Below are 120,813 nucleotides of genomic sequence, written 5' to 3' on the forward strand. Positions count from 1 at the left end.
CAGAGAAGGAAGCTGTAGCCCCTCTGTGGCCCAGGGCAGGACTCTGTCCCTTCCAGTCACCCTAGCAGGCCTGGCTTGGCCCGTTGCTAGTCACACGGGGCCTCCCTTCCCCATGTGCACTGTAGAGTTTTCTAATTTAAAATGCTTTTATTTATTAAAAGATAAGACAGTTAAAACTCACTTGAAAAGAAACAGTGACTTATAGGTATAAACCATGAGTTACATGTATGAGTATTCTTCAAAAATTTATTAATAGAAACATGTATTTAAATGAAACACTGGACAAAAACAGACAAAAAAGGCTGGAATGGCAATGACATTGGAGAATCTCACTTTACATTTCTTTGCACAGAACTAGCACCATTTTAGGCAGAAATCACAGATTTAATTATAATTGCTTCTAATATATAAAATACCTTATAAATATTATTTAACTATCTAGTAACAAAGTTCTTCCAAAAACTTATTTAAAAATCAATTTGAATTTACCATTTGAAACTGACGAAAATGGTCTAAAAATCGATCCAATTCTACTGCTTGTCAAAGGGAAGGAGCCATCATTAGTTTTATTGGGAGAAAGTGCCTGAATTCAGCTTCTAGTTCCCTTCTAACCACCAAGCAGATACAGTAAATGGAATATTTCATAGGAATAAGAACACATCTAAAACTGGTCTTAGAAAATATTTTCCTAGACTATAAAAATACTAAATGGAATACAAAAATTTCAGCATGTACAGCAAATAGACTACAGCAGACAAATATTGAAGACATACTCAAAACTATCTTATACCACAATCATCATGAACATCAAGTATTATTCTAATAATTTTTTTATGATTCACTCTGGTTCAATGTTTGTTTCCCCTCAAGTTTTGTTATCATGTCAGATACAGACCAGATTCTGTGTTTCTAGCAGAAGTTACTGGAGGCACCACTGAATAATTCTGGGTATTCAACTGGTTCTCTCAAAAAGTGCTGAAAGTGCAATTGTAGTACAGCCTGGTTCTTAGAATGGGGGTCAGCAAACTACAGCCCTCAGGCCACAGCTGGCCCACTGCCTCTTTTGTGTGGCCTTTGACAGCCACACTTAACTCATCCAAGGGTCATCTGTGGTTGCCTTCATGTTACAAGAGCAGCGTCGAGCAGCTGTGACAGGTGCTATAGGTGGCCTTTTGGTCCAGAGTCTATAATATTTACTATCTGGCCCTTTATGGAAAAAGGTTGCCCACCCCTGTTTTCAATGAATCACTTCAGGAAACCATCCACTGAACAAGGACAAGGTGAGGTTGTCCCAGATGAAGAGGCGGTTTGGCTGAGATTTGCTGATTCCATCACACAGTACCAAGGCAGATCAAAAGAATACACATTTGAATTGGCAACTTTGGGCACTGAAATATTATTCTGGCATCCAAGTAAAGTCTAGCTGGAATAAAGTACCTTCCTTTCTCTGTGAACTGACCACTATGTCTCAAGTTACTCACGTACCCAATTACAGTAACATACTCCCCGTTCAACCCCAAATCCACGTGGGCCCCAAGCATGATTTCTGGCCTTTGCAAACCACCTTGTAACTTTAGCAGCCGACAGAACGAGAAGTGGACGTTCCCCATCCTTTTGAATTGGCGTCGATTCTCAGCGCTGCATCGTGCGCCTTTTAGAATCCTTCCTTGTGACATGCTTCATAATAATTGGTACTACCACCACCCAGGGCCACAAACATGTCCTTTTTGATGAAGCGGACTAAATTTTCGAGGGGACACATGGGCTTGGGAGACCGCCTGTGGTGGTCCTGGCAGAATGAAGTGTAGAACGTGATGTCAACACCATCATAGAGGATCCGGACGGAGTGCTCACGGGGTTTCTCCCTGTCCTGCCAGAGCTCAAAGACCAACCTGGCCGCAAACCGTGGGAATCTGGCTCCTGTAAGGCCCAAGGCACTGAGAATCGGGGCCAGAGTAACGTCATGAGCAGAGTAGAGAGTGAAGAGCCCTTCCTTCTTGCCCTCTGCTGTCTGCTGCATGCGGCTGACAGTTTGGTTCAGGATGGGGTGGGCGCCCAGGAGCGCGTACCCCAGGTACAGCTTCTTCTCCTGCCTCTCCCTCTCGTCCTCTATCTGATGCGTCTTGATCACCTTGAAGTGGTCCATGGTGATACAGCCGTTCTTGGTGCAGGGGAAGCTGACATTGTGGCAGAAGAGGCAGAGCAGGGAGTCGATGGGGTTGGCAGCCCGGAGCTGCTTGGTGGGGATGTCCACGATCCGGGCCATCTCCTCATAGGTCCTTTCCAGCTGCCTGTTATTCAGACGTAATAGGTACTGCCGACGCTGCTCCTTCTCCAGGTACTGGTTCCTCAGTGGGCAGTAGCAGTTCCCAGAGCAGAACAGAGCACTGGGCTGGTGCCTGAAATAAACCTTCTTCCAGTCAAAATCTGGCAGAAAGCCATAGAGCAGAGCCAGCCCACTCTGCAGCGTCCGGCTCTTGCCGGTGGTCTCTAAGTGAAGCTGCTCTGCAGCCCAGTCACTCGGCAGGAGCTTGTGTTTCTTCAGGTAGATGTCCCTCAGCAGCTGGCCGTTCTGCAGGTGCTGCACGACCCCTGAAACACAAGAGCGCCACACGCTTGCCTCACTACCAGCTCAGTGAAAGGGACAGCCAGGGGAGTTGAGGCTCGCCCAATGCTGGAAGGCTTCAGACACTGTATGGTTACATCCTTGAGCCCGGCCCCCACTGCAAGGGACCCTCCAGAAGGGGCTCCCACCAGCATGTGAAGGGATTACACACAAAGGGGTGAGCAGAGTGGGGCCCTGTCCTCTGGACCCACGCCTTTCCAGGGAGTACAGGGACCATATGTCTGCCTCGATCCCTTCTCTGGAAGAGGGTTGTGACTGGTGGGGCTCAGAGGTAAGACCAGCCTGCTGGTGGAGGTGCAGGAGGTAACGGAGCCTAAGGAGAGCTTTCTCCCTCCTGACCAGGGACACATCATTCCTCAGAGTGCCTGGGAGCTCACAGAAATCAGTCAGGCAAGGAGAACAAGTCAAATCCTGGCTGCCCAGTTCCCTTCTTCACTCCATATTCCCTATTCTCCCAGCCCAAGGCTCTCTGCTTACCTTCTGGGTCCATTCTGCCTAGTCCTACCCTTTACCTGAGCAAGGATACTCTCCCTGCACAGATATGGAATGATCTCCCACGTACCTAGATGGAATATTTGGGGGAAAAAAAGAGAGCAAATTGCAGAACAGCGAGTTTACTATGCTCCTTTTAAATTAAAATGAGGGGAAAAATAAGAACGTTATATAGCACATAACATAGTAAGAATGTTATATAGCTGCCTGTGTTTTGTATAAAGAAACTTTGGAAAGGCGCATGATGGTTATCTGGGGGTGAGAGGGGCACAGAGATGGGGGGTGGTGACAGAACATGGGTAGCAGCATAAATTTTAAGTTTCCCTTTAGTAGTTCCTGGAGAAGGAAATGGCACCCCACTCCAGTATTCTTGCCTGGAGAATCCTATGGATGGAGGAGCTTGGTGGGCTAGAGTCCATGGGTCGCAAAGAGCTGGACATGACTGAGCGACTTCACTTTTACTTTAGTAGTTACAGTTTTGAAATACACACAGGAACTATGCCACAGTACAATTAAAAAAAACAACCAAAAACAAACACTGAAGAAACCTTATCTTCAAGTAGGAGAAGGCAATCCAAGATAAGAGCAAGCTCACTCTCCAGCCAACAGGATGTTGGAATGGCCTTTCAGTGTGAGATCTGAGTTCTCTGAGAGTGTAAACCACAGGCAGGCCCTGTGACCAGTGATGCCACTTATTCAGATGCCCGACTGGTCTGAAAAGCCCAACCACAAAGACAAGACAACTTCAGGCTGAAATGTGTGGGACAGAGGGAACAGCGTTGGCCCAGGAAGGGGAACAGCTCGGGTGTGGGGGGGGGGGAACATGAAGGCTATCTAGATCCTATTCTAATGAAGAGTATGGAGAGCAGGGTCCCCTTAGAGATCTGGGCTGGGACAGGTCTTAGCGTTTCCAAGTGACTTGCACAGAGGGGCCAACACCCAGAATCTGTGTCTGGCCCCCAGTTCCTTCTGGGCCTACCCTGCATTCTGAGGCTGCCTACGTTTACCACGCACCAGGCCTTTCTCCTTTAATCCTCACAAAAACCCAACAAAGAAAGCAGAAGGAAACTGAGGCCCAAGCCACTCACAGTTAAGATGTGGCCGAGGCAGAACTCCAGCTCCCCTGTGGGCCCCACCTGTGCTCTTACTCGCGGCTCACATCACCTCCTCCCTACATGTTCATGCCGAAATATTACCCATTCAGGGTGTCTCCTCTCCAAACACAACTTGCATCTTCACAACCCGGCTCCTGTCCTTCCCTTTCTCTTCCCAGTGAAATCCTCATCCCGACTCCAATACTATAATTCCTTTTCTGGCCTCCTCTTTCTCCCCCAGGTGGAATTAATCATTCCCTCCTGTTCACACAGGCTGCTGGACTTCTGAGGCATTTGCTGAGCGTAACATGTGCTAGAACTGTGCTCAGTGCTTTACACACACTGTCAAATGCAACTTGCCACCAGCTCTGTCGGGAATGTGTTACATGCCGTACTTCATAGGTCTGTTTACTCCAAAGCCTGTGTTTATTCTGTAGGAACCTGCAGCTTGCAGCAGCACCCTCAGGGGCTTCCATGCGCTGTGCCACCCAGTTGCCCTCCTCCCCTACACACGGCAGCTGCTAAAGCATCTGGGACAGAGTAGACACTGATGGTCAACTGCATCTTACATGGTTCCTGTGAGGTCCCCTAAGTGTGCCACTTATAAATGATTATTCTAACAGCGATGCAAAATTTCAAACAGCTAAAAATGACCATTAAAAGAGACCAAGGGAATAGGAGCAAACTACCACAAATAAGATTTCTAGGGCAAGGCTAATTTGAAAACCACTGATGATAATAGGTCAGTTGGAAAGAAAGATGGGAGTGAATAAACTACTTGATGCAATTACCCTGACCTCCCAGCCAGCTGATGCACACTGACCCTCAAGGACACCATAAGATTCTCTCAAGAACATGAACGTGTAAGTTCATCTCTATATGTGGCCAGGACTGTCTCCATCGACAGACACACAGCAAAACCATAACAGCAGGGACAGACAGCTTTTTTATCGCTGGGACCAGTCACTGGAGGCCTAGTCATATTTTTGTCCTTAGAGTCTGTGAGTCATCCTCAGTCTTTATAATAAATGTCCTTTTTTTTTTTGGCTTGAGTTGGTTTCTGTTACTCACCACCAGTGGTTCTCAGCAAGCACAGTTCTGCACTCAGGGAGGGTTTGGGTTGACACAGTAACACGGGGAGGAACATTGCTGACCCCTGTGGGTGGGGGCCAAGGGCTGGACATTCTTCACAAGGAACTGTTCTCTGTTCCGAAAAACTTTTGAATGTACAAGACATTCCCATATGTGAAAATCCTTCAAGTTTTAATACTTTAATCCTTGAAGTTTTAATACTTCAATTTCAAAACTTTTTTTGCACAACATTAACATCTACTGAATTTTCCAGAAATAAATTAAGGGACATCTGTCTTTTGATCACATTTGTCAAATAAATCATGTCCTGATACGTAAGAGCCATCAGTGCACATCCTTTGATCAGTCTGCATTTGTAGCTGTCACCACACCCATCTACACTTAGGTGCAAGCAATGGATTACTTCATTTTCTTTTCTAACCAAGGTGTGCTCAAACATTTATACTGAGATATATACAATTACATAATAATATAATTTCCTTTTGTTTCTACTTCATATTACAGGTAGGATATCTAATATAACTGTTTTGTAAAATTATGTATATAGAACGGTTATATTTGAATTTCACTTTGGGATAGTTCAGGGAGCACCACAAAATACTTGTTAATAAAAGGGGGCTCTGGTTCTGGTAGGAGGACTCCTCTATTTTTATTTATTTGTTTTTAAAATATTTATTCATTTGGCTGCTCCAGGTCTTGGGTGCAGCATACAAGATCTTCAGCTGTGGCATGTGGGATAGAGTTCCCTGTTCAGGGACTGAACCCGGGCCCCCTGCACTGGGGGCACAGAATCTTAGCCATGGACCACAAGGGAAATCCCAGGACTCCCGTTTTAAACCAATGCAGAGCTTGCGCATGTGGAACTAATTAGCAAAAGCTTATGCCAAAACTCCTTATTCAAGGCTAAACCTCCACAGCCTTCATCTTGCCCCACTTGGTCACTTACTATCATTCTCCCCAATAATAATAGTTTTCAAAACATGGGGAACCCAATGGGGTTTGATGGATCTTCTTTCTATCAAAGCTGAGGTCCTAAGATGCTGGTGGATCAAGAAACAGAATATGGCCTATAGGTCATCCTGATTCCTCCAGAAAGACCAGTGACCACACAAAGGTCCTCTGAGGTCTCAGACTGAAGAAGTAGAAAGCTGGTACCTCTTGGGGGCACCAGTTCTTTCTCGTCCCAACCCACAGTTAACTCACCAACCTATGCTGACAGTGTACTGGCTGCACAGTAATATGAACAGGGGTGCAGAGGGAGAGATGGCTTTTGTGAAGAACACACTTGCAGGCTCCATGTGTGGTGGGGCTCTACCATATGCATGTCCCTCAGATCTGGGGCATTAAAACCTTTTAGCTGTTTTGTCTTAAGTATCTAAGAACATGGGACTGGTTACATACATCATGGCCTATCGATAGCGGAAGAATATGCAGCTATCAGAAATTATGTTGTTGATGAACACTTATTGGTAGGGAAAGACTGTCACAATATATTATTAAGTGAAAAAGTGGGCTACAAAATAGTGCTCAGGAAGATGCAACTTGTGAGAATGAGTGTGTGTCTGCATACCCATGACCACATACAGATATTAACACTAAAGGTTATTAATTTCTTTGGTGAGATTACGAGTGCTTTAGATTCGTCTTCCTTTTGCTGAATTGTCATTCCTACTTTCTCTTCCATGAATATATATATATATATGTTTAATAATAAGAGAAAAGGCTATTTTTAATATTTAGAAATCAGACGGGACTTCCCTGGTTGGAGCAGCGTATAGGAATCCACCTGCCAAAGCAGGGGACATGGGTTTGATCCTTGTTTGATCCGGGAAGATCCCACATGCCTTAGATCAACTAAGCCTGTGCTCCACGACTACTGAGCCCACACATGAGAAAAGTCACTGAAATGAGAAGCCAGTGCACTGCAACGAAGAGTGGCCCCCAGTTGTTCCAACTAGAGAAAGCCTGCACACAGCAATGAAGACCCAGTGCAACCAAAAATCATAAATATATTTTTAAAAAGAAATGTTTAATGAGATACCTTGGTGGGCTCACAGCTGCTTCAGGTACTAGTGCTGACTCACCCCGCGCCCACAGCGTTTCACCTGAGGCCCCGCTGCATGCGTCCACCACACACGGGAGTGGGTGGAAGAAAGTGGAAGAATGGTCGATGTACTTACCTGTCTGTGTGAGCTCTCCCATCTCACACAGCTGGTGACTGGAGTAAAGAGGCAGTGAGTGCAAGGGGCTTTCGAAAGAGGCTCCAGGTCCTTTTGACATGTGATTCACAAAAGCCTCCAGTTTAGAGTGATATGGCTTCCTAAGGAAACAACACAGAGAGTTAGCGGTCAATGTGCTCTGAAAGAGTCCACAACGATTTCAGCTGCAACAAGCAGTATCCCAGGTGAGCCATGCCCTTTCTCACCTGCAATAATAGTACATTCCAATCTCATGATTACTCACCTGCTGACACCTACATATAAAACCCCCGCTCCGTAAGGCCAGCCTGAGCCCTTGCCATCTCCCAGAGTGCCCATCCTTCTCAAGCCCTGTGGGGGTTAGCGCTGACCTCACGCATTCTGTTCCCCAGCCCGTACCACTCCTGTCTCCCCCTCCAGGAGGCCACCGACCTTACCAGGCAGCCAAGCCTCGGTTGGCCGTCGTCCTCGATTTCTCCCTCCCCTGCCCTTGCCCATGTGCCCTCCTGGGCTGCTCTGCTCCCCTCTCCTATCCCTGCATCCCTGAATAGGTTTTGGCTCAGGGAGCTTTTGTCTAGATGGTGTGGGCTCCTCCTTGACCTTCCTGCAGCCTAATCTTGCCTTCTTCACAGACAGTGAGGTCAACACAGGAGGCAGCCCTGTCGCCGCTCCCCACAGCACCTCCTTTCCAAGGAGCCTCATGTGGCCATTAGCCTACTCCGGCCCTGCCTGACTCAGGCCCAGGGCTCCCCAGTGCTGTTCTCTGGCCATACATAGCATCTGCCTTCTGTACCCCACACTTGTTCTTGCACGCTTCCAAGACTTTCCACATGCTCCCTCTTCCTCCTAGAAAAGGCAACCCAACTTTCACTGGGGTAACCTTTAATCCTTAACTTACGTGACCTCTGGAAAATCTCTTGTGAAGAAAATTAACTGATCAGGATAACCCATATCTCTACAGCTCACTATGCACTTTGCACATATGGTATCTCACTGCATGTGGGGTGATAATGAGTGGGAAAAAAAACAGGTTATTTATGAGATCTTATGAAGTTTATGATATTATTTATATTTCTGCCATGAAGTCACGTGTGGTAAATCAAGATTTAGCAGTCTCATCACAAATACACAATTTCCCTGAATAATGAAATGATCTATGAATATATACATACATTTTCTCTGAATAATGAGATGACCTATGAGTATACACACCTTTCCCTTGAATAATGAAACGGCCTTTGACTGTTTATACATTGTCCAGCTGAACAGAGGTGGACAGATAGAGTAGTTCCCAACTAAACTAAAGCAGCATGAAAAGAAGCAAAGATAAATTGTTTAATGGCAGACCCCTGCTGTCTGAAAACCTAATTAACTTTGGCAATGCTTTTACAATGGCTGCCAAAATGGGTTTATTATCTTTCGAAAACATAAAGCTAAAAAAAAAAACCCATTACAAAAATATGTTTTAGAGAATGCTAATCCTGACATACAGTATATAGTCTAATAAATCACCCTGTATTGCTACAAGACATTATGGCTTTCCATAAAAACAGAGGATGTTATTTTCCCTGAGGCTGAAACACATATATATTTGCAAACTGGGAAATAAAATGTCCAGACTGATAATGAGGCTGCCGAAACGAATCCACATAAACAAAGGCTATCTATCAACAGGAGTCAAATATTTTGCTCCAGGCCATTATTTCAGGTTGGTGATGTTTGAGGAACCAAGAAAGCTTTGCTACCAATTTTAGAAATGAAATTTCCCCACTGAAAGTGTTTGCTGGGAGGTCCCAAGTTTTCAGGGAATCTGATTGCTTAATGATGCATTAATATCTAAATGTATTCATGAAAACCTGTTTTTGATATGGAAAAATGACAATTCATGAAAGAAAAATTTCACTTATGGATAATATAACAAAAGACTGAGTCTTTTAATCAGGAAGAGGACCAGGTAACCTGAGTCCTTGGGCCTGTCCTGGATCTGACTGATCGGGTCCTGAGGCAGGAGGTATATGGGCCCCAGACTGAACAGCTGGAATCTGTCTCCTGAGGACAGATATTTCAAGACAAAGATAATGGCAAGAGCAAGAGGAAGTGGAGTCCTGCTTGGATAAAAGATAAAGAGACCACATATTTCTCTTTCTTGAGGTCAGAGACCCCCAAACTATGCATGCAAAGAAAGGATCCTTAGGAGAGGAGGTGCTAGACCATAATATGTTCTGTCAACTTCCCTGAGACCTGTGCACTGCAATCTATCCTGGCTAAAAGATGGATGTGCACACACGGGGGGGGCCTTTAGCCAGACCAATTATGACTTAAAGCCAGACAAAGCAAGATGACTAGCCAGAGGAAACCCAGAAGAACTGCCTCCAAAAGCACAGGACTCTGTCTCTCTCTCTGAGCCAGCCCGTGCTTCCTCTGCACATATATTCTCTCTTAATAAACATTTTAGCTGTCTCACTACTTTTCATCTCTTCGCTGAATTTTTCCTTCAAAGCAGACAACAGCAGCAGCCTAGGTTCAAACCCTGGTAGGGGAACTGAGATTCCTGCTTCAAGCCATCACAGCTGAGGCCACCCCACAGCCTCTCAAGATCAGCTCATATACTGCTCCATCCCTGGAGTGAGAGGGTCCCTAGCACACATTAGATACCTCAAAAACACATGTAAATGAATTCAACTGGGAAGTGCCCCACACTGACACTTCAGGAAAAGTCCAAGCCTTCTATAATCTGTAGCAACGAATATAGAAAGTTCCCATAGTTTATTAAAATATCCAGATTTTGATGGAAATATTAAAAATAAAGGCAGTTGTAAGTGAGCCTTATTTATAAGACAGATTCTCTTTGGTCAAATTTTAGTCTCCTCTGAACCCTCTTCCCAACCAGGCCTTGATCTTTGGATTTATACCTGTCTTTGCATTGCCCATGTGTAGCAAAAATCCTGCTAAAGCCAGTTTAGCCAGAATCTCACACTCTTTTTTTTTTCGCTGTGCTGGGTCTTTGTTGCTATGCAGGCTTTTCTCTAGTTCCAGCGTGAGGGCTTCTCTTTAACGTGACTTCTCTCGTTGCAGAGCGCAGGCTCCAGCTACACAGGCTCAATAGTTGTGGTTCATGGGCTTAGTTGCCCCGAGGCATGTGGGATCTTAGTTCCCTGATCAGGGATCAAACCCATGTCTCCTGTATCGGCAGGTGGATTCTTTACCACTGGACCACTAGGGAAGCCCAGAATCTCCCACTCTTGGTATCTGATCACCTGACACCTGATCAAATTCCTCAACCCCAGTGGTATCTGGTCACCCTGCTCTGCTTTCATCAGGAATCCTGTGGAGCCAGTTAACTGGAACCCCCGACCCCCACCCTGCTCCTTGGCTAAAAAGCCCCCCTTGTCTATGCTCTATCTGGAACTGAGCTCAGTTCTATCCCTATTGTATTAACTCCTCAATAAGACCTGTTTTTACTGCTTTATCTGTTCTTCAGCTCTGGTTTTTCTTTAACAGTTAGATACTAAAAACTATTCTCTGCTTCTTGGGAACTTGGTTAGATCCCATTTTTGAGATCCTAGTGGTAAGTAGAGTCACATGACTAAGTATTTGCAAGTGGAATGGAAGGATGTATGCCAATCTGTGTTTAGGCTTTCAGATCATGGGTGTGCCCCCTTCACACTCTCTCCCTTCCCTCTGGCCACGATCCCTAGGGCAGCAATCCAGGTTCAGTCAAGTACACATCCCTAGGGCATGGTTGGGAGCAACAACTTGGAAGGAACCTGGGGCCCTGAATGATCAGGTAAAGTAAAATTATACAACCTGGAATACTCATCTCAGACCTTCATGCAAGAGATAAACTGCTGTTATTTAAGGCAAGGCATTCCTGGCTCCCCTTTTTATTTTTTACAGTAAGTCCCCTACATACGAATGAGTTCTATTCTGACAGCACATTCATAAGCCCAACAAAGTTAGCCTAAGAAGTCAACTAACACAATCAGCTATATAGTATGTACTTTAATAGGTTTATAATACTTTTCACACAAATAATACATAAAAACAAATGCAAAAAATAAAGAGTTTTAATCTTACTATACAGTACCTTGAAAAGTAAGATAGTACCAGCTACATCACCACTGCTTTTACTCTTGATTCCAGACATCCTGGGCTTGAAATAAAGCTACTGTACTACTGTACTCTATATAATACTATAAAGTACACAAAAGCACAACCACTTGTACAGGTTGCACACACATGACAATGTATAGCAGACATGTGAACTAACTTACACGACTGGACATGCGAACACATGTTCACGTCTTCAAAAATTCGAAACTTAAAGGTTCATATGTAGAGGGCTTCCTGTATTTTTATTTTTTGGCCATGCTACACAGCTTGCAGGATCTTAGTTATCTGACCAGGGACCAAATCTGGGCCCATGGCAGTGAAAGCACTGAGTCCTAACCGCTGGCCCATTGGAGAATTCTCCTTGGTTCTCTTTATTATAACAGCATGCACAGAAATGACTGTATCTGTGATGATGAATTTTTCTTCAGGAAATGCCCATGTTATTGTATTTTCATTGGAAATCTACTTTCACACTGAAAATAGAAACAGCCAGCAGTGCTACCATCTTAAGCCTTCAAATTATTTGCTTCAGAGTTCTTAATTACATTTTATATACATTTTCACGCCTATTACACAAAGCTCTAGACAGAAGCCCTGAGGCTAAACCACACATATATAAGAAAATGTATTGTGCTTTAGCCATCATTTGAGCAATTACTGAGTTCTGCAAACACTAGTATGACAAGCAGAGAGAAGTATAAGACCAGCGACACTGTTATTCAAAAAAGCAATTCAAAAAAGCTTGCATGGCTGGAAACCAGAACAAGTTCATGCCACAGATTTTTACAGTTTATGCCAATTAAAGAATTTATTATATTATTAATAAATATTAATATTATTAATAAAGTAAAATGCTAAAAAGATAAACAATATACTTTTCCCAGTCTTTGCTTTTCTGGCCCTTTTTGCTCTATTTGATGGGATTACCCTCCCCACTCCTTCCTGAAACTCCTTCCTCAGCTCCTATAACATCACTCTCCTGCCTTCTTCCTGTTTGCAACTCCTCTATCTCCTTCAGGGACCCTTCTTTCTCTCTGTGCTATAATTGGCTGGTGCTCTCAGGGCTCTGGTTTTGGCCCGTTCCTCACCCCACAGCCTCTGTGTGTGATACCATTCAAGCCCAAAGCTTCAGCTACCGTCCACATGCTGAACTCTGGAATCGATCTCCACCTCACTGCAGGACAATGTTCCTGAGCCCCACAACTACTCATGAAGAGGCAGCTTCCACTATAAAGACTCTGAGAGTCAGGGGAGGTGTCCTTGTAAAGGGAAACATCAGGGTGTCTGGCCCCTGCTGTTTCAGCTCGGTGCACCCCCACCTGCCAGCCCAGAAGTCTCCTTCACCAGATGGGAGTAATGGGAGCACTTCAGAATGCTCTGCCTCAGAGGAGGCTATAAAATTAATAATTCGTGAAGATGAACTGGCACCTGGGAACGCAGCAGGCCCAGCTGGTGACCCAGATCCACAGTCCCAGGGGACGAAGAGTCCCAGGTGGGTCCCCTTTGCTGGAACAACTCCTCACTCTTACGCTAAACGTGTGTTTATAATGACAGTTCAGTTCAGTCGCTCAGTCATGTCCGACTCTTTGCGACCCCATGAATCGCAGCACGCCAGGCCTCCCTGTCCATCACCATCTCCCGGAGTTCACTCAGACTCACGTCCATCGAGTCAGTGATGCCATCCAGCCATCTCATCCTCGGTCATCCCCTTCTCCTCCTGCCCCCAATCTCTCCCAGCATCAGAGTCTTTTCCAATGAGTCAACTCTTCACATGAGGTGGCCAAAGTACTGGAGTTTCAGCTTTAGCATCATTCCTTCCAAAGAAATCCCAGGGCTGATCTCCTTCAGAATGGACTGGTTGGATCTCCTTGCAGTCCAAGGGACTCTCAAGAGTCTTCTCCAACACCACAGTTCAAAAGCATCAATTCTTCGGCGCTCAGCTTTCTTCACAGTCCAACTCTCACATCCATACATGACCACAGGAAAAACCATAGCCTTGACTAGATGGACCTTAGTCGGCAAAGTAATATCTCTGCTTTTCAATATGCTATCTAGGTTGGTCATAACTTTACTTCCAAGGAGTAAGCGTCTTTTAATTTCATGGCTGCAATCACCATCAACATTTATTGTTATAAAAGATGGAATTCATTAAATGCCATTAATTAATTAAACATGTATATTATATCCACTTTCTAGAAAAGATTGAAAGTAGCTCCTAAAAATACAGAATGTGGGCTAAAATAGACCTTCCTTGATGGCTCAGTGGGTAAAGGGCCTGCCTGCAATGTTCGGGACACAAGAGAGAGATGCAGGTTCAATCCCTGGGTCAGGAAGATCCCTTGGAGAAGGAAACGGCAACCCACTCCAGTATTCTTGCCTGGAAAACCCCACAGACAGAGAAGCCCGGTGGGCTACAGTCCATAGGGTCGCCCAGAATCGGACACGACTGAGCGACTAAGCATACACACAGCACACGTTCTATCCACTCCCTAGAAAAGACTGAGAGTAGCTCCTAAAAATACAGAATGTGGACTGAAATAGTAGAACTAGGCCAAAAAGTCAAGACCAAAGGAAATGACGCAGAAGTGGCTGGGGCAGCTGGCTCCTGGGAACTGCGCCGCTTAGGTGGCAGCCACAGAAGTGGCCTCGTCACGGGTCCTGCCATCGCCTTGGCAGAACGAGGGGCCCTGGGGCCTGACCTGGCCTTGTGACCATAACCACTCGGAGAGGAGAAAAGGCCAGGCCTGGGAGACTCCAGGCTGCTGCAGTGAATGAAACACCATTGCTCAAATTCTCATTGGTGATCAGGTTCTGTGCTTTTCTGCATCATCACAGTTAGACCTCACCAGGATTTCACAGCTGAGGCTCAAATCTACTATGATAGACGCATGAGAGGCAATGATGACCTGTGATTCTTACTGGGCTCCTGAATTCATTCTGCAACCAACCCAGTCCAACAACCACGCTCGGGCTGGGCACCAGTGATATAAAAGGAGTAAGGCCCAATGCCCTGCAGAGCCAGTGGTGTGGGAGGGCAGAAACAAGGACGCTGGGAGGAGAGCCTGCTGGTAGGGAGGAGGCTAGCCTGCTGCCCAGTGGCCCTGCCAAATGGACTCCTTCCCTGGGAACAGCCAGGTGGTCCCCAGAGCCCTCAGGGTGCCCAGGGGCCTTCCAGCATCAGCTGACTGGCCTGGGGGCAGACCCATTGTCCCACCTGTGATTCTGAAGCCCAGTCAGAGAAAGGCGAGCAGAAGCTAAGAGCTGCCCACTGGAGCAGGGTACCTCCCACAAACCCTGTGAGGCTGATCTGGGTCCAGCCAGCTCAGAGGCCCAGTGGTCCATCTGTCCCTGGGTTGTTCAAAGTCCTGTACAATGACAAGACTGAGTCAGCTGTTAACACACTGAACCTCTGCTGTGCCGAAGGAGAGAAGCCACTTCCCCAGCCACCCTCCCATCACCCTGGATGCTCCAGCCCAGTAACTAAAGGGTTAACACCCAGCACAGCAAGTGGCCTCTATCCCTCCCCTAAACGTAAGGATAGTTAAGGTCTGGTCATTAAATATTTTGTTCTGAGGCCCTTCCTGTACATCCCTCTTTTCAGGTTGAGTGAGACAGTGCTGGTGCCTGATACAAGCAGAGAAGCTCTCCTAACGCAGTGGGAGAGGTTTCCTAGAAGGTGTGCCATCTCAGAGGGTCTTGGAGGAGCTATAGGAGGGGACCAGCAAGCCGAACCACAGGTGCAAAGGCCTGAAGGGTGAAGAGCCAGCAGGCAGTGGTGGGCAGGGGCAGAGGGTCCCAGCGGAAAGGCTGCACAGAGGCCTAGAGATGAGGAAGAAAGCCATTGACTGCACACGGGCTGGACTCCACCCAGGAGGTTTTCCAGGCTGTGGGACATGAGGACATGCATCCAGGCTTGTTGAACACAGAGGAGAAGACACAAATTCCTAGGCTTCGAGCTTTGTGACCTCCAGCAGGAAATGAAAGCCTAGAGCCATGTGGTATTTCATTATGTTTTTACATAAAATGGTTCACTTCCTCTTCCCTGTGATATTAGACAATAAGAAGGCTGAGATGCAAAGGGTTAGCCTGGAACTCCTGGGTTCATACTGCAATCCACTGTGAATGGACAGCCCTGGCTGCTGGGGGGCAATGGTTCCACCAGGCTGGTACCCACAGCATTCCATCACCATAACACCTTCCCCACGGAGTACTTCCCCGTCTCCTCCCTTCATTCATTAAACTCTGCCTGGGAGATAAGGAGACCCCAACACACCTGCTGAGGCCTGGCCCACCGCTTTACTGCTCACTGTGGCTCTCACTTTAGAGCCATGCCATTTCCACATGCACAATTCTACTGTCTTTTCAAGTATTTTTCATCCTAAAGGCTGTCACCCAAGAGCAGGTCGTCTCTCTTCCTGGGAAGAATGGAAAGCCTGACGTAATGCTCTTCCTGTAAATGACTTTGCAGCTGGTGATATTCAGCCTTCTCATCCCATTACTCCTCACCCCAGCTCTGCATGGTCAGCATCATCATCCCCATTTCAGAAACAGAAGGCTGAGACCCAGAGAGAGTAAGGGACATACCTGCAGCCCTGAGTGGAACAGCCACACCAGGGTCTGAGGACTCCTGGCCCAGTGCAGGGAGTGTCTCAACTGTTTCTTAAACTAAACAACAGCAGGGAGGGAGACTGTAGATAGCAGACTGGCCAGGGCTCAAATCTCAGTTTATCTGCTGCGTGGCCTCAGACAGGTGTCCTCACCTCTCTGGGCCTCTGTCCTCTCAACCGTGAAATGGGATTAACCTGCAGGATCGTTCTGAAGATCCAAATCCTGGCAAACAGTACTCACTGGATGTGCGCAGGCCACTCCCCCATCCTGTCATCCTGTTTTGAATAGTTTTCCAGTCACTCTTTTGATCTGAAAAGAGATTCTTTTCAATGACTTTTAAGAAAAGTGCAATTTACCTGTTAGCCACCAGAGTGCAGTCAATTTCCGGGCGCTTCGTTTTGGGAATGGCGTACAGTGGGTACCTGTCCCCGTGTCGAATGAACACGTGCACAGAGACCAGCTTAAAATGATGCGGAGCATGGCCTGCGTGAGAAAAGCACGTTGCCTGGTTGTCACTCAGGAACGGTCTATCCTTTCAGCTTGCAGAGGCCGGGAGGGGTGACCCTTGTGGCAGGGTGCCTTGCTGGGTTGGAGCGAGGGTGACCTGCTGACTCCCTCACAAGGAAGGGCAGAGGAATGTAAGACGGCTGCCTATGCCCCAGAGTCCCAGCACTCACAGGGAGACTTTAGGGTGTGGCTGCGGGCTGGAGGTCAGTGAAGTGGGGGCAAGACTGCTCAGATAGCCTCACTCACATCCACAGACCAGGGGGAGGCCCATGGAAGTACTGGAAACCATGACTTCTGCTTTAAATCTTTCTCTTGTGAAGCAAGACTGGGCAGAAAGAGAGAAATACTCAACATCTTCTTTGACTTACTTTCAGAAAAGCAGAAGTCAACAGAGAAACCATATTTTCCTACACCTTTAATGCCGGACACCAGCGGGGTATGATGTGGGAATCCTAAGCCCTGAGAGAGCCCACCTGGGAAAGAGTTGAGCTGAGGGTGACCGCCTAGAACCCCTCAAGGCCACCTTTCTGCTCATTCTCACTGAAAATCAGGATGACGGCAAACGACGGTGGAGGCCTTCTTATGCACCTCATGCTGCTCAAAGCAGTTACTTACTCATCCTAGCAGCCCTGTCTGTGAGTAGGGATGGCTTGTTATGCCCATTTTACAGATGAGGAAACTAAGACCTGGGAACTCATTCAAGGGCACAGCCCAGTGGCGACTGTAGGATTGGAGGCCCGGCTGTCTAGCTCCTTAGATGCTGTGTGAAGATGCTACCATGTTGGGCTGCACAGCCGGCCTACCTTCCATGCTGCGCTCAGCCACACCTGGAATGTTGCAGTACAAAAGGGCTTCATATACCGGGTCCATCACGGGGGGCTCCGTTGCTGGGTCAGGCATGATTCTTTTTCGATTCTTGCTGGTCACTCCATTCTTGGTTGCCAGCACTGGGATCAGGTGGACTGCAGGGAAAGCAAAGTAGGTCAGGAAACATGCGGTCATGGAGGGCATAAGCCAGCTAGAGGACCCCAGAGGGCAGCTAGATTTTCACCGGAATTCACCTCTCTCTCAGAATTAGGCTGGACTTCAATGCATCAATAGCAAAATGTCAGCTTCCCATTCAAGAACTCTTAAAAAATTTTTTTTTAATTTATTTTTTAATTGAAGGAAAACTGCTTGACAATGTTGTGCCATTTTCTGCCGTACAACACAAATCAGGCATAGTTATATATGTGTGCTGTGCTCATTTAGTCATGTCCAACTCTTTGCAACCTAGGGACTGTAGCCCGCCAGGCTTCTCTGTCCATGGGATTCTCCAGGCAAGAATACTGGAGGGGGTTGCTGTGCCCTCCTCCAGGGGATCTTCCCGACTTTTAGGAATTGAACCCCTATCTCCGGTGTCTCCTGCACTGCAGGCAGGTTCTTTACCCACTGAGCCACCTGGGAAGCCCATAATTATATATAAATATCTTTTAAAAAATACTTAGTTATTTGGCTGTACTGTGGCTTAGTTGTAGCACATGGGCTCTTCATAGCAGTGTGCAGACTCTCTAGTTTTGGGATCTTAGTTCCCTGATCAGGGATCGAACCCATGTCTCCTGCACTGGAAGATGGATTCTTAACCACTGGACTACCAGGGAAGTCTTGAGTCCCCTCCAAGCCCTGCCTCTTTCTCAACACCCTCCTCCTCCCCTTGTCAATAATTATCTATGCAACACCAGATGGGCCACCCAGAGAGAGGGGGCCTCACCCACAGTGGTGAAGGAAGAACTTACTAACTTCATGCAATCTGATTACTTCGTTCTGAACACCCTTTGAATTCTGGTAAATACTAAGGTGGAAAGCCATTATCTACTGAGTGCCTATGAAGTGCTAGACATATGTCTGTCATATCTCATTTAATACCATCTGCCTTGCACTCTGGGGCCCCCTGAGCCCAAGCATGGGTATCTGCTCATTAATTCTCAAGAGACTATTTTACAGTGAAGAGAGCCACAGACCCAAGGCAAGGCTGAGGCAACTGCCCAAGGTGTATGTGCTGGAGGGAAGACATCTCAATCTCACCCATCTGTCCCAAGGCCAGGTTCTCCTCCACCCCCATCTTCTGGATGTTATGGATGGACACTCCATCTATTATGCTTGTCCAGACAGCACCCCTCTTTCTGTTGGGGAACCACTCCTTCCCTGCCATGTGGTTCAGCCGAACTGCCAGTCACAATGTCAAGTACAATACAGACAAGAAGAGGGGACTCCTTTTCTCCTGGACACTGATATCTAAGAACAGAAACCCAGGGCTGCCCCAGTCATTTGTCCCTCCATGGACAGCCTCTGCCTGCAGCGGCCAGAGCAATAAATGAGGAGAATTATCAGAGAGAAAGAGGAAAGAAGATCTGAGGATATCCACCCTCTGGTCCCTGGGTCCAGATGCGGCCTAAGTGCCCATTCGATGTCCCAGTTCTGTAAGCCAAGAAAGTCTGCTTATTACTTAAGCTAGTCTCACTTGAGCTTCTGTTCCTTTCAACCAAATGAGTCCTGGTTTTTACATTTTATCAATTAGTTACAAACAGCTGTAAGTCCATCTCCTAGGTTAGTAGTACTCAATCTTTCAAACAGTTCCCAATTTGGAACTACCTACAATAATAATCGTTGTATTTTTACCATCACCAACTGAGGGAATATGTGAAAATAGGTGTGCCCATGAATCATTAAGAGGAGATGAAGAGGTAGCAAGAATACACAGAAGAACTATACAAAAAATGTTCTTAGTGACCCAGATAACCACTCTGGCACTCACTTACAGCCAGACGTCCGAGTGTGAAGTCAAATGAGCCTTAGGAACCATTACTACAAACAAAGCTAGTAGAGGTGATGGAATTCCAGTTGAACTATTTCAAATCCTAAAAGATGATGCTGTTAAAGTACTTGACTCAATATGTCAGCAAATTAGTAGTGGCTACAGGACTGGAAAATGTCAGTTTTCATTCCAATCCCAAAGAAAGGCAATGCCCCAAAATGTTCAAATTACCGCACAATTGCATGCATTTCACATGCTAGCAAGATTATGCTCAAAATCCTTCAAGCTACGCTTCAAACAGTATGTGAACTAAGAACTTTCAGATGTAAAAGTTGGAATTAGAAAAGTCAGGAGAACCAGAGATCAAATTGCCAACATCCACTGGATCACAGAAAAAGCAAGGGAATTCCAAAAAAATCTACTTCTGCTTCACTGACTATGCTAAACCCTTTGACTGTGTGTATCACCACAAACTGTGGAAAATTCTTAAAAAGATGTAAATATCTGACCACCTTACCTGCCTCCTGAGAAATGTGCATGCAGGTCAAGAAGCAACAGTTAGTACTGGACATGGCACAACAGACTGGTTCCAAATTGGGAAAGGAGTACATCAAGGATGCATATTGTCACCCTGATTATTTAACTTATATGCAGAGTACATCACGTGAAATGCCAGGCTGGATGAATCACAAGCTGGAATCAAGATTGTGAGGAGAAATATCACCAACCTTAGACATGCAAATGATACCATTTTAATGGCAGAAAGTGAACAGGAACTAATGAGCCTCTTGGTGAAGGTGAAAGAGGAGAGTGAAAAACTTAAAACTCAACATTAAAAAAACTAAGATCATGGCATCTGGTCCCATCACTTCATGGCAAATAGATGGGGAAACAATGGAAACAACAAGAGACTTTATCTTCTTGGGCTCCAAAATCACTGTGGACAGTGACTGCAGCCATGAAATTAGAAGATGCTTGTTCCTTAGAAGAAAAGCTGACCAACCTAGACAGCGTATTAAAAAGCAGAGACACCACTTTACCGACAAAGGTCTGTCTAGTCAAAGCTATGGTTTTTCCAGTAGTCATATACGGATGTGAGAGCTGGACCATAAAGAACGCTGAGCGCTGAAGAATTGATGTTTTTGAACTGTGGTGTTGGAGAAGACTCTTGAGAGTCCCTTGTACAGCAATGAGATCAAATCAGTCAATCCTAAAGGAAATCAACCCTGAATATTCAGTGGAAGGACTGACACTGAAGCTGAAGCTCCAATACTCTGGCCACTTGGTGTGAAGAGCCGATACACTGGAAAAGATCCTGATGCCGGGTATTGAGGGCAAGAGGAGAAGAGGATGACAGACAATAAGATGGTTGGATGGCCACTGACTCAAATTTGAGCAAGCTTAGGGAGATAGTGAAGGACAGGGAAGCCTGGCGTGCTGCAGTTCATAGGGTTGCAGAGAGTTGAACATGACTTGGCAACTGAACAACAACAACAACAATGAATCATTTAACTTCTTCTTAATCATCATATAATATAAATGCATACATTTGAACAATAGCTAAAACAGGGTTCAATCACCAGTCTAAAACAACTTAAATTCCCTAACTACTTCTACAAATTTTCCTAATATTTAAAGTTTTCCTAGATGGCAATGACGACCCTGTATGCAAGACAGGGAAAGAGACACAGATGTGTATAATGGACTTTTGGACTCAGAGGGAGGGAGAGGGTGGGATGATTTGGGAGAATGACATTCTAACATGTATACTATCATGTAAGAATTGAATTGCCAGTCTATGTCTGATGCAGGATACAGCATGCTTGGAGCTGGTGCATGGGGATGACCCAGAGAGATGTTATGGGGAGGGAGGTGGGAGGGGGGTTCATGTTTGGGAACGCATGTAAGAATTAAAGATTTTAAAATTTAAAAAATAAAAAAATACATAAAATTATAAAAAAAAATAAAGTTTTCCTTTGGCAAACATGTTATAAACAAAGGTATAAGATAAGCAATCCACTAAGAAGAAAATATTTACAACATATATAACAAACTATTTAATATTTAAAGTGCACAAATCTCCTAAAATTGAAAAATTAAAAAGGATAAGAGCAGGCTAATTATCGAAAAATAAATCTCAGGGCAATAAACATACAAAAAAATGTTCAATATTATACATACTTTAAAAATACAAATGAAACAATAGGATAGGATTCCTTCCATCCCATCAGATTAGAAATCCACATTATAACAATAATATCAGTATTGGGTTTGAAACCTACATTTCCCTATATTTCAGGTGAGAGAGGAAGTTGAAAGGACTTTTAGGAAGGAGTATTTGCCAATCACCACCAAAATGTTACATGTACTTTATCCATGACCCTATTATTCTATCTCCTGGAATCTATTCAACAAAAATATCAATTCCCATCACCAAGACATATGGCCAAAGAGATTCACTGCAGCACTGTATATAATAACACAAAAAAGGGAAATGACCTAAATATCTTTTATCAGCAGAACAGAATGTAACACCCACAGTGGAATATTCTGTCAAGGTTAAAAAGAATGAAAAATAATAAAAGATTCTTTGATTTTTGTGAATAAACCAAGTCACTGGATATTCACATAATCCTTTTTATGGAAAGAAAAAATTAACCATAAGTATATGAATATACAGGCATTTTTATTATGTAAATGAACAGGAAAATGTCTACAAGGACATTCCCCAAAAGTGCCTTTGGGGAATGGGTAGAATGGGGTGTAAAGAAGTATTTTCACTTGTTTTTCTGTGACTGTCTACATTGTTTTATAAATCCATACATATATATATGTAGATACTGACATGTATTTACAATAAGCATATGTTACATACTATCTACATTCTATATGTATACAAATATATGTATATTTCTATCATGTCTAGATATATTGATACTTTTTTTTCAATAAGCATATTTTCATTCCTTACTTATGATGAAACAACAACCACAGAGCTAGAGCTGGCCCTTCACCAACTAAAGAAGCCCTTCAGTTTGTCCTAAACCCACTCTCTTCCTAACAGTTAGGAAGGTCTGGAACTGCTAACACACAGCTCAAGTGTTCAAAGGTAATTTACCATGGTGGGGAGAATTTGTGCCAGAACAAGAGGACAATAAAAAGTATACGTCATAATTAGCCTCCAATTAAAATAAATAAATTAATTTAAAAATAAAATAAAGAAGGGGGGGAAGTACATGTCCTAAGGCAGCATGTTAATGACCCAGCCCTTCCAGCCATGTGGCACCCCTCAGTCCTTGATTCTGATCTTTCATTAAGCAGTACCAGGTGCTGGCCCCTTGGCCATGCCTGTGGGCACACTCCCTTTGAATCTGGGCCACTTAGCTGAAGCTAAGGAGACATAATACGAGTGACCCTGGGACAGAGGGGTATGGGTCCCTAAGCATCCCAGAGTCCTCACAGTTTGCTGGTTTATTTGAGAGCACATGGGATAAGGCCTGTTGGAACTGCTATAAGCCGAGTGTTTGCTGTGCTGTGCTCAGACGTGCTCAGTCATGTCCAACTCTTTGCGACCCTATGGACTGTACCCCACAAGGCTTCTCTGCCCATCGCATTTTCCCAGCAAGAATATTGGAGTGGGTTGCCATTACCCACTCCAGGGATCTTCTGGGCCCAGGGACCGACCTGCATCTCCTGGGTCTCCTGTGCTGGCAGGTAGATTCTTTACCATTCATTGCACCATTTGGGAAGCCTAAGCTGAGTGTTCATGCTCCCCCAAATTCACATGTTAAAATCCTAACTGCCAGTGTGATGGTATTTGGAGGAGGGGCCTTGGGGAGTAATTCAGTTAAGAGGGTGGAGTCCTCATGAATGTGATTAGCCATTATAAGAGAGATCCCAGAGAGCTGCCACCCCCATTTCTATAATGTGAGGTTACAGCAAAAAGAGGCAAAAAGACACCTAAGGGCAGACTTAGGTGTAAGGGAGCATCCTGGGGCTGGAGGATGCGGCTTCTTCTGGCAGGCCTCCCCAGCTCCTCCACTGCCCTGAGGACACGTAGGAACTCTGCTGATCCCACGCAGCTCATATGTCACTGGGCAAGAAAAAGGAACTGTAGGCGCATCAGAAGGAACAGCGGGCAGTCAAACAGATGGAAGAATAACGAGGTGTCATGTAGGTGTAAAAAGCTCCACGAACAGACACAAGTGCCCTGGGGCCACTGTATCGTTGTGGCCAACACAATGACACAATAGGAGACACCTTTTATTAATAATTAACTCGATATCAATGGGCACGCTTTCTTTGTGGTGTGATTTCCCAATAGAAGACCTCATACGCCACCTGGGGATGAGTCTCTCCCATTTATGGCTGTTGTACCTGTTCATCACATCTATAATCACTTTCATCCCGTCTTCACATCCATAAACCTTCTTGTATAAAAAGATGCCAGTTATGTCTCAAGGTCAAAGAATGGCAGAGAACATGACCTCTAAAGCAGTCCCTTGGGCCCCCTCACACGCAAAAGCAACTAGCAAACTTCTCAGAATGAGAGTAAGACAATCAGATGCTGTTTCATGTAGGCCCCTCCCTTGTCTCACCACCCACCTCATCCCTCAATGCACAGAGGAAGGATCCATGTGCCTCATTACCAAACATCCCTGTAGCTGTGACTAGAATTCAAACCAAACTGGCTGGTGCTGCTTTCTCCAGCCTTATACCTCACCTCATCCTAGGAAGAGCAACCATCAGTCAGGCATGAACCTCAGGCAGAGGCAGGTCAAGGGACTTGCCTGGGGTCACTTGCCCTGTAAGCCTGTTGACCTGCCAGGCCTGGTATTTAGGCATCTCCCATCCAGCTATCCAACATTTATTGAGCATCTACTAGGAATTCTTCACAGAGAATAAAAGACTCCAGTTGCTGTCCTTCTGCCAGAGCTTACAATCCAGTTGAGGAGGGTGGTAAGATATTAAATAAGAAAACGGGAGCAGAAAGCATATGGGGAAATGTCCTTCTCAGCCACTGTGCCTCTGTATACCCTGGGGGCTGGTTTGGGGGTATGGGTGTAGGAATAATGCAGAAACAAACCGGATATAGAGGAGACACTGGGAAGTCACCACAAGAGTGATCAAGAAGAGGCTCGGAAGAAATACCATCTATCAACAAGTCTCAGCTCAGCAGCCAACTTGATGAACATGTCTGAAGAGAGATGTTTCATCCAACAGTGAACTGCTTCTTTTAATTTTTATCTATTCTATTGAAGACCCCCATGGGAGAGAGGAAAGGAGAGAAATAACGAGTCCAGAGTCAGGGTCAGACCATGACCCTAGCCCCTAGGGTGCGAGCTCCTTCTTGTCTGGCCTTGGTTTCAGGCCCCTTAGTTATTCTACATGCTCAGCAGGTTGTGTGTGTGCAGCCAGGCATGACCTGGGAATCACTGCGACTTCACAAAGACAGGTCAGTGCCTCTCTTCCAGGGCACCAAGCCCATGCCCACCATCTCCAGCTCCTCACTCCATATGGGGGCTCTGGCCCAGGGCAGGGGACAAGAATTTACCTGCTTCCAGGCCTCTTCCCACCTGCTCTAGCATTCAGAACCTGCTGTATGCTGCCCTTTACAGGAGATTCTGATGGAGGGTCAGAGAACCACCTCTCCTTCCCTTCTGTAGATGGCTCCTCTCCCAGGTCAACCCCATGCTGTGGTGGGGGTGGTCATGACCCTTCTCCAGGACCCTGTCCTTGCCATGCTGGTCCCAGGGATGGGACCTGGCACTAGCCAACTGGGTCAATAAAGGCCCTTTCCAGGAAAGACAGCTTCCCCACATGGAAGAATCAGGTGACCCCAGAACCCCTGCCTCCTGCCATCCCTGCCCTAGTCATTTAGTTATCCTGCTGCTGTTTAGTTATCAACTCTTCCTCTGATTATACAGACACCCTGGCAGGTTGAAGTAAGGTATCTAGGATCCACAGGTGTCCCAGGGCAGGTGGGCAAGTGTTGGCCGACCCGTCTCCACCACTCTGGGTTCAGCTGCCCCACAGGTCTCACCACTGACTGGACCAACAAAGAACCTGGTGGGGCCAAGTTATGGCCCCACCACCTGCTTTTCACCTTCCTAGCTCCAGAGTCTGCTTCACCCTTGTTGGGACCTCAGCCCTGGGCTGATCACCTTCCTAAACGACTGTAGTCACTTCACCCTTGCATCACTCAAGTCTGTCCTGAGTCAGCCCTGCAGCCATAATTCCCTTAAATAGTTCAGCTCACCTAACTATTTAATGTACCTTTTTATAAGTTAAACACCCCTAGTCCTGTCACCTGATTTCTGCAATTTCTTCCTCCCCAAAGCTCAAAAGGTTCTTGAATTCTCTTTATCTTTGTCTTTAATTTGTGCCAATTTGATTACTATGTGTCTCAATGTGTTCCTCCTTGGGTTTATCATGGCTGGGACACTGTGTGCTTCCTGGACTTGGTTGACTATTTCCTTTCACATTTTAGTTAAGTTTTCAGCTATTAACTATTTTCTCAGGTCCTTTCTCTTTTTTCCTTCTGGGCCCCCTAAAATACAGATGTTGGCATGTTTTTATGTTGTCCCAGAGACCGTCTTTGTTTCTTTTCATTATTTTTTCTATATTTTGGGGCACTGATTTCCACCATGCTGTCTTCCAGAACTTCTGTCTCAGCTCCTCTGCTATTAATTCTTCTAGTGTATTATTTATCTCTGTTTGTTCCTTAGTTTTTCATTGGTAAACATTTCTTGCATCTTCTCCATTCTTTTTCTGAGATTCTGGATCAACGTCACTATCATTATTCTGAATTCTTTTTCTGGAAGACTGCCTATCTCCACTTCATTTAGCTGTTTTTCTGGGGTTTTATCTTGTTCCTTCATCTGGGAGATAACCCTCTGCCTTTTCATTTTGATTAACTTTCCGGATTGTGTGGGTTTTGTTCTGCAGGTTGTGGGACTGTAGTTGTTCTTGCTTATTCTGTCTTCCCTCTGGTGAATGAGGCTATAAGAGGCTTGTGCAAGCTTCCTGATGAGAAAGACTGGTGGTGGAAAACACTGAGTCTTGCTCTGATGGGCAGGACCATGCTCAGTAAAACTTTAATCCAGTTGTCTGCTGATGGGGTGGGGGTGGCGCACTCTCCCTGTTAGTGGTTTGGCCTGAGGCGACCCTGCTGTGGAGTCTATGGCTCTATGGTAGGGCTGATGGTGAACTCCAAGAGGGCTCACACCAAGGGGCACCTTCCAGGACTGCTGCTGCCAGTGCCCCTGTCCCCACAGTGAGCCACTGCCAACCCACGCCTCCACAGGAGACCCTCCAACACCAGCAGGTAGGTCTGGTTCAGTCTCCCATGGGGTCACTGTTTCTTTCCCTTGGGTCCTGGTGTGCACAAGATTTGTTTGTGCCCCCCAAAAGTGGAATCTGTTTCCCCCAGGCCTGTGGAAGTCCTGCAATCAAATCCTGCTGGCCTTCAAAGTCTGATTCCCTGGGCATTCCCAGTCCCTTTGCCAGACCCCTGGGCTGGGAAGCCTGATGTGGGGGCTCAGAACTTTCACAACAGTGGGAGAACTTCTTTGGTGTTATCATTCTCCAGTTTGTGAGCTGCCAACCCAGTGGGTTTGGGATTTGATTTTATCATGATTGTGCCCCTCCTTCTGTCTTGCTGAGGCTTCTCCTTTGTCTTTGGATGTGGGGTATCTTTCTTTGGTGGATTCAGCATCCTCCTGTTGTAGGTTATTCAACAGCTAGTTGCCCTGAATTCTCTTTACTGGAGTTGCTCTAACAGACAACTCCCATAATTCCCTTAGGCTTCCTTAATCCACTAACGTGTCTTTAATGTTCTTTCTTTCTCTAGCCTGCACTGAGTATAAAAATGTGTGTGATTCTCAAATAAAAACCAGAGCCAGACCACCAGAGCCCCACAATGGGAGTGGGGGTGCTCACAGGGTTGAGGACTCAGCTCCTGCCCTAGGCTGTTTGTTCCAAGTTCTTATCTCCTCCCTGCCCGACCCCCTTCTGACATCTGAGACCTAACCCCAAGGGTGGCCAGAGTGCAAGGGGCAGGGGTCCCACTGTGACCTGAGCCCAAGCCCAGCTGCAGCCTCCTGGAGGGGCCAGGAAACATTCCTTGCATTCCTCTGGGGCCACTGCAAACTGGCCATGACCAAACAGCGTCCCTCGGGTTAGCTGCTGCAAGTGCCAAAGACTCTGAATCATGACAGAAACTAGAAATCAGATAGACATCCAAGACAGATCCCCAAAAAGAACTATGAAAAGAGCCCCAGCCATCCTCAACCACCTCAGGGCCTGGATCCTCTCTACCTTACCTTTGAGAATCTGGTAAGAGCTATTGATCCTCAGCCCTGAAAAAGGACTGTGTACACTCTTTTAGAGTTGGTTTCTGGGGGTTCATAGCACCTCTGAAACCATGTGAGACAATGCAGACGTCCATGGACTCAGGTTAAGAATGCAACGCACCTGGAAACAGGTTTCCAGTTTCAACACCCTCGAGTAGAGATTTTTTCATTTTACAAAATGAAAAAGGATTGTTACAATTCATATAGACATGTGCTCATCCTAAAATAGGCACCAATACTAAGGTATAAAAAGAAGTGAGTCATGCATATTCCTACCACCCAGAGAACCCACAGTGAACGCTGTAGTGTGTGTGGCTGGAAGTCCTGCCAGAGATGAATGGTGCTCCAGTCCCTGCTCCAGTGCGAATGGTGACAGGGTCACTGTGGCTCAAGAACATTGTTGCCCCTTCCCCAGCAGCAAAAAGTTTTTTGTGTCTCAAAGGTCTGTATCCCATTGAGGTCACCAAACCAACAGCCCAGGAAAGTGGGTCAAGGTTGGTCATTTGTTTCTACAAAAACAGTCAAAAAAGAAGAGCAGTCAGATGGATGGGAGAGTCTTAGGGAGGCCACCTGAGTGAGAGAGCATGTGCTGCAGGGGGGTTCGTGCCTGCAGGTATCTGGATACTGAGAAGACTGATCTCACCCTCTGGTAGATATCTGGGGCTGGGGAGAGGCAGAGCTGGGTTCCGAGTTCCCCATAAAGCAAACCCCAGGGCAGTGTGGTTCAGTCCCTTAGCTGACACAGGAAAAAGAAGGAAGGAGATTGGGAGGGCAAGAGATCATGCTGGAGCCAGAACCAGATAAATCAGAGAGGGCCCTGCATTGTGGCCGAGTCCCTGCTTCTCCTATCCCGGGCAGCGGCTCTGCTGGGCGCCAGTGAGGCATCCAGTGCTGGGGCCACGCTGGCAGGAAGCACAGTGAGATGGCTCCAGTGTCTCTGCAGGCATTCCTGACTGCACCTTCTTATTCAGGATTCAGATTCTGTCCCCCTCAAGACCTTGTTTCTGATCAGTCTCAAAAAACTCCCCCTCCAACCCCCTCCCCCAAGGCAGAGTGCTACCAATATCACAGGGCTGTGCATCTGATTACCACTTATCTCACTTCAAGTTGTTTTTTATTTTTATTAATGTCGTCAGCTTGGAGCCCTGTTGCCAAGACAACGAGAAATGAGGCCCAAGCTGATCAGTGCAAACGCCGCCCAGGCAGGCTCCCACTGGGTCCCTGGCTCACCTCTATTCAGTTGTTCCTCCAGGGTCAACGTCCCGCAGCTTCCTCTCCTATTTGTCTCTCTTCCTACAGTCTTGGCAATCGGCACATACTCTGCTGAATTCACTGACTCATTTTACTAACACATTCTAGTTTTACTAACGAGTCCTGATAACTTGCTCTCTTCTAAAATGGGTGATTCATCCTTTCCATCAGGCGGCAGCCATCAGGGTGAGCCGACACGGGCGCCTACAAATACATCCAGGAGCTGTGGAGGAAGCAGTCGGACGTGCTGCTGGCAGTACCGCCAGCTCTCAGCGCTGCACCGCGCCTCGCGCCCGCGCCCCACCCGGCCCGACAAGGCGCGCAGGCGGGCTGCAAGGCCAAGCAAGGCTCTCATATACCGGATCCGTGTGCGCCGCGGCGGCCGCAAACGCCCAGTTCCTACGGGCGCCATCTATGGCAAGTCTGTCCACCATGGTGTCAACCAGCTCCAGTTTGCTCGAAGCCTGCAGTTGGTTGCGGAGGGGTGCGCTGGCCGCCACTGTGGGGCCCTGAGGGTCCTGAATTCCTACTGGGTTGGTGGAGTCTACATACAAATTTTTTGAGGTTATCCTCACTGATCCACTCCATAAAGCTATCAGAAGAAACCCTGACACTCAGTGATCACCAAACCAGTCCCCAAGCACAGGGAGATGTGGAGGCTGATGTCTGCAGGCAGAAAGAAGCCGCGGCCTGGGCAAGGGCCACAAGCTCCACCACACTACTGGAGGCTCTCGCCCTGCAGCTTGGAGAAGGCGCAATACTCTCCAGCTCCACCGCTACCACTAACATAAGTAATGTTGGTAAAGTTCTTACCTAATAAACAATTTAGGGCGTTCTTGTCTGCTTAAAAGTGTTTTTTAATTTGTCTGTTAAAATTAGTGCCTACAGATTGCTTCATTGAATGCATTGTCAAATTATGAAAGTTAAAGTGCAATAATGTTTGAACTTATTGAAGTTACTTATGCTTACACATGAAGTGATGGTGTATCTTGTTTATAATAAGGGAAATGCCTTCGTTTTTGCTTTATTAGGGAGTTGATATGTCTGTGTTTAAAATGCTGTTTGGCACAATAGGTGTAAAATTCTGTAAAAGAGGAGTGCAGAAACTTATCCCTGTAGATTTGTTGATGCATGTGGTGAGACCTGCAGCTTTACTGGGGTGATGCAATGCTCTGCAGTTTTATGGAGTTTGGCAGGGACAATGTTTTCAGTTGGATTTTCCTTGGAAATGTGAAGGGTGTCCTGATCCTTTCTCATGATCATATGCAGAAAAATAATGAAGTTTTTGACTAGGGCCCATGTTTAGGCTTAATCTAATACTACATTTGTGTAACTGCTGCTTCTGAAAGGCAAAAAGTAAAGTAATGCCACCATTTTTAAGAGAAGTGAATAGACCTGTTGCAAGAGGGTTCTGACAAATGAATCAAATCCTGGTTTATCTAAATTAAATTGCCTTGGCCTCCATGGTACCATGAAGTTCATATAAAGCTCCTGGTTCAGGCTTTGGGATCTGTAGAATACTGAACTTCGTGCAAAATGGCTGTATTTACACTGGTGTCAATTAAAACTGATGGAATTCAAACGTTAGATAAGTGAGTGGGGAGTTATTAGCCCTAGGTTTGTAAGGCAGTGATGTTAGAGTTGGGAGCTTGGTGTTCATCAGATCCCTTTCAAGTGTAGGATGATAGGAAAAACTTGGATCAAAAAGTTAAATATTTTATCTGTAGTATTAGTTTGTGACCATCATGAACTCTCTAAGCCACATTACGGGATGGGGAAATAGAGGTGGTTATATTTAAAAGTATCATTGCTAAGTATAATCTGTTCTCTTGGGTCAAGTCACTCCATTCTTAAAAGGCTACTGAGAAAACTCATGCCGTTGGTGTCAATGCAAGTTCAGTTAGCCTCCAACTTTGTGTTGTCTACAATTCCCATCCCTACTCCAATCAGCCTCACTGTTCCAGACTTGATAGGCCACCAGCTGTGGTTGCCCTTACCACCTCATTCTGCTTGCTCCATCATGTCTTCCCGTAGACGAGGCTTCTGTTTCCCAGGGTGGATTTGAGTGCAGGAAATACAGAAGAGGAATTACCCCAATTCTTGGATTGCTATCTTTATAAATAGTTTGATTTTGAAATTTAATTGCTGGTTTTTTTGAACCAATTTTTCTTTTTCTTCAAGGGTCTTTAAAAAGGCCCACTTAAATGATTTCCAGAAAATAGGCTTGCAAAACCTTTTAAGACCCAAATTCCTTCCAACTCAAAAAACTCTTAAACCATAGTATTTTGTGTGTAGAGGTTGTTCAACTATATAATAACAGAATAAATGTTTATTAAACCAAAAAAATAAAATAAAATGGGAGATTCACCTTCTTAATCAATACTGCTGACTACACACACACACACACACACACACACACACACACACACTCACATAAAGGTACCACATGTCTTTTTAGCTAATACATTATGGACAATGTTCAAGTCAATACTGACATGTCTATGTAAATATGGTGTAATGGATGCAGGAGTATTTCCTGCTGGACATTTTGGCTCTTGACCCCCTTTTCCTACTACAAGCAGAGCTGCAACTAACATCTTTGAGCATATATCTCTATCCTCCAGTTTATTCTTAGGAGAAACTCTCTAAGATCAGAAACAAAGAAGGAGGGAAAGAAAGAAGGAAGAAAGAGGGAGAGAGACAGAAACAATGTCTCTACCCTGGAAGAAAACTAGAAATGATCCACAGACATAAATGTTTCCCATTTTTAGTTCATGGAAGGGCCCACCTGGTACATACCTCCTCCAAAGTAAGTATGACATGAACTTAAGACACTGATTTGTCTAGCTTAACTTTGTCACTTATCTACAGAACTTTTTTCTACCCAAAGATATTTAACTCTATGTGGCAGTTACACACAAAACATTCAAAGAAAAACTAAATTGAAAATTCTCAGAAATCAAACACGCGGCTTCCCTGGTGGCTCAGTGGTAAAGAATCTGCCTGGCAATATAGGAGACACGGGTTTGATCCCTGATCCTGGAAGATCCCACATGCTGTGGAGCAACTAAGCCAGTGTACCACAGCTACTGAGCCTGTGCTCTAGAGCCCAGGAGGTGCAACTACAGAGCCCACGCACCCTAGGGCCTGTGCTCCACAGTGAGAGAAGCCACCTCAATGAGAAGCCCGCACGCTGCGACAAGGAATAGCTCCTACTTGGTGCAATGAGAGAAAAGTCTGCACAATAGCAAAGACACAACACAGCCAAAAATAAATAAATAAATAAATAAATAAAGATTTAAAAATCAAACAAAATAAATCTCCAAGAAAACGATCATGATTAATTTAAGAAATACTAAATAAAAATTCTACTTAGAAACTAAGAACCCAAAGATTAAAAATGCAAGCCCTAATTTTAAATTTCTCATTTTTTTCGACTTCAACTCACCAAAATAAAAACCCTGGAGGAAACTTATTGTGATTTTAAAATATAAAATACATTAGAGCCGTGGCATTCTAAGGGTTGCATCCCCAACCTTTTGCCTCCAAAACATATTAAGAACTTCATGAATCCCCAAATTGACGCACATCATTCAGACACTTGTTTTGCTCCATAACATGTACATCAGACAGAGAAAAGAGAATGACAAAGTCCCCTAGCTTGAGGTCAGGACATAAGACTAGGACCAGGAGCCTGCTTGCTGTTATGATTATGTGTATTTCAGTTCAATTCAGTCGCTCAGTCATGTCTGACTCTTTGCGACCCCAAGAATCACAGAACGTTAGGCCCCGCTGTCCATCACCAACTCCCGGAGTTCACTCAGACTCACATCCATCGAGTCCGTGATGCCATCCAGCTATCTCATCCTCTGTCGTCCCCTTTTCCTCCTGTCCCCAATCTCTCCCAGCATCAAAGTCTTTTCCAATGAGTCAACTCTTTGCATGAGGTGGCCAAAGTACTGGAGCTTCAGCTTTAGCATCATTCCTTCCAAAGAAATCCCAGGGCTGATCTCCTTCAGAATGGACTGGTTGGATCTCCTTGCAGTCCAAGGGACTCTCAAGAGTCTGCTCCAACACCACAGTCCAAAAGCATCAATTCTTCAGTGCTCAGCTTTCTTCACAGTCCAATTCTCACATCCATACATGACCACAGGAAAAACCATAGCCTTGACTAGACAGACCTTTGTTGGCAAACTAATGTCTCTGCTTTTCAATATGCTATCTAGGTTGTTCATAAATTTTCTTCCAAGGAGTAAGCGTCTTTTAATTTCATGGCTGCAGTCACCATCTGCAGTGATCTTGGAGCCCCCCAAAATAAAGTCTGACACTGTTTCCACTGTTTCCCCATCTACTTCCCATGAAGTGATGGGACCGGATGCCATGATCTTCGTTTTCTGAATGTTGAGTTTAAGCCAATTTTCACTCTCCTCTTTCACTTTCATCAAGAGGCTTTTGAGTTCCTCTTCGCTTTCTGCCATAAGGGTGGTGTCATCTGCATATCTGAGGTTATTGATATTTCTTCCACCAATCTTGATTCCAGCTTGTGTTTCTTCCAGTCCAGCATTTGTCATGATGTACTCTGCATATAAGTTAAATAAGCAGGGTGACAATATACAGCCTTGATGTACTCCTTTTCCTTTTTGGAACCAATCTGTTGTTCCATGTCCAGATCTAACTGTTGATTCCTGACCTGCATATAGGCTTCTCAAGAGGCAGGTCAGGTGGTCTGGTATTCTCATCTCTTTCAGAATTTTCCATAGTTTATTGTGATCCACATAGTCAAAGGCTTTGGCATAGTTAATAAAGCAGAAATAGATGTTTTTCTGGAACTCTCTTGCTTTTTCGATGATCCAGCAGATGTTGGCAATTTGATCTCTGGTTCCTCTGCCTTTTGTAAAACCAGCTTGAACATCTGGAAGTTCACGGTTCATGTATTGCTGAAGCCTGGCTTGGAGAATTTTGAGCATTACTTTATTAGCATGTGAGATGAGTGCAACTGTGTGGTAGTTTGAGCATTCTTTGCATTGCCTTTCTTTGGGATTGGAATGAAAACTGACCTTTTCTAGTCGACTCTGTGGCCACTGCTGAGTTTTCCAAATTTGCTGGCATATTGAGTGCAGCACTTTCACAGCATCATCTTCCAGGATTTGACATGGCTCAACTGGAATTCCATTACCTCCACTAGCTTTGTTCATAGTGATGCTTTCTAAGGCCCACTTGACTTCACATTCCAGGATGTTTGGCTCTAGGTGGGTGATCATACCATCATGATTATCTTGGTCGTGAAGATCTTTTTTGTACAGTTTTTCTGTGTATTCTTGCCACCTCTTCTTAATATCTTCTGCTTCTGTTAGGTCCATACCATTTCTGTCCTTTATCGAACCCATCTTTGCATGAAATGTTCCCAGTGCGTATTTGGGCCTCAGCAAAATCCCACCACCACATGCCAAGGCCCTGCAGAAGGGCCCACAAAGAGCAGGAGCTGCAAATACCAACTGCCACCCTCGAAGAGTGGGCTGAGGCTAAAACCAGGGTGGGCGGACCAAGGTGAGTGTCACAACACCTGGCACTTTGCAGGGGTTCCTCGCTCTCTTGCTCAAGAGGCAATTTTCTTTTAATTTACACACTGTTCTACCAAGCTTGGCTCTGCCCTTTGCTAGAAGACAACAGACCCAAAGCAGCATGAGGGAGGGGACATGCGGGCTAGAGGACACAGGAAAATGATGGCTATGCAGGGAAGGAAGGTGCCAGAGAAGCTACTGGACATGTGCCTGCACACAGCCCACTTATACACACACCACACATAAACATACCACACATACATACATGCCACTTACACACACCCCACACGTACACAGCACTTATACACACAGCACACATACACACACCAGTTATACACACCCCAGACATAAAAACACACTATACATACACACAGCACACATACACCCTCCACACCACTTATATACACTGCACACATACACACCCCACACATACACACACCACTTATACACACCCCACACATACACACCCACATCACTTATACATACTGTGTTCATTTGCTTCAGTCGTGGCTGACTCTTTGTGACCCCATGGACTGTAGCCTGCCAGGCTCCTCTGTCCATGGGATTCTCCAGGCAAGAATACTAAAGTGGGTTGCCATTTTCCTTCTCCAAGGGATCTTCCTGACCCAGGAATTGAACCTGCGTCTCCTGTGTCTCCTGCATTGCAGGCAAATTCTCTACCCACTCAGCCACCCAGGAAGCCCACTTATACATACACACACCACTTAAACACACCACACACATCACATACACACACCACTTGCATGCATATCAAACACACATCACTTACACATTCACAAACAGCATACACATCATCATATACATACCAGTGACACACACACTGCTTACACACATCATATAAACACACCACTGACACACACACACCACTTGCACACACATTGCACATGCATGAAAGCTGGCTAGGCTGGGGTTCCTGGGCTGCCCACCTGAGAACCTGGGGCAGGTTGCCAGCCCCTTGGCTTCAGAGCCCCCCTCCCTGCTGCTGCCCTGTCTCCTTCATGGCCTCTCCTCCTCCATCTGCCCACATTTCACCTTCGCCCTGTCCTTCCCCTCTGCAGGCACACGGAGCACAAACTCCGGAGCTGACAGGGCTCAGCATGGTGCTCTCGCCACCCCTACTCAGATTGCAGCCGGCTGCAGCTGAGGTCCCTGCAAAGGACTGTGGGCCATGGCTTGTGGACAGTCTGCTTCTTAAAAGAGGGGCTAGAAGTTTACATGAAATTGGCTAGTTTAAAAACATTGGTAAATAAATTTTCCAAAGTGAAAACATTGCTTGGGCCAAAAAATACAAGCCCACAGGCTGTGGGACTGGAGTAGCCTCCATGGGCTCCAGGGAGAGCAGGGAATGCTGGACACAAGGTCTGCAAACAGGGGCTCCGACAGGCTTCCTCTTGGGCTCAGGCCCTGGAATCACCTCCAGTAGGACCTACACCCACTGTGCCCGTTGGTACCCACAACGGCCCTGATGCACCTCACCAACTCCCCAGCTCTTCCCCTGTTCCCCACCAGCCCGTCCAGCTGCCTGTTTCTCCTTGCTCAGAGCACTCTCCCCCAGCCTCTTCATCCAGACTTGGGGGACATCAGCCCCACATGGCTGACCTCCCAGACCGTGTTCTGGGTACTTCCTTCAGCCTTTGGCACACTCACCCCAGGTGGAGAAGGGACTGTGTGAGTGACAGCATGGACGCATGAATGGGGGCAGCCTACGAGACCTCCAAGTCACACTCCCCTCTCCCTCCACCCTGGTTGCACTGCACCCCAGATCAGCTCTAAGTTCGCAGCATCATCTGACGCTCTCAGCTCTGTTCCTTCCTTTTGGGCCCGACACCTTCATCAGAGCCATCCTCAGCCTTCAACTGGAGCCGGGATGTAGCCCCCGAGTTTTCTGAGCATTACCCTCCCACCAGCCTCTGAATGGGCAGCACCCAACTTCTGTGTACATTAGCATCCCCAGGGGGAACCACAGTTCTGACTCCCTGGGAAGGGGCACAGATCTGCTCTTCTTTGTTTTTGGAACATACACTTTAATAAACTCGCAGGGCTACTCTAATCAAGGGGCTCAGGAGACCACTCTTTGGCAAACATTGTACCAGATTGCAGCCTTTCCCAGACACGAATCTGATGGCATGCTATCCTCCTGCTTCAGGGGCTCTAGTATCTTCAAGGTATAAGGTGGTGATATACGTGGCCCTGGCATAGTCCACCTTCACAGTACACACAGGTGACTAACCTGGCCCTGCTGTCTCTTGCTCTACATAGCTGCCTCCATCTGCCAGGAACGCCCTTCCCAGCTTCCTCATGGACAACTCTAACTCATCCCTCAAGGCTGGAGCTCAGATGTCACCTCCCCTGGGAGGGAGTCTTCCCTGACCTCCTACGTGGGCTGGCTTCTTGTCCTCCATCCTCCCATGTCACCGTACCATAATTCATCTCAACCATTTTATTTAACAAGCATGCATATAGTGATCACTATGTGCCAGGAACTGTTCTAGGTATATTATAAAATATCCTTCACCAACCCGATGAAACAGAAATTCTCATTGTCCCCCTCCCCAGTTTACAGATGAGGCATGGAGAGGGTAGCAAACATGCCTGAGCTCACACAGTTGGTAAGTGGCAGGGCAGGGACTCGATCAGGCAGTCTGGTTCCAGAGTCCACATTCTTTCCCAGCTCCTGGGGGGGCTACTTCTTTCCTGTCTGAGCACGCTGTACCTTGAGTGCCAAGTATCTGCTCAGGGTTCTCCTTCACTAGACAGACAGCTCCTTTGGCCCTTGAGAGATGAAACCCCAAGGGCCCAGCACATAGTGGAGTGTTTGCTGAAGGACAGCGCTATGCCAACTCAAGGTCCTGGGTCAACAAGGAACGATAAAATTCCCCAAACCTCAGAGTCTGAGAAGGCTTTAAATGGGATCAGGCCCAGTGACCTGCCTGCTGTTCTATTCTTCACAGAGCGATGCTCCAGGGTGTGCATCCTGCCAGTCCACCTCCACCTGACGTGACAGTCAGGAAGCTTCACCTGCCGCTGAACTGAAATATGTCTCGGGTCACCAGGCCACACAGAGCTGGGCTGACTCCTCTTACAGATACTGGATAGAGATAAGAGCTCTTCAGATACTGAAGACAACTTCACTTTGGCAGGTTAACCGCCCCCTTCTACCTGGGAAGCTGAGTTTCCAGTCCACCATGGACATTTCCCTTAGAAACCTGCTCTGGTCCACCAGGGCCCTGCCCAAGATACCAATGACCAGTGTAGACTGACCCCCTATCATGGCCGATGAACTGTGATTTAAAAGAAAGAAATGCAAGATATATTATTTCAAAGGGGCTTCCCTGGTGGCTCAGATGGTAAAGAATCTGCTGCAATGCAGGAGACCCCAGTTTGATCCCTGGGTTGGGAAGATCCCCTGGAGAAGGGAATGCCTACCCACTCCAGTATTCTTGCCTGGAGAATTCCATGGAGAGAGAAGCCTGGCGGGCTATAGTCCATGGGGTCACAAAGAATTGGACACAACTGAGTGACTAACACACACACACACACACACACACACACACACACACACACACTGCTTCAAAAGCTCTCTCCACAATGGCTGAAGCAGCGTTTGGGATACCAAGAGCCCTGACTTCTAAGGAAGCATCGTGACAGGACTCTGTACTGTTTACACTGACTGAGCTTCCCGAGCCAAAGGTTCTCCCACAAAATCTCCCTTCTCACACCAATGTCTCAAAGCAGCAACAGTGAACTTCATTTTATGCAATAAGAAACAGAGGCTCCAGGAGGCCACGCCTGCTGAAGGCACACCACAGCTAAGTGGCCGAGCAGCATTCAACCCCAAGGCTGTGGTTTCAGGGTCTGGGAGCCGGGCTCCGGCCACGCTGCCACTTTGGGACTGCTTGGAAGGCGGTAAAATGAGCACAAAATGAGCGTGAACGAAAGGGTTGAAGCAGGAAAATAGACGATTACCAGCGAGCAGAAAAAGCAGCAAAATAAGGAACCATCCACAAGTCTTCATAACCCTTTTCCTGTCACATTGAAGGAGTCCCGCAATCTGAGAAGTTATTTTCCCACTTATACTCATTTTAACTAGAATAACTAATGATAGTTATGCCTGACTTGTTCCCTTCTTCGATTATCAGGAATTTCAGAATCACTGTATTTCCAAACTCAAAAACATCAAGGACTTGAAAATACAAAATGAATGATTCTTATTAATGCTTATTAGCATAAAGTGAGTCATTATTACCATTTAAAATAAACATATTTTAAGAAACTACAAACTGTACTTTAATCTTTTTTGTATCCTCTCCCAACCACCTCCACCCCAATAGTGTAGAAAAATCTCCAGCATACATAAGCACTTAATAAATATATGTTAGTACACATACACACTTTCTGTACCGAGAGGATGAAACACGTATTTAAGCAACTTGATTTTTTCATTGTAACCTGGGTCATAACTTTCTCATATTCAAAGCATCAGAAAAATGAAACTGCCAAAGTGTCTAAATAAAATACACAATCATAGAAAACAAAATTATACTATTTACTTAAAAGATAAGAAAGACAAGTTCCATTTGACTGTCTCAAATATATTACCTGAAACAATTATATGTGCTAATCTGATATTCAAAAATTAGTCAAAAGAAATAGAAAAGAGAAAAAGTCCATATATTTTAGGGTAAGAATGAAAATATAAGTGTTACGTAAGCAGACATCTTTGTATTATTAGTCCAGTTTCTTACAACATAATAATTAGCAACCAATAAAGTGGTTAAATAAATAAAGCAATTTAACTCAATTTTCACAAAAATTGTTAAATTCCAAAGTTACAGTTTACCTAGAAGCAGAAGAGTAGTAAGAAGGTCCATATCTTAATATCTCTCCAAACTCCCAACGCATTGAAGAATAAAGACCTCAGACCCAGGCGGGCCAATTTATCCTGAAAATTTTTCCCTAAAATAAGTATGGCTGAAAATTGCCTCTCCTAAAACAGAAGGTACTTTCAGAGGAGTTATATAAGCAAAACACACAGGCCAATTCAGTGACGTGGAAACCACCTCATGCAAGAGAGACGCAGCAAACACAAGCAACCCACACTCATGTCTCAGAACCTGTCAGTGTCTCAAACTAAGAACCAAGGTTGATTGAAACATCCTACAAGTGAAGGATGGAAAATTTTTAATGAAAAGCCACAAACAAACGACTAATTCCAAACACTCTCTGGAAAAGATTTTTTTTATATATAGTTCATTAACCATCTAGAGTATCTTTAAACTTCTTATGCCCACCTTCTCTTAATCAATTTTCCTATTCTGGAAGGATAAAGTGAGCACTTTTTCTTCCCTTTACTATTACCAGTGCCTGTCGTATGCACTAGATGTGTGCGTGGAATATGTCACAAATCAGAGGGGAGGCAGGAAATTTGCTCAAAGCCGCCTCCCTTCAAACCACTCGTTCTGAACGCCAAGTCTTTCCCATGTCCCTCAGCACACTCAGAACATCGCCCCTCTCTGGCCACCTGCCCTTCCTCCCATCATGCAGAGTGTGACACAATGCCACCCCCTCCCAGAGATATCCTAAGCTGTGATGAGGGCCAAGCACTTGCTTCCCACCCGCCGGGGTGAGGAGGAGACTGGAGGGCAGGTAGGCAGCAGCAAAAATACAATTACCAGCATCACACAGATATTTTCTTGGCTTACAAGTACACAGCACCAGAAGGATAGAGAAATAGGGTTCACCTGCTTTCCAGAGCAGGTGTAGATTCATTCATTCACTGAAACACTCCTGAGGCACCTCCTATGTGGTTGGCAGGGCTGGTTCCTGCGATAAAGAGGGAAGCGGAAATGTCCCTGTTCTCAAAGAGCAGCCAGTCTTGTAGAAGGAAAAGACACAGAACCGAAAAATTATGATATTGCAAGGCTTCCCTGGTAGCTCAGATGGTAAAGAATCCACGTGCAATGCACGAGACTTGGGTTCGATCCCTGGGTTGGGAAGATTCCCTGGAGAAGGGAAAGGCACCCCACTCCAGTGTTCTTGCCTGGAGAATCCCGTGGAAGAGGAGACTGGCTGGCTACAGGGGGAGGTCTCAAAGACTTGGACACAACTGAGAGACTTTCACTTCACTTCATGGCTAGTGCAAGGAGTGGGGCAGGTTGAAGCCCATACCCAGGTGGGGAGTGATGGAAGCTTCCTGAAGGATAAAGGGGTGAATGAACCATGTGGAGGAGAGGATAGGATGGGAGGCAGATAGAAGGGAGGTGAGGAGAACAGTCCAGGCAGACAGACCCGCTCCAGGCACAGAGAGCAGCCTAGATGTGCAGAGAATGCCAAGCCACTCAGCAGCAAGGCTGTGGTGTAGGGTTCAAGGTGAGACAGGGGTCCCAGAAAGGCTAAGGTGCCTCTCAGAGACCCACTGATGAAGGGTTACAACCAAGGAAGTGCCTGGTTGGATCTGTGTTTGAGGACCACCACCCTTAGGGAGTAGTAGGGGGCATAGGTTTGGGGCTCAGCCTGAGCACAGGTCCCCAGGCATGGGCCGAGGGCAGGTGGTGAGGCCTGTGGACCGGCCTCCTCAGCCACGCTGCTGCCTTGCCACTCCAGACTTCCCAATGCACAGTCCCTGCTGCCCAGTTTGGTACTGGGACCTAACCCCTCCACCCTCTCTGATAATGGGACACTCATCCCCCAAGCCAAGCACCTCTGCTGTGTGGCCCAGCATGAGGAGACAAGCTGACCACTCACTGTCTACACCTTGGGAACCTGAACTAAGGATCCAGGAATAACCAGGCAGTTGAGGAATCCAGGGAGAAGCCAAAAGTATGTCATGAGGCCAAGTGATTGCTCTTGTTCCTCACAAGCAAAGATGTACACCCACCCACCTCTAGCACCAACACTAAAAAGACTGAGTTGTTTGAAACCTCACTGTTTATTTAAAGAACACAGGTAATGACCTAAAGTGTGGGATGGGGGGTAGGTGGGAGGAAGGCTCAAGAGAGCGGGGATATATGTATACTTATAGCTGGTTCATGATGCTGTACAGCACAAACTAACTGTAAAGAAATTACCCACCAATTAAAAAATATCCTATGATAAACAATAATGGAAAAGAGTATTTTTTTAAAAAGATGTATACACACACACACATTCTTTTTCTGGTGGCTCAGACAGTAAAGAGTCTGCCTGCAATGCAGGAGACCTTGGTTGGATCTCTGGGTTGGGAAGATCCCCTGGAGAAGGGCATGGCAACCCACTCCAGTATTCTTGCCTGGAGAATCCCCATGGATAGAGGAGCCTGGCAGGCTACAGTTCATGGGGTCGCAAAGAGCTGGACACGACTGAGCAACTAAGCACAGCACAGACACACATATATATATACGTATAACTGAATCACTTTGCTGTATAACAGGAATTAACAGCATTGTAAATCAACTATATTTCAATTAAAAAAAAGGTGAAAGAAAAAAAAGAACAAAGGCTTTGGGACCTATGTGTTTCCTTCCCGTGGGGGCTTCTGCTCCAGAGAGAAGCCCCCTTACCCTCCCAGCACCCATACCCACACTCACAGAACTGCAGGCTGAGGCTCACGAAGGCCAGCAGTGCAGCCAGGGCCAGCAGCAGCACGAAGCGATTGCGGAAAAGCATTATGTTTTATTTTATCTTCTCTTCATGGTTTCATCTCAGATCAGGAACACGTCCTGCGAAGAGAGGAGAGGCAAGAAACATGTTTCTGAGGCAGAAAACCAAGTTTGTCAACTGAAAAGAATCTGATCAGCCCCCTTCTCCAGCAGGGCAGTGTGAATCCCGGTCAAAGAACAATTGAGCGCTGTTGCTGATGTCTTTGCCCCCAAATCAGCCTGGCTGAGAAGGTACCCTTCAAATTAATGAGCGGAAACAGTTCAGGAAGGCTTCGTTTATCTGATCTCAACAGGCAAGGAGATTTTATGGCATGGCCTTTGCAAAGAAAAACGGACAGGATGTTTATTGAGCCCTTATAGTATATGCCAGATCCAAGCAGTCTTTACAAGGACCAGGAAATGAACACCCCATTCTGATCCCCAACTTCTTCAACCATTTCTGATGAACACTTTGCTATGATGACCCTGCGTCTTTGATCTCAGTAATTAATTAACCTGAACATCAATCACTGCCTCATGCTCCACTTTAACACCTTTAGGGATGGCTGGGCTATGTCTAAGATATGTTCCTATATCAAGCAGCCCCATAAGCTAATTAGAGACCTCCCCCGCAACCTGGACCACTGGGCCCATTTCAGCTGCATCCATGGGTCATCTCGCAGCCCCACCCACCATTCTAATTTCCTCTGACCATGTTGCTGCTAAGTGGCTTCAGTTGTGTCCGACTGTGTCCGACTCTTCAGTTGTGTGCGACCGCATAGACGGCAGCTCACCAGGCTCCCCCGTCCCTGGGATTCTCCAGGCAAGAACACTGGAGTGGGTTGCCATTTCCTTCTCCCTGACCATGTTTGGACTGTGCAAAAGGACTTCACAAAAATGCCAAATGTGGCTCTAAATGTCCATTCTGTGAGAAAAAGGGAATGGTTGCTATGGGTATTTACCCCACCTCTCAGATACCAAATTTATTTTCTGGTTCTCATTGAGGTTTAAAATAGAACTTGAAAAATCACAGCCTCTTCAGAAAAGGTTCTTAACCACAGCAAGATTATAACCATTATTTCAAACTTGATTTTAGCAGCAGAATCTTTTTCTCCTTCAAATACAACAGAAAATCAATCAGATAAAAGCTCACCTGCTAATATGGTGAGGGTCGCACAACTCCATGAATATATTAAAAGCTACTGAATTATACACTTTGGGTGAGTTTTATGTGAATTATATCTCAACAAGGTTGTATTTTTAAGAACCTATGCAGGGAATGAGGCAGAAGATAGAGCCCTGGGGTCTCTTACTGGCCCCCCCCCCTCCCGCACCCCACCGCCGCCACTCACCTTACCACCACACCCAAGGCCCTACAGGGGAGTTTGAGAACCATTCCTTTAAGGGACCTGTCAGATCTTCTACCACAGGACAACACCGGCTAAAAGACTGATGAAAATACACTGTACCTCACAAATGAGCCTGTATGTCCAGCAACCAGCAACCCTGTTAACAAACAAATCCCAATTTACACCTTCAACTGAGCGCTGCTTCTGTCCCTTTAGTCCCCACTCCTTTCCAGGGACCAGTGCTTCATGTCTCAAGATAATCTGTCCTCCTGGGGACACCCACTTCCTTGTCCTGGTAGGGACTCAACAGCCTCAGGAGCTCTCTTAAACACATTACCCTGGCTGATCCCATCAGGATTTAACATACTTAGGACTCCAAATAAATGTTTCCTCTTTCCCAAACAGAAACTCCCAAGGACACCCATAGACCCTGAATACAGCTCACCAGAATCTGCATTTGGTGAGGGGCCCAAGGCCAGGGCTTCTGCACTGAACCCCCGAGGTGGCTGAGATCACAATGAGACAGGATGTGGGCCCACTGACGTGCAGCCTACAGTTTTGCCCTCCTGAGGCAACAAAGAGGCTGAAGCCCTCCTGTAAACAAACCCCATTCTCAGAGGTAAAGCATCAAGCCTGAGTGGCTCCCTGATCCAGGCTGCAGAGTTCCTTGCCTGGGGTGTCTGGGAGGCATCACAATCCATTCTCTTATATCCTTGACCTTGAGGGAGACCTTGGTAATACTCATCTGCTGGTTCAACAGTAACTGTCCCCCACTCACCCTGCCGCAAAAGAAAACAACCTAAGTCAAATCCAAGTCACAGCCTCTCCACCCCTCGCCCAGGACAGGCTCAGCGGCCCGACCAAGCCCCCAGGGGATGAGCGTAGAAGGCGCCGCCATTCAGCTGCAAACACTGGGCAGTATTTCCAAATCATACCTGACCTGGGCAGAATGTCAGCATTCCCTCACAGCAGCCTCCCCGGGGCAGCCTCCAACCTTTGCTCCAGGAACCAGGAGCTTCTACCTGCTCAAAACCATCCATTCCCTTGGGTTTCCCATGACATGCCCTGGGGACAGGCTTGGCGATTTCGAACGAATAGCGGAAAACCTAACCTTAAGGGCATGAGGTTCTTAAGTGGTGATGACAGATATGAAACAAGAGGTGTGCCTCTAAAGCTCTTTCTGCTGCCTTTCAGTGTCACCCCCACACGTCTGCATGCTGACTCTAGCTGCCACCCATGTATGTATACAGAAGAGGTTGGCTCTCGGCACGTGCCAGCTTCTTAGCTACCCAAGGACGGCTCACTGCTTCTGGCTCACTAGCCTGTGGATTTCAGAACGTCTCGCTCTCTCAGCTCAGCTCAGTTCAGTTCAGTCGCTCAGTCGTGTCCGATTCTTTGCGACCCCATGAATCGCAGCACGCCAGGCCTCCCTGTCCGTCACCATCTCCCGTTGTTCACTCAGACTCATGTCCATCGAGTCGGTGATGCCATCCAGCCATCTCATCCTCGGTCATCCCCTTCTCCTCCTGCCCCCAATCCCTCCCAGCATCAGAGTCTTTTTCCAATGAGTCAACTCTTCCCATGAGGTGGCCAAAGTACTGGAATTCCAGCTTTAGCATCATTCCTTCCAAAGAAATCCCAGGGCTGATCTCCTTCAGAATGGACTGGTTGGATCTCCTTGCAGTCCCAGGGACTCTCAAGAGTCTGCTCCAACACCACAGTTCAAAAGCATCAATTCTTCGGCGCTCAGCCTTCTTCACAGTCCAACTCTCACATCCATCTCGCTCTCTCAGTCATTCCCAATTAGATGTGTTTACTTTATAATGATTCTCTTAGAAGGGGATCCTTTTAATTCGGGGAAGGTGAGTAGGGTGTGTGCGTAGAGATTAGATCACAGAACAAGGAGAAGGTTCAGAGCAAATACCTTCTTTGGGTGGGAGTCCCTGTACCCCCAACAATAAATATGTTAGAGCTCTCCTTCATTTCTTCCTCTCCCTTCTGTTATGTAATTGCCTTCTTTTGAGCCTAATACTACATTCGGAATGGCTCCTTTTCCTTTACATAAACATCTTCAAGTGTTCCTCCTTGGCATATGGCCTCTAGGGTCTGTCAGAATTCTGTTAGGAGGGTCCTGCAGCTCTGCTTTTTGTGTGAGGACCACCTCTGCAGCACGTGCAGATGAAGTCCTCAGCACTCTGGAGCTGGACAGACCTGGGTCAGAACCCCAAGCTTGGTGACCATGGGCCAAGTTACTTAACCTCTCTGAGACTCAGTATCCTCATCTGTAAGTTGGGACTAATTATGTTGTGAGGACTGAATCAAAGGCTAAATAAGTGTAATCTCAGTGTACGGTAGGTATTCAAAAGAAAATGATGCCACTAGCTTTGTTACCTACTCATTTTCTTCTTCGGTTTTAATTTGGCTGCATCAGGTCTTAGTTGTGGCACACGAGATCTTTCGTTGCGGTACACAGGCTCTCTGGTAGTGGCACGTGGTCCGAGGAGCATGGGCTTGGTTGCTTCTCGATACGTGGGAATCTTAGTTCCCCCACCAGGGATTGAACCCGCGTCCCCATGTCTCCTGCATTGCAAGGCAGATTCTTAACCACAGGACCAGCAGGGAAGTCCCCCCTACTCATCTCCATCAGTTCATTCTATTGCTTCCTCCCTCCTCTTGAGAAACAGGATAGTTTCTTAACCAGTTTGTTGGTTCCTCCAGCTACATGAGTGTTGAAATGGTCGCATGTTCTTGTCCCCATCCATCGCTCTGTCACTCCAGCTCAAATGCTATTTTCAGCATCTCACTGTGCAATGCAAACCTTGCTGCCTGGGGAATCCACCCACCCCCAATTTCTGAGCCTGATGGTGTCTCTTGCCTCTGCAGCTGGAAGACCAAACTCGCCGCTTGGTTGCTCTGCACTTGGGTGTGCGAGGCAGGAACTTTCTTCCGGTGCTAGGCCAGGTCTGGCCCTTCAACCACTTCCTGCCTCCAGCCTCTTGGGAGACTTATCACCCCCTTCACTGGCAGATGAGGCTGCTAGAGCGGCTGAGGAGGCTGTCTATGGTTTTCCCAACACTGCCATCACACGAGGACAGATCACAATGTGGTTCAGGGTCATCTTCAGCTGGGCATCAGGTAGAAACAACTGCTTTTGCTAAGCTGAATCTCAGACTTATAGGCAGCTTTGATTTGTTGCAGTGACGGCCCCCAGTTTGTTTGTTCATGCTTTCCTGTATTCATGGCTTTGGGAAATCTCCTCCCAGACCGACTCTAAGCTTGGACAAGGTCTATGCTTTGGCCACAAGCCAAAAGCTAAGCTTCGCAGACAAGCTGCAAACAGAGACATGAATAGCACTTACGCATTAGGGCTTGTCTTCCCTGGCTGCTTTTAGAACATTGCCCTCCCTGGCTGCTTTTAGAACACCAAGACCACGGTGTGAAGACACCCAGGCGAGCTGCTGGAGGATGAGACCACATGGGGCCAAGGCAAGCACTCCCGGCTGAGGCTCTCTTAAACAACCAGGCTGCCTGCCAGTCACCATACATGTGAGCAAAGCCATCTCAGACCTTTTAGTCCAGCCACACCACCCGTAGATCAAGAGTCAACCCAGACTACAAGAACTGTGTGGCCAACCCCTAGGTCACAGCAAATACGGAGGCTGCTGTTTTCAACCACTAAGTTTCGGAAGCTTGATACATGTAAAGCAAAAACTAGCTATTCCCATAGAGAGAAAACACTTTGGGTCTTTACCAGGAAATTCTAAGTCAGGGTGTAGATTTCCCTCATCATTTTTTTTGCAGGCCCCACATGTCAAAGCTCCATCTCATCCACATTCTTCAATATGCTGAGGGCTTTTGGGGAAAGGGGCTATATTTAGTTCTAGATTGAAAATACTGAGGCTATGCTGGGTTAACCAGATGGCTGGGATCATGTGACTGCCTTACTGCTTTTAGTTCTCCAGCTCCTGACATCTCCACGTACCTGACACGAGCCTCCACGTGGGAACACCAAACATTTCCCCTTGATAGGCTCTGGGTTTCTGTGTCCCTACTTCCTGACTCTGCCTCGGCAGTCTGAATGGCAAATAATGGTCAGAATCTCATTCCTTCCGCTTGTGCTAGACCAGTCTGGTGTGTCCACAGCCCAGGGGCAGGGGGAGGGAGCAGCTCACTGACACTGAGCCCTGAGATACGTACCTCCATGCTGTTCTCCTGGAACTCATTTTCCTAGAAAACTTGGAGAGGAAGGTCATGCTCTGTTCTTTTCTTTTTAAACAGATAAATAATAATGACATAATGCAAAATGCACATAGCTTTGAAGTTTGTGTTTGCACTTGGAGCTAGGATCCCAATGTGTGTGTAAGCGCTGTGAGTAAGCAGTGTGTGTACACAGGTGTGTGCCCATGTGAGAAGCCTGTGCCTGGTTCCAGTGCGTGCTTCTTCACTTCTCCAGTGGAAAAGACCCAGGGGAGCCCCAACACAGCGGAAAGCATGAGGCTTCAGAGGCTGGCAGAACTGTGTCAGTTCTCCGCTCGGCTACTGCCTTCTGTGTGACCTCCTGACAACTGTATTTAGACAAGTTTCAGGACACTGATCTTTAAATAAGACTGGGGATAAGAGTATAAATGAGCAGAAGGGCAGTGAGGAGTGAATATCACAATACGCAGAGCACTTGGCACAAAGCAGGGATGTGCTGTGTCTGGCTCCCCAGCTCTGGAGGAATCATACAGACCCCCCTGCTAGTAATTCAGTTGTCTAACTCTTTGAGACACCATGGACTGTAGCTTGCCAGGCTCCTCTGTCCATGGAATTCTCCAGGCAAGAACACTGGAGTGGGTTGCCATTCCCTTCTCCAGGGGATCTTCCCAACCCAGGGACCAAACCCAGGTCTCTTGCATTGCAGGTGGATTCTTTACCATCTGAGCCACCAGGGAAACTCCACCATCTAAACACAAAGATTTGCCCTTTCCCTGAGCTGCTGCTTCTGCCGGACACTGTTGTTCCCCTTCCAAATCCTGGCCACCGCCACTTCCCTATTCACTGGCCCAGCCCCATCCATCAGTGGGGAGCCACGTTTGCAGCTTGCTCCTGCCCCCGCCTCCACCATGCCAGCCTTCCTCAGGGCTGACTCAGCTGCGGTGTCCTGCCTCGCCACAGGTTTTCCAGTCTGGAACATGTGTCTCGGCTTCTGTCAGAAGACAGGATTACCATCCAATGGACTCTGTCTCTGTGGCTCAAGCTCCAGCCCCATTCTCCAGAGTCCCTTTCTCCTTTCCATCCCTGGCGAGGAAGCTCTCTGGCACTCAAGAAATCAGGCATTCCTTGGGTTCCCTTCTGGTCATAATCCTGCATATTCACTCCACAGGAGCTTGGAGCACACACACACATGGGGTCTCCTGCAACTCCTCTAGTTACCCCGCTGGACTTGTCCACGTCATCACAAGTGACAGCCGGGACTCAGCCCTCAGCAGTCTCCACAGTCTGCTCACTCACAGCCCAGAAAGCAAAGTCCACAGGAAGAGACACTGCCACATCAGCAGGGGGAGTAGGACCGCGACCTGCTTCAGAATAGCTCCCATATCTCCTAATCCTCAGACATCACTGTCCATGCAAGATGCTCTTGACTCAATATGGCATCATGACCAAATCCAACCCCTATAAATACTTCAGTGGAAACAACTGCTTCATGTTGTGGGCTGAACATCTAACAGTCACCAGTCATCAAATGTCTACTGGGCACAGTTTTAGTCCCCACTGCTAAACCCACAAAGTAAAAAATACCTTAAATCCAGAAATAGTATTACTCTGCATCCCTGATGAAGCAGCAAAAAAGAAAACAGATACACAGAAAACTCAGTCACCTTAATTTAACTTCACAATAGATCTGAAGAGTGAAAGAGAATACTTTAGAATGTAATTTTGAAAAAAAGCACTAGGAAATAGGCAGCTCTCATTACAGTATTATGGTAAATACCATTTCTGAATTAAGAGAAAAAAAGGAATATACCAAAGGCATTTTTACAAGCTACCATTCTACCATCAGAGATTTCCAAAGTCCAAGCCCTGGCCTGACTTTCACCTTGTAAAAGCTGGAAATGCCACGTTTAGTGACTCCAGTCTCAGAGTCCCCTTCAAAGTGTACAGAATTTAGGGTTTTAAACATTACCAAGACTGTTTGAAAGAAAAATGTGCATTCAATTATCTCATTTGTGTAGTTAAAATACCATTACCAGGAATAGAAAGATGGGATTAAAGAAAATGCTTTAGATGTATTCTATTCTTTGATTTTTTTCGGTCCTAATCATTTTGGCCCAAGTAAATATAGCATTATAATTAAGAAAACCCTAAAGTCTATAATTGTGACCTAAATATGAACCAAACAAAGGTAAAAGCTACATCTTCATCGGCCTCCATCTCCAAGGTGACCTCAAAGTGGGGTTTAATTGCAAAATCAAAGATGCCTGGCTAAGAATAAACCAACCTTAAAGTCCGCTGAGTGAGAGCCTGATAGATTCCAGAACCTCCTGGAAAGCACCACGGGGACTATGGGCTCCCAGCTGTCACTCACATTCCAGCTACTCAAGTGACAGCTAACGTGCAGGCTGGGCTCTAAAGGTTGAAACCAATTCATTCATCCAGTCAATCAGCTGATTCAAAACAACGTTTATTGCCCCGAAGCCAATATGTGTCAGGCATCATCCAAAGTGTGCTTCCCTAGTGGCTCAGTGGTGAAGAATCTGCCTGCAGATGCAGGAGGCATGGGTTTGATCCTTGAACCAGGAATAATCCCTGGAGAAGGAAATGGCAACCCACTCCAGTATTCTTGCCTGGGAAATCCCATAGACGGAGGAGCCTGGTGGCTACAGCCCATGGGGTTGCAAACAGTCAGACACAGTTTAGCAACTAAACAATAGCAACTTCTGAGGTGCCAAGAATGCAGGATACAGGACACAGTTTCTTCCATTTTGAAGCTCGTCTCTGAAATGTACTTATGGGAGCGAGGATATGAGATCTAGGAATTGCTTTAAAATATTCTGGACGTGGGGGTGAGGTCAGTGGGGAGAGGTCAAAGATGAATTAATGAAATAAGACTTGCAAACTGTGACAACTTCTGAAGCTGGGTGATGAATGTTAGAGGGCACCTCATATAATCCTCTGTGCTTCTGTGGATGTTTGACGTTTTAAGCATTTTTTTCTTTTTTTAAAGGAAGCTCAGAGTCTGCTCAGTGGAACAATGAGTAAATGGACCATTAGGCTTGTGACACTAGAACCATCAATGAGAGGCAGAGTCGGGGAGGGAGGGGTTGACCCACCCAGGCCCAGAGAGGGTGACAGGTTTCCTGTGCAGGAGGCTCTGCCCAAGTTCAGTCTTCAAGAGCAGCCTGGAGCTGAGGCATTTGTAATTGCATTTTAGGAAAATAACTGTATTTTAGGAATGAACCAAAGAAACAACCCTAAATGAGACCGTCCTGACTCGAGGGGAGCAGGAGGGCTTGCATCTTTGTGGGTGAGGAGACCCTGAACAGGGAGGTGGGTTAGCCCGAGCACCACCCCACAGCTTCACGTTCAGTGAGTCTGCTGTGCCTGGAGACTGCTGGCTGCCCAGAAACCCCACTGGGGCTGGGTCAGGGAGCCCTGATCTCATTTGGGTCTGCTCCTCCATGTGGCGTTTGCCTGTGGTCTGGCAACAACAGGTGCGCGGTCACCCAACAGGTGGGTGACCCACCACTAAGGGGACTATATTGCACACCCACTGGTGCCCCCTCCCTTCCTGGAGTCCCCTCTGAGCACACAGCCACTGACCTCCAGGATGGAGCAAGAGGCAGCGTCTGACGTCAGGAGCCAGGCCACCAAGCAGTGTCAGCTTGAGGGACGGGCCTGCTTCATACACTGACCCTCATTTTCTAGGGCTGGGGTTCTACCTCTTCCCAGCATAGCCTTCTCTGGGAACACAGGACAGGGGCAGGCCGAGGTCTCCCTGCCTCTCTCAGCAGGAGCAGCACTTGAAAGGATGCTTGCGAGCCACGTGACGAGCCCCCATGGAACATTCTGCACTGTGCCCCACACTGACCCCCCAGACGCCTCTCTCACCTGCAATACTCTCCTCCCGAAGAACAGCCTGTGCTGGTGAGGGGTGCTGTAACCCACAGTGTCATGCCCAGATGTGGTACAGAGTGGCAACAGCCCCTCCTGGCTATGGGGTCACCATGGAGGGGGAGAATCGATGCTGCAGATCACCCCCGACATTGGCCCTGACTTCTGGGCTCACCATGACCTTGCTATGCCTCACAAATCCCACTGCAGTCCCAGTCCTCCCCACGACGTGGAGTTAAGCCTGTGGGCTCTGGAGTCAGATGGCCAGGTCTCCTTCTCTAAGCCTTCTTGAGCCACAGCTGCCCCATCCGTGAAATGGAACAATCCGTCTCACAGGGCATGTAAGGGCTCACGGGGTCAATCCACATAAGGGATGCAGCCCAGTTCCGGGCTCCTAGTAAGCTCCCAGTAAGGTCAGCAGTGACTTCCATTATGGCTTTAACACTCACCACCCACATCCGGCTGCTCAGCCTGCTGCCGCCTTGTCTCTGCACCCACTCCAGAGGCAGAATGCCTGTGCATGCGGGCCATGCCAGAACAAGTCAGAGTCTGAAGAGGTTTTAAACACTACCTGGTACAAGGCCCCTGTCTGACTGGGAAGACAGGCCAAGGGCAGGTCAGAACTGGCACAAGGGTGCTCAGGGACCCTGGCCCTCCTGGCTCACACACCTGCTCCACAACCTGAGAGTGGCAGCCAGCACTCTGCTGTGGTCACGCTCACACGTCTGCCTCTTCACTGTGGCAGACACTCCTCCAGTGTCTATTCTCACTTTCTTACCAACAGAATCCTCTAAGTTTCAGCTGGACACATGGCCACCCAGCTAGAGACAGCTACTTCCCAGACTCTCTTGCAACTAGTCATCATCATGTGATCACGTCATCATGTGACCAGGTTCCACCCAATGAATTGTGATTGTAAGTAATCTGTGCAATTCTGGGAAAAAGGAGGCTGCCTACACTGCCCCACTCTGCCCTTCCTTCCTCCCCGCCCCACACTCTGAAACACTGTAGTAGTGGTGAGCCAGCTTTCTTGATGCCCATGGAGACAACATCCATGTGAATGACAGAGAAGAACCGTAGATGACCCTGTGGGATAGTCCACCCAACTCCTTGACCATCTATCAGGTCATACTTTTTGTTGTTCAGTTGCTAAGTCATGTCCTATTCTTTGCAACCCCATAGGCTGCAGCATGCCTGGCTTCCCCGTCCTTCACTATCTCCTGGAGTTTGCTCAGACTCATGTTTATCAAGCTGGTGATGCCATCCAACTGTCTCATCCTCTGTCACCCTCTTCTCCTGACTTCAATCTTTCCCAGCATCAGGGTCTTTTCTAATGAGTCAGCTCTTCACGTCAGGTGGCCAAAGTATTGGAGCTTCAGCTTCAGCATCAGTCCTTCCAATGAATATTCAGGGTTGATTTCCTTTAGGATTGACTGGTTTGATTTCCTTGCAGTTCAAGGGACTCTCAGGAGTCTTCTCCAGCACCACAATTCAAATCATCAATTCTTAAGTGCTCAGCCTTTTCTATGGTCCAACTCTCATATCTGTACATGACTACTGGAAAAATCATAGCTTTGACTATACAGACCTTTGTCAACAAAGCGATGTTTCTGCTTTTTAATACACTGGCTAGCTTTTCTTCCAAGGAGAAAGCATCTTTTAATTTTTTGGCTGTAGTTACCATCCTCAGTGATTTTGGTCCCCAAGAAAATAAAATATGTCACTAAAATGTATCTCACAACCTTTGTAAGTCATTGTTATCTCAATTCTTTTAAAGCAGCCAGAGAAGTACCCTAACTAGAATTCACCATTAGCTCTAAAGAACACTGGTCCTCTCTATGAGGCCTCCCTCTGAGGGATGTTATGAATAAGCACACACATATTCATGGTGAACTGCATGAGGCTCATCGCTGACCAGGCTGAACATCACTCTTCGATGTGATATAAATGAGACATGGCTGGGGTAACCTTTGTTCTTTTTGAGTTGTATGTTTTGTTTTATCTCAAACTATCCATGTAGCTATCCAGATGGCTTGGCTGCAAGTAACAGAAAACCCTACTAAAGCAAAGGGACTCATCAACATTCTCACATAATGATGCACAATGTTAGGAACTGCTGCTCCAGAGTGGCTGAAGTCAGCAACTTGAAGGCATCATCAGGAAGCCAGGATCTCTTCATCTCCGGGCTTTCTGCCATCCCCTGTGCTTAGGATGGCTCCCCTCAAGAGTCACAGATGGTGACCACTTTCCAGGCATCACACTTGGCCCTACGCAGAGGCAGAAGGGGACGATCCCGCACACGTCTACTGGAAGCCAGGATGCCCTCCCGGAAACTCTCCAGTGGACTTCCCCAAATGTCTAACGGCCAGAACTGTCACATGCCCGTGCTCCAGACCAATTGCTGGCACCAGGAATGGAGCTCAGAGACTGGGTAAAATCAATCAGGATTCATCTCCTGGCAGGATGAGCCCCACACAGGGAGGGAGACGGTGGAGACCTGAACAGAACTGGAGCTCTGTCAGGGCGGAGGGAGGGAGGGGATGCCTGTACCAACCCACAGCTGGAGAAGATCTGACAACACACACAGTTATTCTAGAAAATTATTCTCAAACCCAGTCATCTGATGACAGCAGCAGCCCTTTTCAGATCTAGCAATCAAAGCACATGTCGTCATAATTATATGTTTAAGGGGCATCAGTGCTGGTTTGCTCGGGTATAACCAGCAGAGCAGCATCCCTCAGCCTACTGACTACAGGCTCTACTAAACAGACCTTTTATTCCATATTCACATGTGCTTAAATATGCAGCATGAATTATTTGTCATTTCTTCCCAAATAGGATTTTGAGGCACATAATCTGCATAATTAGTATTTTTAAATCCCTGAATGAGTAAAGTGTTTTTTTTCCCCCCTGTATTTTCGAGCTACAGGTACCCGCCAGTTTCCCTTTTGAGATTTTTTCCAGCTTGACAAAGGATAAACTTGTGAGGGCTACTGATCATTTCTCAGAACCAGAACAGACTGAAATAAATAATCCAGCAAGCCAGGATTTTCACTTTTATTTTATCTTCAGTGATTTTTTTCCCCCTGACATTTGAGGAGATGTCTGGGTTCTAGCCAACTTGGCTGCCTTGCTCTTTCTTAAGTTTTAGAGGCATTGCATCTGAAACTGGCATTCTTATTTTAGAATGTCAAGAGCAATGATAAGTACCTCAACACAAAAAGGAGAACACGCAGTTGGCAAGCCTTACTCACCACAAAACCACTTAAAAATATAGCTGATTCTTTTTATTTTGCAAGCAAACTGTGTCAATTAAAAGTTTCTTAAAATGTCAAGGAAAGCACAAAAGGACTGAATAGGCAGGGCTGTAAAACTGGAAATGTAAGTGGTGTACAATTGAAGATTTCAGTAATAAAGTCATAATTTTAAAGGCCAAAAAAAAAAAAAAAAGGCTTACAATGTCCTGAGAATCTCAACTGTGCAAGGTGAATCAAGCATGCCTGAAAGTACAAGCTGCCAAGGTCACTGATGCTTTTTGAACAGCTGTATTTTCTATGTTAACAATACTACAGGGAAATAGAATTTTGCTATGGACAGATCCATGAACAGAGCACTCGTCCACACAACAGACTGAGGCATTTCTCCCAAGGAGGCCTTATTCAGGCTGGGAGCACACTCACCGAGAGAGCCTTGACAAACCCGTGCTCGCCGCTGGCCCACCTCATGACTCAGCTGTGACGGGGCATGGGGCCCCAGGTCCTCACAGTGGGTCACCGTGGGTCACTATCACTGCTAGTGCTGGTGGGCAGGAGCTCTATGCCTCTAAAATACCTTTCAGAAAACTGCTGGGTGGGGAGTAACTACGCCTGTGTGCCGTAACTACTAAGCCCGCAATCCAGGGCCCACAAGCTACAACCACTGAAGCCCTAATGCGCCAGAGCCTGAGCTTTGCAACAAGAGAAGCCCATGCACTACACGGAAGAGCAGCCCCACTCAGCACTAGAGAAAGCCCAAGCGCAACAACAAAGACCCAGCATAGGCACAAAGAAATAAATTAAAAATTTAAAGAAAGAAAGAGAACTGCTGGGTGACTCAGTGAGAGGCTGGCAGCATCAATATCGATACAGAATTAGCCCTCCTACTAAGGAGGTGGTCAAATAGGCAACTACCTGCTGGAGGTGCTGTGGAGGGGTGATGGGGGATGACTTGTAACTGCATCCATATGCTGAGATCCAAAAATTCTCTAATTCAGACGTTCTGAGAAACTCTCAAAACTGGTGTGGTGTTTTTGTCTCCTTTGCATGTATGAACAGACAGGTAGAGCAAAAACAGGGCTAAGAACATGGTCACATAGAAACACAGACATTTATCTTGGAAGGACTCTGGATTGCTATTTAGTCTCAGTTCCCTTCCATCTGATCCCATCACTTCATGGCAAATAGATGGGGAAACAATGGAAATGGTAAGAGACTTTATTTTGGGAGACTCCAAAATCACTGCAGATGGTGACTGCAGCCATGAAATTAAAAGATGCTTTTTCCTTGGAAGAAAAGCTATGACCAACCTAGAGAGCATATTAAAAAGCAGAGACATTACTTTACCAACAAAGGTCCATGTAGTAAAAAATATGGTTTTTCCAGTGGTCATGTATGGATGTGAGAGTTGGACTATAAAGAAAGCTGAGCACCGAAGAACTGATGCTTTTGAGCTGCGGTGTTGGAGAAGATTCTTGAGAGTCCCTTGGACTGCAAGGGACTGATCCAATCAGTCAAGCCTAAAGGAAATCAATCCTGAATATTCATTGGAAGGACTGATGCTGAAGCTGAAACTCCAATACTTTGGCCACCTGATGCCAAGAACTGACTCATTGGAAAAAACCCTGAAGCTGTGGAAGATTGAAGGTGGGAGGAGAACGGCGTGACAGAGAATGAGATGGTTGGGTGGCAGCACTGACATGAGTTTGAGCAGGCTCTGGGAGTTGGCGATGGACAGGGAAGCCTGGCGTGCTGCAGTCCATGGGGTTGCAAAGAGTCAGACATAACTGAGCAACTGAACTGACTGACCCTTCCAATAAAGTAGGGAATAACACTATAATAAGTTCCATCTAGATTGAATCCTCTTAAAGTTGTAATGAAATACAAGCCTCAAAGTCAATGGTACTCATATATATAATGGTGAAAAGCTAAAAGTTTTTTTCTCTATTAGAAACAAGACAAGAATGCCCACTCTTGCCACTTTTATTCAGTACAGTACTAGAAGTCCTAGCCAGAGCAATTAGGCAAGATAAAGAATTAAAAGGCATTCAAATCAGAATGGAAGAAGTAAAACTCTATCTGCAGATGACATAATATTATATGCAGAAAACCCTAAAGATTCCACCAAAAAACTGTTAGAACTAATAAACAATCTCAGTAAAGTCATAGGATACAAAATCAATATACAAAAATCAGTTCCTTTCTACATTAAAAACAAGCTATCAGAAAAAGAAATTAAGAAAACAATTCCATCTACAACTGAATCAAAAAGAATAATACCAGGAATAAATTTAACTAAGGAGGTAAAAGACCTGTACACTGAAAACAATAAGGTATTGATGAAAGAAAGTGAAGACAAAATAAATGGAAATATTCCATACTCATAGTTTAGAAGAATTAATATTGTTAAAATGTTCATACTACCTAAGGAAATCTACATATTTTATCAAAATTCCAATGTCATTTTTCACAGAAATAGAAAAACAATTAAAATGTGTAAGGGACACCAAAGAACACAATTAGCCAAAGCAATCTTAAGAAAGAACAAAGCTAGAGGCATCACACTTCCTGATTTCAAGCTACATTATAAAACTATAGTAATTAAAACAGTATGCTATTGGCATAAAAACAGACACATAGATCAATGGAACAGAATAGAGAACCCGAAATAAACCCACACATATATGGTTAACTGATTTACAACAAAGAAGCAAAGAATAGGGAAAGGATAGCCTCTTCAATAAATGGTACTGGAAAACTGGATAGCCACATGGAAAAGAATGAAATTGGATCCTTATCTCACACCATACATAAAACCTGACTCAAAATGGATTAAAGATTTGAACATAAGGCCTGTAATTATAAAATTCCTAGAAGAAAACAAAGAGGGGTAAGCTCCAAGATCACTTAGCAGTGATTTTTTTTTTTTTTTTTTGGATTTGGACACCACAAGCAAAGGCAACAAAAGCAAAAATAAATAAGCAGGAATATATTGAACTCAGAAGCTTCTGCACAGCAAAGGAAATCAACAACAAAATGAAAACGAATGAGATAAAACATCTGCAAACCATCTATGAAATGAGGAGTTAATATCCAAATTATGTATAAAGAACTTACACAACTCAACAGTAAAAAACAAGCAATCTGATTTGAATAGAGAAGAGAAACTGAACAGACATTTTTCCAAAGAAAACATACAACCGGCCAACAAGTACATGAAAATATGTTCAATATCACTAATCATCAGGAAAACACAAATCAAAACTACAAGGAGATACCACCTCACACCTATTAGACTGGCTATTTTCAAAAAAGACATAAGATAATACGTGTTAAGATATGGAGAAAAAAGAACCCTCATGCACACTGGTTGGAATGTAACTTGGTGCAGCCCCTAGAGAAAACAGTATAGAGGATCCTTAAAAAAGTAAACATAGAACTACCATATGATCCAGTAATTCCACTTCTGGGTGTATGTCTCAAGGAAACAAAATCACACTCTTGAGGACACATCTGCACCCCACATTCACAGCAGCATTATTTACAATAACCAAGATATACCTCTGTATCTATCACATCTTCATGCACATTACATTTTCTTTATCCATTCACCTGTTGATGGATACTTAGGTTGTTTATACACACAAATGCATGCACATACACACACACACAAACACACATGCATGCACACACAATGGGATATTATTCAGCCATGAAAAATAAGGAAATCCTACCATTTGTGACAACATGATGGAGGCTAAAATCATTATGGTTAGTGAAATAAGTCAGACAAAATAAGACAAATATTGTATGATCTCACTTATATGTGAAATAATCTTAAAAACAAAACTGAACTCATAGAAATAGAGAGCAGATTGGTGGTTACGAAAGGTAAGGTATGGGCAGGAGGAGAAATGAGCGAAGGCAGTCAAAAGGCACAAACTTCCAACTATAAGATAAATAAATTCTTGGGATGTTATATATAGCATAATGACTATGGCTAACAATACTCTATCACATATTTGAAAGTTGTTAAGAGAATAGACCTTCAAAGTTTTCATTGCAAGAAAAAAATGTTTTGTAACATTGTGAGGTAAATGATATTAACTAGACTCACTGTGGTGATTATTTTGCAACACACATATACCAAATCCTTATGTTATACACTTTAAGCTAATACAATGTTGTATATCAGCTGTATCAATCAACCTGAAAGAAAAAGAAGATAGGATATGAATTGGTGTTGAGTATATATGAATGTATAGTGTTAAAAAATAATAAAATGACCAAAAAAAAAGAGAGAAAGGCAAACTTGAAAGTCACATGCTACAGAAAGAGAGCTTCCACAAGCTTGGCACACCAGATCTGTGTGGAACACAGGTCCCCCCTCTTTAACACACCCCCATCCTTGATATCATTGTCCTGGAACCAAATCAGACTGTTTTCGGAAATGAAAAATAATCTATTGTGTTAAGCCACTGAAGTTTGAAAGTTTATTTGTTATAGTAGCTTAACACAATTCCTAACAATTACATGTCCATATACATAGGCTTTGTTTCTGTGTGTGTGTGTGTGTGTGTGTGTGTGTGTGTGTGTAAAGGGATGTATGCTTCAGGTGGAGGATAGGCAAGACGTATTGGCCCAGGTTGCTCATATATTGCCCATAAGAGCCTCCACAAGGGCATCATTTGAATATTTGACAGCTGGAAAAAAATTATGTGCTCTAAAATAAGAACACTGCAAAATTGAAATCAATAAATCCTTAATCAAATGTCCAACTGTAACATTATATCAACCTCATTAATTGTTAAATTTAGTATTCATGAAACTTTCATTACATTTGAAGGAATGTGTGGGTTGGGTTTTTCTCATTTTAAAAGAATATTCACCAATTGTAATTTTTTTCTGATACTTTTATTTTTATTTATTTTTTATTTTTTAAATATAAATTTATTTTAATTGGAGGCTAATTACTTTACAATATTGTATTGGTTTTACCATACATCAACATGAACCCACCATGGTGTACACGTGTTCCCCATCCTGAACCCCCCTCCCACCTCCCTCCCTGTACCATCCCTCTAGGTCATCCCAGTGCACCAGCCCCAAGCATCCTGTATCATGCATCGAACCTGGACTGGTGATTCGTTTCATATATGATAGTATACATGTTTCAATGCCATTCTCCCAAATCATCCCACCCTCTCCCTCTCCCACAGAGTCCAAAAGACTGTTCTGTACATCTGTGTCTCTTTTGCTCTCTCGCATACAGGGTTATCATTACCACCTTTCTAAATTCCATATATATGTGTTAGTACACTGTATTGGTGTTTTTCTTTCTGGCTTACTTCACTCTGTATAATAGGCTCCAGTTTCATCCACCTCATTAGAACTGATTCAAATGTATTCTTTTTAATGGCTGAGTAACACTCCATTGTGTATATGTACCACAGCTTTCTTATCCACCCATCTGCTGATGGACATCTAGGTTGCTCCCATGTCCTGGTTATTATAAACAGTGCTCCAATGAACACTGGGGTACACATGTCTCTTTCAATTCTGGTATCCTCAGTGTGTATGCCCAGCAGTGGGATTGCTGGGTCATAAGGCAGTTCTATTTCCAGTTTTTTAAGGAATCTCCACACTGTTCTCCATAGTGGCTGTATAGTTTGCATTCCCACCACCAGTGTAGGAGGGTTCCCTTTTCTCCACACCCTCTCCAGCATTTATTGCTTGTAGACTTTTGGATCACAGCCATTCTGACTGGCGTGAAATGGTACCTCATTGTGGTTTTGATTTGCACTTCTCTGATAATGAGTGATGTTGAGCATCTTTTCATGTCTTATCCATCTGTATGTCTTCTTTGGAGAAACATCTATTTAGTTCTTTGGCCCTTTTGATTGGGTCATTTATTTTTCTGGAATTGAGCTGCAGGAGTTGCTTGTATGTTTTTCAGATTAGTTGTTTGTCAGTTGCTTCATTTGCTATTATTTTCTCCCATTCAGAAGGCAGTCTTTTCACTGTGCTTATAGTTTCCTTTGCTGTGCAGAAGCTTTTAATTTTAATTAGGTCCCATTTGTTTATTTTTGCTTTTATTTCCATATTCTGGGAGGTGGGTCATAGAGGATCCTGCTGTGATTTATGTCAGAGAGTGTTTTGCCTATGTTCTCCTCTAGGAGTTTTATAGTTTCTGGTCTTACGTTTAGATCTTTAATCCATTTTGAGTTTATTTTTGTGTATGGTGTTAGAAAGTGATCTAGTTTCATTCTTTTACAAGTGGTTGACCAGTTTTCCCAGCACCATTTGTTAAAGAGATTGTCTTTCCTCCATTGTATAGTCTTGCCTCCTTTGTCAAAGATAAGGTGTCCATAGGTGTGTGGATTTATCTCTGGACTTTCTATTTTGTTCCATTGATCTATATTTCTGTCTTTGTGCCAGTACCATACTGTTTTGATGACTGTGGCTCTGTAGTGCAGCCTGAAGTCAGGCAGGTTGATTCCTCCAGTTCCATTCTTCTTTCTCAAGATTGCTTTGGCTATTCGAAGTTGTTTGTATTTCCATACAAACTGTGAAATTATCTGTTCTAGCTCTGTGAAAAATACCGTTGGTAGCTTGATAGGGATTGCATTGAGTCTATAGATTGCTTTGGGTAGTATACTCATTTTCACTATATTGATTCTTCCAATCCATGAACATGGTATATTTCTCCATCTACTAGTGTCCTCTTTGATTTCTTTCACCAGTGTTTTATAATTTTCTATATATAGGTCTTCAGTTTCTTGAGGTAGATATATTCCTAAGTATTTTATTCTTTTCATTGCAATGGTGAATGGAATTGTTGCCTTGATTTCTCTATTTTCTCATTATTAGTGTATAGGAATGCAAGGGATTTCTGTGTGTTGATTTTATATCCTGCAACTTTACTATATTCATTGATTAGCTCTAGTAATTTTCTGGTGGAGTCTTTAGGGTTTTCTATGCAGAGGATCATGTCATCTGCAAACAGTGAAAGTTTTACTTCTTTTCCAATTTGGGTTTCTTTTATTTCTTTTCCTGCTCTGATTGCTGTGGCCAAAACCTCCAAAACTATGTTGAATAGTAGCGGTGAAAGTGGGCACCCTTGTCTTGTTCCTGACTTTAGGGGAAATGCTTTCAATTTTTTCACCATTGAGGATAATATTTGCTGTGGGTTTGTCATATATAGCTTTTATTATGTTGAGGTATGTTCCTTCTATTCCTGCTTTCTGGAGAGTTTTTATCACAAATGGATGTTGAATTTTGTCAAAGGCTTTCTCTGCATCTATTGAGATAATCATATGGCTTTTATTTTTCAATTTGTTAATGTGGTGTATTACACTGATTGATTTGCGGATATTGAAGAATCCTTGCATCCCTGGGATAAAGCCCACTGGGTCATGGTGTATGATCTTTTTAATGTGTTGCTGGATTCTGATTGCTAGAATTTTGTTAAGGATTTTTGCATCCATGTTCATCAGTGATATTGGCCTGTAGTTTTCTTTTTTTGTGGCATCTTTGTCAGGTTTTTGTATTAGGGCAGTGGTGGCCTCATAGAATGAGTTTGGAAGTTTACCTTCCTCTGCAATTCTTTGGAAGACTTTGAGTAGGATAGGTGTTAGCTCTTCTCTAAATTTTTGGTAGAATTCAGCTGTGAAGCTGTCTGGACCTGGGCTTTTGTTTGCTGGAAGATTTCTGATTACAGTTTCAATTTCCATGCTTGTGATGGGTCTGTTAAGATTTTCTATTTCTTCTTGGTTCAGTTTTGGAAAGCTGTACTTTTCTAAGAATTTGTCCATTTCTTCCAAGTTGTCCATTTTATTGGCATATAATTGCTGATAGTAGTCTTTTATGATCCTTTGTATTTCTGTGTTGTCTGTTGTGATCTCTCCAATTTCATTTCTTATTTTATTGATTTGATTTTTCTCCCACTGTTTCTGGATGAGTCTGGCTAATGGTTTGTCAATTTTATTTATCCTTTCAAAAAACCAGCTTTTGGCTTTGTTGATTTTTGCTTTTGTTTCTTTTCCATTTATTTCTGCCCTAATTTTTAAGATTTCTTTCCTTCTACTAACCCTGGGGTTTTCATTTCTTTCTTTTCTAGTTGCTTTAGGTGTAGAATTAGGTTATTTATTTGACTTTTTTCTTGTTTCTTGAGGTACGCCTTTATTGCTATAAACCTTCCCCTTAGCACTGCTTTTACAGTGTCCCACAGGTTTTGGGTTGTTGTGTTTTCATTTTCATTTGTTTCTATGCATATTTTGATTTTTGATTTCTTCTGTGATTTGTTGGTTATTCAGCAGCGTGTTGTTCAGCCTCCATGTTGGAATTTTTAATAGTTTTTCTCCTGTAATTGAGAGTTAATCTTACTGCATTGTGGTCAGAAAAGATGCTTGGAATGATTTCAATTTTTTTTGAATTTACCAAGGCTAGATTTATGGCCCAGGATGTGATCTATCCTGGAGAAGGTTCCGTGTGTGCTTGAGAAAAAGGTGAAATTCATTGTTTTGGGGTGAAATGTCCTATAGATATCAATTAGGTCTAACTGGTCCATTGTATCATTTAAAGTTTGTGTTTCCTTGTTAATTTTCTGTTTAGTTGATCTATCTATAGGTGTGAGTGGGGTATTAAAGTCTCCCACTATTATTGTGTTATTGTTAATTTCCCCTTTCATACTTGGTAGCATTTGTGTTACATATTGTGGTGCTCCTATGTTGGGTGCATGTATATTTATAATTGTTATATCTTCTTCTTGGATTGATCCTTTGATCATCATGTAGTGTCCTTCTTTGTCTTTTCACTGCCTTTGTTTTAAAGTCTATTTTATCTGATATGAGTATTGCTACTCCTGCTTTCTTTTGGTCTCTATTTGCATGGAATATCTTTTTCCAGCCCCTCACTTTCAGTCTGTTTGTGCCCCCTGTTTTGAAGTGGGTGTCTTGTAGACAACATATATAGGGGTCTTGTTTTTGCATCCATTCAGCCAGTCTTTGTCTTTTGGTTGGGGCATTCAACCCATTTACGTTTAAGGTAATTATTGATAAGTCAATGGCAACCCACTCCAGTACTCTTGCCTGGAAAATCCCATGGACGGAGAAGCCTGGTAGGCTGCAGTCCATGGGGTCGCAAAGAGTCAGACACGACTGAGCGACTTCACTTTCACGCATTGGAGAAGGAAATGGCAACCCACTCCAGTGTTCTTGCCTGGAGAATCCCAGGGATGGCAGAGCCTGGTGGGCTGCCATCTAGGGGGTCTCACAGAGTCGGACACAACTGAAATGACTCAGCAGCTTAGCATGATCTCATTGCCATTTACTTTATTGTTTTGGGTTCGGGTTTATACACCCTTTCTGTGTTTCCTGTCTAGAGAATATCCTTCAGCATTTGTTGGAGAGCTGGTTTGGTGCTGCTGAATTCTCTTAGCTTTTGCTTGTGTGTAAAGCTTTTGATTTCTCCTTCATATTTGAATGAGATCCTTGCTGGGTACAGTAATCTGGGCTGTAGGTTATTTTCTTTCATCACTTTAAGTATGTCCTGCCATTCCCTCCTGACCTGAAGAGTTTCTCTTGAAAGATCAGCTGTTATCCTTATGGGAATCCCCTTTCGTGTTATTTGTTGTTTTTCCCTTGCTGCTTTTAATATTTGTTCTTTGTGTTTGATCTTTGTTAATTTGATTAATATGTGTCCTGGGATGTTTTGCCTTGGGGTTATCCTGTTTGGGACTCTCTGGGTTTCTTGGACTTGGGTGATTATTCCCTTCCCCACTTTAGGGAAGTTTTCAACTATTATCTCCTCAAGTATTTTCTCATGGTCTTTCTTTTTGTCTTCTTCTTCTGGGACTCCTATGATTTGAATGTTGGGGCACTTAACATTGTCCTGGAGGTCTCTGAGATTGTCATTTCTTTTAATTCGTTTTTCTTTTTTCCTCTCTGATTCATTTATTTCTACCATTCTATCATCTACTTCACTAGTCCTACCTTCTGCCTCTGTTATTCTACTATTTGTTGCCTCCAGAGTGTTTTTGATCTCATTTATTGCATTATTCATTATATACTGACTCTTTTTTATTTCTTCTAGGTCCTTGTTAAACCTTTTTGCATCTTCTCAATCCTTGTCTCCAGACTATTTATCTGTGATTCCATTTTGCTTTTGAGATTTTGGATCATTTTCACTATCATTATTTGGAATTCTTTATCAGGTAGATTCCCCATCTCTTCTTTTGTTTGGTTTGGTGGGCATTTATCCTGTTCCTTTACCTACTGGGTATTCCTCTGTCTCTTCATCTTGTTTACATTGCTGTGTTGGGGTGGCCTTTTTGTATTCTGGCAGTTTGTGGAGTTCTCTTTATTGTGGAGTTTCCTTGCTGTGGGTGGGGTTGTATGGGTGGCTTGTCAAGGTTTCCTGGTTAGGGAAGCTTGTGTTGGTGTTCTGGTGGGTGGAGCTGGATTTCTTCTCTCTGGAGTGCAATGAAGTGTCCAGTAATGAGTTATGAGATGTCAATGGGTTTGAAGTGACTTTGGGCAGACTGTATATTGAAGCTCAGGCTGTGTTCCTATGTTGCCAGAGAATTTGTGTGGTATGTCTTGCTCTGGAACTTATTGGCCCTTGGGTGATGCTTGGTTTCACTGCAGGTATGGAGGCGTTTGATGAGGCCCTGTCAATTAATATTCCCTGGAGTCAGGAGTTCTCTGGTGTTCTCAGGATTTGGACTTAAGCCTCCTGCTTCTGGTTTTCAGTCGTATTTTTACAGTAGCCTCAAGACTTCTCCATCTATACAGCACCATTGATAAAACATCTAGGTTAAAGATGAAAAGTTTCTCCACAGTGAGGGACACCCAGAGAGGTTCACAGAGTTACATGGAGAAGAGAAGAGGGAGGAGAGAGTTAGAGGTGACCCGAATGAGATGAGGTGGAATCAAAAGAGGAGACAGCAAGCTAGCCAGTAATCACTTCCTTATGTGCACTCCACAGTCTGGACCACTCGGAGATGTTCACAAATTTATACAGAGAAGAGAAGAGGGAGGAAGGAGACAGAGGTGGCCAGGAGGATAAAGGGGGGAATCAAAAGGAGAGAGACAGCTCCAGCCAGTAATCAGCTCCCTAAGTGTTCTCCACCATCTGGAACACACAAAGAGATTCACAGAGTTGGGTAGAGAAGAGAAGGGGGAGGGAGGAGATAGAGGCGACCTGGTGAAGAAAAAGGAGAGTCCAAAGTGGGAGAGAGCAGTCAAGCCAGTAATCTTGCTCCCAAGTAAAAATGGGTACTGAAGATTGGGTTCTTAAAGGTACAAAATTGATAACAAATACCAAAAAGCAAAGATTAAAAATCTAGAGTAGAGGTTGGATTTTCAAAAATACAATATTAAAGAAAGGGAAAAAAAAGCAAAGTCACAAAAATTATAAAAAAAATATGAAGTTTGCTTTAAAAAATAGGGTCTCTTTTTTTTTTGCAAAGTTATAGTAGGTTATAAAAATGAAAATTAAAGGAGTAATAGAGGACTTAAAAATTTAAAAAAAAGAATGATAGTAACAATATATCTAGGACTTTCTCTGGTGTTGCTGTGGGCAGTGTGGAATCAGTTCATTTTCGGATAGTTTCTTGGTCCAGCTTATATTTCTCAAGATCCATAGGCCCCTTCCTATGTAGTCAGTACTAACTACAGGGTTTTAATCTATTGCACCTGTCACTTCCAAGGCGGTTCCCTCTGTTCTGTTTGCTGGTCTCTTCCGTGTCTGATTTCCGCCCTGACACAAGGGGGCGGTAGTGGACACTTTTTAAGGCTCACTTGTTCAGTCATGCTGTGGGGAGGGAGGGACGCTGCAAACAAATAACACTGGCGGGTGCTCGCAGTGTCTCAGCCACACTGGGCCTGCCCCCGCTCACGGCGTGTGTACCTTCCCTGCCCACACTGCTCAGGCTCTGGGTTGCTCTGCCGGGAACCGTCCGAGGCTGGCCCTGGGCTGCGTGCACCTCCCAGGTCTAAGCCACTCAGGTTCAGGCACTCAGGTAGTTCTCAGAGGTGCAGACTCAGCTGGGCCTGCGTTCTGTGCCCTTCCCAGGTCCGAGCAGCTCAGGCGATAGGTGTTTGGCGAGCGCGGTCGCTGCGACTTATCGCCTCCCCGTCCCTGCTGCTCAGTTTTCTGGGTGTACAACCAGCGCACCTTCTCAGGCGGATGGTGACCGTCCAGAGCCCCAAGAAGCCTTAGTTAGCAACGAAGCCTGCTTGCACTTTGGTAGATAACGCCTCTCTGGGGCTGCAATTGCCCCTTTCCAGCTCTGGCTGCCTGTCACCTGGGGCGGGGCGGGGGGCAGCGGGGCGAGTGCTGGTGGTGGTAGGGAATGGTCTGCAGCCGGCTAGCTCTGTTCAGTCCTTTGTTCTGTGAGCAGGCCTGGTGGTGTCTTAGGTTAGGGCTTTTCGCGTGGTAGCCATCCCACAGTCTGGTTTGCTAGCCCAAGTTAGTTCCCTCAGATTGCCCTTGGGGTATTCAGGCCTGGTCCTTACTCTAAGCAATGCAGCCTGCGCCTCCCTGCCCAGCCCCGCTTGCTGGTGGCGGATGCTGGCGTCTGCACTGCTTCTCCACTGGGGGAGTTACCGTTGGGCACGTAATCTGTGGGTTTAAATTATTTATTTATTTTTCCTCCCAGTTATGTTGCCCTCTGTGGTTCCAAGGCTCACCACAGACTCAGCAGTGAGAGTGTTTCCTGGTGTTTGGAAACTTCTCTTTTTTTAAGACTCCCTTCCTGGGACGGAGCTCCGTCGCTACCTCTTTTATCTCTCTTTTTGTCTTTTATATTTTTTCCTATCTCCTTTCGAAGACAATGGGCTGCTTTTCTGGGTGCCTGATGTCCTCTGCTGGCATTCAGAAGTTGTTTTGTGGAATTTACTCAGCGTTTAAATGTTCTTTTGATGAATTTGTGGGGGAGAAAGTGGTCTCCCTGTCCTACCCCTCCACCATCTTAGTCCCCAGTTCTACACAGATTTTTTTTTTAATTTTTATTTTTACTTTATTTTACTTTACAATACTGTATTGGTTTTGCCCTACATTGACATAAATCCTCCACGGGTGTTCATGAGTTCCCAACCCTGAACCCCACTCCCACCAGAGGGAGAGGGTGGGATGATTTGGGAGAACGGCATTGAAACATGCACACTATCATGTAAGAAACGAATTGCCAGTCTAGGTTTGATACAGGATACACAGACTTTTGATAAAGATTAAGCAAAATATCATGAAACACCTGAGTCATAGTAGCTCAGTGATGGTTAATTCCTTTATATTCATGGGTCTGCCACCTACGTGAAAAACACACCAATAAAATCATGCCTTTTTTTTAAAATTTTTTTTGCTTTGGAGTAAGCATTTTATAGGAATATTTAAAAGTATAGATTGGGGTTAACCCCGAAACTTATTATCAGGCAACATTTTCTGGAGAGTTATATTTACATCTTTAAATTACTCTGTGATCTGGTATATGCTGCTTGCATTGAACGCTAACTTGAAACTGAGAGAAGGTGAGATCTCACTAGATGCCAAGCCCTTTCCAGTTTTCCAGAGTGAGTCATACTTGTACTTTACTAGTGGTTCTTAAAAAAAGGGTGCTTAATGAGAAACATGAAGGAAGAAGCTATTGATGCAAGCGCTTTTGAGAATGTCAAGCAATAGGATAGCCACAGACTAAATAAGCAAATACTTCTTCTGTATTCTCACCTTACAATTGCGTTTCCATGTAGGTCTACTAAACAGGGCAAAGAGCTATCCTGTAATATTCAGAGCTTTCACAGTCATCTTCCAAAGTCTGCTGCATTATTAGGCACTACTGTGTGTATTTACAGGACATCACGGTGGTGGGAATGTTTGCTGTGGATCGGGTTCTGTAACACTGCTGTGAACTGTTGGTTATGGAAGACTGGCTTTGCCCACCAACCCAGGGATAACTAGCTGCAGACTGCCGTATCACTAGTCTTGTTATGACTGATCGAATCAGGATGGAGAAATTTCCTCCTCTCGAATTTCGGACATCTCTGGTATCTTCTTTTGTAAGAAAAATAAACCATTCTAACAGACTCATTTAAAACTATAATGCAAAATCTTGTCATCCCCAGAAGGACAGTCTTCTAGCATCTTCTCAGAAGGTGGTCATCTGAACGTTCACCCTTTAGTGGTTTCCCATAATGCTCTTCGGATGATGACCAAACCCTGCCCATGGCCTACAGACCCAGCCTCACCTCAAGTCCATGCACGAGAGCCCTCCCAGCCATCCTGGTCATCTCTTAGCCCCACAAAAGAGCTGTGCTCCTTGGGGACTTGGGACTTGTGTCCAAGCCTGTCCTCTGACAACCCAATTAGGAGATGGGGCAGCCAGGCAGATGGGGTACCAGTTCACAAGGGGCACAGCCCCTGACAGGAAAGGGCCTGAGGTGGAGAAAACTACATTTCTGGAGCTGCTTGGGCAGAGAAGGGAGGTGGGACTGCAAGGGGCCATTAGGTTTATCTTGCCGGGAAGACTCGGGTGAGGGGGGTAGGGCAAGCAGGTAAGTTTGAAGCCAAGGCTGAAATGCTCAGGAGGGCAAAGCATGAAAGCAATGGAAGTTTTAATGCACATCCACAAATTCTCTGTCACATTTCCCACCAGAAGGTGGTCCTAGGTTCTGGGAACAGGCATTGGGACTTCCTTAAGGAGCAGAAAGGCATAGACATGATGCTGTGTGAGCTCCAACACTAGCTAAGAAAGTCTATGCAGATTCCACCTGGCTTGTCTCATTTGCCACATGCTTCAGAGCTCCAAGGCCATAACACAGGAGAAAGCCCAAGAGAGGCTATCTGGGGACGGGGATGCCCAACAGTAGACCTGTGAGTGAGGGACCCTTTGAACAATTCCAGATCAGCCATCCCCTGAATGACTATGTGAGAGATCTGAGCCAGAAGCATAAGCTGAGTCTGGTCCACCTCCAGACCAGGAGGATGAGAGTAAAAGGATGATTATCTTAAGCATCCAGCTTGAGGATTTGTTTTGCACCAACACTGCATGACACGAAGGCTAGGAACTTGACTCTTGCTCCCTGATCTTGTATCCCCAGTGGCAGGAACAGTGTCTGGCCCAGAGCAGTATTTGCTGGATGAATGAATGAATGAACAAAGGAGAAGCTCACTCTAACCACCAGCAACCCACGCTCGGTACCTTCTTCTGGCCAGCATGCTGCCTTTCCCACCTTGCTGACTCCCAATCAGCCCTTGGATCCCAGCTCCAGGATCACTTTCTCCTTTCTCAGGGTAACTGCCCATCTCCTGTCTAGATGAGCATCCTGTCTGATACCCCCGAATCACCCTGTGTTTCTCCTTTATGACACTTCCCAGGACTATCATTACGTAACCAAGATGCTGAAATTCCTGGCTGGCCCACTGCCTCCTGTGCTTGACTGTAAGCCACCTGACAGCAGGGATGGGTTCTGTCTGTTCACAAGTGTGTCTCCAGCGCTGAACAAAACCTGGCACAGAGTCCGCTGAAAGCACGTCAGAACAGTTCTGGAGACGGACGATATTCAACTTAGCTGTTTTTACTCACAACCCTTGTGATACCAAATGTATGGAGCTTTCTCCCACACCCACCAGTTTTCCAGGTACCAGCTGGGTGTCCCACAATTCAGTTTGCTTCTGACGCTGACCATCCAGAGTCAGCTTCAGACCCCATGGGATTAAGGGCTTGGTCCTCAAGACTACTTCCACATCAGATGCCAGTCACAGGTCTCCGTCCCCAGGCTGCCCACTTCTGCCCTGCTTTGGCTCCAAAGATAGGAGGCTTCTTACAACCCCTCTGCTTCGGGTTTGATCATTTGTTACGAGAGCTCATGAATCTGGAGCAGAATAAGTACTATTATTTACTGTAGATTATCATAAAAGATATTCAGGAACAGCCAAATGGAAGAAACACACTGGGCAGGATATGGGGCAAGAGCACACAGCTTACACCATCTCTCTGGGCTCACCACCCTTCCAGCATTTCTGTGTCTGTCAACCTGGAACTTCTCTAAACCTAACTGTTGAAAGTTTTCTGTTGAGGTTTTATGTAGGCAAGAGTGCTTCAATCAATGGCATTGTTGACTGAACTCTGCCTCCGGCTCTCTTCTCTCCCCTGCTGCTGCTGCTAAGTCACTTCAGTCTGACTCTGTGCGACCCCATAGACGGCAGCCCACCAGGCTCCCCCATCCTTCTCTCCCCTACTGATCATTAAAACCCCTTAATCCTGCCTTGGTCTTTTGGGCACAGGCTTCCATCCTAAAGCTATCTAGACACTGGCCAGTTATATGTCATCTGGCTCAGATGGTAAAGAATCTGCCTGCAATTCAGGAGACCCGGGTTCAATCCCTGGATCAGGAAGATCCCTGGAGAAGGAAATGGCAACCCACTCCAGTATTCATGCCTGGAGAATTCCACTGGACAGAGGAGCCTGGCGGGCTACATGGGGTCACAAAGAGTCAGACATGACTGAGTGGCTAATACTTTGGAGATTTAGCACTCTGGAGATTCCAGGGGTTTTAAGAGCTGTGTGCTAGAACCTGGGACAAAGACTGAATATTAATTTTTTTTATGACACCACAACAGCCAACCTCATTATTAGAAGCTTCAAATTCTTAGAATTCTCAATGAGTTAGAACTAGCCTGTTAGCTACTAGCCTATCTTCCACCAGGCCTTCCAAGTCCACTCACACCTTGGTCATCCTCAAACCACACAGACCTTGGGGAACCCAAGAGGTTGAGTGTCTTCTTCAGGTCTACGTTACAGTTGAGGGAAAAGCCAAAACCTGGAGCAAGCTCTCTGCCTTGCCAGTTCAGTGCATTCTCATTACACCACACTGCCTCCTGGATGTTTTCACGGATGTTAAATGCTGTGGCGGCATCGTAACCCTCCAACCAAAGAACAACATACAAATCTGAGTGCTTTTCATAATGGAACATATGAAATGGGTGAAGCTTCTTAACACTTAACACATGGTGTCCAAGACCTATACAGAACAAGAGCTCATGTGATCCTTTAGGCACCTCCCTGCCAAATATCTATGGGGTGAGACCCTAAGCAAACATTTAATTCAGGTTTTAATTTGGCCCCTATTTCCTAGACAGACCCTGGGTCAATTTTCTGCAGAGGGATTTTTTTCTCTTCCTTGTCATTCCTAGGGTCTTTGGAGATTAGGGACAGAAATAAACTCCAGGTGATCTGCAATAGTTCAGTAAAACACCACCCCTGAACAACTGAGCTTTTGACAATACAATGACTGGGAAAACAAAATGTGAAAATTTTAATGGGATGTGATGTGAAAAAGAAAAAAACACATAGAATCATGTACTGCATGGCTAAATTTTTTAAAGGTATATATGTAATGCTTAGAAAACTAAGATGGAAAGAAATATAAACTTTAAAATGACATGGTACTTCTCATCCTTTGGATAGGCAAAAAAATAAAAGACTATTCGTTTCTGGTGCACACTAGTCTCAAAAGGGATGAATTCATTCACACACTGTTAGTGAGAGGGTTAACTGGAATGGAATTTGTAGAGAACCAGTGGTCTTATTAAAACAATAAACACACATACCCTTTGCCCTAAGAATTCATATTCTGGGTATCTAGTTCCCAAGACTGCTCACTCATGTGTACAAGGCAGCAATAAGAATAACTATAAAAATTTGAAAACGGAAATGTTCTCATGTATAGAAATGGCTGGAAAATTACAGTTTGTCCATACAATGGAATATGATTCAGCCTTAAAAGGAAGAGGTGGATTTAGGTGCGGGCATGGACAAACCTCTGGAGACACTGCCCAGTGAAAGACAGACGAGAGTGCTGGCACAGCAGATATAGGAAAATTTCATGTACATCTGCGTATCTCAATGGACCTATGGAAATTTTAAGACAACATGCAAACTTACTGAAAAAGGTCTGGAAGGAGACAACCCTCTAAATTAAGAGGGGTGGACTTTTAACCTTGATGGTAAACTTTTCAATATCTACTCACATATTTAGTGCACTCTTTGTACATTGTGTTATGTACAGATTTTAAAAGATTTAGTTATGGTAGAAGAAAATGTTAATACTGCTAAATCAAAAAAAAAAAAATAAGGCAAGCCCTAATACAGCCCGTATAGTGTGAACTCAATTATGTTATAGATACATTACCAAACTGGATTGAGTGGTTTTAAACAGGAGTGGGAGTGGGGCTTTTTATTGTTTACTCTTCAGAACTTTGAACCTATTACTATTTTTTTTAAAAATACAAGGAACCATTTTTTTTAAAAAACCGGAAAGAGAAAAAATGTCCTTAATGTTATGGGTGCTTATAGCTGGGATTACAGGTAATCTTCATTTTCTTTAAAACAAATCACAAGACAGAAGACTGACAGGAAACTCTCTAAGCAGGTGGTGGCATCTTAGAAGATTTCTTTCTCATTGGTAATTTTCTGCATTTTCCAAATTTTCTTAAGTAGACATGTTTTACTGTTACAATCAGAAAAAAAAAAAGAAAGCTGTAAAGTTTATTTATTAATGTGGTTAAGCAAGAAGTCACAAGGTGGGTACAGGATAAATTATAAAGAGATTAGTGGTTTTGAAACAATACCCCTTTCAAAACTCAGTGCAACATGGAACTTGATGTGTAAGAGAGATAAAGGCAGAGTTGCTAGGAGGGGCTTCATGCACAATTCGGCAGAAGCCCCATCACTGCAGAAATCAGGGTTCTAGGAACGCCATCGGGAAATGCACTGTACAGAATGGGGCTTCAGGGGGTGGGGGAGGGGATGGCAGTGTCTGGGGCGGGGATGGTGGTGGCTTGTGCTGGAATGGTCAGAGAGGGCTTCAGGGACTCAGCAGAATCTGTGTTAAAACTGAAAGGGCAGGAAGGACATCTGTGGGCACGCCTGATGTGAGCAGGCATTTGGAAGTAGATAAGTGATGTGGGTAGTGGTGCAGAAGCGGGGGCACAGCCAAATCCTCTGAACTGTTGACTGCTGGCAGGCTTTACACATTGACTCATCAGTGAACAGGTGGAGGATGATTGGGACCAGACTAGGTTTCTGTGGGAGCAGGGAGCCATAGCAGGTTCCGGAAGGCATGCATGACAGGATGAAGGCGGTATTAAAGAAACATCACTGTCTACGGATGGATACACTCCTGCATATTCATTCTACCCTTGAGTTGTAGCAAGACAGACAACCTTCTGGGCCTTGAGTTCACTGTTACTCAACTCAAGCTTTTGTTACAGTTGTGCTGCATTTGGTCAGTGCTATCTCATAAGTAACCCAAATTCCAAGGGCAATGGGCCTGGGAACCCCAAGCCACAGTTCGAGATACCTCCCTGGGATTGAGATCCAGGCTGTGGCACTTCAGGCAAGTTGCTTTGCCTCTCTGAGCTGCAGTTTCCTTACCTGTAAATGGTGATTCAAATATTCACTTAACAAATATTTACTGAGCATCTGCTATATGCCAAGTACAGTCATAGAAATGGGATCAGTAGCGACCAAATAAGCCTAAAATTCCTGCCCACATGGAGTTTATATTCCAGTGGAATGTGAAATTACCCATTCCTGGGTTTGTGGAAAGGATTGGATGAGATGTTTCTGGGATGCACTTAGGGTAGTAATGATTCTACACCTAATTCCCATGTGTAGGGGGTTTTCTTCCCACAGCACAAAGCAATTTTCTGTCTGACACCAGCTGGGTGTTCACCCCACCCTGCAAGGTGCACCCTGAGGAGACTCAGGATGAGAAAGCACAGGATACTGGCTGAGGTGCATATCAAAGGAATGATTTCAATGAGCCCTGGCTTTTACAGATTCCCACACCCAGAAGAGGGTTAAATTCTTTAAATTAAGATATCTGGTTTTCTTTAACGGTGATCTTTTGATGTTCCAACTACCCGATCTTTGTAGCAAAAACTCCTATATGCCCTGACCCCTCCCTGACCTCTTGGGAGCAGTCTCTCGCAACTATCTGAGATGCTGGATCCCTGGCTTAAGTCCCCAGTTTTGTCCACCACATAAAACATAATTCTCAACTTTTAAGTTGTGCACTTTCTTCCATTGACAAATTCAACTCTGACACCACCTACCTGGAAACAGCCTCAGCTCTCACAAGTTAAGGGCTTAATCCCACAAGGCTGTCCCTCACTACTTCAGACGCCAACTGCAGATCCAGGCTGTCACCTGTGCTTCTAACTGGCTATGGACTGAAGTTCCCATGAGCTCCCTCTCTTTGGGTTCAACTGACTTGCAGAGTGGCTCACAGAATTCAGAGAAAACAATTTACTTACTAGACTACCTGTGTATTACAATGGATATGACTCAGGGACAGCCACATGGAAGAGATGCACGTGGCAAGGTATGTGGAAAAGGTCTTGCAGTGTTCACGGTATCTCCCAGAGTACCACTCTTCCTACAGCTCCACGTGTTCACCAACCTGGAAGTTCTACAAACTGCATGCTTTGGGTTTTTACAGAGGCATCACTGAGGCAGGAGATAGCTGGGCCCCAGGCTGAGCAGCTGGACTCTGTCTCCTGAGGACAGATACTTCAAGATAAAGAGCAGAGAGGAGCTGAGTCCTGCTTGGGTAAAAGAGATATGGAGGCCACATATTTCTCATTTCTGGGATCAAGGAGACCTCCCAAACTACACATGCAGAGAAAGGTTCCTTGGGCATCAGAGAAGGGAGAGGGTACCAGTCAATAATATGTCCTGCCAGCCTTCCAGAAACTCTCACGCTGAAATCCATCTTGGTTAAAAGATGTATATGCACATCGGGGAGGGTCCTGGGTCACATAGCTATACAGAATGAGCAAGATGATTGGCCAGAGAAAACCTGGAAAAATATCCCTATATTAGCAATTTAAGTCAAAAAGTGCAACTATCCCTCTGAGCCTGCCTGCGTGTCCTTTTCACATGACTCTGCTTCTAAGAAACACTTTACCCACTTTACTATCTCTATCTCTTTACTGATTTTTTTTTCAAATTAAGACAAGAACCAAGCGACTTCCCTTGTGGTCCAGTGGCTAAGACACCATGCTTCAAATGCAGGGGGCCCAGGTTCGATCCCTGGTCAGAGAACTAGATTCCACATGCCACAACTAAGAGTTCACGTGCTATAACTAAAGATCCTGAAAGCCACAACAAAGACTAAAGATGCCAGTGCAGCCAAATAAATAAAAGAAAAAAAAAGAAGACAAAGTTTTAAAAGTTTTAGAAAGAGAAAAACTGAGATCATCATTACCTAGGCATAACTGACTAAACCACTGACTAATGGTAACTGAGTCAACCTCCATCCCCCACACTCTTCCCCAGAAATCAGAGGTGGTACTACTGAAAGTTCTAACCCTCTAATCACAAGGTTGGTTCTCCAGGCAACCAGCCCCCAACCTCAGGTTACCTGGAGGCTTAACTCACCTCATTCACATAGTGAAAGACACCTTTCCAGTCTCCTCTAGGAAATGTCAAGGGTTTGAGAAACTCTGTGTCAGAAACAGTGACAAAGAACAAATAGACATTTCTTATTACAAATCAGAACATCCGAAGTTGTAATGATGCTCCTTCTCTTCATTTTATCATTATGCATGTTCCCTATAGCATTTGGCACCAAAAAGGTGCCCCAGAAACACAAGACTGATCTACAGATTGAGATCCTTCTACCTGGAAACAAAGTGCCCTACATTTAGCTCTGGGCTTAGACTAGCATGGACGTTCCTCTCTCTGCACCCTGCCCCCCAGCAATGCCAATTCCACCTTAACAAACAGGGCTGGAAAGGGAGAATGAAAGAAACTACCCTTGGGGCCATTTATCACAGAGAAGGCTTTTCTAAACCCTAGCTCAGCCCTCATTTCCATGAAGAGATGAACAAAACTTTATAGGCTGGTGACAGCTGGTCCGTTCTCAGGTAGCGCTAACCATGGTCCTCACCTAGACATGAACCCTGAATGGACCGCCCCATGGAGATGACTCAGCCCCTCCAATCAGGCCAGCCCAGGGCAAGGCCAATCCTCACTTAATGGGTTTCAGCATCAAATGCTCATTTCAGTGTGCTCACAGGGTGGGGAACAGGCACAACCAGGACTATTTATCCTGAGCCAAGTGGCCAGAAGTTTTGGTATGAGTTCGGAGGAGAAAAAAAAAAAAGTAAGCAAACTTTAGAACCTTATCTTTGGGGCTCCAAGAATGTGCTCCACCAAAAGCTTAGCTGGCACATATCTTGATACAGAATGACAGTTTCCAGCTTTTCTCACCAACTACACGCTGGTGTTCTGGTGCCAGCCTCTATTTTTATAGCCTGAATAATGCTAGGGTTATTTAGGCAAAGGAGCAGACGAGAGCTGGAGACAGAGGGACAGGGCACAAGAGGTGACAGCAGGAGCATTGGGGCCCACACCCTACTCAGCCTCCAACAGCAAACCCTGGAGAGTTGAGTCTGGGACAGCAGCCGAGCCCGCCCTCCTCTTAGAGCCCAGACCTCGAGCCCCCTTGGGCTGAGACTCCATCTGCCTTGTTCGCTGCTCTAACCCCAGGGCCTGGAGCACAGCAGTGCTTAATGAATGAATGACCACACCGCCCCACCCCAACTTCAGCACACTGGACTCCTTGCTGTTGCCCCAAAACCTAAGTTCCCCTTCTGCCAACTCAGTGTCTGTGCCATTTCACTCTCCTGGCCCAGACGCCTTCTTGATCTTGTTTAATTTTCACTCATCCATGATCTCAGCCCCAATCCTACCTCCCCTGGAAGCCTTCCCTAACCCCAAGGCTGGGTGAGGTCCCCCTCACACTGGGCAACCTCAGCCCTCCCACAACACTTCTCAATGTCACAGGCTTGTGTCGGCTTCCTTGCCTACCTCCTCGAAGGCTGGGTAGATGCAAAGCTGAGGAAGCAGCAGGTATTCAACAGGTGTCTGTGGAAAGAAGGAAGGGAGGGAGGGAAGAAAGATACCAAGGATGCTGTGGATGGAGAAGCACTGAAACCTACAACAGACTAAGAACAAAACACCAAAAGCCAGCAGATCAATGAACCATTCACCGACAAGTTTACTGAAAAAAAAAAAAAATTGCAGGAAGTGGTGGAAAATACTTTTCAGTTGGTTCAAAGGGAAGCAGAGGCCACTCTGCTGTGGCCTCTCCTCCTTTCTGGAGGTGGGGGCTGGAGGGGAAGAGACACGTTGGGAGACTGGGTGAGTGGGGCCACTTGAAAGGGCACAAGCAGCTCTCATGGGCTCAAAGTTCTTAAAGGTTCCTCTGGTATCAAGGAAGCTGAAGGCCATTCTTTCTGGAGTAACCTCCCACTGCTGAAGGGAACCAGCTAGGACTTACTCCCTCAAAGCTGTTAAGAACATGGCCTGAGTCAAGAGTGATAATGAGGAACTTCCATTATTCTGTTGGCCCAGTTCCCAAAGGTAGGAACAGAAGCTGGGATTTAAGGCAGATAATCTGGGAAGAAAGACCATTTCTGGCTGGAGCTTTCTTAGCACAGTATTTCTTTCCAAGACAGACACCTCCAGTTGCCCCTCAATATTCATTTATTCCTTACTAACAGAATCCTGATTTGGTGGGGGGGTTGTGGGCTTCCCTGGCAGCTCAGTTGGTAAAGAATCCACCTGCAACGCAGGAGACCCCGGTTCGATTCCCAGGTCAGGAAGATCTGCTGGAGAAGGGATAGGCTACCCACTCCAGTATCCTTGGGTTTCCCTTGTGGCTCAGCTGGTAAAGAATCCGCCTGCAACGCAGGAGACCCCGGTTCGATTCCCAGGTCAGGAAGATCTGCTGGAGAAGGGAAAGGCTACCCACTCCAGTATTCTGGCCTGGAGAATCCCATGGACTATATACAGTCCACGGGGTCACAAAGAGTCGGACACGACTGAGCGACTTTCACTTTCACTTTGGGGGTGGTGGTGAGGAAGTGTCACAGGCATTGTCAGCTCACCATAAAATCCTTCTCCTCCTTCTCTTAGGCACTAAGCTGGACCACATTTCCCAGCCTCCCTCACGGGAGGTATGGTCATGTGACTGACCCCTGGCCAATGTCAGTGGCAGTAATTCTCTATCAAGTCTGGCCCATAAAATCTTTCCATCCTCCATCTTTCATGTTCCTTCCTCTTTCGCTGATTGATGCAAATGAGCGTGACAGCCTTAGGAGCTTGGATCCCTGAACCACCTTTTGGGAAAGAGCTCCTACCTCCCTTATCAGGAACAGCCATTTTGGACTCTGTGTGAGCAAACAGTTAATGTCCATCATATTTGAGTCATTAAATGTACAGCAGACCCTTGAACGTGGCTCCACTTACAGACAAATCTTTTTCAATAGTAAATACACTACTACACAATCTGAGGTTGGTTGAACCCACAGATGTGGAACTGCGGATATGGAGGGCCAACTACAGTTACGTGCAGATTTTTTACTTGGGGGTGGGGGAAGGTCAGTGCCCCAAACCTCTGTGTTGCTGAAGGGTCAACTGCATTTGGTTTGTTTGTTTCAGCGGTGAGCCTATCTAGCTCCTCTAAGCAGCAGTGTGCCCTACTAAATACTCATATGACCCTTTTAACTGGGAATGGCCACGTGACACAGTTCTGGCCCTGACACGTTAGAGGAGGGCTGCTGGATGTTGTGGGGGAAATGTCTGGTAAAAGGTATCAAGGTGGCTGGCATTTCCTTCCTGCAGCACCCATTCTGCCATCATGCAGAAAAGGCCAGGAAAAAGAACAGTATGTCAGTTCAGACAGATATCAGCTGTTGAAACCAAAGCCAGCAACCCCCTACCTTCAAACATCTTGTTACACAAGAAAAACAAACCATTCTTTATTTAAGCCACGAAGGTAGGTTACTCTGTAGCCAAACACAAGGCTGCTTTACAGCCACTCATTCATTCATCCATTCATTTATTCACCCAAACTTTATTGAGGCCTATCTCATGCCAGTTCTTGAGCTAAGGGAAGAAGATACAGAGATGAGCTGGGTGTAGCCCCTGCTCTCCTGAAGCACCCCGTCAAGCTGTGGAGACAGGCCCATGGGCAGACAGTCAGAATGCAGTGGGAAGGGATGCTGTGGTGGCACAAGATGACCTGGGGGCTGTGAGCAGTGGTGGTGGATGAGCGTGGAGGCAAGGAGTCCCCAGCTCCCTTTCTGGCACTGGACTCAGAGCAAACACCCCTCAAGCTAAAAAGCAAACAACAAGAATGTGCTGTGCTCCGCGGAGCCAATTGCAATTACTTACAATGGTGTTGAGTCCCTAAACACCATCAATTAATGCAGCTGTTTCAAGATAATCAGCAGTCATTAGAGCAAGATGCTCAAGAGGAGAATATAAAAACTCACACGCCGCTGACTTAGACCTGCTGGAAAGTCTGTGAACTGAGAATGAGACAGGCTGCCTTAGACCCTTAGACCCTCCTGCCTGCTGACATTAGGATCTCTCTTTCTCAAAGATACAGTCATTTTTCACCTTGAAGACAGAGCCCAGGTCACGTCTATGCCATGACCTTCAACCATTAAGAACTGCAGTGGAGACAAATTGGCAACAAAAATCAACCCCATCTGGGAAATCAAAACCAGAGAAGTCAGAGCAGTCGGGGAACCAATTGGAAAGTAAAGGTTCTCCTCCTTTTAACTCTATGCTGCCTACAGGCAAATAATTTTTCTTTTTTAGTGGATGGTATTATTGGCCATTTCTTTACTTTCCAAGTATAGGGAAAGTATTTTAACAAAAAAAAGACAAAGCCTCATTGACCTCAGAATCCAGAAGTTTAAAAATAAATAAACTAGGACTTCCCTGCTGGTACAGTGGATAAGAATCCACCTGCCAGTGCAGGGGACACAAGTTCGATCCCTGGTGTGAGAAGATCCCACAGGCCATGGAGCAATTAAGCCCGGGCATCACAACTACGGAGCCAGGGTGCTGCAGCGACTGAAGCCCATGAGCCTGGAGCCTGTGCCTTGCAACAGGTGAAGGCACTACAGTGAGAAGCCTGCGCACCGCAATGAAGAGTAGCCCCCTGCTTGTCGCAATGAAGACCCAACAACAGTGCTGCAATGCTGCCATGAAGACCCAACACAACCAAAAAAAAATTTTTTTAATGAATAAAATAATCAGGTTCCTCATTAAGAGGATTGATTATCTGCTTTCCAGTCTGACTGCCGACTTATGAGTACAAAGAACTCCAGTGGAGACCAGAGGGTATGCTAATCACACAGAGCAGAGAGGTACTCGGGTTCTGAGGCTGCAATCACAGGCTCCTCTAGTCCTCCCCGCAGCGCTGGAGGCCATCACTAGCGGGGCAGGCTGCCACACTGGAGTTCCTCTGTAGAACACACGGAGCAGCTGAGGGTGAGGCCTGAGGAGGAGGGACCTCCCCTTCCGGGACCAAGTATTAAACTCAGGCCTGTTAACACCTTCCCAGAGACTCTCACATCCAGAAGGTTCCAGCTATGGCAGACACAGGACACATGACAATGTCAAAAGCACAGGCCCAAAATGGTATCACTTGTGCTAAAGCCCACGATCCCAAACCTAGATTTAATATTTGACCTAACTGCGATTTCAGCCTCCCCCAGGTATGCCATCCTAATGGGCCAGCTTGGAGTTTTCTGGCCAGCACGAATGAAGTGATCTGTCACACGAGTCCTCTCTATCACCCAGAGAAAGCAGAGATAAACTACAAAATAGACCCTTGCCCCTTACCCAGAAGAATACAACTTGGCCTGAAACAACCCTGGATTTTCTTTTAATAGCTTCCTTGCCACTCCCTCACCCTACTTATAAAAACCATCTCTTTGCACAGCCCCTCAGAGCGCCCTTCTGTTTACTAGACGGGGTGCTGCCCATTCAGGACTCTTGAGTAAAGCCAATTAGATTTTCACATCTACTTGGTTGAATTTTGTTTTTCCCTAGTAGTCTGGCCTTCTGCCTCAGGCTAGTCCCTGACCTGCTCTCAGGAGCAACTGTGCCATTTGTCACTCAGAGAACTGGGTCTGGTGGGATCATGGGCTTCCACGGTGATGGGCAGTCAGCCCAGAACAGTGGTGAGGGCATCTGGTGCCATCAACCAAGACCAGGAATATGCTGGCAAACCATGTGAGTAAACACTGAGCTCACAGTCTCTTATCATGCTTCCCGCTAACAACCTGAAGCCAAGAGTGATAGTTAAAACATGAGCAACCAGCATGTGTCAGACATGGACGGGTGAAATGAGTGCCTATGTTTAGCAGCGGGCAAGGCCACGTCACCAGAGTATACCAGCTGAAGTATACCACTGTGCCCCACCCCTCCTGCCTCGGCCAACCCTTCACAGGCTATACTCTGGCCTCTCGAGGCCATAAAAAGTGGCCTGGAGTCAGGTGAGCACCCGGGAAATGCCTCTGCTATTATTCCTGTCCTTCACTGCGAACTTGAGTATGATGTCCTCCATTCTATGGGCAGGAGGCTATGTGTATCTTATCATCCTATATCCATCATCTCAGTGCAGTCGGCTGGGATGAAAAATGTTTTGCAACCCACTCCAATATTCTTGCCTAGGAAATCCCAGGGACAGAGGAGCCTGGTGGGCTACAGTCCATGGGGGTCACAAAGAATCAGACATGACTAAAGTGACTAAACAGCAAGAGCATTAGGAATGAATGGTTAAAAAAATAAAGACCAAAAAGAAACCACAGCTAACATTTAAGCATGTACTATGCATTCTAAGTCCTTGTCATGTACTGTCTCATCTCAGCTTCACAGTAATACCATGAAGTGGGTATTATTATCATCACCTTGGTTTTACAAAAGAGAAAACGGAGGCATAGAGAGACTGGGTAACTTGTCCAAGGGTACAAGCCTAATGACAGACCCAGTCCGGCTTCAGGGTCTACACTCTGACCCACTGCACTGTGCTGAGTACACACCCACAGGAATGTTAGTATCAGGAAGTCATCAGAGAACCTCTGACACCCACACGCCCTGAAAAATCCTTCCAGATAGATGGTTTCTGATGATGCTGAACATATACTGTTGTTGTCTGACTTACAGAACATTTTAGAGAAAAGTAGTACTTTTTACCACTAAGCAGGAGACCACCTGTAATTTTTACATAACTAAGTAACCACATTGAGTTATCCAGCCACTGTAGCAGGAAGATCTGGGTACATAGTATTTCTCTACCCAAGAGATCTGAATTCTAGGGGAAGCCTTTTAAACACCCTGTGGTCCAATGTCCCCATCCCTAAGAAGATCCCAGACCTGCCAGAAGGATTGAACAAGATCATGGACACAGCTCCCTGTTTAAATGGTAAGCTACTACATAAGCAAAACATATGATCATAATGATTAATATATTTCAGTAAAGGGACAAATAAAAATTTCTATACCTATCAATATATACTTGTCTAAATTCTACATTGTGTATACTTCTACAGAAGGTCCTATTTATATCTCTCACATTTCAGTAACAATGTTTAAAGCTTAATTTACTTCTGTAAGCCTGGGTCCTTCCATTATTACTTCTGAGCTTCCAGACATTTCTACTATATCTTTAATAATTTTACCTTAATCTTTCATCTTAGAAGCATAAAAAGTTAATGAGGCAGTAAATATCTTACTCTAACTTCAGATTCTTCTATATTAGCAGCTGACACAATTAGCAAGCAAGAGCTTCATTTTACTTTATAATTAAAAAGCTCAAAATGATACTGCCCTGTCTCTGAAGGCCTGGAGTTTGGTGTCGGATCCAAGAATGAGGTGGATCTAGGAAAGTAAGCTGTGGTTTCTGTCAGTTGGAAAGACACATGTCTCCATGTAATTGAGGGGTAGGACAAATAGTATTCAAACTATTTGTAAACTGGGTGTAAATGATGATGCTAACCACAGACAGGAGTGGAAAGGAGAGGAGGGGGAGGAAGTATCAGAACCAGGAGCAATGATTTTCATCTTAATCTGTTCTTTCAAGCTACGGTTTCTATGCTATTGATTGTGGCGCTCTCTGGAAGTTGGTTATACACAGAAGCAGAGAGAGTGGTAAGCAGATGACAAAAGGATGCCTCATAATACAAAAACATGAATGCATAAGTTGGGGGAGTGACTATGCAAACACAGAATTTTCAAGTTCCTAAGTTGCTACCACTAGATATTTGAGTTGCCCAAGCTCTCCTCCACCCTCCTACCAGCACAGAGGTGGCTCGATCAATGTGTATAGCGAAGGAAGATGGGGCTGGGGGAGGTGGTGGCGGGGGTTGGGGAATGGGGACCGGGGTGCAGGGAGGAGCCCTAGATACTCCTGATGGAGCACTGCTTGCAGCCAGAAGGCAGCCTAGAGGACATGGGTGACGCTGCCTCCAGCTGCAAGAACTACATCACAAGGCTCCTCCGAGTTCTTTCATCATTAACACCCGCTGTGCTCCTGAGATGGCTCCTCTCTTCATTACTGATAGCCCTGCTTCTTTCCCAGAGCCAGTGGCTTCCCTTACAAAGGCCCAAGAAGATTCAGAGCAGCCTCCTGGCTCTAGAGATGGAGGCTACTTACTATGCTGGAGGCTGCGGCTCAGTGAGGCCACCCTGGCCCTCCTGCCTTTTGCACTCAGACGGCAGCCTTGCAGGATCTCCAGGTTGAGGGACCTTGGCAGGTCCTATTCCACTTGTGAGGCTGCCCAGGAGGCTCAGGAATAATCCCAGGGAGGCTGCCACAGTCCTACCAGAAGGCAGCTGTTGCCTCTTTTCCAGCTGCTAAGTACAGGTACATGCGAGCGTGCTCAATTGCTTCAGTCTTGTCTGACTCTTTGAAACCCTGTGGACTGTAGCCCACAAGGCTCCTCTGTCCATGGGAGTCTCAATCTAGAATACTGGAAAGGCTTGCCATTTCCTCCTCCAGGGGATCTTCCCTACCCAGGGATCGAACCCATGTCTCCAGTGCCACCTGCACTGCAGGCAGATTCTTTACTGCTGAGCCACCAGGGAAGCCCCAAGCACAGGTTCAGACCATCCCAGCCGGCTCTCTTTTGGCCACGCCCCTCAGCATCCCACGTGTGAGCTGGCTCCCCCAGGCTGAACCCCAGAGCAATGTTGCTGTCACTCAAGCTACCTTTTCCAAAGGGGCACACCCCTCATTCACAACTTCAGATGGATCCGTGCTCTCCCACCTCCCTGGGTCCAGCTCTCACCTGGCTTTCATGGCCTCCTAGGAAGCAGAACAGTGGGCCTGGCACACCTTATTTCTGGTAACTGTAAGGCCACTGTCCCTATCTCAGCGAATTTGCTCCTGATGGTAACTCCTCCCTCAGAATGTGGGCCCACGGACACCTTATCCACCAACCAAGAACCTCGTTCCAGGGCTGAAGTCTACCCCTGGGAGTTTTCAGAACCTTGGCTATTCTGTCATCCCTTTTCCTACTTCCTCCAGATAGCAAGCTTACTTTCTTCCTCTCTCCCTCCCTCCCCTTCTCTCTCTCACTTACAGACCTCAGGCATTAATTAAGCCTCTTCTAGAAAACAGCTGCAGGAATCCTGGGTATGAGCCAGACCTGGAGGCAGAGACAGTCCGGGTGAGGAAGATAAGCCCACAACAGTTTTGAACCTACAAGTAGTGCAGGTTCTCGCTTCCAAATGACATTCCAAATTCCAATCCTTTCCAGATTCCGGAAAAAAGGGGACACAGGCTGCTCCCACCCCTGCTGCCTCTGGCCATTCTCTCCAGGGCTGGCCTTTGATAGAGGCGGCAGAGCTGGACTTTGATCCACCTGCCAGTGGGTCATAGCCACCCCCGACAGTCAGAAACACCTTCCCCAAACCAGCCTCTCTCTCCTCAACAGATCAGCAAATCAGACTGCCAGAAAAGTGTAAGATGGGGTGTTCTTAGCTCTCCCCGGGGGAGATGAAGCTCTCTCCTTCACCTCCACTGGAGTGAAGATGGTGTGATCTGAAGCAGCCAGCGGGACTCCCCACAAGTGACTTCCCCTTCATTATGCACAGGGATGAGGGACCCTGAACGGGGCTGCGGCCACAGCTCAAGGCCCTAGAGGTCAAGCTGTGGAGGACTCACCCCTCACCTGGGAGCCTTAGCTCCCCACGGTGGCCATCACCTTCTCACTCCAATCATGGCGTGAAGACAACTTCTTTTCTTCCTGGAAACTCTGGAGTCCCCCCTGAGTTAGAGACCCAGTTGTCAAAGTTGGACCCATAAATTATGCTCTCTGCCCTCAATACACACAGAAATGAATGTCTCCACTCAGATATTTCTTTAAAATTTGATAAATGATAACATTTCGGAAACAGTGAAGCACAATGGAAAAACATGGGCTATGGACACTGATAGCCTGGACTCAGGAGGGACACCCACTTATTTACTGAACAATCACTGAGTACCTGTCATTTAGAGAGTGGAAGCCTGGGTGCTGGGGGCTCAACGATGGTGCCACCTTCCTGGGTGGTGGGGTATCTGACATTCAATAACTCATCACACAGCAGCCTGGGGAGGGCTGAGGAAACACCCACAGGAATTTGGGGGCACTCAGAGGGAGCCTACCAGCCCCAGTGTGACCGGGGGCCAATTACTTACTAATTCACTGTTCAATGGTGAAAACTACTGAGCTAAATACTCTTCAAACCAATCACTGAAAAGAAAGAGTTGCAGATACCTCGGTTCTACAAATGCTCTGCTGTGAAGGCAATGGCACTCCACTCCAGTACTCTTGCCTGGAAAATCCCATGCATGGAGGAACCTGGTAGGCTGCAGTCCATGGGGTTGCTAAGAGTCAGACATGACTGAGCAACTTCACTTTCACGTTTCACTTTCATGCATTGGAGAAGGAAATGGCAACCCACTCCAGTGTTCTTGCTTGGAGAATCCCAAGGATGACGGAGCCAGCTGGGCTGCCATCTATGGGGTCGCACAGAGTCGGACACGACTAAAGCAACTTGGCAGAAGCAAAGGCCCAGTGGCCCACCTAGTCCCTGGTGCTCAAAAGAAGCCTCCCAGGTATCAGTGATGGGGGGCTGGCCAGGAGCTAACCTGTAAAATAGACATGCCTCCTACATATCCTTTCTAAAACATAGTCGTTGTTTTGTCCTGTCCTGCTCTTTTGTGACCCCATGGATTGCAGCCCGCCAAGCTCCTCTGTCCATGGGATTTCCCAGGCAAGAATACTGGAGTGGGTTGCCATTTCCCTCTCCAGACAGGTATTGAACTCCTGTCTCCTGCATTGGCAGGCGGGTTCTCTACCACTGAGCCACCAGAGAAGCCCTCTCTAAAGTAGGCAATTCATTCAATCCAAAAGTTAATGAAAGCCAGGAGAATGGATGGGGTGGGTTCATGCACTGGTTTTCTGACTGTCACCCTGCAATTTCCACCTCTCTCCAGGAAACTCGAGGTTTTTCAAACCACCTGTTTTTTTAAACCCTCTTCCCAGAGATGTCCGAACAGCGACCCAACACCTCCGAGGAGGAATTGTTGCCGAGCCGGGTCCGCAGTCACCCCACGTTTGTGAGGCCGAGCACTGCGTGTTCCACACTCGGGTTCATCCGCAGGCCTTCAGCAAATAGCAACAAATGTCCCCAACTTGTGGAGCCTTCTTGAGGCTCCCTTAGTCGCCCACCCCACGCTTCCCCATTCGCACGCGATCTGATCCCACAACTCTCGTGATTTTACTTTTCGAATGCTTACAAAGCACCCTGTCTTCCCACGAAGGCACTAGCCACCCGGGCAGGGATGTCCTCCCCACCCCCCACCGAAACGCCCCGCCGAAGCGGGTAAAATATGGCTCCAACGCCTCCTGCACCGCTAAACCTTCAACCACCCACCCACCCACCCACAGGTAGGATTCGAAAGACCGCTGCAGCCGCCAAGAACGCGGCCAGCTAGAAGCACATCCAGTTTCGCGTGTATGACAAAGCCGGCTGCTTTAAAAGGCTGCGACCTAGACAAGTTCCCGAGCAAGAGCAACTGCGGGGGCTGGAAACCCCGCAGTCCTGATTTGAGCATCCCGGAACGTTCACCCGCGCGCGGAGCTACCCGTCCGCGGGGCCCCGGGACTCCCGGGGGCGCCTCGCGCAGGTAGCGGCCGGAGTAGCCGGCCCCACCGCCGAGGAAGGCCGCCGAGAACTTGCTGCCGTCTGCTTACCTGGCGACCCGCGGGCTCGCGGCGGCCGGGGAAGGGGGATCTTGCAGGGAAGCTCCAGTTCCGGCTGCAATCAGGCAGCAGGAGTGCGGGGGCCGGGCAGGCGCGGGCCGGAGGGGCGGGACCGCGCACCGAGGCAGACGAGGTGCGGAGCTGGAGGTGGAGAAGCCGGAGGCGGCGGGGTCTAAGGGACGCACCCGCCGGGGGCTGCGGGGCAAGGACTTGGGAAAAGGGCGGAGGGATCCTAGGCCGGGTTAGGGGGCGCTGGGGCTAGGAGAGAGGGCGGCGGATCAGAAGGCGGGGACTGGGATCCGGGCGCGGGAGCTGAGGGGGCGGCTTAGGGAGAAGGAGCGAGTCCGGGGCCGGGGTTTGGGGAAGAGGCGGGGATGGAGGAGGGAGCTTAGTAGCCGGGTTCAGACCGGGTACTCGTAAGCGCGCCCCTGACCTCCCCTGCCCTGCACCCCTCTCCCACCGGAGTCACTGCCCGGTCGTCCCGGCCTTGGCGCGTTCGGAAGACCCGCTTGGTGTCCGAGCCCGAACCCCAGGACACCCGCCCACCTCGAGCCTCAGTGGGAGGCTCCGCTCAGCCTCAAAGGCAACCGCCTCGACCGCGGCCCGCGCGGCGCTCACCGCCCATGGTCCCGGCCGGGCCCGGCTCCGCCGCAGGGCGCCCGGTTCCGCGCTCGCCGCCCGCTCGGCCGGGCGCAGCGGGAGGCGAGGGCGGCGCGCACCGACTTCGGGCAGCGCGGCATCTCGCAGCGCCCCCTACTGACCTCGCGGCGCTCGGGGCTCGGCCCGCCCCGCGCTGGGCGCCCTCGAGCTCCGCCCCGGAGGCGGCGTTGCGGTGCGGCCCGGCACGCTAGAAGGGAGCGGTGGAGAGGACACTGACCGGAGGAGGCCAATACAGGCCCCAGGGACGGGACAACCATCGGAGATCTCGGCGGGCGAAAGTCGCGGTCACGGCATGCTGAGTGCGCGGCACCGCGGCCACCTGAGCGCAGGGCCTCTGCGCGCCTAACTACGCCGGACTCGGGATCAGGAGTGGACGCACGCCTAGGTCGAGTGTGCAGACACGACCCGGGCCCGGAGCCCTAGTGTGGGGTGCCCGTGGGCCGTGGGCCTGACCCGGCGCTACCCGGGGTCCGGTGCTGAGCTGGTCGTCCGTTTTGGGGACTCACCGTTACTGGCTGACTGCAGCCTCATAGACCCAAACTGTCACAATCCTGGCCACCTTGTCCTCCCCACCACCACCACCCCCGCCCCCAGCATACTCCACGTTCCCTTCCGGCCCCAACCACATCCGGCCCTGTGTGTCAACTCTAGACCTCCAGGCTGCTCCCTCCGGGTGGCCTCTAGGTGCCCTGCGGAGGTCGCCATCCTGGCAGCCTCCATCCCCACCCCTTCTCTGAGCTACCGGAAAGCCATTGGGCACTTGACTGATTTCTGAAACTCTGTTAGACACACTTGAGGCTTGCAGTTGAACTTGATTTGATACTTTATGGGGGCGGGTGGGGGGAAGGGTCATTTCTCTCAAATGTTGGGCTCTAGCTAGTGGGGAATACTACTTGATTTCTCTGCGCAAGATAAACTGACCAGCTGTTACTGTCAGAGAGGCCTTTGGTATCGGTTCCAGGACTACAGTGACCCCTACGTACCTTAGAGCAATTGGTCTTGAGCAAAATGGGCTCCTAAGTATATACTGTTGACCTTCTGAGCATACTTTCTGGAGCCGTTTCTCACATGGCCTCTTCTCTCGTTCCTGTACTGGTGGCTCCCAAATCCACACTCAGCACGGAGATGTTACCCACATTTCTACCGACTCTCTGGCTTTCTGCTCAGAACTTTCCATCTCAGTTCAGCACTCCCAGCACCAAATTCTATCTCTTGCCAGCTCCCAAGTTTATCTTCTCAATGGTCTCACAATGTTCACAGTCTCCTGCTTTGCCTTTCTCAGCTGAAAGCTCAAGATCCAGGGAGCCTTAGCTTCTAAACCCTGATAACCTGCCTTTCTCTTCCCATTCCTGGGATGCCAGGTTGTGCTCAGCTCCTTCCTGCCCGGACCTCTGACATATGAACTGCACCTCCCGGGACAAATTGTTTCACTGTCCCCTTTAGCATCACCCAGATTCTCCCACCTGGCTCTCAGACCACCCTACCTACCCAACACCTCTCCTCCTTTCCTTCACAATCCCACTGGCTATCCTCTCACTAAGTCCAGGCTCTACACCTTCCTTGGTGCTGGCTGCCTCTTCCCTGCATGAGCTAGGGCACTTTCTGCTCTAAATCAGGGGTCCCCAAACCTGAGTAGGAGCTGGGCAGCACAGCAGAAGGTGAGAAGCACTGCAAATGAGCAAAGCTTCGTCTGTTTACCAGTCACTCCGCATTGCTCACGTTACCACCTGAACTCTGCCTCCTGTCAGATCACCTGCAGCATTAAATTCTCATAGGAAAATTATCACAATGTAATAATAATAGAAATAAAGCACACAATAAATGTAATGCACTTTAATCATCCTAACCCTGCCCCCTCCCCACTCTGTGGAAAACTTGTCTTTCACAAAACTGGTCCCTGGTGCCAAAAGGTTGCTAGGGGGACTTCCCTGGAGGTCCAACGGCTAAAACTCTGACCTCCCAATGCAGTGTTCCCGGGTTTTATTCCCTGGTCAGGGAACTAGATCCCACATGCCACAACCAAAGATCAAGATCCTGGATCCAGCAACTAAGACCTGGGACAGCCGAATAAATTAATTTTTAAAAAGGCTGCTAAGGACCGCTGCTGTAAATGACAGACAACCCAATTTGCACATACTTAAACAAGAAGGAATTGATTGACTTACGTAAATTAAAAGCTCAGGGCACATCTGCTTCATGCCTGGATTTAGGTCCAGAAACTAAAGCCTTCAGGGATGCTCTATCTCCCAGCTTTGCTTCCTTCCATGTGAGCTGTACTCTGAGGCTCTCTGCAAGACCCCAGCAGATCTAGGCTCACAACCTCACAGCCACAAGACCAGCAGAAAACTGCTTCTCCTTGCCCACCATTCCTGCAAGCCTTGGGCCTGACTCTGGTTGGGTCACCTGTCCACCCTGTCCTCCCAGCCACTGTGACCCCATGGTGGTTCTGTCTCTCCCTGCTACCTGCTCAGCCCCAACAAGTACCTACTCCTGCATCCCTTCTCTGTCACAACAGGACTGAAGGGGACCCAGGGGCACCACTGCTAACCATTTCCCCACAAAACACACCTCACTACAGTTCACCCTGCTGCAAGCCTCCTGCGTTGGCCCAGGGCATTTTCCAAACAGAAAAGGGTTCCAAACAGGGGCAGAGTTCCAAAAAGGAAGTGGGAAACAAGACCCTCCACTTACAGCTTCCTGTCTTTTTACCATATCCCCTCCCTAAGTCAAGACTTGGTACAGAGGTGGCCTCAGGCCTCTCTGGGAACCAGGCATCATGCTCTCCCTAGATTCTCCCTCTCGGTCTCTTTCCTCGCTTCCCCGGTTCTCTGATAGCTTCAGTCCCCCTTTTTCTTGGAGAAGGTGTCCTCTCCCTCCTCCCTGTGGACTTTGGGCTCTGAGTAGTACCCACCCATCCTGGCCCCTGGCATAGTAACATGCCTTGGCTGGGACTTAAAGGAGGAAGGGGCCCACAAGGAGAAAAAAAAAAATTCCTACTGGGGAAATATATGTGAGGAAGCATCTCAAAACTATTACTGCCATTCAGCCTCTTTCCTCTGTGGTTGGTGAGGAGGAGGTAAGGTGTGGCCTGAAGGAGCTGGTGGCCTCCTGGTCAGCAGCTGGGGTGGCTGTGCCAAAGCTGACCACCCAGAGGAAAACAGTCAAGAGGTAGCTTCCTGTCATGTCTAAAACCAGGACCTGGATTTTTCAAGTACATGTCCACTGAATCTCTGCTTTTCCCCCAAGCAAACTAGAATTGGTTTTTCCATAACATGCTACCAAAAGAGTTCTGAGTGGCACAAGCCCACAGCACAGTGCCTGGCACATTGGTCCCTGAAAAAGAGTAACCTTTCATCATCATCATTCATGTGATAGTGGGCAAGCCATGCCCATCAATGACTGTAAAACAGAGGAGCAAGGAAAAAGCACAAGTGGCCATTTGCTCATAACCTTGGTTTCCCCTTCTAGTCCCAGACTTTGTCCTTCCCACATACACATTTTGGCCCCCAGGGAAACTCAAAATTCTTTGAAAGTTGAACCCTCTCATCTTATAAAAATAGTCCCAGACTCAGCCAAGTCATGAATATTCTGCCAGGCAGTACTTACTGTTATTCTGTGCAAGCAGCCCCCGCCTGGAGCAGCTGGGAGCAGGTGCCCATCTTCAATTCCGTTTCAATCCGTTGAGCATAAAAAAGCTGAGCAAATATTTGTACAACCTCCTTTGTCCTGCTCTGTAAACTTAGAGAAACAGTGGGGGTACTGCCCCTAGCCTGAAAGGATTGACTCGGGGGAAAACAAGAAGTCTAGGACAGCGTATGAGGTAACAACAATACCAGGGAGGCCCCTAGGCACCTGGATGAGGTGGTCGATTGTCATCAGGTTCTAAGTTCCAAAGGTCTGTGCAGTCCACAGCCTACCTTATGATAGAATTACACATCCATGCAAAATATTTCCTTTGTGCCCACCACAATATCTAGATTTTAAGTTCCATTTACCATGGGTTTCCCTGATTATAAAGGTACCCACTCATTGTAAAAACTTGGGAAAAGACAAAGTACACACCAAAGATGAAAATTTAAATGACCCATGATAAGTGTATGTCAAATAATCCAGTAAATATCCAACCAAGATTTAAAGTGGGAAGACTAACCCACACGTGCTTCCATTCCACCGCTGGCCACCTCAGGGCCTCAGGGAGATAAATATCTTGCAAAAGGTTAAAAGTCATTTCTTAGGTTCTTTCAAATCTCCTGCATTCTCCCTAACACATGTATAATTTTTAAAACTGTGGTCAGGGCCTCCCTGCTTCAGTGTGGTCCGTGCTCTATCATTTATGTATGCGCATGATTCATTGTACTTGATACCAGCTGCAACCTCATCTCCCCATGCCAACAGGCTTATTATACAAGTCCCTGCCCCTCCAAAGAGCAATCAGGGAGGGCAAACTCATTTTACCATCTAGCTGGGTGAAATCTAATTAGAAAGGCAAATCTGGAAGAACAGAACACAAAATAACCACGTTAAATAAAAAATAAGAGATGGCTTAAAAGCTGACCTTGAGCCAAAAAAAAAAAAAAAAAATCACAAAGAACTGAAGTAATTTACTGAATCATAAGTCTAAACATTCATTTTGTCTTCTAAAATCTGAGCCCAACCAAAAGACGTTTCTAGGCAAAAAAGAAACAAATAAGCACTGGATGAACTCACACAAATCTTATTTGGAAATCATAAAAGGACAACAAGGATTTCAGCTATTTTATCTACAACAGTGCCAGGAAGATATGTATTAAAGTTGGATGAATGGATGAATAGATCTGGAGCCCATCCCCCTCGCTTTACAATTAGAAGTCAAGCAGAAAGGAGACAGGAGGAGAGTGGAGATCTGGGGGAGCTTTCTGCAATCTTGTGACCCCTTGCAAGAAAAAAATGGGAGATTAGTGCCCATGAGAGATGTGGGGCCCAGCTAACACCCCAGACTTCAGCCAGGACTGAAAATAGAAAAGATGGAAGCTAGGAAATAGCCTTGGAATTCTGAAAGACACCTTTGCCAATGTAGAATTCTATGCTCAGAGAAACGAGGGACAGAGGGTAATCAATTTGCCCCAAATTAATCACAGTAATGGAAAAGAATGTACTTTCCGCTATTATTGGGTAGAGTCTCATATAGATGCAAATTAAGTCTATAGTGTTTTTCACCTCTTCCAGATCCTTACTATTTTTTTTTCTCCTTTTCTATCAATTATTGAATGAGTGGTTGACATCTACTATAATTATTATGATTAATTGATTTCTTCTTTCAGACCTATTAATTTTTGCTTCACGTGTTTTTAAGTTTTTATTAGGTACAGAGATGATTGGGATTTTATGTATACTTGATAAATTGCCCCTTTGTCTCTTTATCCCTTTTAATATCTTTGATATGAAATCTACTTCATCTGATGTTAACATAGCCACTCCAGTTTTCTTCAGGATAATGTGGTACAATCTTTTCCATCCCTTCTCCTTTAATCTATCTGTCTTATATTTAAAGTGGTTTTTGGTGAGTATAAAAAAGTTGTATGTTGCTTTTTTATTCAACCTGACAATCTCTGTTTTTTATTTGAGGTGTTTCAACTATTTTTATTTAATGAGATTAATAATTTGGTTGGGTTTAATAGCATCATTTTACTATTTTCTATTTGTCCCATTCTACACATTTTTTATTTCTTTTTTGTTAACTGAGTATTTTTTATGATTTATTTTTAACTCCTTTGCTTATTTTTTATGTCTCTTCTTTTTTTTTATTGTCAGTGGTTGTGTTAGGGTTATAGTATACATTTTTTAGCTTATCACAGTCATGCTGTGATATTATTTTACCACTTGATTAATAGTGTAAGAAATGTATTAAACTATACTTTGATTAGCCCCCCTACCCACTGAAATATTGTTTTCATACACTTTATGTATACATTTTAAAAGCTCGTTTACTTTAAAAACTTTATTTATTTATTTGGCTGTGCTGAGTCTTAGTTTCAGCATGCAGGATCTTTTGATTGTGATGTGTGAGCTCCTAGTTGCGGCATGTAGGGTCTAAGTTCCCTGACCACAGATCAAACCTTGGTCCCCTGGATTAAGAGCACATAGAATCTTAGCCACTGGCCCACCAGAGAAGTCCCTGTATCTACAAATGTTACAGACTCCATGATACATTGTTATCACTTTTGCTTTAAACCGTCAACTTCTCTTTTAAGGTAATTTTTAAAATAAGAAAGAGTCATTTTATTGTTATATATTTACCATTTCTGGTGCTCTCCATTTCTTGTGTGGACTCATATTTCCATCTAGTATCATTCCCTTTTGCCTAAAGGATTCTCTTTAACATTTCTTACCCTATATGTCTTGTGGTGATAAACTCTTCCAGCTTTTGTATGTCTGAAAAATATCTTGACTTCGCCTTTGTGTCTGAAAGATATTTTCACTGGGTATAGAATCCTAGGTTGACAGCCTATGTCTTTCAGTCCTTTAAAGTTGTTCAGTTCAGTTCAGTTCAGTTCAGTCGCTCAGTCGTGTCCGACTCTTTGTGACCCCATGAATTGCAGCACGCCAAGCCTAACTGTCCATCACCATCTCCCAGAGTTCACTCAGACTGACGTCCATTGAGTCCGTGATGCCATCCAGCCATCTCATCCTCTGTCTTCCCCTTCTCCTCCTGCCCCCAATCCCTCCCAGCATCAGAGTCTTTTCCAATGAGTCAACTCTTCTCATGAGGTGGCCAAAGTATTGGAGTTTCAGCTTTAGCATTATTCCTTCCAAAGAAATCCCAGGGCTGATCTCCTTCACAATGGACTGGTTGGATCTCTTTGCAGTCCAAGGGACTCTCAAGAGTCTTCTCCAACACCACAGTCCAAAAGCATCAATTCTTCGGCGCTCAGCCTTCTTCACAGTCCAACTCTCACATCCATACATGACCACAGGAAAAACCGTAGCCTTGACTAGACAGACCTTAGTTGGCAAAGTAATGTCTCTGCTTTTGAATATACTATCTAGGTTGGTCATAACTTTTCTTCCAAGGAGTAAGCATCTTTTAATTTCATGGCTGCAGTCACCATCTGCAGTGATTTTGGAACCCAGAAAAATAAAGTCTGACACTGTTTCCACTGTTTCCCCATCTATTTCCCATGAAGTGATGCGACCGGATGCCATGATCTTCGTTTTCTGAATGTTGAGCTTTAAGCCAACTTTTTCGCTCTCCTCTTTCACTTTCATCAAGAGGCTTTTTAGCTCCTCCCTGATTTCTGGCTCCTCAGGTGGCTCAGTGGTAAAGAATCCACCTGCCCATGCAGGAGACACAGGAGACATGGGTTCAGTCCCTGGGTTGGAAAGATACACTGGAGGAAGAAGTGGCAACCCACTCCAATATCCTTGCCTGGAGAATCCCATGGACAGAGAAGCCTGGTGGGCAATAGTCCATGGAGCTACAAAATAGTCAGACATAGCTGAGTGATTCAGCACGCATGCACAAACACTGATTTCCATTGTTTCTGACAAGGAATCTGCTGTTATTTTTCTCTTTCTTCCTCTTTACATAATGTGTCTTCCCCTCCCCCGCTTGCTTTTATAATTTTCTCTTTTCAAGGGTTTTAAGTAATTAGACGATGATTTGCTTTGATGTCATTTTCCTGTTGTTTCTTCTGCTTGAGGTTTAGTGAGAAACCTGTTCACTTCCCCTCGAGGGAGGGGGCTCAAAAGAGTCCTTCCACCCAAGAAACTAAAGCACTTAGATCTAGCTGCTCCCTCAATGCCCAGAGCACCCAGTATATTCTCATACATCTTACAGAAGCAAAGAGTGAAATATCCCTCACCCCTCTCTCCTCTGTGCCATTCTCTCTATCCCTCATACCCAGCTCCAACACCATATCCTACTCCCTTGGATCCTCTGCGGGTTACAAAATGGTCCAAAGTAGAGAGGTTGAGTTGAGCCATAATCTCGGGTGGGGTTGTAAAGTAGGCCTGGGACAACTGGGGTTCTCCCTGCTGTCTTGGAGAACCAAAGATAGGATGGACCCAAGTCCCTTTGAAAGAGTGACAGGCTAGCATTAGGGCAGTGTGAGGAGTGAGTAGATAATGGAGAGCTTGCAAAAAGCCTCCACTCCCCATTGAGTGCCTAGGACATGCCTGCACTGTGCTGGTGTTACTGGGAAGAATAAAATCTGACTGCATATTGGAGTTTTTTTGTTTGTTTGTTTGTTTTGTTCACTAAAAGAATACTGTCTATATATAATGGGCTTCTCAGGTGGTGCTAGTGGTAAAGAACCTGCCTGCCAATGCAGGAGATTTAAGAAATGTGGGTTTAATCCCTGGATTGGGAAGATCCCCTGGAATAGAGCATGGCAACCCACTTTAGTATTCTTGTCTGAAAAATCCCATGGGTAGAGGAGCCTGGAAGGCTATAGTCCATGGGGTTGCGAAGAGTTGGACCTGACTTAAGAAACTTAACACACTATATATAACAGCCTGCTGTGGGGAACTCTGTCCCTCTGCTTGAGGGTTAAACCAAAGTGCCTTTGTTCAGGGAAATACCCTGACCCTGCCCACTTGTGAATGGCTGCAAGAAAAAGGAAATTAACACATCCTTGTCCTGAGAATGGCCATTCCAGGAAATATATGCAAGATTAATTGGCTTTTTACTTTACTCCCTCACTTCTTCCCCATCTGTGCTCTATGAAACTGGCCAGACCCCCAATAAGATGGTTATTTTGAGACACTAGTCTGCCATCTTCTTGGTCTGCTGGCTCTCTGAATAAAGTTGTTATTCCTTATCTCAACACCTTGTCACCCAACTTTTTGGCCTGTCATGTGGCTTCCCTGGTGGCTCAGAGAGTAAAGAATCTGCCTGCAATGCAGGAGACCCATTTGATCCCTGGGTCAGGAAGATCTGCTGGAGAAGGGAATGACAACTCACTCCAGTATTCTTGCCTGGAGAATTCCATGGACTAAGGAACCTGGCAGACTATAGTCCATGGGGTTGCAAAGAGTAGGAAGACTGAGTGACTAAAACACACACACGTGGCAAGCAGAGCAGGCTTGGACTCGGTAACGCTGGGGCCTCAAAGACAGTAGTGAATTGTCACTGCCTGAGCAGCTTCCTATGCCTGTCTGGGGAGACATCTGGCCAAACAAGCAGCAGACAGCAATGTGATCCCTGTGGGTTCAGCAGGGAAAAACATAATCCTATTTCATGTAAGGGATAAAAGCAATAGCTAGAGAGATTAAGGGAGAAGGCAATGGCAACCCACACCAATACTCTTGCCTTGAAAATCCCATGGACAGAGGAGCCTGGTAGGCTGCAGTCCATGGGGTCGCTAAGAGTCAGACACGGCTGAGCGACTTCACTTTCACTTTTCACTTTCATGCATTGGAGAAGGAAATGGCAACCCACTCCAGTGTTCTTGCCTGGAGAATCCCAGGGACAGGGGAGCCTGGTGGGCTGCTGTCTGAGGGGTCGCACAGAGTCGGACACGACTGTAGCGACTTAGCAGCAGTAGCAGCAGCAGAGAGATTAAGTGACATGCTTGGATGACCCAGCAATTTAGTGGTTGAGTTTGTATAAAATCAAGGCCCAGGGAAGGTTTCTGCGACCCTGTCTCATGCTGTGCATCAGGGCAGCCCTCCCTTCCAGATCAAGATGCCTGCCCCCTTCTTGCAGGGCAGAAGTGTTCAGCATGCACATCATGACATCGTGATTCTCCAGCAGGGTCATTTGTGCAGATCCCAAGTGTCTGAGCAGGGTCTGTACCAGCGAGAGGTAGACCCCACTCAGCTCCTGCTGCTTCATGTTGTTGTGGCTTATCACTGTAGTGGGCCTGTGAGCTTCTCAGATAGTGATGGCTCTGAATTCCCAAGAGTAACTTGCACATGCCTGGCAATCAATAAATGTCTGCTGATCAAGTCCCTGTTAATGAATGGCGATGACTTCATCAGTAAATATTGATAGATTTGAGACTCCTGCTCACTTTGGACAAGTTGGAGCTTTTGCCAAAGGAGGCAAAAAAAGAATTCCCAATAAGCTGGATGTGTTCCAGTTCCTTACATGGACAAATCTGTAATTGATTCAGGGGAATACGTGTGTATGTGGGAGGGGGGGATCTCTCTGTTGCCATAGTGACTGTGAAAAAAAAATTTCTTTAACAGCATCCCAGACATGTAGACTCTGAAGTAATGGCCCTTTTAAAATGGAATCATATTAATAAGATCTATCCAACTGAACCATGCTTCTTTCTTTCTTTCTTTTTCATTAGATGCATTATTAACTTGGCTAGCTGCAAGACCTCATAAATGCAAAGTGCCCATTCAAGAAGAACACCACTTCCAGCATGGAATAAATAAGATACAAATCATTAATTCCAGAGATCCTGGCAGATAAAGAATAAGTTCTGTGAATGGTGATTTTCAGGTTGTAGGGTTCTTAAGTGTGTGTGGGTCACTTCTCTTGAGTGAGTCCTTAAAACCTGGGACAGTCCACACAAGCTAGCAGATGAAGCTAATCACAAAGCATTAGAAGGAAGCTGGGGGTGGGGGGGAAACAAACAACAACTCAGTTTCACAAAGTTCTATACTGTACAAGAGAGGAATTGCAAAAAGCATAAATGTCACAGCTCTCCTGCCCAGTACCACCTTTTAGCATTGGATTTAATAATATTTGGTATTTACTAAGCAAGTAATGTGAGAGTTGGATCATAAGGAAGGCTGAGTGCCGAAGAATTGATGCTCTTGAACTGTGATGTTGGAGAAGACTCTTGCGAGTTCCTTGGATAGAAAGGAGATCAAATCAGTCAATTCTAAAGGTAATCAGTCCTGAATATTCATTGGAAGGACTGATGTTGAAGCTGAAAAGCTTCAACAAATAAATAAATGAACAATGAATACTTTGGCCACCTGATGCAAATAACTGACTCACTGGAAAAGATCCTGATGCTGGGAAAGATTGAAGATAGGAGGAGAAGGGGATGACAGAGGATGAGATGGTGGGATAGCATCACCAATTCAATGGACATGAGTTTGAGCAAGCTCCAGGAGTTGGTGATGAACAGGGAAGCCTGGCGTGCTGCGGTTCATAAGATCGCAGAGTCGGACATGACTGAGTGACTGCCCTGAACTGAAGCAAGTAATATGGCAGAAAGACTCTAAAATATCCCCTAGTGATCCCCACCTCCTGATATTCACACCCTTGTACGAATAAGGGTATGACCTGTGACTTTCTTCTAGCCAGTAGAAAATGGCAAAGGAGATGACACTTCCGTGATTTTGTTACATAAAACATAACTTCTGTCTTGTTAACTGAAGATTTTGATGAAGCAAGATGCAACGTAGTGAACTACACTAGGGAGAGACCCTCTGACAACTGAGGGCACACTTCACTAATAGCCAGAAAGGAAGTGAAGGCCTCATTCCAACAATCTACAAGGAACTGAATCCTATCAACAACATGTGAGCTTGGACGTAGCTTCTTCCCCAATCATATCTTAAGATGAGACTCCACCCCTGGCCAACTCCTCGACTGCAGTCGCAGGACAAATCCTGGAGAGGAAGACTTAGCTAAGCCACACCTGGATTCTTGACCCACACAAACACTGAGATAATAAATGTGTGTTGTTTTAAGCCACTAGCTTTATGATGAGTTGTTGCATAGCAATAGAAAACTATTACAAGCACCTATGCATGTTCTTAGTGCCATGGACACAAGACAGACAGTTTGTTGCCTTCATGGACATTCCTTTCTGGTGGAAGAGACAGAAATAAGAATATTAATAAATTACTGCCATGAAGAAAAAGAAATTAAGGTAAGGGAATAGAGGAGGAAGTGGATGGTATTTTAGATAGGGCTGAAGAGTAAGGTTGTCTGTGAGGATGGAGCTTTGAGCAGAGAATTGAAGAAGTGAGCATATTAGAAGGAGGAGCATTCTAGGCAGAGGGAATCGCAAGTCCAGAGGTCCTGGGGTGGATCAAGTTTGGCAGGTTGTAGCCCAGTTAGTTTCGACTGAGCGACTTCACTTTCATTTTTCCTTTTCATGCATTGGAGAAGGAAATGGCAACCCACTCCAGTGTTCTTGCCTGGAGAATCCCAGGGACAGGGGAGCCTGGTGGGCTTCTGTCTGTGGGGTCACACAGAGTCGGACATGACTGAAATGACTTAGCAGCAGCGGCAGCCCAGTTAGTACAGGAAGTATTGTAAGAGCTGAGCTCAGAGAGTTAGTGGGGTCAGATCACAGATGGCCCTGCAGACCGTGGGGAGGGTTTTTTAACATTGGCCATGTGAGAGGACAGGCCCGAGCCCTTTGAGCAGGTGAGTGACATCATCTGCTCTGAGAGCAAGAGTCAGTCTGGAATGAGGATCCTCTTCTAATACCCATAGCATAAACTGCACAGAAGCTACATAGGGCCTGGAAAGTGACTAAGAGAGTCTCTCATCTATTTTTCTTCAGGGATTCTCCCAGAAGCCCTGTGGAATAGGTGTGGCAGGTACAGGAATTCTTCCCCAATTGCATCCCTCTAGTTCAAAAGGCTGATCCATGTGGCTGGACTCCTGAGTCCCCTCTTCACACTCAGGAGCCCCATTAGAATGGAACCAGGAAAAATGGTGTGTCACTCCAGACATGACTTGGGGACCCTGATCATAATGTCAGAAAGATGTGAATATTTGCGTGGGGAATGAAGCAGATGAAAAGCAGTGCTTTTCATGCACAATAATTTCAGTAAGGCAAGCAGATGTACAAGAATCATTTTGAAATGTCAGAGAACTAGATTCTGAAAGTATTTCTTGTGAATTAATTATATATTAGGTTATTGCTAACCTAAAATGTTTCAAATACCATTAAGATTTTTTTTTGGAGTGGTACTCTACTGTTCTTTTAGAGGCTATATATTAATAAATGTATTAGAAGTTTTTATACTCACATTTATTATTAATCCCTCAACTTTATTTTTTGTAAGGTTTGAGTTCCACACATGCAATGTTTTTGTTGAGTAAACATAAACCTCAGGTTTGAAAACAAAATCTGTATCATCCCTGAAGTTGAACATATTAAGTAAAGGGCCTCTATGTTTTCTTGGTGGGTCCTGCTTGTTTGGACCACGGGAGAGAAGTAAGGCAGGAAACCTAAACATATTGGAAAACAGGTGACCAAATCCTCACCCTGCCCTCCATCTATCCCCTCATTTGTCCCTTAATCCACCCAATCCATCCATCTACTCAAATATTCATCCACTTATCCACCCATCCATTCGTCTGTTCATCCATCCATCCAACAAGTATTTAAGGAGCACCAGAGTCAGATGTTGCAATGGAAACATGGAGATTAGGCAGAGAAGGCTTGTGTCTTCACATAGTAAATCTTTGTTCTTCACACAAAGCTGGGTACTTTCCCTCAAGCAGCCAGTCCTCACTGCTCTGGAGCTCTCATTTATGCAATCACATATCTCAGCCTTGCTGGGGGATGTCCAAGTAAACTTTGCTCTCAAGTCTTGGGGACCAGAATTCAAGAGATTTCCTCAAATCACTCTGTGAGATGGTTGTAGTCAGGGTGGGTCATCAGAGGTCTCAGAGTGGTCATCAGATCCCAAGTCCTTCTGATGCCTAATTCACAGAGAAGCTCTTCTAGGTACCAATACTAATAACACACAAAGCCTTCTGAGCAAATATTCAAAAAATAATTATGACATGTTGGCAAGACTGATGAGTATGTTCTTATTTTTTTTAAGTGTATGGTTCTTTCTAGGTTCTGTTCCTCTACTGGTTCTGCCCTAAAATTCTGAGGTGTTCCCCAAGGTTAACTTCCAATTGTTCCCCTTTATGTACCCTGAGTGATCTCAGCCGCTTCTTTTACCAAATCTGAATCCTGGTCCAACTAAGTTTCCTAAGTAAGCCCTTGACTTGTGTGTCTATTTTCCTACTGGACTCCCGTGTCCCAAAAGGGACAGAAATTCAGTGTGTCCTAAACCAAGCTCATGGCAAGTACAAAATCAAGTCCCCAAACCCTAAGATCTGATGAATGAAATCCACAGGGGATGTCTTGTGGGCACTCCAGAGTAGCACAGAGAGACTATAGCTAATTCAGGAAAGGAGGTCAGTCCTGAATATTCATTGGAAGGACTGATGCTGAAGCTGAAACTCCAATACTTTGGCCACCTGATGCGAAGAGCTGACTCATTTGAAAAGACACTGACTCATTTGAAAAGGCCCTGACTCATCTGAAAAGACCCTGATGCTGGGAAAGATTGAGGGCAGGAGGAGAAGGGGACGATAGAGGATGAGATGGTTGGATGGCATCACCGACTCAATGGACATGGGTTTGGGTGGACTCCGGGAGTTGGTGATGGACAGGGGGCCTGGCGTGCTGCGGTTCATGGGGTCGCAAAGAGTCGGACACGACTGAGTGACTGAGCTGAGCTGAACTGAACCCAGCCCAAGAAGCAGCAGCAGAGGAAGACTAAGCGGCAGAGAAAACCAGGCCTCAGGCAGAAAATTATGCTATTATCCAAGGAAGGGAGGCCCGGAGACAGGGTCCCGGACAGACCTGCCACTGAGAGGAAACTTAGCTATTGGGTGGGAGGTTATTTAAGATTTCTCTGGTTAAGGGCTTATGCTTCCCAAGCAGCTAAATGATTAAAATGTTACCTTCCAAGCCCACGGACTCCTTCAGAACCTTCCTGACTCAGAAGCCCACTCTGTGAATATACCCCCTTCCAGGGGAAGGTGGGTACATCAGGCTCCTGTGAGTATGGTTATGTGAGCCAATGTTGAAAGACATCATCCTGAGTGGCCCAAGAATCCCAGACCAGCCGGAATCTGGACTCCTCAGGTTCCGGTGGCCCAAGGAGGCATGGTCTGTTTTGTACTGCATTAATGACATCCAGTTGATCCACATTTGTACCAGGTGAGCACAACCACCTTCTTGCTGTGATCTCCAGGACCACTGGTTCTGCCATCTCCCTTATTTGTTCAGTAACACCTGAGTGTTCTTCCGTAGGAGCCATCACTCCAGCGACTAAGGTTTCCATGCTGTTTAAGTGCAGTTTTGCACATAAGTATAAATTGAGAATTCCATGGATGGAGAGGCCTGGCAGGCTACAGCCCATGGGGGTCACAAAGAGTCGAAACGACTGAGTGACTAACACTTTCACTTTCTTTAATAAACTGATTCAATTTGGGGAGTATTCGCTAAAGATAAACACTCCACAATGCAGAAATTCCATTTCTAGGTCTATAATAAAGAGAAATGAATGCATACACCCCACAAAAGAATGTTCATCCTAACCTTTTCCATTATAGCCAAAAACCCAGGTGTCCATCAACAGAACAATGGATAAAACACTGCGGATATCCATACAATAAAATATTACACAGCAGGAAAGAAGAATAAAGTAGTGATACATGCAGCAACACAGATGAATCCTATGGACATACAAGGAATGAAAAGAGACACAAAAGGCTCATACTGTATCATTCCATCCACATGAAGTCCAAGAAGAGACAAAATAACAAGTCATAGAGGTCAGAGTAGAGGTGACCTCCAGATGGGGAATACTGCCTGTGAAGGGGTGCAAAGGAACCTTCTGGGAGCTGGACATGTATTGAGTTAGCTAAAAAGTTCATTCAGGGTTTTCAACACCTCCTTCGAGAAAACCCAACAGAACTTTTAGGTCAGCTCAATACTTTGTCATGATCTGGGTGGTGGCTACGTGAATATATTCATATGTGAACATTTATTGGTTGTACCCTGAAAAACAGTGCACTTTTGACAATTTATTTTGTCACACTTTTTCAGGCTTCCCAGGTGACTCAGCTGGTAAAGAACCTGCCTCCCAATTTAGGAGATGTAGAGAGGTAGGTTTGATCCCTGGGTGGGGAAGATGCCCTGGATTAGGGCATGGCAACCCACTCCAGTATTCTTGCATGGAGAATTCCATGGACAGAGGAGCCTGGTGGCCTATAGTCCATAGGGTTGCAAAGAGTCAGACACAACTGAAGCGACTTAGCACGCAGGCACACTTTTTCAATGTTGAAAAAGAAAGCAAAAATAGGAAATATTTAAAACTTAGTCGGTCTTGAGCAGAGTATTCCTTGAATCCAAGGAGATCAATTGTATTTAATTTCTCACACAGACTCTGATCAAGTTACATTTTTCTTCAGAGGTAGAGAGTAAATATTTGAGGTTTTCTGGACTATACCAGCTCTGTTCACAATTATGCACGTCTGCCCTTGTAGCAGGAAAGCAGTCACAGACAGTAAGTAAATGAGCAGGTGTGTTTGTGCACCAATAATACTTTACTTAGAGAAACAGGCAGAGCGTCACATTTACCTGCAGACCATACTTTTTAACTTCCGATCTAATCCATTGGTGGTGACTTCCCAGGAAAATGGCTGAGACCGCTTCAAGGTTCACCAGAGAAGAGTGTAATGATCCGTTAGTTATGTCTGTCAAAAGAATGAATATAGGTACCTGTACAACTGAATCAGGGCCTTCCCTGGTGGTTCCGATGGTAAAGAATCTGCCTGCAATGCAGGAGATGCGGGTTCGATCCCTGGGTTGGGAAGATTTCCTGGAGAAGGGCAAGGCTACCTGCTCCAGTATTCTTGCCTGGAGAATTCCATGGACGGAGGAGCATGGCAGGCTACAGTCTGGGGTCACAAAGAGTCAGACACAACTGAATGACTAACACTTCATAACTGAATCACTTTGCTGTACTCCTGAAACTAACACAACATTGTCAATCAACTATTGTGCTGTGCTAAGTCACATCAGTAGAGTCTGACCCAAAGTGGAACATTAGAATTTCCGGTTCATATAGTTCCCTCAGCCACTTTTGCCAATTAGAGTGCGTCTCCAGGGCGCCATTCTTCCTTGCCCTCTGTTTTTTTGGATTTGTTTGTTTTGGCTGCACCGCAAGGCAGGCAGGATCTTTAGTTTCCCAACCAGGGATGGAACGCGTGCCTCCTGCATTGGAAGTGCAGGGTCTTAACCACTGGGCCGCCAGGAAAGTCCCTCGCTTCCCTTCTGCTTTGCTTTGGTTCACAGCCCAGCAGTGGGAGCACCCCTCCCCACCTCGTTTTCAGAGCAGTGTAACCCTCCCTAGACTCTACACCTACATCCAGTCTTCCTTTTACATCGTGGCCAAAGACCACATATTTCGGCTAAGCAATGGGGCACCTCCTGTGAGTCCCTGCGGTGCCCCAGCCTCTGCCAGGAGGAGGAGAAGATGAGAAACTCCTCCCGCCTCTGACCCTCTGGGATGAGGGGGGAGGGTGGTGGTGGTGGGGAAGGAACTACAGCCAGTTTTGATTTTCCTTATTTATATGATTTTTATTTGTAGTGCGGCATGTGGAATTTTAGTTCCCTGATCAGGGATGGAACCCGCGTCCTCGGCATTGGAAGCGCGGAATGCCAACCACTGGACCGCCACTTGAAGTTCCTGTTTCTGATTTTAGAAACCACTCTTTAACCCGGGACACCTGCCTCGCATGCCGCCTCCGCCACGCCCGGCCCCTTCGGCAGTCCGTCTCCCTCAACGGAAGAGACGTCTCCTTTCCCTAGGCTCAAACCTCCCGGGCCTGCAGTTCTCACCTCTTCTGCCTCCTCGCTCCTCTGCTTTTCTCCTCGTTCTCTGGGTTTCAACTACTATCTCCATTGACTTCTTTGGATCTGGATTTAAAGACTCAATTCTCTTTCAGTCTTTGGGAGAGGGAAAGAAAAACAAAAACCCAAGCCCTCTTTAAATCTCGTGATCCATTTCCAGCTGTTGCCCTATCTTTCTCCTCGTCCTCAGCCAAGATCTGGAAAAGTCATCTCTGCTCATGGTCCGGGCACCAGAGCCCCCAGCCTTTCCAGCGGGCCCCCGCCGCGGTCTCGGCTCCACCGAAACCGGCTCGGTTCACACCGCAGGCGACCTCTCTGCAGCGACATCTAGCGGCCACCCTGCAGCCACTCCCCGCTCCGCAGAGTTCCAAGCCGAAAACTCGCCCGGCGCTCCGGATCCGGGTCCTAGGGCTTCATGACCTCACCCCTCCTGCATCTCAGCTCTTCCCGGCCCGCCCCTGAAAGAGTAGTTCTACTGGATTCTCCAGGCATCTTCCCACTCTGGGTACTCTCATGAGCAACGCTGGTGTCATAACCATCATTTCTGACGCCACGCCTCTCCTTGGAAAGTTCTGGCATCTTGGGGAAGATGATTATAACAGGGACTGCGGGTTGCATTTACTCTCCTTTTTTTACCTAGTAACGGATCACTGATAATTACCGGGATACGTTGCTGTCCACAAAAAAAGGATGGTATTTCCCAGCCTCCCCTGCCTGTGGTTGTGGCTCCATGACTTGGTCCAGTTGAGGTGAACTCGTCACGCTGCAGAGCGGGGGTGGGGTGGGGAAGACTTCACTTGGGGTCACCTCCCGTCTATCGGTTCCCCTTCCTCCTTTTCACTGACTGGAGGGAGATGTCATGTTTGACTCCACTGCCGACTCGGATCATGACCTGACTTCAAGGATAGGTTCCAAGTGGTAGATCGCGAATGATGGTGAAAGGTTGTTGCTGAACCACACAAAGACCCCGGGATTCTTGGCCTCCAGAGAGGAATTCAATCCGGGCCAGAGAGGAGGCTTGATTGTTCAGAGCTTTTGTGTAATAAAGTTTTATTAGGCATCAGAAAGGGGCAGAAAGAGTACCCCCTTGCTAGTGTTAGCCATGGAGTTATATACTCTCTAATTAGTTATTACAGTGAATCAAAAGAATGTCTGGAGGTTGTGAAGACCTCACTAGATCTACTCCTGTAATTTACACCTTAAGATAACAGGATTAGCCAGAAGGTTTTTTTCCAGAGACTGTCCTCAAGCAGGATGCATTATTGTTATATAATCCTAAGGAATGTAGAGGGACAAAAAATTTGTCCTTTCTTCCTCCTGGAGAATTCCAGACCCCTCTCTCCTTGGGGTCCCCTGGACTTCTTAGCAACCTGCCTAGGAAATGACTCTCTCAATGGGAGCAGTATGGATCCTGGATAACTTGCCAGGGCCTCAGCACCTGCCCTGCATGCTCATTTGGCCTTCTCTTACAGGAGAAGAAAACATATATATAGAACAGAACCCTGCACCGTGTGTTTAAGTCCCTGTTGAATCTGTTGAGTTTGGGAGTCAACAGGAATCCTGCTATATCTCTCCTCCTCTTGCCCATTGAGAAGTTAATGATCTTCTCCCATCCCAAACCTGGTCCTTCTCCTGTGTGTCTTAGCACCCTTCCCACCCCATTCCCTTCCTGACTTTCCCCTGTCCAGACCAGAAGTGGCTGTGGTTCAGTTGCTCAGTCATGTCTGACTGCGACCCCGTGGACTGCAGCACACCAGCCTTCACTGTCCTTCAGTATCTCCAGGAACCTGCTCAAACTCATGTCTGTTGAGTTGGTGATGCCATTTGACCATCTCATCCTCTGTCGTCCCCTTCTCTTCCTGCCTTCAATCTTTCCCAGCATCAGGGTCTTTTCTAACGAGTCAGTTCTTCGCAGCAGGTAGCCGAAGTATTAGAGCTTCAGGTTCAGCATTAGTCCTTCCAATGAATATTTAGGGTTGATCATGTTCAGTTCCCTCCTGTCTTCTTACACCCAGCCAGTGATCAGATCCTCACTGTATCTCAGGATGCACACTGCCTCTAGCCCCTGGTTCAGGCCACCATAAGCTGTCACTCCACAACCACCCATATCCCTTGGGATCCCGGGATGCTAGGAAACTGCTGAATACAGGCAGTGATCCTGGGAGCGAAGCCTGAGGTGAAAGGAGAGACAGAGAGGTGAAGGTGCCTGGGAAATGTGATGGTAGAGTTATTGAAAAATTACAAAAATTGGGACTTGCCTGGTGGTCTTGTGGTTAAGAATCTGCCTGCTAGCGAAGGGGACACGAGCTTGAGCCCTTGAGCCCTGGAGTCTGGGAAGATCCCACATGCCACACAGCTACTAGGCCCACGCACCACATCTACTGAAGATTGTGGGCCTACAGCCTGTACTCCGCAACAAGAGAAGCCACTGCAACGAGAAGCAAGGATGAGCTGTGCCCAGTCTCCACAGCCAGAGAAAGTCCATGCACAGCAAAGAAGATCCAGCACAGCCACAAATGAAACAAAAATTTACATAAGCAAACCATTTCCTTAAGTTGATGGCCAAATGTTAAAATGTCGTTTTTCATATCATTTATAACCTTGTCACAGTCCCTTTAACAAAGTCTGGTTAGATTTCCGTGAAAATTATCTTCCAGAGTAGTTCTCATTCTCTCCACCCCCACAGAAGGGAGAGGGTAACTTTACTGTGATTAGTATGTATGGTGAAGAATTTCATGTTAATGAGGTGTGTCAGCAGTGATAATTGAACCACATTTAAACAAAACCAAAAAAAGAATGAATGCACACGCTTGCATTGGTGAGAGAGCCTGGGAGTCTGCTTGAGCAAAGGGAAGAGGAGCCCCTGAAGGGATGTGAGGCCCTAGGGACAAGCCCTGCCCCACCGTTTCTTCCAGGTCCAGCAAGATGGGATGGTGTTACACCCAGAGGAAAAGCCAGGCCAAATCTCAACATTTGCTTTTGAGATTTACTGCATCAAGTCCTTCCTGGGGACTTCCCTCTTTTTCCCCCAAAGTCATTTCCAGCCACTTCTTTTTGGGGAGACTGAATTATCAATTCATAGGCTGTATGTATGGAGAGTACGTAAGGACAGTCAGGGCCCCCGGGCATGCCCAGGTTTAATCTTTCCTCTACTAACTACCTGCTGTGTGCCTGACTCTGTGCTGACAGTCTCCATCATCCTCTGGGAGAGTTTTTCATGCCAATTTTGTCGGGGGGACACTGGCACTTAGAGTGGTGAAATGACTTGCCCAGAGCAACCAGAGCAGCACAGCTTGAGAGGAATGGGCCTGGGACTGACCTGAGTCTGTCTGACTGCAAATTGCTCCTTGTTCCCTGCTCACCAGGTATCCTGAGCCTCGATAAGGATGTCCATCACCTGAAGAGCTAGTAAGAATTCTGAGTCTAGAGGCTTCTGTCGTGGCTCAGTGGTAAAGAATCTGCCTGCCAATGCAGAAGACATGGGTTTGATCCCTGATCTGGGAAGATCTCACATACCACAGAGTAACTAAGTCTGAGGGCCACAACTACTGAGCCCGTGCTCTAGAACCTGGGGACCACAACTGCTGACGCCCTCATGCCCTAGAACCTGTGATCGACAACAAGAGAAACCACCATAATGTGAAGCCCTCACACTGCAGCTAGAGAGTAGCTCATGCAGCAACAAAGAGCCAGCACAGCCAGAAATAAGTAAACTTAAAAAAAAAATAACACCAACTTTGAATTCTAGGATACTTAAAGAGAGAAAATTCTAAGTCCAGGGAATTCCCTGGTGGTCTAGTGGTCAAGACTCATGCTACCAATGCAAGGGGGATGAGTTCAATCCCTGGTTGGGAACTAAGAACCCACATGCTGCATGACTGGACCAAAAAAAAAAAAAAAAAAGAATTCTGAGTCTAGGGCCAAACCCCAGAGATTCTGCTTCAGTTGCTTGGAGCTGGAGCTGGGAGTCTGTGTTTCCACGAGGGCCCCAGGCCTCCCAGATGACCCTGATGCTCAGCTGGCCTAGGACTGGCCCTGTATCAGGTACCACTGCCTCAAGGTGATAGAAGCTGCTGCCGCAGTGCGGCAGAGAGGGGTTGCTGCTTGCCTGCCCCTGATGAGGCAGCTGCAGGCTTGCACAGGGGTCTGGCCAAGTATGAAAGAATTACTTTCAGCAGTAGGCCCAGCAGAGCCTGCTGTAAAGTGGAAGTGCCAGGAGACAGCTGTGTCCCTTTGTTTTTCCTCCCTAACACCAGGTTCAGGGATTGTAACTTTGAATTCTTTGTGCATTTGACCAAATCTAGTCTTTCTTCTTTCCATCCATCCTATACAGAGATGCCAGGTTAAGCAGCTGGGCACAGTGTGTGCAAATGCCAGCTCCTGTTTGAACATTTGCACTGGCTTCTCCCCATCCAGAGGACCCAGGTGAAGCTCCTGGCCCCAGGGTGGTCTGATCTGACCTCCTGCTCCTGCCTTTTTCTCTTGGTGGTCTCCTTCATGAAGATGCTGGACCCTTTGCTCTGTTTCATCCTTCCTCCCCTCCCTGATTTGGAATACCCCTAGAGCCTTTCTTTATTCTCCAAATCCCATCCCAGCTTAAAGACCCCCATCTCCAGGGAGCCCTCCATGATTGGCCTAGCCCGTATTCCTTCTTGGAACACTTGCTGCCATTCATGTCTTAGATTCTGCTGTGTCCTGTGGTTTTCACATGCCTGTGTCCTAAAAACACAAGTAGAGGTCACGGATCTTGAATGTCTTCCCCACTCTGCACCCACATTCCCCACCTGTGCTCGAAGCCCTGAGTTTTCCTAACAATCTCCTTTTCCCTCCTTCCCCTGTTCTCAAAACTGCCCTGCCCTGTGGCCCATTATTCTGCCATGAAATCAGTAAGCGAGTTTGTGATAATTCAATCATGCCATTTAACTTTTTCAGTTTATTAGAAGAAGAACTAAATTTTATGGCACATCTACATTTTGTTAGGAGTTGTGCCTCAGTTATCTTATTCATCAGGAAAACTCTCTGAGGTAGGTGTAGTACCCATTCTGTTGATGCGGAAACGAACGTTCAGGAAAGTTAAACGATATGCCCAAGGTCCCACAGCCAGTGAGGGACCAAATCCAGAAGTGAGGTTCAGGCAAGGGACATTCAATCCTTTCCGTAGCACAAACGCCTTTCCTGAGCTGCAGTGTTAACAGTAGCCGCTAGACGGCATCTGGCAGCAGCCGCGAGCGGGGCAGGCTTAAACGGAACGCTGGTGAGATACTGAACCGGTTGTGCCTATATTCACCACCAGGGGGCAAGCGGGGGAAAGAAACAGCATAAAAGGGTCGCATAAGAGGTGGCTTAGCCACCAGACTGGAGAAACTTGTTTACAAACGACTGGTGAACCCAATTACCTTACGGCTGGGGTAGGTACAGAAGCTCGTTGATTATTTTAGTTATTCTAAACGTTACAAGTTTCGAAATGTGTTACTGAAATCTTCCTCACATATAATTGAAGCACTATAGCCTAAGCAGTGGAGAAGGCAATGGCACCCCACTCCAGTACTCTTGGAAAATCCCATGTGCGGCAGAGCCTGGTAGGCTGCAGTCCATGGGGTTGCTAAGAGTCGGACACGGCTGAGCGACTTCACTTCCACTTTTCACTTTCATGCATTGGAGAAGGAAATGGCAGCCCACTCCAGTACTCTTGCCTGGAGAATCCCAGGGATGGGGAAGCCTGGTTGGCTTCCATCTACGGGATGGCACAGAGTCGGACACGACTGAAGCGACTTAGCAGCAGCAGCAGTAGCCCAAGCAGAACTTTAATCTTTCTTGTTGACTTCAAGTTATCAGCATGGTTGGTAAAAAGAGCGGAATCTCATTTCTGCACCTTCCTGGCTTGGCCAACAAAGAAAACCACTTTAAATTACCTCCTGCAGACTGAGCACTTTAAATGTTTTATCCCATTTCATCTTTTACATTTTTGAGGGGTTCCAAGAGGTGAAGTGACTTGCCCAAGTTTACGTAGTAGAGCCAGGATTTCAACACCAATGGATCCAACTTCAAAGTTTCTTACCCTCTCGGAGCCTCAGTCACCTCATCTGTTCAAGAGGCATCATTATAATAACACTTGTCTCAGTGCTGAATAAGATAATGTGTGTGAAGTGCTTCAGAGAGGGCAAAGATGTGAGGGGTTAAAGTGGGTGAAGTAAGAGATGCTGGTGGCCTGAGGTCTGTCACGTGGTGAATCAAAAACTGGTCCCTAAGCCCATTCTCCTTTCTCTAGGACCAATAACATTAGAAATTCCTGTGGCAGGTTGCTTCATATCTAATTTACACAAGAAACTGAGGCCAAAAAGGGGATGAGATTTGGCTGAACTCTTTGAACTGGCTGGCGTTCATTAATTCTAATGGAGTCACATACTTGCCAAACATTTCTTGAATACTTATCATGTATCAGGCCTGTGCTAGGCCCTGGAATACAGAGATGACTAGGTTGAGGGGACTGCCTCGACTTTCAGGTATTTACACTCTAGAAGAATCAGGACTGCATTTTCATCCCCACTCAACTCTGTGATGTCACCTCACCCATCCGTGCATTCATAGACCCACCCACCAATCAACCCATTCATCTACTCACTCCTCCATCCATCCACCTATTTGCCTACTATCAACCTACCTATCTACCAATTCATCCATTCACCCATGTACCCATCCAACCACTTACCTGTGCTTTCCTTTCTTGGGTGAGGTTCCTCTGTAGTGCTCCCACGGTCATTTGTGTTCCCTTTGTCACCCCACTGATCACTGTGTGACAATGGTCTGTTCTCTGGCCTATTTTCTCTTCGAAACAGCGAGTTCCCAGAGAATGGGAAATTGGACCATGTAAGACATTCAGTAAGTGCTTGTTAATAAAGCATTGGCGCCTAAAGTAAGGAGCTGGGCACTCAGGGATGGTGTAAGGCAACCCACTGGAATGCAGAAAGACCATTTTAGAACTTCTGTTTGCACTTTAGCTTTTAGTTCAATAGCAAGAACGTAGTTAATCATCTCCTGGTATTTGATATCCAGATTGAAAATGGTGTTGCTGACGTACTGGCTAGTCCTGTCTCACTCCTAGTAGGTGAGGCATCCTGGGAGAAGGATGAGAGTTTCTACCTATGGTTGGACTGCTGAGAACCCCTTTCTCTCTCTCTCTCTCTCTTTTTTTTTTGGCCATGCCACACAGCACCCAGATCCCTGGTTAGTTCCCTGATCAGGGATTGAACTTGCACCCCCTGCCGTGGAAGTGGGGAGTCTTAACCACCGGACTTCCAGGGAAGTCCCGAGAACCTCTCGCTTGTTTGCTGGTTTTCAAGCTACTGAAAATACAGTAATTCTTCAACTGTGGTGTCACTGATGTCAATTTATAAAAGCAAGATTTTCAAGCAGCAAAATCTTTGTGTGACTTTGTAATAAGATACTGATTAACCAAAATTTCTGAATTAGTTGATGGTTGAATATGTTTAATATCATCCCCTGAATTGAATATCAAATGACAACACTGGGCTTTATATTTAACAAAACATGAGGGTCAACCAAGAAAGGAGACGTGGGATTTGGGTCACAGGGGATCCCTTGTAGCACAGCTGGGCAGGGCATGTCAGAAGTAGCCAGTGCAGATGAAACTGACGGCCGGAGGACTTAGGGGAAAATGACTCGTTGGCAGGCCTGATGTTTAGCCAGGATGTGCCAGTTTAAGTACTTCTGAATTGGTTGTTAAATAGCAGCTAACGTGAGCCACCCTTCTTCCCTGCCCAGCCTCTTCCTGGCAGCTGGACCTTACCATGATGCAGATCCAGACTCCAGGAGTTAATACCTGGCACAACAGAGGGCCTTCTACCATCTGCCCCTGGCTTTGGGGGCCAGTGTTTTGTCCATTCTGACCACCATCTGCTATGAATCATCCCCATATATTGAATTCAGTTGGGTTGGTTAGTGATTAAATCTTTTCAGCATGATTCTCTGCTCATTAGAGTATCTGTTATGAACGAAAGTTTGGAAATAAAAGTGAGGCTATGAAATAGACAGATAGTACAAAGAAAAGAAAGGCAAGCAGAAATTCCAGGACAAACAGAAGGCTTACAGGAAAGGCAGCGTGCTCATTGTTGTTACAGTGATTGGCTGAACCACCATCAGTACTGGCCTAATCATAGTCATGCAAAAACTGCTCCTCCATTTTCAATTTTTAGACTCGGCCTGTAAAGAAAGAACAGAAACCTTATTTATAGTTGTGGAACAGAACATCAATCTTGAAAAAATAAAGTAAAGCTTAGCAGGGCTGGGAGGAAGGAATAGAGAGGGAAATTAATACTTTACGTCTCACCAAGGGAAAGTCAAAAGGCAGTGGGGAAGGATGATGGGTTTAGACGTAGAAATATAAAGGTAGTATTTATACTTTTATAGTCATCCAAACAAGGAATGCATATGAGTAATTGCAAGTAATTGCAAGTAATTGCAAGTAATGCATATGAGATTAATCTGAACTCAGATTAATCAGGAAGCTGATTAATAGACCATACCTAAAACTGATCATTCTAGAAAGCATGTTAAAGTCATACTGTCTTGAGATACAGAGTGAACCACCAGCAGAGCAGCTGGAAGAATTCAGAGTGGCCCCATTAGGAGCCCGGGAGGGTGGCTGGCATCTTTCCTTACAAGTTCCTCTGTGCTTCTTGATGGTGCATGTGCTAAAAACTCCAAAGCAGTAAATGGAGCTTTTTGTGTGATTAAAATGTTTCAGGTGGGGACTGTGACAATTCTGCGTTCCATGGCAGTTTCTGAAATCTAAAATTTATTGACAGACAGTTTTGCTGAGAAATCTTGCCATTCAGACTCTCCTCAAAGAAACTGGGCCTCTCTCCCCTGCTAGGTGGTGGGGAGGGGACTGACAGATTCGTCTGTTTACAATTTACAACAACGCTGCCTGTCTGTTGCTATAGGGAAGCACAGGGGACCATGGGGACCAGGGGAGAGATGTCCTATCTGCTGTGAGCTAGAAACGCTGCCCTCGGCCAGGTGCCCCCTGGATTGAGTTCTGAAACAGTGGGGCTGGTGGAGATGAAGGGAAGGGCATGCGGCCAGGGCTGGAGTTTGTGCAGAGCATTGCCCAGCAGCCAGAGGGTAGGAGGGGCTGGGAAGGTAATCCCTGAAGCACTGAGCAGGGCAGGAGAGGACCCAGGATCGGGCAGAGAGCCAATGGGCAGTTTCCCTGCCCCTTCTGGGTAGATTGCCCCCACGCCCTGCACCCCCTCCCCACCTCCTTTGACTTCATGTGTCTTGGTTTCCAGGCTCTTTCTGGCTTCTGACTAAGGCTTCTGCCTTTTTCACTGACACAAAATTGCTCTCTCCTCTCCCTGCTGCTGGGTTTGGAGATCCTGTCTTTGGGGTTAGCACCTCAAGGCTCCCCATGGATCTTCTGTCCAGCTTCCTCCTCAGCTCTGACTCAGGTCTTGGGAACATGGTCCCCTGAGGGCTGTTGCTAGCCCATGGGGTGGTTTTATGCCCTTTCCTCCAGGCAGACACAGCCTGGGTCAGGATTCATAAATAAGCAAGAGGAGTGTTGACTGGATGTCAGTCCCACTGCCTTTCAGTTGGGGCCTTGGTGCAGTGCTCAACCTGCACAACTGTACATGGCGATCCTGACACTTAAGAACCCACCCAGCTTTCTGGCAAAAAAAAAAAAAAAAAAAAAAGATAGCTCTCAGACTAGTGGGAGTTTGGAGGGGGTCAGCTTGAGAACAAAAATACTGTTGTATTCATCTTTAATAGCTCAGCGTCCAAGATCAGGGTCTGGCACCTCATGGCTTGAGTAGATGGCATCACATCCATGTTCTCCAGCTCAGATGCCAAAGTAAGAGCAAGGGAAGCCAGGAGCCTCATTGCACAGCTGCATTGCACATCCTGCCTGGTGGGGCCAGGGTTACACCGTCAACCTCTAGTTCTCCTCAGCTCAGGCTTGGGGCACCCCATTCTGCCCTTGTGGGACTCAGTCTAGGCAAAGTATCTGAGGCTAGAGGTGGGAGTGGTTTCTGGAATTTTTTAAAAAATTATTTATTTATTTGGCTGTGTTGGGTCTTAGTGGCCCCGCGGCATGTAGGATCTTAGTTCCCTAACCAGGGGTGGAACCTGTGTCCCCTGCACTGGGAGGTGGAGTCTTAACCACTGGACAATCAGGGAAGTCCCTCGGAAATTCTTTTACCCAAAGGGAGATCTATTCCCCACAGCCAAGGAGAGAGAAGAAACAGGCACTGGCATGAGTGGTTATAACCAGGATGGGGAGATACTAGATTATCATGAGAACAAATAATGAATAATTCAAAGTCACATATCAGGACCAGACCCTGTAGTTCAGCCTCCCCTACCCCACCCAGACTACCAGTGAGCGGATCCACTGAGCCCTGCCTGGGGCTCCTGGGAGTCTGAGGTGAGCCTGTACCGCCTGCTACCAGCTCCAGGGCTCTTTTACGCCACCTGTTATATCTTAAAAATTCATGAGAATTTTGCAAGGCTGTATATTGTCACCCTGCTTATTTAACTTATATGCAGAGTACATCATGAGAAACACTGGACTGGAGGAAACACAAGCTGGAATCAAGATTGCCGGGAGAAATATCAATAACCTCAGATATGAAGATGATACCACCCTTATGGCAGAAAGTGAAGAGGAACTAAAAAGCCTCTTGATGAAAGTGAAAGAGGAGAGTGAAAAAGTTGGCTTAAAGCTCAATATTCAGAAAACGAATATCATGGCATCCGGTCCCATCACTTCATGGGAAATAGATGGGGAAACAGTGGAAACAGTGTCAGACATTATTTTTTTGGGCTCCAAAATCACTGCAGATGGTGATTGCAGCCATGAAATTAAAAGACGCTTACTCCTTGGAAGAAAAGTTATGACCAACCTAGATAGTATATTCAAAAGCAGAGACATTACTTTGCCGACTAAGGTCCGTCTAGTCAAGGCTATGGTTTTTCCTGTGGTCATGTATGGATGTGAGAGTTGGACTGTGAAGAAGGCTGAGCACCGAAGAATTGATGCTTTTGAACTGTGGTGTTGGAGAAGACTCTTGAGGGTCCCTTGGACTGCAAGGAGATCCAACCAGTCCATTCTGAAGGAGATCAGCCCTGGGATTTCTTTGGAAGGAATGATGCTAAAGCTGAAACTCCAGTACTTTGGCCACCTCATGAGAAGAGTTGACTCATTGGAAAAGACTCTGATGCTGGGAGGGATTGGCGGCAGTAGGAGAAGGGGAAGACAGAGGATGAGATGGCTGGATGGCATCACGGACTCGATGGATGTGAGTCTGAGTAAACTCCGGGAGATGGTGATGGACAGGGAGGCCTGGCGTGCTGCGATTCATGGGGTTTCAAAGAGTTGGACACGACTGAGCGACTGAACTGAACTGAACTTGCACTCTACCTCTGGGCTTGCTGTAACATAACCTTGTGTGTTAAACTTCTTTCCGTGAGTAAAACAGAAGCTGTAGAAAGAGGTCCGAGTTTCCCTATGACTCCACATCCTGCCAGCGCAGTCTCCGTGTGGAGACAGCCATTCTGCTATTTTTCTGTCTTCCTCCCTTTCTGGTACTGATGACTCAGTTTCTCTCTGAGAGAACCATCCTTCCCCATTCTCGGTCCACAGTCAGATGCTGCCGTCTGTCCTGGGGGCGAGACCTCCTAAATCAAATTTCCTTCCTCTGAGCCCAGTGGTTACTCAGCAGGGAACACGTGACCCATGCTGAACCAATCTGCATCAGTCTTAGGACGCCCGCTTCCACTGCTGGGATGGATGTCCAGTGCCCTGGGCCTGCAGCGGCTTAAAGCGTGACGTCACTACCTGGCCGGAGACTGAGGCTGGGTTGTTGCAGTGAGAGCGCTGAATCCTAGCCGCTAGACCAGTGGTCAGGGACAGGCCCTGGCTTCTTGGGTTTGCAGAAAAGAATTCTGACAAAGACAGAAAGTAGAGAAACAAGCAATGTGTTTATTAGGAGGAGAAAGTAGAGTACGTGTGATTAGACACTGGCAGATTCAGAGAATCGCACCCTCGTGGTAGCTTGAGTCACTGTAATGGGGCATTTCTTCTGGATCCCCTTTGGCCAGTCATTTTGATTTGCCTGGTTCTGAGTCCATGTTCGGTTTATCTCAAGATCCTCCCACCACGTGTGTGTGTGTGGGTGTATTTCTTAGCCAAGATGAATTCTAGCAATGAGGCTTAGGTGTAGTTGACTTACTGTGAGACAATGCCCCCTCCCTTTTTGACCCCTAAGAAGCCTTTCTGTGCATGTGTAGTTGAGGACATCTCCTTGACTTTGAGAATAAGGAATATGTGGTCTTTTATCTCATCTGAGCAGGACCCAGTCTCCATCATCCTGCTTTTATGGAGTTTCTGCTATTATGGAGTTTCTGTCCATAATAGTTCTGAAATTGTTCAGCAGGGGACCCACCTATCTCCTGTCTCAGGATGAGAAGGCCTATTCTTGCTAGAATGGCTAAACTGCTGGGAGACAGCCTGGAAACTTTGGGGTCTAGTAGAGAAAAACTAGGGAATGAATCAATCCAAAGCATAGCAGAATTCAAACATAGAAAGAGGAAAAGTCCCAGTGGGCCGTGTAAGTCCCTGGATCTAGCTATACCTGAAGCTGTATAATCTGGGGGTTAAACTGGCTTGCATTAGGTTTCTTTCACTTGTAACCCACAGAGCTCTAACTAATTCAACCTGTGGACACATGCCCCAGTTAGGAGGCCCAGTCTTACTGGAAAGAATTTCAGAACTTTGGCATAGGAGCCAGAAGACTGGATTTGGGTCCCAGCTTTCCCACAAACTTGCTCTGTGATTTTAAGGGTAGGATGAGGTCATCTCCAGGGTTTCTTCCAACTCTAAGATCTTCTGCCTAAAAATCTTACAGAAATGTAATGAAAGGCAAATTTACCATGGTCTTGGGATGGGATTTCTGGGCTGCAGGTCTGGAGAGTCTGACTCGGTGTCTGGGTGGGGCTTAGAAATCTGTATTTCTAATGCAAAGTCCAGGTGGTTCTGATACGTCGCCAGGTTTGGAAACCACTCAGATTCTTAAATTTTTCTTCTTAAGGCAGTTGTTTGAAGAGTCGTCTGATGAGAATTTCCTGAGCACCTACTGTGTGCCGAGTTGCCTTCTTCTGACAATGGCCTTCCTGTTGTGGAGGGAGGGAACCCTCGATCCTCACACTGAACTTTCTGTAAAATCCTGAAGCTGGCTCCGAGAAAGAACATACATCACTGGCGACACACTTCTTCAGTCATTCAATTGCTTCATAAATGGCATTTTAAATTTTATTGATGAATAAGCCTTTCACTGTCCACTTGGTTCATTTATAAACAGCAAAAGGTGAACGCATGCATTTATGTTGCTGTTGCCATTGACGTCTTGTGTAAAACCTTAACAAGACCCTGCCATGGCAACCGTAACTCCCATATTACTCAAATTCAAATGGCTTATTATCAAGATAAACATTTATTCTATTAAGGTATGCAATATGAGTGTCATATTTTATACATGGTTACTTGTAGCATAGTTCAGCTGGGGGCCAACACCATATTGAATTATTTAATACCATTTCTCCCTGGGTTATTAAAAAGTTCAGTAAAATATATATTAGTGTATAAAATTTTAATGCATGGTTCACATTGCAGTATTTGCAAGCTCTTGGTCCTTAGAAGGGGAAAGCCAGGGAAGGCACACTCCACACAGACTGTGTTTTTGAGAAGTTACTCAACCAAACACAGCCTACACTTTGTCTCAGCAGAGACTTCCAGCCCTGCCAGGCTGTCTTATACAAGAAACAGGCGGGGAGGCCAGGATAAGGGGACAGCCACCAATAGTGGCACCGAGAAGACTCTGAGTCCCCAAACTCAGTGACTTTGACCCTTGCTGATCTGATTACACAATCAAAGTGAAAGTGAAAGTCATTCAATCATGTCTGACTCTTTGCGACCCATCATGGACTGTAGCCCACCAGGCTCCTCTGTCCATGGAATTCTCCAGGCAAGAATACTGGAGTGGGTTGCCATGTCTTCTTCTAGGGGATTTTCCCAACCCAGGGATCGAACCCAGGTCTCCCACATTGCAGGCGGATTCTTTATTGTCTCAGCCACCAGGATTACAGAATGGTGTCTACCAGTTCTGCTGTGTGTGACCCCTGTAACTCCTGGGTCACGCAGGTGGGCAGTGAATCAGGTGTTCCCTGCACTGTTATTGACTTGTCCTGTGAGTGGTCATTTTCATCTTCTCTGAACCACACCTTCCTTAGAAGGGCTAAGTGGGGCTAGAGTATGTGGTTTTATAAAGCTCAGCCAATGGACTTCAGTGGTGGTCTAGTGGCTAAGACTCTGTG

General features: G+C 46.1%; 1 protein-coding gene and 1 pseudogene across 2 annotated transcripts; one reads left to right on the top strand and one right to left on the bottom strand.

The window, feature by feature from the left end:
- On the bottom strand, positions 229-88,822 carry PXYLP1 (2-phosphoxylose phosphatase 1). Of its 2 annotated transcripts, XM_018049770.1 has the most exons (7): positions 88,766-88,822; positions 88,139-88,288; positions 42,277-42,408; positions 17,534-17,692; positions 16,580-16,706; positions 7,485-7,624; positions 229-2,592 (listed from the first exon to the last, which is right to left on the bottom strand). In XM_018049770.1, the coding sequence occupies exons 3-7, from the start codon at positions 42,353-42,355 to the stop codon at positions 1,655-1,657; spliced, it is 1,443 nt and encodes a 480-aa protein (XP_017905259.1). In that variant the 5' UTR covers positions 42,356-42,408; positions 88,139-88,288; positions 88,766-88,822; the 3' UTR covers positions 229-1,654. The 2 variants fall into 2 exon arrangements, with proteins under 2 accessions (XP_017905259.1, XP_013821477.1); XM_013966023.2 differs by lacking the exons at positions 42,277-42,408; positions 88,139-88,288; positions 88,766-88,822 and adding an exon at positions 39,552-39,622.
- Positions 28,245-29,703, top strand: LOC102176462 (annotated as a pseudogene).

Source organism: Capra hircus, chromosome 1, assembly GCF_001704415.2.
Source record: "Capra hircus breed San Clemente chromosome 1, ASM170441v1, whole genome shotgun sequence".
NCBI lineage: Eukaryota > Metazoa > Chordata > Mammalia > Artiodactyla > Bovidae > Capra > Capra hircus.

Coding starts and splice junctions, on each gene's coding strand:
- PXYLP1 (XM_018049770.1), bottom strand. CDS start 42,355: ATGCTTTTCCGCAATCGCTTCGTGCTGCTGCTGGCCCTGGCTGCACTG. Junction 7,625..16,579: donor TGCACTCTGGTGGCTAACAG/GTAAATTGCACT, acceptor TTGTTTCCTTAG/GAAGCCATATCACTCTAAAC. Junction 2,593..7,484: donor GGGAGAGCTCACACAGACAG/GTAAGTACATCG, acceptor CTTGTGTTTCAG/GGGTCGTGCAGCACCTGCAG.